General features: G+C 37.9%; 1 protein-coding gene across 1 annotated transcript; it reads left to right on the top strand.

Annotated features, from left to right (window-relative positions):
• Positions 1–34,822: 34,822 nt before the first annotated feature.
• Aldh1a2 (aldehyde dehydrogenase 1 family member A2) lies at positions 34,823–130,841 on the top strand. Its single transcript, XM_076850854.2, has 13 exons — positions 34,823–35,415; positions 73,493–73,597; positions 73,780–73,920; positions 76,708–76,837; positions 85,400–85,461; positions 87,788–87,916; positions 88,039–88,152; positions 117,024–117,126; positions 118,794–118,978; positions 120,387–120,551; positions 121,258–121,415; positions 122,156–122,230; positions 128,984–130,841. Exons 1-13 carry the CDS (start codon positions 35,299–35,301, stop codon positions 129,054–129,056), a joined length of 1,557 nt encoding a protein of 518 aa, XP_076706969.1. The 5' UTR covers positions 34,823–35,298; the 3' UTR covers positions 129,057–130,841.
• Positions 130,842–144,179: the final 13,338 nt, after the last annotated feature.

Below are 144,179 nucleotides of genomic sequence, written 5' to 3'. Positions count from 1 at the left end.
ATAAACAAAATTATTTTAGAAATATAAATATATCATTAAGCTTTAATATTATACATATAAATTATATATATATACACACACATACTCATTGTGATTATATACCATAAAGATATTAAAGATATATAACTGTATCATGTGATGCAGAATAATTGAGCAGAGTCAAGGGGTTCATGCTTAGTTTGGATTCCCAAAGAAGGATTTCTGAGAAAGTTACATTTGAATAGAGAGCTGAAGAGTGGAGCTAAACTAGGATGAGGAAGAGTGCTTCTGAAGGAGAGAACCACATATGCAAAGTCCCAGACAGAGCTCTGTGTGTTGATGGAACTAACAGGAGAGAAGTACAATGACTGTGCACAAGTCTGAAGAGCTTATCCAGTATCGGTAGAAATTAATGAGAATACTGCCAGAATTGAGTGATTTTGTTTTTTAAATAAGAGATTTAAAATCTGCCAAACATAGAAGCAAAATAAATAAAAACAAGTTACGTCAAAGAAACAAAACTCAAGTTGGATTCAGACTTGTGCCCTGCAATGCCAGACTCAAATGTGTGGAGTAATATGTACGTGTACCAGGGATTGAACTCAGGGGCACACAACCACTGAGCCACATCCCAGCCCTATTTTGTATTTCATTTAAAGACAGGGTCTCACTGAGTTGCTTAGCGCCTCACTTTTGTTGAGGCAGGCTTTGAACTCACAATCCTCCTGCCTCAGCCTCCCAAGTCACTGGGATTACAGGTGTATGCCACCACGCCCGGCGATATGTATGTGTTTTTGAGGAGAAGTTGGTTTCTGAAGAATCAGGTACCCAGCCAGATCTTAGGTGGGTGGAGGTGGCCCTGTCAGTTGGACACTTATGTCCTCTGGTGATAGAAAGGTGTTAGTAGCAGTCTCCTTTTGTAACTTTCCCCCTGATGGCCTTTTCCGCTCCAAACTTTCTTTCTCTGTCTGATTAGCTCGAAAGACCTTCTCTTTTACTTGAATCAATATGTCTTCTCCTTCCTCTACCTTTGTCTGAATTGAAGGCTTTGGACTAAGCAAACCAGATACCAATGCCCACAATGTCAATGTGCCAGCTGGCAGAGTTCCTGGGCTGTTCTTTTCTATTCTTTTTAAATCTTCACCATGATGGTTCCATTGTGATATATTTAACAACTCCTCCTTAAAAAGCCATGGGCTACATTTTTGCATTGTATCAACGTATGCCCTGACTGTTCTTGATTTTACTGAGATGCCTTCTTCCTCTAACAATTTACTTAACACTCTTTCAGTTTGTTTTTTACTAATTTCTGATCCCGTATTTCTACTATAATCCATCACTGAACTGCTTTCAGAACTTGCCTGGACTATGTCTCACTTGTATGCATTGTGAACTATGTGTTAGTGCAGCAACTTGTGGTAGACTTGGGGTATTTATGCTGATGGTGTCATTGGTGGTACAATTTTTCAAAAAGGAGCCGTCAATTGGCTTGGTGTATCTTCCTCCCTTCTGCTTGTCATGATCGTTCAGCCAAAATTTGGGGGCCAACAGAGGTGAGGCAAAGAACCTCACACCCCCGCTGGTACAAAGACCTCTCCACAGGTGTGGCTGTATACTGGACCGGTAGTCAGTGACGGGTAAGATCCAATTGCAATGGTACCAACCTAAGACAGGAGGCTGACGCCTTGAGGTCAGCTCATCCGATGACGGGTTAAGAACCATATGTAGTATTGGACAACCTAAGGCAGGCACGGTCCCTAAGCCACATGCTTGTTGTTTAAACAGAGAGGGGGAGATGTTGAGAGCCACAGCCGAAGGGGCCCCAGCAAACTTCCAGATGCCAGCAAACTTCCAGACTGCCAGCTGATGATTGGCTCACAGCGGCCCCAGCAACATCTAGCCGATTGGCTCCTCTGTGGTGATGCTCATTGGAGATGCTCATTGAGCTGTTTCCCTGCCCTTTCAGACTACCAGCTGATGATTGGCTCACAGCAGCCCCAGCAACATCTAGCAACATCTACTGATTGGCTCCTCTGCAGTGATGCTCATTGGGCTGTTTCCCTGCTCTTTCAGACCACGGAGGTGCTCATTGGGGGACTTTTTTGGCTCCGCCCATGCGACCCAGCCAATCGGCCTCAAGAGCAGGAGGATTGTGGGAGGAAGAGGCTGGGTTGGGGTGTGTGACTTGTGGGAAGCCGGTGGTGGCAGTTGGGCTCTGAGGGATTTTTCCTGAGGAGCTGTTTTGTTTGGCGTGTGTAGTTCTAAAAATAAAGTTAGTTTCTTTTGACAAGTGGCTCCTGAATTGTGCCCAGCCAGTCTGCGGCATTTGGTGGCCCATAGGGGAATGAACCCGCGACCTTGGCGTTATCAGCCAAGGATGGTCCAGGTGGGGAGAATCCTCCACTTGCTTCCCCTCATGTCCCATGCAGGACTCTTCCTGGACCATCCCTACCACCCCAGTCCTCCCCACTCCCTGAGGAGAAGCTACAATTTAGGGTTGAGTCTGGGAGAAGGAGCTGGGCGAGGAGGGCTGATCCCCTCCTGGAGTGTCTCTCAGGGCTGAATGTGGGGTGGGGCCTCTGGTCAGCTCTTAGGAGCTAAGCTCCAAGGGCAGCCTGCCAGAGGCCTACAGTTTGGAGCCACACAATTCAGAGGGGTGAGTAAGGACACTCGGAGGCAGGTTCGAACCACAATCTCTGTTTCACCAAAATGCTAAAATTTAAACATCTCTGTCTACAACACTGTGTCTGATGTCTCTATTGATTCTGAATTTGGTCTCCTAAGATCCCTGATTTCCAACTTGGCTAGAAATCTTAAAGTGAGAGTGACTGACACTGTGGAGTCCAAAACATCACGTAGCAGCTGAGGCTTTGGGACACATCTGAGGCACTTGAGGACCTTTTGCTTTTCAGCCTACTAAATAAACCTGATTTAAAAATCTTTGACAATCTGGGGTAATGTGCAAGTTTATAACCACAGAGGGCCAGCACAGCTTAAGAAATATTTGATTATGTGGTCCTTCACGGTGGACCTTGAAGGGACCTGTCTAGGCATAATTTGAACCTACATCAATTCAGGCTACTATAGCCTCAACCTGAATGAAATGGTATTCCAACTAAATTACTGGGAATGTGTCTTAGAGCGCTAAGGACATTTCATGTCAAAGATATAGGGTAGACATTGGTTGGCAGAACAATTTTAATCTCCTTTTTACTCTGTTTATCAGAGAGATTGGTGACTGTAACTTTATTTAAATTTATTTATTTATTGTTGATACTGAGGATTGAACCCAAGGGTGCTTAATCACTGAGCTAAATCCCTAGCCCTTTTAAATTAATTTAATATTTGTTCTTTTTAGTTATTTATGGTAGTAGAATATATTTTGACATATCATACATTCATGGAGTATAATTTTCCTTTCTTGTGGTTGTACATGATGTGGAGTTACACTGGTCATGTATTCATATATGAACAAAGGAAAGTCATGTTTGATTCATTCTACTATTTTTCCCATTCCCTTCTCCCCTCCATCCCCTCCACTCCCCATCCCCCATCCCCCCTTCCAATTTGGTGAACCTCCTCTCCTCCCTCCATCATGTCTATTGTGAGTGAGCATCCACATATCAGAGAGAACACTTGGACTTTGGTTTTGGGGGAACTGGCTTATTTTACTTAGCATGAAAGTTTCCAGTTTCATCCATTTACCAGGAAAATGCCATAATTTCATTCTTCTTTATAGCTGAGTAATATTCTATTGTGTATATGAACCACATTTTCTTTATCCATTCATATGTTGAAGGGCACCTAGGTTGGTTCCATAGCTTAGCTATTGTGAATAGAGCTGCTATGAACATTGATGTGGCTGCATCACTGTAGTATGATGATTTTAAGTCTTTGAGTATATGCCGGAGTATAACTGGGTCAAACGGTGGTTCCAATCCAAGTTTTCTAAGGAATCTCCATACTGCTTTCCAGAGTGGTTGCACCAATTTGCAGTCTCACTAACAATATGAGTGTACCTTTTCCCCCACATCCTTGCCAATATATATTGTTATTTGTATTCTTGATAATTGCCATTCTGAGTGGAGTGAGATGAAATCTCATTGTAGTTTTATTTTGCATTTCTCTGTTTGTTAATGATGTTGAACATTTTTTTCATATATTTGTTGACAATTCCTATTTCTTCTTCTGTGAAGTGTCTGTTCAGTTCCTATGCCCATTTATTGACTAGGTGATTTTTTGTGTGTGTGCGTTAAGTTTTTTTAATTCTTTATATATCCTGGAGACTAATGCTCTGTCTGAGGTACAGGTGGCAAAGATTTTCTCCCATTCTGTAGACTCTCTCTTCTTGTTCTTAATTGTTTCCTTTGCTGTGAAGAAGATTTTTAGTTTGAATTCATCCCATTTATTAATTTTTTATTTTATTTATTTTGCTTTAGAAGTTTTGTTGAGGAATTTGGTTCCTAAGTTGATGTGATGGAGATTTGGGCTTATTTTTTCTTCAGGTATAATGCCTATGTTCTTGATCCATTTTGAGTTGAGTTTTGTGCAAGGTGAGAAATAGGGGTTTAATTTCATTTTATTACATATGGTTTTCCAAGCACCATTTGTTAAATAGGCTATCCTTTCTCCAATGTATGTTTATGGCGCCTCTGTCTAATATGAGATAATTGTATTTATGTGGGTTTGTCTCTGTGTCTTCTATTCTGTACTATTGGTTTTCATATCTGTTTTGGTTCCAGTACCATGCTGTTTTTGTTACTATAGCTTTGTAGAATAAGTGTGATGCCACTTGCTTCACTTTTCTTGCTGAAGATTGCTTTGGCTATTCTGGGCCTCTTATTTTTCTAAATGAATTTCATGACTGCTTTTTCTATTTCTATGAAGAACTTCATCAGAACCTTAAGAGGAATTGCATTGAATCTGTATAGTGCTTTTGGTAGTATGGCCATTTTGACTGTATTAATTCTGCTTATCCAAGAACATGGGAGGGAGCTCTTTCCTTCTTCTAAGGTCTTCTTCAATTTCTTTCTTTAGTGTTCTGTGGTTTTCATTGCAGAGGTCTTTCACCTCTTTTGTTATATTTATCTCCAAGTATTTTATTTTCTTCGAGGCTATTGTGAATGGGATAGTTTTCTTAATTAATCTTTCAATTGACTCATCACTGATATATAAGAATGCAATTGATTTTTGGCTATTAATTTTATAACCTTCTACTTTGCTAAATTTGTTTATGAGTTCAAGAAGTTTTCTGGTGGAATTTTTGGGGTCTTCTAAATACAGAATCATGTTGTCAGCAAATAGGGATAGTTTGAGTTCTTCTTTTGCTATTTGTATCACTTTAATTTCTTTCTTCTATCTAATTGCTCTGGCTAGAGTTTCCAGGACTGTGTTGAATAGAAGTGGCAAAAGGGGGCATCCCTGTCTTGTTTCAGTTTTTAGAGGAAATGCTTTCAATTTTTCTCCATTTAGAATGATGTTGGCTTTTTATTTTGAGACCGGGTCTTGCTAATTTGTTAAGGGCTTCTCTATATTGCTAAGGCTGGCTTAGAATTTGTGATCTTCCTGCCTCAGCCTCCTAAGCACCTGGGATTACAGGCATGTGCCACTGTGCCTAGCTGGTGACTGTAATTTTAAGCTGTAAAGTTAACTAGGTCAGTTCCAGTTGGGGTACAGAGCACTAGTGTGTGAGTTGCATGCCAGGTTTAGTTAGGTAGAGTAAGATAAGCCTCTTTGTTTGCAAATTCACTTGGGTGAAGAGATGTGGCAGAATTACATAGTTCTTGGAACCACATCCTTTGTTAATAGGCTCAGATGGTCTCCAGTTAGTTCTGGTTTGTTCATTACATCATTTCTGACCATGGTTTGAGATATGAGTCCTAGGTCCTCGTTTCTTCCACAAAATGCTGTCTATTTTATTCCTGAACAAATCAAAACAAATAGAAGTCCTTGTTATAAAGATATCATGGTACCCTGCTTGGGTTGAGAAAGAAAAATATCTCCATGAAATCATTACAAATATGAAGGTTAAGATGAAAATAGAAAAGGCTTCAAAAGGAAATAGAAAATATTCTATGTCTAGACTCTCTTTGAGAGTCAAATTCATTGAGGAAAAAAAGGTATTATTTGAAAGAACTAGATATGGATCCAGGCTTTATGGTGCTTGAAGTTATACAATGTGAACATCTTCCTTAAGAAAAGGAATACAAAATTTAAAATACAAAATTAATGACGCAAAGTTCTTAATTTTAATGAGATTAAGTCTGTCAATCTTTCCCTATATGGTGTTTTAGATATTGCTTAAGAAATCCTTCCCAACTCTGAGGTCAGGAAGATATTATTCTACATAATCTTCCTAGATATTTCTAATATTGCTTTTTATGTGCAGATTTTAATTGTCTAGTATTGATTTCTTATGTATGATATTGGGTAGGAATTGAATTTTATCTTTTCCCCATATGGACCACCCCATTTGTTTAAAATCTGTTCTTTTCCCTGTTCTGCCACACTCTTCTGGCTGCTTCTGGGTTCTATATTCATCCTAGTGGTCTATTCCTTCATCCCCAAGCAAATACCATGCTAACTGGATTACTATGGCTGTGTAATAAATCTTGCTAAGTGCTAGAGCAAGTCCACCCATCTTGTTCATCTTTAAGAGTGTCTGATTCTCCTGGGAACTTTGTATTTTAGAATCAGCCTGTCATATTCCACAAAAATATCGATTGAGATTTTGATTAGAATTACATTAAATGCATTAATCATGGGAGACAAATTGGCATCTTTACAATACTGTCTTTCAGACCATGATCATAAAATATCATTCCATTTATATGTCTTCTTTAAAATCCTTCAGTAAAGACTTGTAAGTGTTTCCAAAGTGGTCCTGTACATTTCTTATTCAAATTATTCCTGGCTATTTTCAGATTATTAGGAATGATTATCATTTTAAATGTTTTTAATTTTCTTTTTGTCACTGATCATTTGAAATACAATTGGTTTTGGTATATTGATTTTGTATCTATCATTCCTACTAATTCTAATACTTTAATATTAATTCCTAAGTTCTTTTGGATTTTATGTGTCCAAACATATCATTTATGAATAGTGACTTTCAAACCTTTATGCCTTCCCTCCCCCGTAGCTATACCTTTTTTTTTCTTATATTTTTCCTGTGTATCTTCTAGGTCCACAAGTAAAGTTAAATAGAAGTAGTGACAGAAGCCACTGTCTTCCTGCCCATGATTCTTTAACTATTTCACTATTAAGTATATCCTTGCTTAAAAAAAATAGATACCCTCTTTAAAACTAAAGAAGTTCCCATACATTCCTCATTTGCCATTTTTTTCTCTTGATGAATGGATATTGACATTTATTAAATGTGTTTTGTGCATCTGCTGAGATGGACTTATGATTTCTTCCTTTGTTAATAATGCTATCTTTCATTACATGATTTTCTAATTTCCAATTAGTCCTGCATTCCTGGAAAAGTTCTACTTGGTCATGATACTTTGTATCTTCTGCTATATTAGGTTTGATAATATTGGGTCCATGGTTTTTGCAAGTACACTCATTAGCGAAGTTGACCTATAGTTTTCCTCTTTTGTAATGTGGTTTTGGTATCAAGATTATGACAGGTTCAGAAAATGAGTTGGAGAGTTCCTTCTTTGTCTATTTGGTGGAGTGTTTTGTGGAATTAGCCACAGGTCTGGAGTTTTCTTTGAGATTATTATTATTTTTTTTTTAGCCCTTATGGTTTGATCTGGAATATCCCCCGAAATTTCACATGATGAAGTCTTGCTCTCCACTGCAGCAATATTCAGAGATGGAGCCTTTGGGAAGTGATTGTATCAAGAGGGCTCTGACCTCATTGTCCTATTAAACCATTGGTGGCTTTATAGCTAGATGGGCTACTGGGAGGTGATGGAAACTGTAGAAGATGGGATCTAGTTGAAGGGACTTGGAGGCCTTGACCTTGGGAATTTTGTCTTGTCCATGGCCCCTTTCTCTCTGAAAGCATGACTCATAATAAATCTTTCTTCCTTTATATTGTTTTTCTTGGGTATTTTTTTCACAGAGACAAAAAGCTGACTATCACAACTCTGATTTGGTTTCTTGAGTGTTACAGCAACATTCAGATTCCTATTCCTTGAGACAGTTTTGGTAAGGTACATTTTTTTCCAGATATTTTTTCAGTTTAACTTAATTTCCAAATGTTTTACAATAGAGTCATTTATAACATCCTATATTCTTTAAAGATGTCAATAGCTAAAGGGATGTAACTTTGTTTATTCCTGATACTAGTTATTTTATCCTGCCTTTTTTCCTTGATTAATCCCACCAGTATTTGTTAATTTTATTAGTCTTTTTTAAAAAACAACTTTTGATTTCTTGACTCTTTCTACTGTATGTTTATTTTCTATTTTATTAATTCCTGATTTTTTATTTCTTTCCTTCTATGTTACTTCTATGTTTAATCTAGGAAGGTTCTTAAAATTTCTTAAGAAAGGTTCTCTCTAGATAGTCTTATAGTATCTCCAACTCTTGAGAACTTTTCTAGATTGTCTCCTTATATTGTCTTCTTAGCAGGAGAATGGGACTTCTAACATGAAATCTCTGGGCTTCCAAAGGTACAACAACAGAAGTTTCTGGGATCTATTTAAACTTGGTCCCAGAACTGGCATAACATTACTTCCACTTCATTTTATTGAATAAGAAGTCAAAGCTAGAGCAGATACAAAAGGAAGAGAATAACTCTGCCTTTTAATGTTGTTTTTTATTTAGTACTTTATGATTAATACTTTTTGCTTCCATTTAAATAGTGTTTCCCGACCCTAAAGTCAAATAATTCATTACCCCTTGTAATGCATACATTTCTTCTACATGAATTTTCATGCCTGCGTGCATTTTACCCCTTTTCTCTTGCATATATACCTATATACAGGAATTTCAGTGATACAGTATGAATTTCTTTAATGCTATTAAATTAGGCTAGATGTTGTAATGATTTATACCTGTTAGTAGAGCATCCAGTTACCATTGATCTACACTGTTATGGACACTTGGTAGTGTCAATCTTCTTTCATATTAGCCATTCTGTGAGCATATAGTAGTTGATGATTATAAATTTGCTTTGCATTTCCCTGATTGCTAATGGGGTTGATCCTCTTTTTATATTTTTATTAGCTATTTGGGTTTCCCTTTTTTGAAATGTCTTTTCGAGTCTCTAATTCAAACTTGTTGGTTGGTCCAGTTTTTAAAATGTACTTGCATAAGTTCTTCATATATCTGGATATAAGCCCTTGCTAGTTGTTTAATATATCTTCCTTCTATTTTGGTTTAACAATGCATTTTCTCCATGGTGTCTCCTGATAAAAAGTTATTATTTTTTAAAAAATATTATATGATGTTTATGTGTCAATTACCCCTCAATTTTTAAAAAAAGTGAAAAATCACATCTGTTACTGAAGTGACATTATAAGCCAGTTTCCAAGAACTTTAAAATTTTGATGAAAACTTCTTGATGCTGATATAGTATCATTTACTGAACTTTACTTTATGATTAATACTTTTTGCTCCCATTTAAATAGTGTTTCCCAACCCTAAAGTCATGAAAATATGAAGATATAATATATTTATCTTTTGAAAACTTTATTGATTTGCCTTATATATTCAAGCCTGCAAACCACCTGGAGTTAATTTAATGTGTAACATGAGATCTTTATTGTCCCGTGTGAATATCCACTTGGACCCAGCACCACTTATTTTTCTTCCTTGCCTTGCAATATACAAAATATCCACACATGTATTATGTATGGATAGACTGTTCTTTTTTATTAACCTATTTTTCTCTCTTTGCACTAAGACCACAATGTCTTCATTACCATGCTTTAAAATTAGTTAATAACTGATCAAATAAACACTTAAACTCAATTACTTTATAGGTACAGTTTCAGCTTTATCCAAAAAATCTGACAAGGTACCTTTTTTGTTATAGGTTAGTTTTATTGGTTTCTGTTTTCCTTTTATGTTAGTTATCAGTTGTCTAGAGGTGTGTTTTAAATGTTGAAATGTAAGATATGGTTTTCTAGTTATTTTATGTTAATCATAAAATCGATTACACTATTGTAAAAAATTACCTTCATGACACATCTCATTTAAATTTGTTACAGCTTAAATGTGTATTTTCCAAATAGCCTGTTTGATCTATCAATCTGAAAGATTGAGAGCTATGGGAGAATTATGTCAAAATCTTTTGAATTAATGGTGGCTTTGCTTATTTCTCTTTGTGATTTTGCCAATTTTTACTTTATATGAACATATATTGGCACTTTATTAGTGCATATAATTTTGGAAACATTTTCCTGGTAAAATGAACTGTTTATTGGTTATGCTATTGTACTCTGCTCTTTTGTTTTTATTTTTATTTTTTTGCCTTAAACAATTCTGGGAAAATTCTAGGCTATTATCTCTTTAAATATTGCCTCTTTCCAATTCTATTACACTGGGGCTGGACCTGGAGCTCAGTGGTAAGGCACTTGCCTATCATGTGTGAGGCACTGGGTTCAATTCTCAGCACGACATGTAAACAAATAAAGATCTAATTCTAATATACCCCTCTGAAGGGTCAATAAAACATTGGTTCATTTTTTAAGTTCCATGATTCTTGCCCTTTTTCCTATATTCCCTCTTTTTGGCTCTTTGAACTGCATTCTGGACATTTTATTTGAATCTATATTTAAGTTCACTATTTCTGTCTTAAATAATATCTTATCTATTAAAATGTTATTGAATTTTTACTTTCAATTATAATATTATTCTTTTCTAGAATTCTTATTTGACTTTTTTCAAACCTACGTGGTTTTATGTATATCTATGTATCAATGGATCACCTATCCTTTGTACTTCATAAACACATTAAACATGTATGTTTATGTTTTTTGATATTTTTAATATTTGAATGATTTCTGGTTTTAATTCTGCTGTTGATTTTTTTTTTCTTCTGGGTCTTCCTCACGAGAATTTATTTTCTTGTGTTTTGTGATTTTTAACCAGGGATTAACACATGGGAATTCTTGGAGACCAAGACTAAAGTTGAGTTCCTTCAGAAAGGATTTGTGCTTGCATCTGCAGATTGCTGGAAGTGTTACCTTTCCACGATTTCTTTATTTTTATCTCTCATAGGTATTTCTATTTTTTGAAACAATCCCAAAATTACAGAAAAGTTGCAAAGATGTAAAAAGAAGTTTTATTCCTAAACCACTTGAGAACAAGTTGCCAAAATGATGCTTAATTTTCAGTTTCTTTAGTATTGCCTTCACCCAGAACATTCTACACAATACAACCATCAAAACCAGGAAGTAACGTGGGTACATTGCTGCTGTACTGTCCTCATATCCCATTCATATCTCACCAGTTGTCCCAATAGAATCTTTTATGACAAGTATGCCAGTCTAGAATTGTGGGGATTTATTTAGTTTTCTTTCCTGCCCTGTCAAGACAGATCAAGTCATGACATTTTAAACATTACAGGTCTATTATTTTCCAGAATGTCCCTCAATTTGTCTTTTATTTAATGTCTCCTCATGATGTAGTTTGGAGCCAACACAAAAAATGATGCAAGATTCTGAGGCTAAGGGTGGAAAGTGAGTCAACCCAGGTGCAGAGGCAAACACTAGTTCAAAAGACATGCTTTTATTCAGAAGTAAGAACTATACATGGGAATATTAGAAAAGCAAATGTCGAAGCTGAGTACAGGGAAGTTGGAGGAACTCTTGGCCTTTGACCTCACCTCTCATGGCCAAACTTCTTGAAAGACAGTTTGACCTCCACTTCCTCCTCACCCACTCACTTCTGCTCCCTCCAGTTTACAGAAGAAAGTCCCTTTTTAAAGGTTACCAATGAACTTTTAATCATCAAATTCTGGAGCCCTTTCCTGGTATTCATCCTCATTGACCTTCCCTCAATAACTACATCATATTTTTCTTAGACATTTATTTGAGATGGAATTTACATATCCTAAAGTTCACCCAGGTAGAGTGTATAGTTTAGTACCTTTTAGTATATTCACAGGGGTGTGCATTCATCACCATCAGCAGTTTTAGAACAGCTCATTACCTCCCAAACAAACTCTGCTCCCCTTAGCAGTCACCCCTCAAATCTCTCATTTCCCATTCAGCTCATGTCAGCCATTAATCTACTTTCTGTGTGTATGGATTGGCCTGTTTTGTTCATTTTACATAAATGGACCCATATAATATATGGTCTTTTTTATAAGTTTTTTTTTAGTTGTAGATGGACACAATACCTTTATTTTCTTTATTTATTTTTATGTGGCACTGAGGGATTAAATCCAGTGCCTCACATGTGCTAGGCAAGAGCTCTACCACTGAGCTACAACCCCAGCCCCAATATGTCTTTCATGACTGGTTTCTTTCACTTAGCATGTTTTCAAAGTCTATTCATGTGGCAGTCCTGTATCCTATTCCATGACTGAGCAACATGCCATTGTATGGAGGCAGGACATTTGCATCTCCATTTATATAGTCATTTGAGTTATTTTTACTTTTTGGCTATTGTGAATCGTGATGCTTCTTTTCATCTTAAAAGTTTTCCTTCTTTTGTCTTGCTTCAATGCTTATGTTATATTCTGAAAGAAAAAAAAGAGAAGGAGGGAGGAAAGGATGGAAAGAAGGAGGAAAGAAAGGAAGGAAGCTGACCAGCCTGATATTCATAATCTCCATATTGATTCATTTTCCTGTCTCTTACCTCTTAACTACAAGCAAACCATATCCGGTGATTTAAAGCCTCTGGCTTTTCAGATATCTTTTTCTTTTTATCAGTCCCTGCACAAAACACCCTTCCTATTTTTGAAGGGCCAAAAATCCTACTAAATCTTTAAGTTTCATCTTAATTTCTATAAATACTTTCCCTATAAGCCTCGTAAAGTAAACGTTTAGTAAACTTCTTTGTATTTTGTGTTTGCTATTCCTATAACACCTGCTTTACATTATAACTATTTATGCATTCACTATCTTCCCTTTCAAACTTAGTTCTTAAAGGCATGGGTTATGTCTTTCCCTTATATGTCTGCAGCACCTCTTAACAGTCGACCTACCCAAAACAGGGAATCAATAAATATTTAATAGTGAAACTGCTGGGGGGAATATTTCAAAAAAATAGCTGGATAATTAGGAGAAAACTATTTGGGGATTCTGAATTGTCCAGAATCTAAAACTTCAGTTATCTTTAAGGCATGACCACAATGAAGATGATTATTATCTTCTGAATAATTCCTATTACACTCCATTTGAGGTAATGACTCATTGTTTTAAATATACTGTGACTCAACTAATTCTAAGGCAATGACTATTATGGGAAACAAATGGTAAGTGATTTAAAAAAAAATCATTGGTTTATGAGACTTAGGAACATCATAGTTTCCAAAATAGTACCTTTATTAAAAACAGGCGTGCAAAGCAATAAGAAACTAGTACAGTCACATGCAATGAACAATGTAAGCTAAAGGAGTTTCATAGTAAACCTATTGATCAGGAGTATTGTCAAGGTCACGATATGCCTGGGTTATGGCAGAGATTTCCAAGACTGATTTTAAAATACTTATAATATATATCACTATTCATCTTCAAAAGATCACAAACTCTGGCACCACCTATGAAGTATTCTTACCTGTAAAATTTGAACATTAATCTAACCAAGCATCTAATCCAACCACCAAGTTTATGGTAAATACAGAAGATAAAAGAACAAGTTAAGTAACACTTCAAATACATAATCAGTTTTTATTTTTTTAACACATCAATGGCATAAAGAAAAAAATAATGTCAAGGAAATTGGGGATTATTTTAAAGCCAAGAAAATTTAAGAGATATTACAATAAGTCCAATATGTGGACCTTGTTTAAGTTCTTATTCCAACAAATTGACTATAAAAAGATACCCTAAGACAAACAAGAACATTTGCATATAAACTGAGTTGTAGATGATATTAAGAGATCACTCCTAACTCTGTTAGCTATAATAATGTTATGGTGGTAATTCTAGGTGCATTCTGAGGCATTTACATATAGTATAACATAATATCTAGAATTTGTTTTAAAATACTACAGGGAAAAACATGGAGGCGAGAACAAAAAAGAGTTAAGCAAACTATTAACAAGTGTTAAAGCTGAGTAATGCGTACATTGGAATTCATTATAGCTCTCACCCTCCGTTTTGGGTATGTCTGAAATATTCCATGATAAAATTTCTCTTTAAAAAGATTAATAATACAAAAGATTTAGATTTAAGCAAAATATGCCATGTAGTTAATATAAGTAAGACCCTGTACTAAGTGTAAAACTTTTATAAGTAATAATTTTCATAATTCCCAGTATAATCCTGGGAAAGAGATATTTGTTTTTACGTGTTAGATATGAGGAGGAGGAGGAGGGTTAGAGAATAAAGAATTTATGTGCACCAGACTTACTGGCACATATCTGTAATCCCAACTACTCAGGAGGCTGAGATGGGAAGATTCAAGTTCAAGGATAGCCTTGGCAACAAGGTAAGAACTTGTCTCAAAACAAATCAACAACAACAACAACAACAAAAAAAAAAAACAGAAAAGAAAAGAAAAAGAATTTATGTGTTATGTGGACTCTTAGAATTGCAATTAGAATGCAAATCCAGATTCCCATAAGCCTAAATCCAAAGTTCTTTCAGAGCCTACATTACAGCTGTTTTGTAATCTTATCAATAATTTTAATGAGCCCTAATATCCAGAGTATACAAAGAACTCAAAAAATTAGACAACAAGATAACAAATAACCCAATCAACAAATGGGCCAAAGACCTAAACAGACACTTCTCAGAGGAGGACATACAATCAATCAACAAGTACATGAAAAAATGCTCACCATCTCTAGCAGACAGAGAAATGCAAATCAAAACTACCCTAAGATACCATCTCACTCCAGTAAGATTGGCAGCCATTATGAAGTCAAACAACAACAAGTGCTGGCGAGGATGTGGGGAAAAGGGTACACTTGTTCATTGTTGGTGGGACTGCAAATTGGTGCAGCCAATCTGGAAAGCAATATGGAGATTTCTTGGAAAGCTGGGAATGGAACCACCATTTGACCCAGCTATTCCCCTTCTCGGTCTATTCCCTAAAGACCTAAAAAGAGCATGCTACAGGGACACTGCTACATCAATGTTCATAGCAGCACAATTCACAATAGCAAGACTGTGGAACCAACCTAGATGCCCTTCAATAGACGAATGGATAAAAAAAATGTGGCATTTATACACAATGGAGTATTACTCTGCATTAAGAAATGACAAAATCATAGAATTTGGAGGGAAATGGATGGCATTAAAGCAGATTATGCTAAGTGAAGCCAGCCAATCCCTAAAAAACAAATGCCAAATGTCTTCTTTGATATAAGGAGAGTAACTAAGAACAGAGTAGGGATGAAGAGCATGAGAAGAAGATTAACATTAAACAGGGATGAGAGGTGGGAGGGAAAGGGAGGGAGAAGGGAAATTGCATGGAAATGGAAGGAGACCCTCAAGGTTATACAAAATTACATACAAGAGGAAGCGAAGGGAAAGGGAAAAATAATACAAGGGGGAGATATGAACTGCAGTAGAGGGGGTAGAGAGAGGGGAGGGGAGGGGAGGGGGGATAGCAAAGGATAGGAAAGGCAGCAGAATACAACAGACACTAGTATGGCAATATATAAATCAATGGAAGTGTAACTGATGTGATTCTGCAATCTGTATACGGGGTAAAAATGGGAGTTCATAACCCACTTGAATCAAAGTGTGAAATATGATATATCAAGAACTATGTAATGTTTTGAACAACCAACAATAAAAAAAAAAAGACATAGGTGGGTATTACATCTGCTATAGGAGGCTTCTGCAAGGCTTCTGCAGTTTTGCTGAATGGTTACAGCAAGTCCCTAGGGATCCAGGAAGCTTCTGACAAAGACTGGCCCCTGGAAGAAATGATCAGAAGCTCGGAGATTTCATGGTCATGGTACTGTGCAAAGACCTTCCAGTGTTCTTCAGGAAGCCACCCTGTGTCAATGTGTCACAATCAGGACTGCTTGCCAGTACAGTCATATACGTTATTCAATTATTAAGTGTCCCTTAGCAGTTGGTAAATAGGCACTGGCTGGAGCTCCCTAAGTAACCACCCTACCTCTGTACACCCCTGCCCTGGAGAGTCTTGGTTGGCACAAAAAGGGAACAGTCCTAGAATTGGCCAAGTCTCCTGTACATCTGAGGTTGTCTTGTGTGTCTGCCCTCCTTCCTCCACCTCCCACCCTCACCCCTGCTGCCAGAGCAGCACTCCTGAATGCGACTTGGGAGGATTATCACCCCCTAGGAGAATATGCCCAGTACCCACCTGGCCACCCTAACACTACAGCAACCTATTGCCTGTTTCTTTGGGGAACCAAAAAATCCACAGTGCTCCATAATGGTTAAGATATTTTGAATATCTTCATGGTTGCAAACATCATGCTCTGCCCCTAAGTTTGCCATTTTTACAGAGGAGGTATCAAGGAGTTCCATTTGTTGAGACAGTTGGGAACCACAATATCGCCTCTCCATGTTTTCCAAAAAGGGCTACTATCAGATGAACTGGAATTCACAAATGAGGGTCATGTTGCATTAGATGTGAGACAGCTATCCATGCTTTACCTCCATCAGCTGTTATTCCTGGAAACAAACCCCTTTGCTGGGGCTGAGGCATTGTGATCCTTAGAAAGCTAAGCCCACGGCATCTTTGTTTGTTCCCTATGAGTGCATGTCTAATAAAGATCTACTAAAGCTTTCAAAAAAAATAATAATTTTAATGGGGGCTGGGTTTGTGGCTCAGTGGTAGAGTGCTGACTTAACTCGTGTGAGGCACTGGGTTCAATCCTCAACACCATATAAAAATAAATAAATAAATGTAAAATAATAATAATAATTTTAATGATCTTAACCAGATTCATTTGACTCATAACTGTCTTATGACTAGGAGAAGATCAGAACAGAAAAATATGAGTAAATTTAGGATTCATTTCTTTCTATAAGAGGATAAAAAAATCTTAGGGAAAAAAAATAAGAAATATTGAGTATTATTGATCAAAAGAAACATTTACTTTAGGAGACAGAAATGTTTTAAGTAATAATAAAACAAGAACGTGTGAAGTCAGTGAATTTGGGGGAGACACAAAGGAAATCAAAAAGATCATCTTGATGATTGCCGATACTGAACTGAATAGACTGTACTACCCGTTGCCTTGATTACTTCAATGTTGAGTCCATGAGAAAAATAACTTGCAAATGGGGTAAAATATTACACCAAACAACATGTTATCTGGTTATGCCCACCTTGAAGAAAGTCTAGGGAGGTATTTCAGAAGATTTATGTGTGAACAAAAATGAGGTCAGAATAAGGTGGATTCATCTGTGGATAATTCTATGCCAGCAAACCTGAGAACAACTTGGGTTGTTCTGCAGTTCAATTACATTTTCCACAGATGCAATCAAAATGTAAACATTCTGAGTGCTTACAAATCTACCTTACCCCATCGGCTAAAACTAGGCAACCATTGCATGGGAAGAAATTCTAGCATTGATGTTCTTTCTCCTCATATATCACTTTTTGAACTAATTCAAGTTATCAACAATCATTTAAAAGTCCTTTGTGCTAGCTTTGATCATTAATAACTAATAACCAACAGTGGTTTCTCACCTTCATTGCTTACCCTGGTGTTTGCTGTTATCAAGGAAACTCAAGCCTTCCTGAGGCAAAAGAACAGCAGAAGGCTGATTGATAGGATAATCACAGTGATTGCTTAAGGAGCCTGTGTTGTCACATAAACTTTCTTATACATTCCAGATCTAGAAGATACACAAGAGGTGGCACAGGGCTCTCCTTATTCTGTGATTGCATTCTTAACCATATCTTTCATTCTTTCTCTTCTTTCCTTTCCGGTCTTCTAATGACTGCCTAGAATAAGCCAATTACTTTCACTTACTTTCAAGTTAAATGACTCTAGAACCCTTTAAAACCACAAAAGGTATTCTTTCTTTGGCATCTTCCAGCAGACCCACTTTCTGGGACTCTCTGGGCTCTATGTTGTATGTATATTTAACATCACCTGGTAGGTCAATGACCAGTTGCACAGGTGACCCGCACTGGTGGCTTCACTTCTCATGAAACTTCCCTTAGAATTCAGCAATCCAGCTGAAAGCCTAAGAGGATCTACCGGCTACCATGTTTCAACCAAGTGTCTGAGAAAGTCTCCTGCTGCCTGGGACAATCTCTTTATGTGAATGTGAGAATTCATGTAAAACTAGCAAGGGATCATAGCTCCCACTCAGTAGACAGGTTGAGAAAAAATAATCAGTCGTTATTAGACTGAATTGTATCCCTATTCCCCAAATTCATATGTTGAAATCTTATCCCTCCCCCACTTTGAAATGTAACCGTATGTGGAAATAAGGCCTTTAAAGAGGTGGTTATTTTTAAAATTTATTTCTGTGGTACTGGAAATTGAACTCAGGGCCTCATGCATGTTAGGCAAGCCTTGTATCATTGAACTATACCCAAGCCAAAGTGATTAAGTTAAAATGAGGCCAGTAGGTGGGTCCTAATCCGGTCTAAATGGTATTTTTTAAGGGGAGGGGGAAGTAGGCACACTAAGAGACAGAGGGAATGTGTGTGCATGGGAAGAGGCAACTAGATAGATGGTGGTGGTGGCCATCTGCAAGCCAACAAGAGGGGTCTCAGGAGAAAACAACCCCATGGGAACCTGAATTGTGGACTTCCAGTCTCCAGAATTATAAAAGAATAAATTTGCATTATTGAAGCTGTCCCTATTGTAGTATTTTGTTATGTGAGCCTAAGCAAACTAATATAGATCACCACATATTTTGTCTAGTTAGTATGATTATTGAAGAGAGAGAGTCTTCAAAGTATAGACAGTGGAAATCCTTAAATCTTGGTTTGAAAATTAGGCTGTGAAAGAAAAAAAAATAACAGCTGTATCCATCTATCTATCTATCTACCTACCTATATATACACATATACATAAATATGTGGTATTAAATTACCATACCACTTATAAATATTTACTGCCTTTAGGTTCCTGAAATTGTGATAATGATGATGATGATGATGATGATGATGATAAAGCATTTAGTATATTTTAAGCAATATCCTAAGTACTTTATCAACATGAACTCATTTAATCCTAAATGTAACTCCAGGCACTGTTATAATTCACATTTAAAAGGGGAATGAGCTAAGGCATAGGGAGGTTAAATAATTATTCAAGGTCACAGAACTAACAAGTAGCAGAGTTAGAGTGTGAGCACAATGATTGACTCCAGATTCTGGGTTGTTGAGCACCAGGCCAGCCCGCCAGTCCTCAAAGTCCAATAGAGTTGGAGTGATGGAGATGCTTGGACAAACATCCACAGACGACTAGTGAAAGCTTTCACACAATACCAGGCTTAGCAGCTAAAATCTGAACATTCACTCTATCATTTGAATATGATCTGGTACTTTGTCACTGTTTTAATGAAAACAAACTAAATGATTCTAATTGTAAGTTGGTTTTTTTTCCTGAAGTTAATGTATTGTAAAGATGTGGTCTTAGTCCACAACACTTTCTGGCACATAGAGAAAAGAATTCTGAATTTGAAAGTCAAAATACCTAGGTTCAAGGGTCTGCTTGATCATTTACAGCCATTTAACCCTGAGCATGTCATTTAACTTAGAGTCAGAAAGTGCTTCTTAACTAAAATGGAGATTAAAAGACTATTCTGTAGGCCTGATGTGAATGAGTAAGATTATGAATATGAAAGAGCCTGGTAGAGAGAAATTTCTCAATAAATTCTGAAAAAGTTGAGTCAGAAATCCTACTAAGATGAACAAGAAAGCATCACAATGCATTTAGGATTTTTTTGCCAACTATTCTCAGTTTAATATTTGGCAGGAAGAATGAGGCCTAAATGAGGTGGAAGTAAACTCTTAATTAATTATTTTGGCTTGAATCATTTTCCTAAATATCCCTCAGGCTTTTAAATTCAACCATACATACCAGACAGTTGGTAGCAATTAAAGAGTCTTGCTTTAAGTAGTGAATGCTATTATATAATTAACATTACTTTATACAACCAAGTCTTTTGTGTTAATAAATACATTGTTACTTCTTTGGGATTTAGAATATCTTCACTGTGAAAATAGAATGGAATAGTATGAGTCATATAAGTCTTATGATTTGATACTCATAATATTCATCTATGTTTTCTTTTTTTAAAAAAGCCAGGATCTACCCTTCTAACAGTTGAGATCCTCTTTCTTTCACATATGTCCTCCTACATGCCCTGCAAAACTTCAGATGAAAGTTTCCCTTTAACATGGGATGCTGATGAGTTAGAGGCAATGGAAATTCAAGATCATGAGATTGTGACACCACGATCTTCATAGTTGGAGAAAAGAGAATTAGCAGTAGTGGGTCGCCAGCCACTAGACATCAGAAGGAAGAATAAGGGCATCATGAAAATAGGCCCTGCAAGTCTGGGCTCTGGATTTATGTAAGGGACCAAAGGAAAAGATGGGGAGAGGAAATGGGAGAAAATGAGCTCAAGAATTTCACTATTCTTAAGCAATTCTCACCTTTTGGGTACAAAAACATAAGAAAGTTCCAAAACAAAACCAAACTTAAGAAAGTTTTTGACTCAACAAAATTTAAAATACTTTTCTGCACTACTATCCTGGAAAACTAGGCCATCATAAATGACCTGGAAAACTCTAATAGTCATGGGTCCCAGCCTCTAAGCCACCTTCCCCCACTATCTATTTCCATATGGCCACCAGAACTGCTGTTCAAATTTGCAATTCTTATTCCACTTCCCATACACCAACACCTTCACTGGCTCCCCAGTGTGTTCAAGATAAAGTGTAACTACTTGGTGTATCCCTAATCTATTGCTCTATAAAAAACTACCCCCAAGTTTAGTGACTCCAAACAACAAGCATCATTTATTGTCATTCACAGTTACTTTGAGTAGACAGAAGATAGCAGGGATGGTGTGTGACTCTGAGGTGTCTGGAGCCCTACAAGAAGACCTCACCTCTAGATGGAGGAATGAAAGATCCCGAGGGATCAGAGAACGTGTTGATGAGGCTGTCTTTGGAAAATACACTCTGCCACAGGACTTTCCTGGCCCTTTGCCTTCAACCTGCCATCTTAACATCCTTTCTTTTGGCTCCTTTATCCCTCAGTCGACACTCTTTCCACACTGATCCCTGCTTTATATTGGTTTTGGTTTTTCCTTTGAACATCATGAATTTTTCTGTGTCTCTGTTTCCTTGTATATGCAGCTTCTCATGGGATTGTCTTTCCTTTTCCCTCTCTTTCCTTCCTACTACTCTCCATACTCATTGCCCAAGAATTGCTGCTGCTGTTGACCCCATAGGACCAAAGGGAGTGGGAAGGAAGTCTCCCACTACCAGGGTTCCACATTGCCAAGAGCTTTTATTTGGCTTGATTGAATATCCTATTTCTAAATTTTCTCTGATTTCTCTCTCTTTTACAAGGTTATACAATTAGCTTTCCAAAGTCACAGCTCTGGTCAGGTTATGCCATGTCAAGGAGCTTAGGTTTTGTCCTCTAAGCAGAGGGAGCCATTAAGGACAAGAGAAGCACAGTCATATTTGAGCTATAGAAAGGCTACTCTATCCACAGTGCAATGGGTGGACTAGAGTTTTTCTAGACCAGAAATAGGAAGGAAATAATTTTTTTTAACAGTCCAGATATTCTCTTCTTCCATTAGTGACTCAGAGCATTCCCACTTTCCATATGCCATAGTAACTGATCCGGTATCATTTTATCCTTAACTGAAATTCATTTTCATTGGTATAAAACTTGGCAATGCTATATATGCTATTCAAGAGGTAAAGGGGACCTGGACCAAAGCAGTATCACTAGAAGCACAAGAAGGGCCTGGACAGCGTGGGGCGGGATAAGCATGAGATAGAAGATGCAGACCTTGGTGAGGAAAGAGTTAACACAGAGCCCAGTTTGTACCTTGCAGGGTGTTGTGGCCAGTGAAGTGAGAGCTAGTGTACTGCTAGCTCTTCCTATGTGGCACCTTCAGCCTCTCAGTCCTTTTCTTTTCATCACCTTGCCTCCTTCTCCTTTGGCTCTAGGAATTTCTCCCATGCCTAAGGATCCTTTGATTCCATGCATAGACCTTTTGGACCTTTTTCTGCTTTTGTCTAGATCTTTACAGTGTTGAATGGCAAAGACTTACACATCACACTTCTCTAGGACTTGCTACCACCTGACCCATGTCATATGGTAGGGTGTGTGTGTAAGAAGAGTGGGTGGGGGAGAACTGATTTACTCTAGCTTCCCCTTCTGCTACCAATTTCTTAGCTTCTCAAGGCTGGCTATGTCCTGAGTTTGCCTTCACAGGTGTGTTACATTATAACCAAACCTTTCTTTCCAAAATGGGTCCCAGGCTTTCTGCCACCCAACTAGTCTTGCCTGTGTGCTCTGCTCTTTAGGTTATAGGTCCAGCTCCAATGCCATTCTTCTGATCCCCACATGGACAGAACCACTCTCCCTTGGTTTTCCACATACTACCTATCAGGACCGAGTGCCAGCACTATGCTTCATGCTGGTTGGGACACAGAACTCTTCGACATGAGACAGTGATTTATATATGTTTATACTCCTCAGTTACTAACGGTGCTGTGGTTGTTTTTGTTAGATTATGAAGATGTCATGCAGTAATCATATCTCACTTATACCACAATGTCTTTAGCTCAGTTATGCCCAAATACTTTATTCCATGGTTTTAAGAATACCCGTGCAACATGGATAAAGATTATTTTCCTTTTGTAGCTAAAAATGCATAGGCTTTTAAAATATAAGCTATGACATATTCTTAAGGGGATACACTCACATTAGAACTGACATTTTCTATCAGGAGAAGTTAGGAACATTTTCAATGACTCAATACAGTGAATGGGGTAATAGTTAGGAATATAATTTAGGTTTCTTAAATTATTAAATAATAATTCTTAAATTATTATTTGATAATGAAAACAAGCAAAATATTGTTAAGAGAAAAAAAACTCCAACAATGTTGACACAAACCATTAAGAGCCAATTAATGTATTACTTCAAATTCAAGCAATGTTTCTGGGTTCATTCTGCATTTTTTTTCAGTGAATTTTAAAAAATATGCAGGAGGGTTACTACAGGACAGTCAACAGAAACTTTACCTGGGATTGGAATATTGAGAATTCTATATTCCAGAAATTTTATGAACCCATGAAGGAAAACAACTCTATATATCTGGCCTACCCCTAACATTTATGGTACCCAAGGGAAAAATACAAATGGAGATTCAAACACCATACACCTAAATATTTTATAATTTTAAACTAAACTTACAAATTGTTAAACATAATATTCTATTCTGCTTAGACACATAAACCTTTGTGATGACAAAATTTTTAAATAGCTAAAGCTATACTTACTAAATTTAACTATAATATTGTATGTCTAAGCATTCTGTTGATATGTTAGCAATGTTTGGGTAAGTTATGAAATTTAAAAATACACAATTCATAAGTTATATATTCATTCCACAAATTGCAGTGTGGGCCTTAATTTCATCAAAATTACTTTATTGAAGTATTTGAAAATTTTCACATAATTTGTACTATTCATAGTAATAATTTAAAGCTTCTTTAAAAGTGAATTTTATTTGAAGTGTATAAATTTGAATATTTTTTTCATTTGAATGTGAATTAGATAAAAGCATAAATACTAAGTTATATCTCATAGATTTTGTTTTTAATAGAAAGCAAATTTTATTTAAAGGATAGAACAGAGATAGACTTCTCCCAGGAGGAAAAAGGGAATCCAGAGCTGGTATCTAGGGGAGGAGGTAGGAGTGAATCTTGTCTTCTTATAGTTTCCAGGTTTCTTACTTCTCATGCCCATTCCTTCTATCCCACCCATGGTGGGGGGAGGCAGGAGGAAGCAATCCAGGGGTATCTCTTCCCATTTTCCATTGTCTATCCAGAAAAGCCCTGGAAATACTCATTAATAATTCCCTGCTGGGAGGAACAATCCCCTGGAGGCAGGTGACTTTGGACACAAGTGAGGGGACCAGAAGTACCTGAAGGTATTAACATTCTTTTCTCTTCAAATCAGCTTCCAATCCCCCCTAGAGGCAGGTGACTTTGGCCACCTACAAGGGGGAGAGGGACATGTCCTGAAGGTCTGACCATTCCATTCCCTTCAAATCAGCTTCCATCTTCCTGACCCAACCCTATCATCTATCTACACTAACTACCTGTCCTTTGTTCTTGCATCACCACCCCCCAATTTTAGGGAACCCTTACTGCTGTAAGGGAAAATGGATGATTACTGTTCTGGCTGCTTTGAGCTGAGAGGGGCAAGCAGTTGTGTTTCCCTTTTTAGGCATCATTTTGGTCAAGAGGTCCACTGTAAAAGTCTGGTTTGGAAGCAACAGATTGTAAGTTCACTTGGGAGGCATGTGATCTATGGGAGAAACAAGAAGATATGAGTACTGAAATAAGATTAATGCAACAATAAATGCCGTAGCATGTGAACATGCCAATGAGTATGATGATGATGGCAGTAACAATGTCTTCCACCAGGAGGTTAACAGAGATCCAGGAACTAAGAAGTACTTCCCATGACAAGGCTGGGGAGGACATGGCCTCTATCTGGGAATGTAAATCTTTAAGGATGTTCTTACACTGCCAGAATGTAAACACAACATCTGGTTTTCATAAAAGTACAAGTGCCGCCTTGGGCTGCAGTGAGAACATCTACAGCCATCCGGTTATGTCAGATAGGCTTTCCTCATGAGTGTTACTTCTGTGTTAAGGAGAGAAATACTTTCCTCAACCTTGTGGAGGGCAGTTTGAGTATAATTAATTAGAGTTTCCATGTGCCACTTTACATCTTCTAAGCCAATTTGTGGAATGAACAGTGAAGCTAGATGATCATACCAACGAAAAACTGATCACCCAAACCTATGTCTGACATTGGGGAGATTTACTGACTGCCTTATACTTGGTGTCCATCTTCCTTGCATCTAGGGGTACCCAACAGCACACCTTCCTATCCAGCCTGGGGGAAGTCAGGGCCTTAAGTTAGTTCCACACATCCACTGGGTTCCATTGGTGTTGCATCTAATTTCAGGTCTAGAGAACCAATTAGTCGCAAACCAATCATTGGCCTGTGAAATCACAATGTGTTGGCATAGTGACTCTGGGGTCCAACCTAATTCCTGAGTAGCACTAGGCCATTTGTCATAGGTGTGGTTATGTTGTTCCCAGCAGATTGGGGCTTTTGGTTTAGATGTCCTATAGTGGGTGTAAGCCACATGTATCTGTCCCAAATCTGATAGTAACCATCCTTATACCTTTCACATATACCTTTCACATATATTGGTGGTGTTGTGAACACCGCCAACATGTGAAAGGCGGTGATGTTGGAAAGCTCGAAGTGGATGGGCTTAAATGTGATTTAACAGTTGCAAAGTTGCAAAATTACAAAGTTCTGAAGGTTGGTTTGTTCTAAAGTGAAATGATCTGGTTGTGATGAAGTTTCATTTATAGGTCATAATTTAATATTGGCACAGTAGCAGTTTATAAAGAGTGTCTCCCTTTTTTTGTTCTAACATTAAGGATTGTAATTTTATCCAGTTACTTCCTTGTAAGGGGATACCCCCCAAGGTAACCCAGAAGCACTGGAAAGGGATAGTCCACATATCCAGAAATGATCTTTCTGTAACCTAGTGGCATATTATTGAGCCCAATCTAGAAAAGAGTTAATTTCAGTGGACTTGTCTAAAATAATAAAGAAAGAGATGAAAAATAGTTTACACATCACTCTTGTCTTTGCATAAGAGATATTTCAGGTCTTCTATTAGAGTGTAGGAGTATGGTTCCTCTGTTCCTTGGGAAGAAAAAGTTTCTCTGGAAGTTTGACTCAGGATGACAGGATTTTACCTGAGAGTGGTGGATCCAATTCTCTGTCCAAGCACTCTCACTTGGTGACCAGCTCCATGGCACCTCCAAATATGATACCAGTAATGAGAATCAGGGCCAAGTTCCATTTCCTTATGTGAAGATTGAACACCTGAGAAATGCCATAGAAAGCAAGTTTTATTTAAAGGATTGAACAGAGATAGACTTCTCCCAGCAGGAAGAAGAGGATCCAGAGCTGGTATCCCATATCTCATAGATGTTTTAAAAAGTATTTTTCTTTCCAATATACTTAATTTTTAATAAAAATAATCTATAAATAAATTATTATAGATTATAAAAATAAAATGATATATAATAAAAATAAAATTAAGTTAATTTTTATTAAAAAGAGTAAGTACTAAAATAGAAATTAAAATTAATGACCAAACTTTTAAATTAATGATTGAAATGAGCTAACTATTCAATTTTTAAAACATGACATCTTATGAAATATCTTTATAAGAATAAAACTATTAGTAATTCTGGAGTTTTATGTCCATCTACTTAGCCATTTAACAAATCAATATCAATGCAGGTTGTGTCTGGACTTACAAAGTTACAAATATAAAAGTATTAAATTGTTTAATAAAATATTCCTCAGCCATCATATAGGCTGTAAGGAACACCACATTTATGACTACTCAAAAATCGTCAATTGGAACACAGGAAGCAGCACAAAATTTGGACACTTTGTGCCTCTGAGAAATAACCTTAGTGCTTTTGAGGCATCTATGGCATTCTTTCTATCTGAGAGGACAGATGTGCAAATTAATTCATTTGACATTTCTCTCACTTCCATGGGTCCCCTACTCAAATGATGAGGCTTCACACTCTTAATGATGATAGCTGCTTAACACTGATCTTTCCAGCATTCTCTACAAAAGATGCTGTCTTTCATTTTTAGAATATAAGGCAAGAGATGAGCAAGAGCATTTTATTGGGCCTGAATGATATGAGTTGTCGTGACAGCGATTTAGGGTTTCAATTGATGCAGTATCTGCAATAGCCTGAATGTCTTATCGCAAATGACAGACAGGGTCCATATATTCCTCACAAAATTTGCTAGACACATCTTCTACTTGGATTATGCTTATGTATCCTTCTCCCAGTTCTGAACACATCAGGTGCTATTTTTTTTCTCATTTTCTCAATTCCTGTGCTCCTAACTTCTACCAAGAGCATTGTGGATACCAAAGAAAGTAAACCACCAGTGAAACACATTTAATATACTCTTGTGGAAAATGTATATCTATAAAGTCAATTATAAAGACTTTTCTTACGTTAATCAAACTGTGAATTTCTTAAACTGAGAGCAGAACTTTTAGTTTGCTTTTTCCCACCCCAGGAAATCTAGCCAGTGCTAGGCACATGAGAAGCCATCCTTATTAAACACATGAATATTGCAGTAATTCATTTTTGGAATATTTGATGTATGTAAACTTCATACTCTAGCAAGGATATTGAGACTTCACACCTATATAATTCAAGGTAGATTTTAATAATCAAGTGTCAGCTTGAATGTAAGGAGTGTAGATTAAAAAAATAAAAATAAAAATTTAAAAAGACTTATTTATCAGTAGAATCGTACATGCAGATCCTGAAATGCTCTTACTGTAATGCTGCAAATATTGGCCCATTGCTTATCTCTTGCTTTGATGTAAAAGATATCTAATGCTTTAGAGATGATTTGTGATCATTTTCATCATAGTATTGCCACATCTAAAAGTAGTTTTCAAGTGAGATCTAGTCCACACTTACCTTTTCTGGTGGCTTTTTCTTAACTATCAAAAATGATGATTTCTTCATAACCAGAAAAATACAAAGCCAGAAGTTTAATGATTGAAAATATTGTGGAAATTCATTTTAGATCTCTAAATTACTAGATTAAAAAAAACTGTCTACAGGAACATCCAATTTCCTAAGTAATGCCTGGACATATGTTTAAAGCTATAAAATCAGACAAGTTTGTAACAATCCTAAAGGGTATTACACTAAGTTTAATATTTTGTTTAATATGTGATATTATTTTTATCATTAATCCCCTAAGCATTTATTATGAAAAACTCAGGTTTGAAAAACTGGATAGCTTGGAACAACAATCTAGACCTTTATATTTTTATACCAAAAAAGTGTCTTCAAATATATTTCTTTTGCAATTCTGAGTTCTGAATCCCTCTGAAAAGGCAGTTATCTTTGGACAACATACTGTTTTTCCTATTTTAGCAGGTCCATAAAACTCCTAATAGTTATGTAGTATGCAGAAATGTTAAAATGGAAAGTTCAAGCTATTTGTCATTTAAAGGATTATTTCCTTTTTTCATAGCAGAAAAGTTGTGTCCTCTCAATTGGCTGGCAGATATTCCCCTAGTGCTGCCTTCATATTCATTAGTCCATAATGAACCTATTAATTGAATATGTAAGTTTGACTAATTAGATGTAAGACATTTCTTCAGATTTAAAGGGTAATAATAAAAAATTTAAACTGCAACACCAGATCAAGCATTTAAGAGTTGATAAATGTGAACTGGAAAGTGCACAATTCCAATACAAATTAGTTAATTGCCTGTGTTAATTTAGGTGAAATACATTAGCAGAAAGGTCAATCCATTTGAGGCTTGATGTGTTTTTCAAATACTAAATTAAAGATAGCAAAGCAAGAATACTACAAAGTGGGAAGGCATGAAATCCATGTTTCCAATAGAGAAGTTCCAAAGTGGAGTCAAACAATGCCACAGTGTTAACCTTCTGTGGGTTAACTAGTGGTTCCCAAATCAGGCTGTGCCTTAGAGATACCAGGAGCCTTGTGAAAATTATCAACACTTTAGGTTCTTTCTAAAATTGGGTCCCTAATACAAATCTCTGGAGGTGGGGCCTAACAACCATATTTTTTAAAGTTCCTCAATGATGATATTTGAACCCAGTGAACGGGTTGAAAACCATTGAACTGTTCCATGAATGTCTGACCCCTAACAAAATACAAGTAAGGTAACAACATTTGTCTATAGCAGGTATGTGAGTATTTTAAAAAATGATTTAGTGTCACACGTACTGCTTTTTGCTTTTATATGGGGGAGAATAAGTTGCTCTTGGTTCCTCTATTTTCACATTAGATGTAGTCAATGAATATTTGTTCAGTTGAACTTATTTTGATTGATAAAGGGGAGAAAAAATATCTAGATTTGTCAAGAGCAGTGAGGAAGTCACAGATGCTCTGAGAGTGGGCCTACACGTGCCTAAAACAAGACCTCCTCCAGGCATGCTGGATGTCCAAATTGGATGCTTGTGTCCCAAGGCTGAATACTTTCCATTTATCCCCCTTACCTTTCACATAGGGAATAGTGTGGCGAGAAGAAAAATATTACTTTTCCTCCTGTGTGGTCAAGTCATGTGAAGTGTCCCTGATTATCCTTTCAGTGGCTCAACCTAACAAGTCAAAGAAAGAAACAGGAACTGCTCATTTATCCTCGTTTTCTAGTGGATCTGAATATGGGTTCCAGTTCTAAACATCACCAAAGTTCATGAGACTTCCGTATGCTCAAAGATCCTCTGAGTTGAACATTTGTGGGAAAGACTTGAGGAAGAAGTGTATGGGAGAATCCTGTGGTAAATAACAACACTAAAAAGTTCTGTACAGAGTGAGGAATTTTAAAAGTAAAAAGAAAAATGTAAATTAAGGAATGTGAAAGGAAAGGTGGGAAAGCAAGCTTAAACCAAGCACTTACCTGGGGAAGAAATGAAATTATTCTGGAATCTTACTATTAGTAACTCTTACTTACCTGCCATGATAAAAAGTAGTTGCTTTCATTCCTATACTCCAAGATATTTCTATCTTCTCAATGATACTGAATGCTCAAGCATTACTTAAGTGGGGCTATAGGGTCTGAGTATTATATATTCTATGGCAAATTTAACTGATAGATGTTCTTTTCCAAAAAATTAAAATGTCTTTTAATTAAAGTCCTTCTTCTGAAATAACTGCAGTCTAAAATTTGTTTATCTGAGATGGTTTCTTTAAAGTAATTAAAATTAAATCTCCTAAAGATTTCTTACCAGTACCACATAAAAATATACTGAATACAAGAGACTACATTTGGCACTATTCACTTGTCCATACACACCATTGGCTGCAGAGGGAGCTAATGTCTTTTCCTCAGACGCTTTAGAGAAAGGCTGCAGAGCTGGAATTTTAATTTTTTTTCCTATCTGTTACAGTGTCATTATTGATAAAGTACTGAGCTCATCCCTGTACCCAGATTGAAACCTCTACAATACAGATGAAGTACAACCTGGCTTTAAAACAAAGGCAAATCTAGTTCCCACTTTTAAAATAGACTCCTGGGGCCCCTAAAGTGAAGGATTTATTTTAAAAGGAAATAATGATGTTATATATCAGAGTGCAGATTTCTGGAGCCATGACCAATTAGTAATCCACTCCCTCTAACCAGAAATAGTCTTCTCCAAAAAATATAATGACCAGGAACCACATTAAGAAATGAGGGTCTTAATAACCAGAGAATTTTTATGGTTAATAAATGCCACAATCTCAGCCTCTTTTCTTCTGGATGTAAGAAGGAAGAGAATAATTAAATGAGCATTTAGATCTCAAATAAAAATTTAATATTGACATCAAATATAAAAATAAGTGATTTTATTTTATTGAAGTTTGCATAATGGGCCCAAAATACTTCATTAAGCATTTCTGAATAAAAATATGTAAAGGTTTTTAATAAGATTTTGTTAGTAAATTAAATACCATTTCTCTATAATTATACTTCGCATTAAGCTTTCCTGTTAGACTTTTCAGGAAACATTTCAAATAAAGTGACCAGGCATATCCCATTTGAGATGAATGAGATCATTAGGAAACACTTATATCTGAAATAAGCTCTGAGCTCATTCTGCATACGACCCAAGGGCTCTAATTTTTTAAATATTTCAAACAATGTGCCTCTTTCAAATCATTAGACTTAGAGACATTTAAGGAACTGATTCAATTAACCCAGAAGAAGGAAATGCTATAATATGTGATTTATTTTTAAAGATAAATTAAAATGCAAGTGTATCTTGTTAGAAAGGTGGGCTGTCATCGTGGTTAGTAATGGAAGCAGGAAGGCCATTAAGCGAGCCACCTGAGGCTGACAGAGTCCCTGAACATTGAAGCTTGACGTTCAAGCTGGACATGCAATTATTGTCAAAACACAAAGTGTGTCTTCTTTGAGAGGAATCTTTAGAAATCCTTGATTTCTAAAGCATGGTTCTTGGATTAACAAATACGTTACTTTCCTTAACTGCATATAAAAATAAGTCTAAATTATTATGATATCACATCTTAAAGTCAAACTTCATATAAAGCTGATGCCTTAAAATTACAACTTTGCATTCTATTATTTAGGTGAGGAAATATGAGGCAAGAATTTATTTTTCTCCTCTGCAACTCCAGGATATTGGCTCCACCAGGCCTAATAAATTGTTTTCACAAGGAAATAAATACAGTATGCTGTAGCTTAGGTTTCCTTGTTCATGGGGTTTCAAACAAGATGTATCCTAAACAATAAATAATTTCAGATGGAGGAGTGCAGGAGGAGAAACATTGTAAGGATGGGGAAAATGTTTCTTCATCAAACTGGGGGAAAGACTGACACTTAAAACCTTAGAATTGTGAAGGTAGTTCTGGCAAACATTGTACCCTTAATTGTTGTCAGATCTATAGGGAAAGACAATAAAAGAAGATAATAAAGAAAGAGTATAAGGAAGGAAAAATGAAATGTGAGAAAAGAAGGCAGCTTTAAAAGTAATATAAGTCCTAAGAGCAGAAACCAAGCAGATGTAGACTAAAGAAGGATGATAGAATAAATCCACTGCTCTCTGATAAACTTTTTCCCCACCTGGAATTAAAGAGCTTGGATAAAAAATGGTTGCAAGAGCTGGGATGTGGCTCAAGTGGTAGCATGCTCGCCTGGCATGCGTGTGGCCTGGGTTCCATCCTTAGCACCACATACAAACAAAGATGCTGTGTCCGCCAAAAACTAAAAAATAAATATTAAAATTCTCTCTCTCTCTCTCTCTCTCTCTCTCTCTCAAAAAAATGGTTGCAATCCTGCCTGAGCTGAATATGGCGGGAGAAGGGTTCCCCATCCCAGATGAGTATTATATAAAGAAAATAAAAAACCTTAGATATCTTGAAATAGAAAAGTGCATGGTAAAAGATGGGGGATGGCAAAACGAAGTTTAAGATCAGAAAGATGATCTTAATCAGAATGTAGGGAAGTTTCCTCCTCTTATGGTGGAAGTAGTCAACAATGCTTTGTCTTTTGTTCAAATCACTCAACAAAAATTCTTATTAAATAATCACAATGAACTCCACACTATTTTAGGAACTGAGGAAGGTGTAAAGGGCACAGAAGACAGTCCCTGTGTGGATCTCTTCACTGTCTAGTGGGAGAGTAAGTGTCACACAAAAGAAGTCATGAGGGAACCATTTAAACCAGCCTAATGCTGTCTCTGAACTAGAACTTTGAAATTATTTGTGAAAGGGAATCAAGAATTACTTCCTTTCCTGCCAGAGTGAAGGAAATCTATTTGCTGTATGACTCTGTAACTAACACTAATAATTCCATCATTTTGGATCCTGTTCCTTCCTCTGTGAGAGAGTTTCTAGACACAGTGTTAGAATAGAGTTAGCAAACAAGAGGTGGGTCAAGAGTAAGCAACTTTTGTCTTACTGAGAATATAAGCCAATTTATTCTAGTTTGTGACTCTTTCCTGACCTTATTCATCTATTGAGTCAAACCATGAAAGTTTCCTTTTCCTCAGAAGCTCTTAATGGCCTATTAGTACCTCTAGCATTAAGGTCCTTACAATCTGAAGTTAACTGCCTTGCCAGCCTCATTTGCCACATTTCCAACCACATTTGATATCTCTCCAAAAATGTTTTCACATCTCTCTGCCTGTGCTCTTGCAGACTCTTCTGTTTACTGTGTCCTTCCCTTTCCTGGTGAAGACTCACTTCTCTTTTCAAGCCATGTTCAAAGGTCAACTTCCCCTGAAAGTAGATCTCTTCCTTGGTGGAGCCACAAGATCTTGCCATTGATGCGCTCTGTAAATTTTCCTCACAGGTTCTCATGGTAGTAGGTCATCTACCTATCAGTAGTGAAGGCTGTGAGCTCACTGGGGCAAGGGCTCTTGCTCTAGTTTGTAATGCAGACTCAAGCACTGTACCTTGCATGGAAGTGCTCAAAACACTTCCATGTTTGTTCCCCAGGGATTATTCCACAGAGACCCTTGCTCTCCCTTGTCAGGAACTTCTCTCTCTCCCTAACAAACCCCAAGATCTTACTTTCTTATTCCTTAATGCTATCTCCAGTCTTCTAAGTCTTTAATAAAAAATGTATCTCATGAACATATACCATAATTAAGGCATAATTTTGGAGCCTAGAAATCCTCTGAATCAATACCCCTCAACTGCCTAAGTGAAGGTCTGTAGTAAATTAAGTCACTTTGGATTGAGACTTTGGATTCTGAGAGGCTGGAACTATGTCTACAAGTTTATTTCCAGAATTGAATATTTTGTATACACCCACTATTGCTTAGCATGAAAGAACCAAGCATTAGGCAGTTTTAGTTACTGGAAGTATCTAACACAAAGGTTTTCTGATAACACCCAAAGAAATTGGATTCTAGTGTTCTGAAAATGGCATGTAAAATGTAAATCAAGGAGTTGCTTAGTAGTTCAGACACTCACAATAATATGCCCTTCCATGAAAAAAAAATATGATTGAAAGTTTTTCACAGTAGGATTTTGCTTTACATTCAGGTCTACATTGGGCATGAGGAGGGGAAAGGATTCTATTAAAGGTCTTTCATGTGGGCCCCAGATTCAGTCCAATGACCCCAAAGCCCAACTTGGAATGGCTCTCTATTTTTCTTTCTTTCCTTTCCTTTTCTTCTTCTTTCCCCGCCCCTGGAGGTACAGGGATTGAGCCCACAGGCACATCCCCAGTCCTATTTAGTATTTTATTTAGAGACAGGGTTTCACTGAATTGCTTAGCGCCACGCATCTGCAGAGGCTGGCTTTCAACTCATGAGCCTCCTGCCTCAGCCTCCTGAGCCTCTGGGATTATAGGCTTGCGCCACAGCAGCCGGCTCTCTGAGTTCTTGATTTACACATATATGCTGACCCACAAACCAGAAGGTAGCTTGTTGGACTACAGAAAAAAATTAGGAGTTATGGAGATGGACGCTCAACCCCGAGGAGCAGTGCAGGGACAGATCCAACGCATGAGAGACCGAAGTTGTTATCCGGACCCCCACCCCCAGGTGTTTTGGGGTGTTTTGGGGGAGAGGAGCGGAAAGGGGTAGAGGAGGATATGGAGAGATAAAGTAGCCCATGGCACAACGCAACAACTCAAGAGCTGACCAGGACCCAAGCCCACTCCTCCAGCCACAGCCCAGGCGCCCGGACCGGTCCCTGCCGGCAGAGGGCAGCAATCAGGCGGGAGAAGCAGCGTGAGGAGGGCCACGAAGCGCCCACTGGCTCGCAAAGGTTCTCATTCCGAATGTGGGGCGCACCCATCACGACCCCTCCCTAGCCCTCTGCCCACAGTGCACTTCGGGCCACCCTGACAAGTGTAGGCGAGGGGGTCGCTGCCAAGAGCACCGCGCCCCTTCCCATGGGAGGAGGACCGAGGGCGTTCCCCTATCCCAACCGCAGGGGAGCTAGTGTTCGGCCAGCCCGGGAGGGAGTGGGAGGGATCTGGCCCTCGAGTGTCACCCTCCACGTCCTGGCTCTCTCGCTGACACCCCTTAGGCTCCCCTGCCCCGCTTCCGGGGGCCACGACCCCCAGCCTGACTCGGGCCAAGGTACAGCTCCTTCGGACGCTGAGGGGACGGTAGGGAGACGGTCCAGTGACAGAGCCCCGAGTAAATTCGCAGTCTGGCCGTCGAGGACGGCGGCAGTGTGGGCGTGGAGCGAGCCCCGCAGACCCGGGCTAGGGCGCCCTGGACGGTGGGCGCGGGCCGCGCGGCCCGGGCTTTATGTAAATCGGGGCTGCGCCAGGGCTCCTAGGTAGGATGGACCAGCCCCCCGCGCCTCGGCCCTCACGTCCAATAAGAAGAGTCCCAGCTTGACACCTGCCTATATACAGGCGAGCGCGCCCCCGGCCCGCGGACCGCGCGCACAGCCCGCACAGCCCACGCCGCGGGCGAGCGACACTTCGGCCCGCCACCATGACTTCCAGTAAGATCGAGATGCCCGGCGAGGTGAAGGCCGACCCCGCCGCGCTCATGGCGTCCCTGCACCTCCTGCCGTCGCCCACGCCCAACCTCGAAATCAAGTACACCAAGGTAAGCGCCCACGGCCCACGGCGGATTTCTAGAAACTTCCTTCCTCATCAGGCTCTCTAGGGGGCGAGGGCCGGGGTCTCTGGGGCCAGCCTGCCGTCCTGAGCTGCAGCGGACGCCCTGTCTATCTCCGCGGTGGTGGCTTTTGAAGTCCCGCCGTGTCTTGGGACGCGTCAGGGACTAGCCTAAAGGCAGCGCTCGCTGAAGGGTCTCCTTCAACGGCTCTGCCCCAGACCGCGGGGAAGGCGTCGGAAACCTCCCGGTTTCCGCAGAGGAGACCCGAGCTCCCGCCGGATCGCCGCGTAGCCGGTCCATCGCTTCGCGGTCCTCGCTCCCAGCCGCCCGGCAGGTCCTCGCAGCCCGGACCGAGCGGAGCGCTTTTCCAGTAGGAAATGGTCAGAACTCGGGCGCTCTGGCCGGTGTGTGACAAATTTCACGGGAACCTGGCTGATAAAAAGCACAGCGAGAGCCAGTGTCAGGATTTCATTTGAATTTTGTAGGCAGTGTGACTTTTTTCCTGGGAAACTTGAAGAAGCTTTATATTTGTGCAAGTTTTCGGGTTCGCGTTTCTACTGAAAACTTTTTTTATAAAGAACTTTGACTTTTTTTTTTTTTTTTGGTTTTGACAAACAGGAATTTTGTTGTTGCCTTGCATTTTAAAAATACACACCCATATATAAATGTGCGTCTGCTACCTAATGTAAGTTGACTTTACTTTCTTTCCACAAATTCGTCATAGAAAAAAATGAATCAGATATATATATATATATATATATATATATATATATATATATATATATGAAGTGGGGAATTGTAATGTTATAGCTTGTTGGGGTTCGGATAGATGGGATTTAGATCCACATTTCTTGGAGTTCACTTTACAGTTCTTATTTGATTTTCTATTACCGTCGCACACTTCTTGCAATTAACTTAAACCTATGTGTGTACTCACAATATCGCTGAAGTTGTATTCCATCATGCTTATTACAAGATCCACTACGTTTTGTAGAGAAGTTAAATTGTTTGATTTTTGGCTTCATGGCTGAAAAGAGAAATACCCCAAACCATCACAATATTGAAATTTTACATGGATGGAGTTTAGGATGCTATCTGGATGATTCGTGTTTTGAATGTCGATTTAGATGGATTTAATGTACCTGCTAGCTCTTTTAGAGGGTGTGACAAATTTTTGAAGGCCATTTTAATGAGAGGTCGTTAATGGTTATAGCCCTTAGGCATTGTTTGCATAACAATAGTGCCAATGTGCGGCACCTCTTCGGTCTTAGGAACAAGCAGGGAAAGCATGCAGCATAAAAGTTTTGTTTTATGAGGGTCTCTAACCTCTCCAGCGGCTCTTCAGAGGTCTTAAAATGCAAGACCTACACATTTGAGAAAGGACCTAACCCTCAGATTTGGGAGGGTTGTTTAGTCTTAACTTTTGAACAGAATAGCAGCCTCTGAAAGTGGTTTTAGGTCTGCAGTAGGTATCTTTTTCAGAATTTAATTTGGAAACTCTTCCAGTTCTCTTTTCTCTAACTACCCCCTCTCTTTTCTCTCTTGTTCTCCCCAGTAGGAAAGACAACTGATTTATAGCTAATTGGAGCCTTTAATGTGGAGTCTTTTAGTTGGGGGAAAGACTTTTAGCCAGTATCCACTTTCCCACTTATTACAAAGAAAAACAATCAGAAATGAAATAATGGATTGTAACTTGATTCTTTAATTTGAGGGGAGGAGGCACCTTATTTTTGCCTTGACAAACAACCCTCATAAACATTGAGTAACACTAATCTAAAGGGGAGCTCTTTCCACAAAAACTTGTAAACTGAACATTCCCAGCAGCTTTCCTCCTCAGCTCTTTAGTGAGAATTCTAAATTTTCTAAGACAAGCAGTTTTATGTTTTATTTTTAACATAAAGAGCAGAGGTTGATCCTTAGGTAAGCCCAAGGTGATCGCCCCCCACACACACTAAACAAGAAAACAATGTTAATGAAGAGAGAGTTTCTTTTTAAAATCACTTAGGATCATAAATGAGGGAAATTATCATTTTAGTTTCAAACAGAAGAATAAAGAAGGTAGAATGCATAGTTATGTCCTTTAGCAGTGATACTATATTCATTAGAAAATTTGAAACACGTAATGGGTTAAAATATGCTTTAGGGACTGTTGAAAGGCATATATAAAACAAACACAATATTCACATAAGTTAATAGTTCTCTAAGACAAGCAGATATATCATTAATTAATCATTTTTATCTTGTTAAACGAATACAGTTTTACTGAGGGCTATTACAATATGATTTTTCTGTATGATTTTGCAGTGTCATTTGAGGATCAACATAGAGTTAATACTTAGATATAGTCAGATTATGAGAATTTCAAGTAGCATGTACTTAGAATATTTTGCACTTGTGATCTTGGATATTTCTGCTTTTTTAAAGCTATTTTCTTTCTTCTGAAAGAATTTGTACCTTTTGAAAAGTTTTTATTTTTAAAGTTACTGCCTTTGCCTGTCACAGGTCCAGTAGAAATTCTATAGAATTAAAATTCAGTCCTCAAGCATGCCCAAAAGGCTAAACTCCTAGCTCTGTGTTGACTTTCAGGCAATTATATTCTGTTTTTAAAATAAGCTTACTGCTCTGAAGTTCCTGTATCCGTACTAGATTAATTATCAATAGCAATGTCTCTTTTGGAATATGCTTGTTTCTGTTTCCCTAATACAGCAAGCTAGATCCCACATTTTAAAAATGATTTCTTATTAATGATTGTCTTTTCATTAAAACTCTCAGCCAAGAAAGAGTGATAACTGGCATGAAGTGTCAAGGGCACCAATTTGGAGCCACTTTCTTGCTTGTATCTCAAAAGACTGCTAAACAGCTAGCATAGGATTCTGATTGCTTTTAGCTAAGCTGTTATGAACTAAAGTTTTTCTGAGTTGTTTCTGTTTTATCAGTCTGGTTTTGTATGGCTGATCATATTATAGGAATACACAACGTTGTAGAATCAAAGCTCAGAGCTTTACAGACTTCCCCTTTACAGACTGCAGGGAGTACCTTTTCCAGATTCCCAGGTTTTTGAATTATTCCTCTGCTTTTCCACTTGTATGTTGACTCCATCTTCTTTTCTTAGCTCTAGGAGAATCCTCCCTACTCCTGCCCCCACATATAAATGTGCTTACTTTCTGTTGGTTGCTTTTTCAGTGAGAATTTATGCCCATAAATAACAGTGATAAAAAGAGTTACGTGTTCTTCCAGTGTCTGATGCTGTGGGCAGCTAGAACAGAGGCAGGAAGGGGAATATTTTTGATTACTGACCTGCTACACTAGAAGAGAAAAAATGCAATCAACTGGAAAAATCAGAACTAATATGTGTTGTGTGCCTACTATTTATTCATTTAGCAATTTTTTATTAAACACATACTGTTTTCTGAGGTCAATCTCAATTCAATTCAAAGGGTATTTGAATGACCATGTTCCTAACAGTGATACTTTTAATGTTCTTGTTGGATCATGGAAACATCTGACCTTCTAGGAGCTTAGGATCTTATGAGAAAGATTGAGTGCCAAATATTGGATGCCAGTATGGCAGTAGTTCAGTTGATCAATGTAATAATAAAATAGTAATAATACTTATAATGTCACATTTTTATAGGAACTTGTAAGACTCTAGTGCTTTCATTTAAATCTTATTTAATTCTTGCAAAACCTTTCAAAGAAAAGAAATAAATAGGGAAAAAAAGGTAAGAGAGATTTGCCCCTGACTTTTAAAAATTGATGAAGTATTCCTTATCATACACTTTGCTTTTCTTAAGTATGTGACAATTTTTTTGAGAGTTTAAGTCTTTATTTGTGTGTGTGTGTGTGTGTGTGTGTGTGTGTGTGTGTGTTGCTTCTAATGTAGTCCTGGAATATGAAGTTGGTCTGTTCTTCTTAAAGAGTCACCTTTTGTGACTTTTAAGCTCTCGACTTTAAATTATTAGTTTTTAAAATTTTTTCTATGAAGTGTTCTGGTTCTGGGAAAAATTCTTACCTATTTCAGGAATGATTTCTTTTAAATAGGTGTCTATCTAGTTCAGTGTAAACCTTTACTTGAGATTGTTTGTTTTGATCATAAATTGTCAATCAAACTGCATGTTTATAGAGGATTTGGGCTTTTAAAAAAACACTTTTTTGTTAACTATACAGCTTTTTGCTATATATTATCACCATTTAACCCAGGGAAGCTAAAACAACTTCATCATAGGTCTTGGATTTAGATAACTTAATCTAAATATCTAAGTTAACCTTAGATAACTTAGGTCCTCCGACCCTCATGCCTATTACTACATGGCTTTGTGTAACCACATGTAATTATGGTTTCTGGAGATTTTCTTTGTCCTTTATTTCTATAAAGAAAAAAGGGGGGAGAGGATGATAGCTTTTCTATTTCAGAGTAAAAGATTCTCCACTACCTGTTCTGTGAGGTTTGACTTTCTCATAGCCAGAATTAAGAAAAGTTGGACATGAAGAATCTCTCTGAGCTCAGTGAAGGATAATGATCATGATCAAACCAGTAAGCATTTCAGAACTCACACACAATCCCCAACTGTGAGTTTCTTAATTTAATAATGAAATACAAATGCTAATGTGTGTTTTGTCTTTTTGGTTATCTTACTGATAGTTTGCAAGGGCCAGAAAACCACAGACTGTTTGTCTGGTTTTGCCACATCTATTCAATTACATATCGACTATAGCTGCTTTGAGACTACAATGGCAGAGTCAAGTAGTTTCAGCAGAAACCATATAGCCCACATTTTAGAAAAAAAAAAATTTATGAGCCCTTGACTTAGAAAAGAAAGACTCCAAGTTAAAACAGACCTTTGATCAAATCCTGGTAAAAAAATGTACTTACCATTATGTGGACAGGTAACATTTATTCAACTTATGGTGCCAGGTATGGTTCTAGGCTCTGGGGTTGTGGTAGTCAAAAGTATGTGTAGCATCTTAAGTCTCTTCATTGAGTTTCAATTTTTACATGTGTCAAAATTTAGATTAATAGCACCTACCTTATGAAGTTATTATCAGGACTAAACGAGAAAGTTGTGTGAAAGTAAGTGGCATACAGTGATAATCACCCAATGCTAGTTCTGTTGCATTTTTATAAAGTGATGACTATATTTGGATTATTATAATATTTGAGGTTCCAAATTGATGGGATTCCATTTTTAAGTGACCAGAAATGTGTGATTAATAAAGTTTTATAAAACAAGCCATTGTTTACTATTTTTATTACTCATAAGAATTTAATATTCTGGATAACCATGGAATCCTTACGTGTTTGTAATACATTTTTACCAAGTGGGACACCCTGCATATTTCTTCATTAAAGTCTTGTTTTCACTAAAAAGTCATTAAACCAGACAATTGTTCATCCAGTATTTTAATAACAAATTAGATATCCGATGTACCAAAATTTAGCATTAATATATCTCAGTATGCCCAATTAACTGAACATAAATACCAGGTTGGAAATAGATACTTCCAGTATTTTAAGTAGTTTGAACAAAGATATTGCCAAGTTACTAGTACTTAAACCTGAGATGTGTAGCAACATATGAGGACATTTTCATATGGTGGATACCTTCTGGCAGTGGGAATGTGTCTTGGTTTATATAATTTAAAAGTGAAGAAACTTGTCAGGCGTGATAGTGCACGCCTGTAATCCCAGCAGCTTGTGAGGCTGAGACATGAGAATATCAAGTTCAAAGCCAGCCTCAGCAACTTAGCCAGGCCCTATGCAACTTAGTGAGACCTGTCTCTAAATAACATACAAAATAGGGCTGGGGATGTGGCTTAGTGATTATGTGTTCCTTGGTTCAATCCCCAGTACCAAAAAAAAAAAAAAAAGGTCGGGGGGAGGCTAGGGGGAGAAGTTTTCCCTTGTTCTGACTCCCCAAGATAATGCATGGAATTGGGGGGACCGTCACCTTCCAGAAAGTAAAAGCACCAGGCAGAAACTATTTTAAAAAATCTTCCTAGCATTTGCTTCCTTCCTTTATTTGCTGTGACAGGTCATTTCAAAGACATTCATTTCCTCTCAAGACACCAAATCGAATGTACATAAAGTTGATTGGCATAATGTCATCTTGGTTAATTTTTAATTGCCTTTCAGACATATTCTCGAGTTCTAGTCTATTTAACTTTTCAAATATATGACATTATCCAAATTGGAAATTTCCCATCTGTGGCATGTCTTTATTACTTGTTTGGCTTACTTAATATTGAGTTATGTTTAAACTATTTCCCTTCTAAATCTTAACTCTTACGACTTTATTTACAGCAAACCTCTGTTGCATCACTTAATTTGAAAACACTTCCAGGCTTTGAAAATTCCAATTGGAATAATAATTGGGTAATTTTAACACCCTGGCTTCTGCTAGGCTCTCAACACTTCCCTGGGGCTAAACACGGGGGTTAATTGAGCTCTGTACAATGTGGTTAAAAATTATAATGTCTGGGAGTGAACATTCTGAATTTTATTCTAGAAGGAAGCCTTCCTTTAACTTCAGTTCAGCCCTGTCACCTGCAGAAGAAGGTACTGTTCTACTTTCTTTTCTCCTCACTGTCTGATTTTTGGAGAGCCAAAGTAGCAATTTCTTTATCCCTGGATCTCTGGAAAGATAAAACTTATTGTCCAGGTGAAACTGGGAATTGAGAGACAGAGAAACAGTTCTCTCATTTGTAAGAATTCAGTATATCATGGGTATGGGAATTCCTTCCAATCTTGATTATAAAAGATAGGGAAATTTTTCAAAATAATTAAAAATTACATTTTTTATATTTTCTCATTCATCTTGCCTAAGCCTACTGATTTCAAGGCCAGTGGTTCAAGTTTTTTCACTCCATGTCATTTCTAGGGATTTCCTAAAATTTAAACTTAGAAAGTGGTATAGGTTGTGTGGCTATTCATATAAGTAGAATGGAACTACTTTCAGGCAAATGAATTGGCCAAATACTATGAAGTTAGCAAACCTGCTAATAGGCAAAAATAACCTGTTTCCTCTTCCTCCCAGCCTCACTACTATACCTATACCAAATCTATAGACTGGATATGATTATGGAAAGTTTAGTATATGGAGGAAGAGAGGAAATAGGACAACTTTGGAAAGATGAAATATGAAGAATTATTTAAAGTATTATTTTCAATTAGACAATTATTTTCAATTAGGGCAATTTAAAATATTATTTTCATAGATGTGAAAATTGGTCTTCTGCCTTGGATTCAATGTGTGAAACTTACTCTTTGGTTAAATTCCCTAGAAAACCTGAAACCTGGGATTCTGTCTCATCTATATTTTAGAATCTGATATTCAGTGTACCATATAACTTGATTTTCTTAGAGAAGATTATCTAATTGTATTATCTCAGGGCCAATTTTATTTTTAGCAGCCACTGTTTTGCTTACCTAAATTTATTTGCTTATTAACATTCATTAAGACCTCGTAGAAGGCATTGGTACTCACTGTCTAGCACTAAAAGATACATAGAGACGGTTCCTTCTAGGAGGAGACTGAAGAGAATTCCCACTTGGGCATGAGGTGAAGATAGGCCCCCAAGAAACTGTTGCGCATGATTGAAGGTGCTAAATACTTGACATAAATCAGTTAAACTGGGAGGATTCAGAAGATAAAGAGACATTTTAGACATTTCATACTTGGCATGTGAACACTGCACAAATGTAACACATTTGTTAGGAAATGAATTATTTTTATATAAATTTTTAAAATTTATATATGACAGCAGAATGCTGTCTACATATATAGAGCACAATTTCTTCATATGTCTGGTTGTATACATAGTATATTCACACCAATTCATGCCTTCATAGATGTACTTTGGTACATCTGTAGTAATGATCATCACATTCCCCCATCATTTTAATCATACAGAAAAGTTTAGACAATGATACAACAAATATATATAACTATACCCAGATTTGTTAGTTCTTAACATTTTACACAACAGATGGGATTATCCCAGTGTAAGGTAAACTATCAGAAGTCAAAAATTCATTTAATCCAACCTACCCAACATCCTACCTTAGCAACACAGTGCACTGTGGAGTATGGGTTGTTTACCATTATCACAGGGCTGACTGGAAACTGCTGCTGCTGCCCAGTATCACCTGTGAGTATCATACCACACATAGCCAACCTGGAAAAAGATAAAAATTTGAAGTGTAGTTTCTGTTTTTGTTTTTGTTTTTTCTTAGACTGGGAATTGAACTCATGGGCGCTCTATCACTGAACCAGATCCCCAGCCCTGTTTTGTATTTTATTTAGAGACAGGGTATTGCTGAGTTGCTTAGGGCCTGACTAAGTTGCTGAGACTGGATTTGAATTCGATATCCTCATGTCTTAGCCTCACAAACCGCTGGGATTACAGGCGTGCAGCACCACACCTGGCTGGAAGTGTAGTTTCTACTGCATATTTATTGAAAAAGCATAGGTCAAACCAACATAAGTTGGGAACCATCTGCATTACTTTTAATTTTTTAAAAGAATTACAATGAAACCCTCCTACGAGCTCTTCCTATTCCTTCTTCCTTCTCACTATTCTTAGAGGCATTTATGTTTCTCATAGGTGTATGTATCTATACATGTATAAGTATCCATAAATAATAAATGCTGTTGTTATTCACACTAAAATATACACCATGCTGTATATATCTTTCTGCAATGTGCTTTGTTTTGCTTAGCATCAGTTTCCAGGATTTATTCATGTAGTTGGATATACCCCCAACTCATTTATTGCATTGTTGCATATTATTTTATTCCTTGACAGTTTCCCAATTTTTTTATTCATTCTATTATTGACATTTAAGATACTCAGTATTTTGCTGTTAGAATCATGTGTAACAGCATTTACATTTAACATTCCAAATGTGTCTCCTTATATGCCTGGTGAGAGAGCTTCTAGAATATATACTTACAAGTGACATTGCTGGCTCATAGAGGATGTGTATCTACAACTTAATTAGGGCATGCCAGATTTCTGTGCAAGATGATTATATTAGTTTCTATCCACCCTACCCGTCTACCACATTCCCCATTACTCTGTATCTCACTTATACTTGGAATTTCATAATTTTGCCAATTTGATGTGTTAAATGGTGTCTCTCTGCTGCTTTAATTTGCATTTCCTTGATTTCTTGTGAGAATGAGCATCTTTTCATGTTTACAAGCCATTTGGCTTTCCTCCTTTGTGAACTGGCTAGTTTATCATTTGCTTATTTTTCTGTGTATATATGCTTGCTGATTTGTAGTGATGTATTTGGAATTGTAATTCTTTGTTAGATATGTACTACACAAACATTTTCTTCCCCATTGTACTTTTTTCTCCTTCCTTCCTTCCTTTCCTCCTCCCAAGCCCCCGCCCCTTCTCTCTTTGGTGTAATTGTCATACGGTTTTAAATGCAAATGAAGAGGAACTTTTCTTTGTTTACTGTTTAAGAAAATTCTAAGTTCTTACATTGTTCTGAAAGTCTTATTTCATTTTTATTATTTAAAATTTGGCTTTTTGCATTTGTGTCTTAAGTTTCCTGGAATTGGTATTTGCTTATATATAAGGGTAGACAAATCTGAAGGACAAATGATTTAATGTAGAGGAAAGGCAAATGATATTAATGTGTAAGGAATTGTTTTAAATTGTATTCTGTGCTATCTTGGGGTAAGACTAAGAGGTCAAGAATGTGTGGTCTTCTTTCTCTAAGTCTGATCTTCTCCTTAATGGGAAAATATAAGAAATTAATTCTACTCTGATGTCCAATTTTAATACATGTTGGTTTCCCTATACTAAGGACACAAGTGCTTTCATAAGCCTACCTATTAGGGGCCATTGTACAAAACTCTGTCATTATTATTATTATTCAATTCATATCAAGTTTTTATTTCTCTACTTTTCTTATAACCCTTCCTGTATTAAAAAAAAAATTAGTTGTAGATGGACACAATATCTTCATTTTATTTATTTATTTTTTTATGTGGTGCTGAGGATCGAACTCAGTGCCTCACGCATTTGAGGCAGGCGCTCAACCACTGAGATAGAACCCCAGCCCACTTCCTGTATTTTACTATTATAGATAGCTATTAATAGGTACATCTTTTTAAAAATGTAGTATTGAAAGTGCTTTTCACATATGACTAGTACTTAATTCTTTGGCAACCCTATGATGTGAACATAGTATTATTTTTTTTCTTTTCTAAGTAAGAAAATCAAAAATATTAAAATTAAATAAAATTTCCAGTCTCAGTAACAATAGTGGGTGGAAATTCCAGGACTCAGTTCTCTTCCATTTCTGCTTATAACATCAAGAACAAACACAAGAACCACAAAAAGCCAATTAATTTGAACTATCAGTTCTACTGAGTGTTTTAATAAGATGCACCAAACTCAGTTCTTTGACCACAAATCCCAAATTTAAATTTAGTTAATATTGTCTATAGCTCCCATTAGCAATAATTTGAACCATAAAAAAAGGTGGAGGAAATGGATTGAGACAATTTGACATTTTAGATATGAATCACCTGGGTAAATGTAATTCTTTAGATTTTGGTAAGAGGCTGTTTGTAGAGTGTCATTAGTTGAATACACAGGCCCCTTAATAACACGTTTGCTTGTTTTTCATTTGAAAAGTGGTTTTTACTTTTATTATGGTTATTAAGATTTATTTGGGAGTGAGAATGTTTGATTAACATTGAATGTTACTATATAGTTCATCTTTTGTCTAATCCCCCCATATGCCATCATTTTGGGTATTTGTCTATAATCTATAACAGAGAGACACTTCTTACAGGAAGACTTGGTTGGATATATTGCATTTCACTTGTTATGAACAATCATCTCTCACAGTCATTTCAGATCTATTCACTACATATAGCCTCAGTAGGAATGCAGAATACAGAAATTCATATAGTATCCAAACTTTTAAAATAGAGTCAGTGATAAAGGGAGGAGGTAGCTGGGGTACAAGATTAAGGTTTAATTGTAAATGTCTCAAAATCCTACCCCCAAACTGCTGACAGGTTGTCTTTTTTAAGTTAGATCTTATAGTCTTCAGATTTCTCTGTCTTCACTTTTAGAAAACATACTTCTCTTTCTCCTTTATTTCCCAGGCAGACTTGCCATTTCTTCTTACCTTTTTCATATCCTTTTTATTCTTAGCCACTTGTGTTTCTTTTTTGCTTCCCTAAGTGTTTCTCTCAGAACAGGCCCTTGATGACTTTCATCCTCTGGATAGACTCATTTACCTGTTTTCATAAAATTGTTTGTTATGCCTGGGAATCTTTGTGGTCTTCTCCAGCTGTTGGCCTAACCACTCCTTAGGGAGCCCAGAAGCAGTGAACCTGGAATAACCACATTTGACTTCTGTTAGCCCTCTTGAGAATTTAGTAATTACTTAATGGATTGAATTGGTGACATATACTATTCCAGATAACAGCCTGGGTTGCATTAAATTAACCTTCACAAATGGGTATTTATTGGTATACTCTTAAAAGACTACATGTGTTGGCTATAATTGCTCTTCCATGTTTCTCCATGCAGATAAGTATTTGTACTGAGTGAAAAATTTCTCAGATTAAAGCTTGGGTGGTAGTTTAGTCACTTAGTGATGTGTGTCATTGTAGTCAGTACATTGAGCATAAATCCTGTCTTGTAAACAGCAGGGAGAAGACTGATGAGGTTTGCTCACATTCTGGTATCATTACCAGGATTTCCAACAGAGAAAAAGAAGGCTTAGAAAAGAAATGTACAAAATTTTTGGAACTCTTAATGTTCTTAATTAAGGAGACTATTGCTCACTCTTTACATAGACATGGATAAATAAATATGGGTACATAAACTGCATTAAACAACAAAAATCAAACATTTTGCTTTTAATCAATAGTTTTATGGAGAGGTAATGTGGATCTTTTTTTATGCTTCTGAGTGGCATGAAGGGGAAGACTTTTGAGATAGTGCAGCTATTAAAATGAGACCAAGTATACTTATTGCTTTCATGGAACTCCTTATCATTTCATCCAACTAAAATTTTACACCAACTTTAGTCTTACAATTTTTGATATTTCTGCTGTCATTTTTATTGTGACAAACACATGATTTGCAAACACACCAAATCTATCATGAGAAATCTTTTAAATGTAATATTTTAGATTTATTTCAAATACTTATTTTTATTATTTCTATTAAATATTGTGTGTGTTTGAAAGTCACATCAAGGGGTAAAATTATAGCTAGTTTTCTTCTTGTACTTGAATTTGTATGAGAGCCAGTATCATGGCTGCTTTGACATGTGTGGTCCATACATCTTTTGTGTTTGAATGAAAGAGAATATGAATACATACTAGAAAATAATACTTTGATTCCATTTGTGTAGTTACTAATTAGATAAAATTCCAGAATTAGAAAGTGAATCCCAGGGTGAAATGTTTTGGAATAACTTGCTTCCTTTTATGAACCTACTTTAAAGAAAGTGTGCACATAGTATAGGATAGAAAACTCTCCTCCACTTTCATTCACTTGCTTTTCCTTTGAAAAAGAAAACCCTTGGGGTGCATTGTAGAGTAGAACAAGACAGTAGAGTGGGCATTAGAAGACAAGTGTTCTGACCCCATCTCTGCTGCTCCTGTCTGCTCATTTAGCAGTTCCTTATATAATAAGTATTTATTGAATTAATGAATGAGAAAAATCACTTGATTCCTCAATTGATTGTGTTTTCTATATGAGGCCCTGGGGATATGAAAATGCTTTATACTGAAAAGGCACTTAAGTTCCCTGGACAGAAGTTTTATTACTTACAAAATGAGATGATGGAATTAGATGCATATTTATTCATGCACCCTACTTATAAAAGGGATTGGATTAGAAAAGCTGTAAGATTTCTCTACCTCACTCCCACTCTTTAGAACTCTTAATTCTCTGGATTCCACATCTGTTTTTATGAAGACAGTGTTGAACTTGTTTGAATATTTAGCTGCAGTTTTTCTGGGATCCAAAATTTGTACTCACAACAATTTTGTTAAAAATATTTTCTCAGGGATGTGCTGATAATTAGCAAAGGGTGGTCTATGGAATTCTCTGTTAATGACTGTCCTTGTATACATGAATGGTTAGCAGTGTTGAAAAGATCCACAGGCAATCAAAATCAAAATGTTTCATGTTTTGCTAAACTTGCAGTACTAGAAATTAGAACAACGACTCCCAAAAGAATTCCTTCTTTAAGTGTTAGGAAAAACTGATTGTAATATTTGGTGATAGTGGTGGAAAGAAAAGGCTTGTTGACATTTCTCCTCCAAGCCATTGCAACAGCCTTTTTGCCAGGCTAAGCTCATGAAGACCACAGAGGCTTGGAAAATTCTGAGGCAAGGGAACTTGTCAGAAGCTTACGGCTTTTCACTCAGGTCTAATAGAGACTTAGCACTTGGCAGGTCAGTGCCACTGCTATTTGTCTCTGACCTAAGAGATCTGGAGTTCTTCACATCAAAACCACATCTTGCTGAGCAGAGATCAAACGTAGGAAGGTAAGGATTCTACCAGTGATTTATCATGCCAGGGAGAGTGATCAGGCCATATGGGGCCACTGCAAATGAAGTTGACATTCCGGCAGTTTCTCATATAGGCCTCTCATGTAGTTATGGCTAGTTTTTCTTGTAGAGGAATTCCGGGTCAAGTGGCAGCTTTCAGTGGTATTTCTTAGCAGGTCTTAGTTCCAGCATGAGGGGTATTTCAAAATGAAGTGCTAGAAAGAGTTTTCTGATGTTTTATTAAATGGAAAATAGGAATTTCTTGACCAAATACTATATATTAATTTAAGCTTTTCTTTTGCTGTCTCTTTTTTCCTTTTCTCGGAAGATTCATATTAAAAACAAAAAAAAAAAAAAAAAAAAAAAAAAAGGAAGAAGAAGAAAAGAAAACCAAGAAAGAGATTTAGGTTTCTTGATGTCTATAAAAAAAATTTAAAAACTAATAGATCTGATTTTAAGATAATGAAATGGAGCCCATATGTACAATTAGGCCTTTTAGTTCATTTCCACATATTATTAATTCAGGGGCTTTGTAAATGAATTACTGTAAAATAACAATCCAATTCCTTTCTGCATTTTTGTAAAAGCCAAAAACAAAAGAAAGAATTGAATCGTTTACATACATACAGGTATAATTATGTTTGAAATTATTACTAAACTCTATGTCAAGGGCAAAAGTTTTTATTTCATCAAAAGAAAAAAAATCCCCCTCTTCACTTCATTGTTCTATCAACAACTACATGAAATTAGTATGCTACCTAAAATTCAGCTTGCTTTTTGTTTACTGTCACAAACAAATGTTTGGTCTCCTGTGGAGAAATCACTCATTTATGGTTCAAAGGCCACTTCATCATTAAGATACAAAGTGGGGTGTTATGCTTCTCCTTGCATAAGATGTTAGTTTTGCACCATAAATGAGAGATGAAATTCACCTTTAAACATAGTAATTCAAGACATTAACTTCTAATTCAAATGAAGATGGCAGTTACCCTTTTGGCTTTACTTTTTTGTGATGAGAAAATTTTCCTTAAATGGAATGAGCTTTAGGTGGTTAGAAACAGGTCTTATCCTGTAAATCAAAATTCACTTGATTTCCTGAGGTATCACTTTTTGTATTCATAAGTTGGGAATTATTGTTCTGGTAAAGCACTTTGTAGAAAGTAAATTTAAATGCAGTATTGAAAATAAATTTGTATTGTTTTTCACTTGGCCTTCTTGGAACATTTGTAACATCTATGGAAACCTGATTCAATTGCCAGATAAAACCCAGGGTGTTTAGTTAAATTTGAATTTTAAATAAATAAGTAATTTTTTAGTGTAAGCATACCTCATGAGCTCTCAGTGATTTCACACATACTTAGACTGAAATTTTAATCCTTGTTTTTTTGAAATTCATATTTTAACTAGCATCCTGTATTTTTATTTACTAAAACTGGCAACACTAAATCTCTGAACATCAAGGTGGTGAACTTTATCTGTGGCTAGCAAATAAACATCATTTTTATGTAAAAATAATTGGCATTGATATCCAAGGAAGACCCAAGGAAAGAATTCTTTAAAATCATTGCACTGGAATAATAACTAAGAGTGCAGCAATAGAAAGACTGAAAGACTCCTTTTTTTTTTTTAACCCTACCAATACTATTGAATAAATAGGGCAACTAGGCCCATTATAAAGACAGCTTAATCTCCTAAATGAATTGCTCCAACCTTCTAATTCAAAATCATACAAACAAAAACATTGAGATAAGCTGGGTGCTTTTTCAAATGGGGACCCCTGTGGCTTTGAAAATAAACACTTCAACCTCCTTCCACCCCAACACCCACACCACACCCACTAGCCTTTCTGATGTCCTCTATTTGCAAATGAACAGACTGAATTCTGAGAAAGACAGAAGACTAATTAAACAGAGGGAAGATAGGCAAAGGAACATTTGTTTTCAAGCAGAAGACAAAAAGAAATCATGTTACATTCTGCTTTCTCAAGACTGACAGGAGGGCATTAAAGCCCTTTCCCTGAGCTTTCTCCTCTCAAAGTACATTTCCCAGGCTACTACTCAGACCCTCTTTGGGCTAGGCAGCCCTAACATGTTCAAACCAGCTTGTGTTAGCCAGTCTTCTTGATGTTGTTAGAACAGCGGTGATCATACATTCTGGGAGATCAGTTGATGTCTTAGATGACCTTCATCTCCACCTTCTTTCTTTTGTTCTTTTGCCCAGTGTGTCTTATAGTTTGGCAAAGGGACCTTGGTAGCAATAGAGAATAATGAATGAATAAATAACCCCCTACTCTCAGTACTAGCGATTGAACTCAGTGCCTCCTCTATGCTAGGTAAGTACGCCACTACTGAGCTACATCCCTAGCCCTGTGATGACTTTTTTAAGATTATACATTGCTTTAAACTGATTGTTTACATTCAGAACCAGAATCAATGAAAGTCTGAGTATACACTATGCCATGCTTCTCAATTATATAATACCTTATTTAATCCTTACAATCACTTGGTATTTTGCAATCACATCCTATTTCACAGATGACAAAATTAGGCCACAGGAAGTTTAAATGACACACCTCAGTCACACTAGTACTCTTTATACATGTAAAAAGTTGATCCATTAAAAAATTATGTGAGAGGAATAGAGACAGAACTGAATCTTAGGATCCTTCATTAATTTTTGTGATCAATGAAGACCAAAAAGACCTCTATGAGATTCCATCCAGGTGTTGATAAAACATGGCATGTGGCAAAGGGAGGCTTGGAAAATTGGACAGTTTAGATCTGTTGTAAGAATACCTTGTCATAACTCTTGGAATTATGAATCAAGTGGAACACTAGTTTTGCCTTAAATCTGGATCACAGGTCCCTGGAATTCTCCAGAGCCCTTTACTCTGCGTGATCCAAGATAGTGCTGGGTATCTCAAGAAGCCTCAATCTGGGGAAGGGACCAGGCTCCCCTACCTCCCTCCCAGTTTTGAATTCAGCCTTGTTCCCCTAAGGCTGGCCAAACTGTCCTCTGGAGAACATGACTAATGACCTTTTGTCTCTGTATTCTCATCAGTGTCCTTTCACTTTCAGAAACAGAACTTGAGGTTAGAGGGATATGTAAGAAGCTTGGTGAATCTTTACTACCTAACTGCTAATGTCCTTAGTTATTTCTCTTTACAACATGAACACAGTTTGTTTTGTTATTGCATATTTGTGTAATGTTTTGGGCATACAACACTTTTAAAATACCCAGCTCCTTATTCTGCTGCAGTCACCTTAGATTAATATTTTAAAGTTGTTTTAAGATGTTGCCTCCAGTTTTTGTTTGTTTGATCTTGTGCTGAATACATGGGGAGTCCAGTTTGCAATCTTTTCTAGTGACAGCTTTTCCTGCCTTTCAATTTAGGACACAGTGTAAGTGGGATTCAGGACATATAATATTGGTTCTTTTATTTAAAACTGTTAATTGAAAATTAGAATTGAAAAATTAGTCCTTGGCAAAGCTGTCTTTGTAAAACCATGCTTTCTTTTTTTTTTTGCCAGTGAAAGATTGCATCTATTGAACAAAGGCCGCATCTCTATAATATCAAAACATTGACTTTAAAGTGAAAAATGCAATCAATCATCTAGGTGTTTTTCCTATACAATGCCATTTGGGTGTTTTTTCACTTTTTAGCCAGATGTTTTGGCGTGAAGCAAAGCACAGAATGGAAGTCTATAGAACTGCTTCTGCTTTAACTATGTGGATATTTCAAGAGGAAGTTTGATTCCCTTCCCCATAAATGTTCGGAACATTTGCTTTATTATTTTACTTTATATAGGTAGACTCTTAACTAATATAAAATAAGGGGGAGATATTTTTCCTCAGGTAAAAATACCTTTATTGCCTTTGATTACAGGGCACTAATCTTGTAAAGGGAGATAACTACCATATGACAAGTCTTCAAACTATTATTTTATACATTGAATTAAAAATAATTGAACTTTTTCCTATAAATAGGAAATCAATCTGGCTATTGATTTACCACATGGTATTCACCTATGATGAACCAAAAGCTGTTTAGTGAGAAGCTGAGTATATTTAACTCTCCAAGGCACAATCTACTGCAGGGTTTAATACAAATCATTTGAAGCATTTACTATTAAAAAAACAAAACTTTTTATTACTGAAATAAAACATGGCAGCTTTATGTCAAAGATTCTTTGAGGATAGGAAATTATTTATGCCTAACTCCTATTAATGCCTGCTGCTTTGAGAATTTCCTCGGGTTTAGATTTCCCAATTAGAAAATTCATGGCATCCTCTTTCTGAACTGTGGTCACGGCCACTTTGCTGTGGGATGAAGTGTACTAAGCCTGATTTGTCCTCAATTAACTGCCTGTTGCAAAAGTGGCCAAGCGATACAGCTTGCATTTCTAAACATCTCTGCTCTCGATTTAACTAACCGCTGAGATTTATAAAGCAACCTTCAGTGAATCTGATCCTGTTGACAGCCAATCTAAATTCCTTTTTCTGCCCAACCTCTTTCCCTTGGGATTTAGTTTATTATATCTTTTTAGCATTTACTGCATATTACAAAATTACATAATATTCCTTACTATGTTAGGAAGAAGGAGAAACCAGTTGAAGTCAGAAGACCTTTCTTCAATAAATTTAGAAAAGAGAGAAGCTTCTATGTTAGCCAGCTAAACCTTAGGCATATTTACATTCTATTTCACCAGATGTACAACAGCTATATAAAGTAGATCAAATTTCTGGTGTTTGTTTGTTTGTTTTGTTTTTGCAAAGAAGGAAACAAAACTCAGAGACTTTTAGTAGTTCCAGCTTGCCCAGGATTTGTACAAGTGAAAGACTGACGGATTTGAATGGAGATCTTTGAGTCTTCTCCCTCTGCTCTAAGGTGTTACATAAGGAAGATGAAGGAATACATTCAAGGTTAATCATCTTTGTCCTTAGTAATAATTCCCATTTCTTTCCTTTGTTTTAGATAAAGACACAATCCTCATAACATTTAAGTATCACATTTGAGCAAGTTAAGCAACTCTACACTTGTCTTGGCTGGGAACAGACTTGCATATTACCCTGTGATCCTGATAGTCTCTTTTGAAAAATAAATTTATGCAGACCAGCCCAATTACCTTGAATTTGCTTAAAAAAATACCTTCATGATCTTTCCTGGTTTAACTCAGTGACACAACCTTATTCTCCATTCACCAAACTGACCATTTCCCTTGGAGATTATGAGATACCTATTCCTTTATGATTTGGGAAGGGACATTTCTGATTGGCAGAAAGTCTCTGTTGCAGTGGAGCATTGTCCTTCTTAGAATTCTTAAAAGCATTCCATTGAGAAGATGTAATTTCTGAGATAGGAAAATATTATATATACATTTTCTGCCATATACGGCATCTAGAATGCTATAAAATTTTCTATAAATTCTTACATGAATTATCTCTAATAAAGTGCCATTAATGACTTTTCATTTTGTTTCCCTTAGCTGAAAGAAGAAACTGTGAGCCAAATAGTTGTGTTTGTGTTTTAAAGACTTCAGCATTTGATGTCCTTCTCTTATTCAACCTTGGACACCCAGGTTCTACAGGGAAAGGAGTATATGAAAAAACCCTCAGTTTGATACAACCAGTTTCTAAATCAGTTAAGGTTGGCCATTCCCTTATTGCTGTGTTCATCTAAAAAAACCAGCCTTTCTGTGGGAAGTCATTAAGATAAATAAGGATTGTTTTTGAAGTGCCCCTCCCTGAACTCTCAAACAGAGTCCTGTAGTTGTAAGAGCACAAAGTATTATTTAAGATACTTAGAAAAAATAATTTCCTACTTGAAAATAATAGTTTAGCTGCAGTTGTTCTCTGTCAGAGGTTTTTGCTTGTGCACCAAGAGACACTGCAGAACATGTCATAGGACTTCATCTCTAAGTAGTGTTGTATTAGGAATATAAATCAACACTATTTTCCTAACATACTTTGCCCTCAAGAAAGAAAATGAAAATTTTATTCTACTTACCTGTGTTGATTTTACTGAGGAAAAAAGAGACACAGTCAAATTCCTTGTGCTACATAATTTCTAAGAGACCTTGTGAAGATGCAGTGAGGATTGCTCATATTCCTGGCCAGCTCTCAAGCCTGCTGTCCAAGTAAACATCAGCAAAAATTAGATTTAGAAAGAGCATTGGAACGGGGATCTGAAAAGGAACAGGAGGCTCATGGAAACCTTAATTGCTGCAAAAAGTTAGGAAGAGAAATATGACAGAAGTGACGGGTCTGTATGTGTGTCATGTGTGATCTGTCATTTTTCAAGACAGGGCATGGGAGTTCTAGTTACTATTCTGTCACTAAATGAGAGTGTGTGGCCTTGAGCAAGTCATCAGACTTCCTTTGACAAGTTTGTGTGTATTGCACAGGTTATTTCTAAGGCCCCTTTCAGCTTCATAACTTTCTCTCTTCCTAACTAAAACAGCCTCTATTACAGTTAAACCAAGAAAAATGCTCATCCATTAATGTACTTTAACACAGTGCTTGATTGTTGCAGTATGATCTTAGCATACTGAACAGTTTACAACAAGAAAATAAAACTACTTTTTTGAGTGGTATGGGGAGAAGTTTCCAGTTCTCCTTGGTGATGATTTTGCATAGATTATTTGAACGTTTATTGTAATTCTCTTCCACCTCAATTTTGCTTTGTATTCACAGACATATTGTTATTCAAATGGATATGAAACAAACGCTTAGAGAAGGAGTAAGACAAATCTACAGCATCAAAAAAAAAAAAAAAACTAAACTAAAAACCTTCTGATAAACTTTCTTACTGAGCGCCCACTGGTGGCCACATACATCCCTTATTCAGGACCTCAGATGTACAGGAATTGACTTAATAGTAAATGGAATTTTCCTTTCAATGAATAGTAGAAAAGTATTAAAAAGTTTAGCTGAAAAGTGTCATAATCAATTATCAATGTCTGCCAAGAGTAGGAAAGAAGATTTGTATTACAAATGCCATAGATTAACCTTCCTTCTAAGAGACCTTGTGAAGATGCAGTGAGGATTGCTCATATTCCTGGCCAAGTCTGGTAGTCTCATAGACAAAGAAACTGAAGACTGGGGAAGCTGAGTGACTTGCCAGACATTCAGCATGAAACTAGGACTAGAACACAAGCCACCCCACCTTCCTTGTACTATAAAAGAAAGTAACACTCCCAAAGTGATTAAATAACAAACTATCGAAATAACTTTACTCCATACTTGGTAGTTATAAGATGAGGAGATAGAAATTTCAGTTTGACCATCCGGGTTGCAAATCACTCAAAAGAACTTCAGTGCATGGTCTAGTGCCCCAGAGAAAAAGCAGGGCCTTACGAACAATCTTCATTCCCAAGGACTTTAGCAGGGGTGTTGCATTCTTTTTCCAGAAATTAATTCTGTTGTTTTGGTGGTCACAATGTCTATCTAAAACTGTGTTCTGGGTGAAAACTGTCTTAACTTAAATTCAGACAAGAAAATATAGGAAGCATACAATGTATGTGAGATGTTACTCAGTGTAGACTGAAGGACAGCTTCTCTGGGATGTGAAATAAAACGGTTCTAGGATTTCAAGAACTTGATTCTTGGAATTTAAAACACATGTTTTATCTATCTACTATCTATTTATTTTTGTTGAAAGAAAGTACTTTCTTATACAATACCAATACCTACAAAAATAAAAATGATACAGTGACTTAGTATTTGTTCTTAAGGAGGAAACAGGTAGTGGGGCATGTAGGTAAAGGATTATGGGACAATATGATAGGTAGGTAAGTGTCAGAGGATCAGCAGTTAGCACTGCCTGAAGAATTTGGGAAGTCTTACCAAGAGGTTGTATTTGAACTGAGTTTTGAAATATAAGTAATATTTTAATGTTTTTACAGATAAAGAAAGGAGGGAATAACATTTTCAAATATACTGACTCATAAAAGTTCATGTTATATTTAGAAAATTGCCGCAGTCTCTGGCTGGGCACAAATCACGAGCCTCCACACAGCTTGTAGATTCAAACAGCAATTCTTTATTCCCGAACTCACACCGGCCGTCTACAAACACTTCTGGGGAAATCCACGTTCTCTGCCCGAATTCACCACCCCACTGGGCTTCTGTCTCCCAAAATATATTGTCTGACCCTAAGAACTCAAGAGGAACTCAGGCAGCAGGATACGCCCTATTCTAAACGGGGAACACCCTAATCTCTTATTATGCTAAACCGGGAACACCCTAAACACGGATCTGCCCTGGTCCTTGAGCAAGGTCACCTTACATGCAATGTAGCTGCAAAATGTCCTATTTCCATGAGTCCTTCCACTAAAGAAACATGGGGGTACGCTGGCAAGGAAATTGTCATACCTACTTGGCTGATGGCTCCCAGCAGAAAATGATATAGCTTTAGTATAGAATCTAGGAGGGGATAGGGAGTTCTATGGTCAGATTGTTTATGTCTCCCCCAAATTCATATCTTAAAATCCTAATGCTCAGTTGATGGTATTAGAGGTGGGGACTTTGGGAGGTAATTAGCAAGACAGGGGCCTTGTGAATGGGATTGGTGCCCTTATAAAAAATGCATAAGACAGCTTGTACATTCCTTTGAGCCATATGAGGACAGAGGGAGAAGGCACCTTCTATGAACCAGAAAGTGAGCCCTCACCAGGCACTGAATCTTCTGGTATCTTAAGACTTTCTAACCTCCAGAACTTTTCCTCAGTGAGAAAAAATTCTGTTGTTTATAAAAATTTATAAAATTTCTGTTGTTTATAGAAATTTAAAAATTTCTATTGTTTGTTGTTATTTTTGTGTGGTGTTTTGTTATATCAGTTGAATGAACTAAGTCAAGGAGGAATTTACACCCACAGATTTTAAGTTATCAAGCTCCTCATTTTATGGCACACTATAAACCACTGGTCTGTTTAAGAACTCTCTGGTTCTCCCCAGGCATCTCCTCCCCTTGAAATTTATATATGGACATATTCTTGATGGAAAATATAGTGTTATTTTGTCTCTTTGAATTTTTACATACATAAACAATGTTTTATAGATGTTATTCTGGCTTAGATACTTGGTGAGGAGTGTCAGAAGAGTCAGAAGAGAGTGGTTGGGGCCAGATTATACAGAAACAAACACATTTAATCAATGTGTTTCAGAACAGTACAAATGGCCACATAGAGGTTATACAGTATGAAGGAAGTTACACTAGGGCATTATAATTATAAATTATCTAGAACTGAAGGTGAAATGCTAGAGTCTTGAAGTTTTGAATCCCAGATAAACTGAATTCCTAGCAAGTTCTTTTAAGTCTCTGAAGCTCACCTTTCTCATCCACAAAACAGGGATCAGGAGAGTGTGTACTTGATTTGGTAGTTGTGAGGATTAAAAGATTCAATATGTGTGAAATGTTCAAATGTTAACTTTTATTATCGTCTCTTAATTGATTAGGTTTTTAATTCTGACTTTCCAGTAAATGTCTGATTACTGATTGTATTTTTCTACTGCCTTTAGCCAAACAGAACATAGATTTTTAAGGTTCTAACTTTGCAGAAAAGAGGGGAATCCAGAGATGCTTAGGGGAATGGAAAGAGCTTTGATAGCATCAGTTTTTTGCCCTATGAATTATTTTCAACATGTAGTCTTGGACTTGGAACATAAATTCTAGTTTATTCCTCTAGAAAGGAAAATGATATCTATATCACAGATTTGTTTTATGAATTAAATGAAATGGTGAAGGTTCTTAGTACATGGTGAGCACATACTGATGCTAGTTATGTCTGAATTACCTACTGAATGTGTATTATGGTTTGGAAATGAGCTGTCTCCCCCACCCAAAGCTCCTGTGTTAATGCAAGACTATTGAGTAGCTCCTATGCATCTATGGATATGCTCCAAAATAATATATTTTATATTCTAATTTTAACTCCAGAGAGGTAATTGTGTGCCTCAGACAAAGCCAATACCAAAGCAACCACATCTGCCAGACAGAAGCCAAATGAACATTTCTCCAGAGAAAGGATGTGGGTTCATCAAAGAAAGCACTAGCTTTCTGACTCCATGGTTGAAGAGACAGCATAGTTAATACCCATGTATCAACCATTGGGTTGGATTATGGAAATTGTCATCTAACCAGTTGTAATCTAATCAGTGCATACTAGCTAGAATGGACTAATGGCAGGTAGAAGAACATGGCTAGAGGAGGCGGGTCACTGAGAGTGTGCCCTGGAAGGATTCATCTTCTCTCTGAGTCCCACCCCCTCATCTGCTTTCTGGCTACCATAATCAGAGTAGTTTTCTTCGTTGACACCCTTCTTTCATGCCCTTTTGCCATGATATTCTGCCTCACCTTGGGCCCAGAGCTGTGGTGTCAGCCAACAAGAACTAAATCTCTGAAATCATGAGCCAAAATAAACTTTTCCTCCTTTGAGTTTTTTCTTTTTCTTTTCTTTTTTTTGAGAGGAGGTACTAGAGTTTGAATATAGAATGACTTCACCACTAGCTACATCTCCATCCCATTTTATTTTATTTTTATTTTAAGACAGGGTCTCACTAAGTTGCGTAGGACCTCATTGAGGCTGACTTTGAACTTGGTCTCCTCCTACCTCAGTCTCTTGAATCACTGGATTACAGGCATGCACCACCATGCCTAAGTTGTTCTTGTCATGTATTTTGTCACAGTGATGAAAAGCTGACCAATATATTATGTGTTATCCATGTACTTTGAGCTAAAATAAACCCCTTTCCCTAAATTTTCTGTCTGCGGGTGGTTTTTCTATGCAAGCAGTAGTTGAACTATGTAGGTGTACCCTGTTAGCACAGCTGTTGAAGAACATGGGTATCAACTATTCTGTCTCTGCAACTGTGGGTCAGAAAGTTAGTGCTTTCTTTGATGAACCCACATACTTTCTCTGGAGAAATGTTCATTTGGTGTCTGGCAGATGTGGTTGCTTTGATATTGGCTTTGTCTGAGGCACATAATTGCTTCTCTGGAGTTATGCAAAATTAGAATATAAAATATGTTATTTTAGAGCATATGCATAGATGCATAGGAGCTATTCAATAAATATTTTTTTGAGTGTTGTTATACATCATATTATTGTGTTATGGTTAACAATGCTGAACACATATTTCAAGGGCAAAGACTGATTCGTATTTATTCTTTATACCCTATTGCCTAGCACAGTGTGTAACCTATAGTAGGTTCATAATAAATGATTGTTCATAAAGGAAGAGTTAATGACTTCAAGGGAAATAGAGCAAAAATGCCAATTGCCTCCCCTTTTATACATAACCCCTTGTGTTTTTGCCCTCTCCTTTCCCCTCTTTCTTTTCACCTTCTCCCTTCCTTCTAATAAGGTGTTGTGAGGCATTTAACTGACCTTAATTCACCTTTTTAGAAGATATATCTTTCATTTCTTCTCTTCACAAAAATGAAAAGTGACATTTCTAATATAAAGAAATGGCCTAGGCAACTTCTGGAAAAACTCTAGTGGTTAATCAGTTACTTTTTATTTAAATACATATGCTTAATGCTGAGTTACATTGTAAAACTCCCAGGCTGATTTATGGTCTCAGTCTGCCTTAATTAACATCGATTCCAGGGGAATAGTAAATGGGAATGGCCTTCACAATTGAGGCTGAACAATGAACTCTCTGGGTGTTGTCCAATTTGTAACATGATTTACATGGAAGCAAGCCCTTCCTTTCCCGGGGTTATCCCTTTTTCATCTGGTGTTTAGGACGGGTTATATATAATCCATAGATAGGAACATTTGCTGTCAAATACTTTTGCTGATTTAGAGCTAGGCCACAAAATGGTCACTATTAATAAAGAAGGAGAAAAAAACCTAACCTGAGACTTTGCAGGGATTCCAGGTTCTTGCTATGTGTCATCGCTTGTCCAGTCTGTGGCGGTTTTACGAAGTGACCATAATGAAAGTCAGATTAAATGCACAGAATATATACATTTAATCAACAGCCATTGGAATCCGTGGTGCTGGAAGAGTTATAAGAGCCCTGTGAATGCAAATTTATTGCAAAAGAATCCAACGGGTGGGGGAATGAATGTCTGCTGAATGGTACTACCTGACACGGGACACCAAAAAACTTTCCAGAGTGAGTGATTTAAGTGTAAGGTTTGGCTTGTAAAGCTGCCAGCTGCTTGGTTTCAAAACTTGAAACATTTCCAAAACATTGGATGAGGCACTTTATATGTTCACTAGAGTAAATACTCTGGTTTTACTGCCAATTTAAATGTGCTCAGTTTACAGTAATGAGCTTGTATAGGCATTACCTTGTTTATAGAAAGTGGAACAGGAAGAAATGAACATTAACCATTACCAGTAGCAATTCCCATTGCCTTCTGCCACAACACTGATGGCAAGTTTAGTTTCTTCCAATTTGGGAATATGTCACAACTGACATTGGTGTGTGCTTGGCTCCAATGCCATGTTGCTTCAACAGAGCAACAGATGCTGTAATTCACTGTGCCTCTGTCAAGGCTGCTCATTCAAGTTGACTGCTTCTTACTATTTTTCTTAAAACAGATGTCAGTAGCACAGATGTGGGAATTGTGGGACAGTAGAATAGGTAGGTCCCAGATTATACATGTTTGGGTGTGTTTTAGCTAAATCTGTTTTCTACAAGTGAATGAAGCACAGAGTCATTTATTTTATCTTCACAGTTATTTATATGTTTTAGTTTAAATCTTTGTTTCTTGGGATGACTAGTACAGGAACCTCTTTGGCCTTCTTAACCACTGGGAGCATCACTAGAGATAGGCAGATATGTTTAGGATGAAAGACATAATTTACTGGCTAAGAAAGAAAATACAAAAATTTAAGGAGATCCTAGTAAGCACAACTTCTAGAAGATAGTAAACACTCAGAAGATACTATTGACAGATATTAAAAACAAAAGAAAGGAGAGAGGGAAAGGGGTGTTAATAAGAAGAAACCATAGGAATCCATATCTTTATTTATTTATTTACTTTTGTAGTACCAGGGATTGAACCCAGGGGTGTTCCCACTGAGTTACCTCCCCAGCTCTTTATTTAATTTTTCAAATTTTGAGAGAGGGTCTCACTAAGTTGCTAAGGCTGGCCTTGAATTCTCCATCCTTCTGTCTCAGACTCCCTAGTAATTGGGCTTATAGGCATGTGTACCTGCCCGGTGAAGCCCATGTCTCAGAACCCTTTCCCTTAGGTATATATACTTAGGAGTATCAGGATATTACTTCCCAAGGAATGCTGCACTCTCCTATAGTACAGTTCCCTCTCCATTGTGTAAGATAGTGGCAAAACACAGAAACTGATCAAAACCAAGAGCATGATCTTATGTATCTGCAAATAAAGAATTCTGATAGCCCAAGGATGTGGCTGTCAAGTTTTTTTTTTTTTTTTTATGCACTGATTACCTTATTTTGTGGCTGGCTTTGCTTTACTGCTTTTCTAACAGTATTTCTATGGTGAAAAAAAAGAAGAAGAAAAAGAAAATATAGCTAATTATTCAGCATTGCGTATTTCAAAATACCAAATGCCTCCATTTTTTAGCTTTCACGAAAGGTGAAAATTTCTCTTTGCCCTGTCATGTTCTCTTTTTCCCTCTGACTCCCAACTTCCCTTATTCTTGGTTCCCTTCTCACTTTATTGTTTCTCAATATGAACTCTATTAGTCTTTTTAAACTCTTCCTTTCTAACAGAACTGTGTATTTTTATCAAAATTGTTATCTTTTTCAGTATTTTCCATATCTTTTAAGTCTTCTCTTCCTGCTTTCTCCATAGTATTTTCACTCCTTTTTACCACTACTCTTCATAGATGTTGACTACTTTTTGCCAAACTTTCTTTTTTTTCCTGTTTTCTAGTGTGTTCCTACTGTCTATGACTTTGCTTGACCACCTTTATGCGTTAGATTCTGATTATTTCTCTCATTTCTTAAGGATTTTCATGATTTCTGGGCCTTGCTTGCCTGAAGATTTTATGCTTACTTTCAGGACAGCATTGTGGTAGAGGCTGGTGTTGAGAAGCCAGGGGCAGCTCAATCTTTTGAGCTTTTTGTAAGGTCAAGGGACTTGTAGAAGGGAAGGAGAGAAGCTCAACTTGGTTTCTTTCTTCTCTGTCACACTTCTTAAACCAGGGTATCAGATGATCCTCAGAGAAGAGCCAAAGTCAAGGAAGAGAGGATGATAGGGCAGCTGAAGCATTTTATTAGGCATAGAGTTTCTTTCTTCTACCCTTCCTGTTCCCTACCCCAGACTGGACTCCCTCATTGTTTGTTTCCCTGAAGTGTTCGTCTAACATGTCAGCCACACCACACCAATCCCTCCCTTCTCTGAAGTGATCTCCTGTGATGCTTATCTCTACCATCCATCTTGGCACTAAATCAGAGTATACAACATTATTTAACTTTCTTGAAAGTAATCTTATCTTTGAAACTTTATTATAAGTTCCAGAGTACACATCTTCTGTGGATTTTTCAGTGGTATCTACAAGCATTTCCATGCTTGGAATAGCCCTTTAATAAACATTTCATAGTTGTTGTTTTCTGTGGAGGTAAATTTCTACTCAGGGATATTCCTTTCTTTCTCAGTTCCAATTTATGCTATTTGTATTCTATGAACCTGCCTCACAGGGGAGTATGTGGAAAGTAAGTTTTTCAGGTCCCTTATTCTTACGAATTTGTTGCATTGTGACTAGAGTCTAAAACTCCTTTGGACTACCACTTCTGAAACTTTATATTTTAAAATGTTAATAGTTGCTGCCAAAGGTACTGGACAAGATTCTTCATTTTGGAAGTAAACTAAACAACATAGTCTAAAGGTTCCTTCTGTCACTATGCAACTGTCTTGAATGAGTATATGAATATGTATGTATGTATGTGTATGTGTGTTTATGTATTTAAACTTGGTTTTCCATTGATTTGCTGATAGTGTGCTGACTGTATATTGATCTTGTATTCTAAAACTTTTCTAAATTTACACATCCAGAATTTGGTTGATTTCTTAGGAATTTCTACATGGAAAATCATGTCATCTTAGAGTAAAGACAGTATTCTTTTATTTCTAACCTTTTTGCCTTTTATTTATTTTTCTCATCTATATTGATAATATTAAATATTAAAATATTAAATATAAATAATGAGGTCAGTTCTTTATATTTTATATATATATATATATATATATATATATATTACTTTTATTGTGTTTGTTAATTAAGACAGTGAACTGAAAATGAATAGGGGGATGAAGGAAAATATGAAAATTAGATCTTCTCTAAAGGGAAATGCTAATCACCAGTTGTAGGAATTGTAAATATCCATCCAGCATCAGCACATGATACATTCTTCTCAAGCTCACATAGAACATCACCAAGGTAGACCACATTCTGGGCTATGAGACACACTTTAACAAATTTAAAACAGTAGAAATAACACAAAATATACTCTCATACCACAATGGGATTAAATTAGATCAGAAAATAGCTGAAAAATACCACAACATTTGGAGATTAAATAACATACTTCTAAAGAATAAGTCTCAAAAGATATAAAAAAAATTTTAACAAAATGAAAACGAAATATCAAAATTCATGGAATTCAACTAACAAATCATTTAGAGAGAATTTTATAGCATTGAATGCATATATTAGAAGAGAAGAAATGTTCTAAGCTGCACTCTTAGGAAACTAGGGGAAAAGTACAACAGAGCAAACAGAAGAAAATAATAATTATAGCAGGAGTCAATTTAATTGAAAACAGGAAAACAAGGAAAATCAATAAAACCATAGACTGGTTAAATTGAAAAGAATCAATAAAATGGCTGAATATTTCAAAAATACACTGTACTGTCATGTATGTCTAAAGACCACAAAGAAAAAATATGAATGGCAAATAAAATAAAATTGCTGAACATCTAGCCTGACCAACCAAAAGGGAAAGAGAAAACTACAAATTACTAACATCAGAAATGAATAGAAGCCATCACTGCTACTGCCATGGACAGTAGAAGAATAATAAAGGAATATTATGAACAACTCTATGCCATTTTTAATAATTTAGAAGACACGGGTAAATTCCTTTGAAGACACAGTTTACCAAAATCTAAACAGAGAGAAATAGATCATCTCAATAAATCTACATCTATTCAAGAAATTCAATCAATAATTAATGACCTTCCAATAATGAAAGCATCACATAAAGTTGGTTTCACTGGTAACTTCTACTAAGCATATAAATTTTCTACAGCATCTTTCAGAAAATAGAACCAGAAGGAACACTAATTCATTTAATAAGAATGCCAAAACCAGACAAAGACATTATAAGAAAGGAAAACTGCAAATTAATATCTCTCATGAACAGATGTGGATATCTCCACCTATAATCCCCGAGACTCCAGAAGCTGAAGCAGGGAGGATTGCAAGTTCGAGGTCAGTCTTTGCAACTTAGGGAGACCCTGTCTCAAAAACAAAAACAAAAACAAAAGGCTGGAGATGTGGTTGGTGGCAAAGGGCCCTGGGTTCAATCTCCAGTACCAGAAACAAATAAAAAAAGATGCAAAAATCTTGAACAAAATAGCAAATTGAATCTAATATTGTATAAAAAGAATGATACAGCATAAGTGAGTGAGATTTATTCCAGGTACACCAGACTGATTTGACATTCAAATTTCAATTAATGTATTTCATCAATATTGCTAACAATGGAAAAATCATGTGATCATATCTCTACATGCAAAAACCCCCAGCATTTGACAAAATACAACACTTTTTTGTGATAAAACAAAATAAAACCTCTTAGCAAACTAGAAATTGTGGGTGATTTCTTCAACTTGATAAAGAATACCTACATAAAGATCACCTACATCTAACATCTTACTTAATGATGAGAACTAAATGCTTTCCCTTTAATATTAGAACAAGATATCCCCTCTTGTCACTCCTATTTTCTCCTCTTGTCATTCCTTTTTAACATTATCATGGAAGTCCTTGTTAATGCAGTAAGTCAAGAAAAAGAAATAACAGGGTATACAGACTAGGAAGGAAAAAAATAAAATCATCTTTGCCTATGACACAATTATGTATGTAGAAATCCCTAGGGATTAGCAAAAACAAACAAAAACAACTCCTTGGTACAATGAACCAAAATGCATTCTGCTGTCACTTATAACTAATTAGAACAAATAAAAATAACTTCTAGGATAATAAAAGATTGTAGCAAAGTTTCAGAATACAAAGGTAATATACAAAAGTCATTTACTTTCCTATATAACAGAAACAAATGATTGTAATTTGAAATAAAAAACATAGTAGCTTTTACATTCCCCCAGAGAGAGCAAGAGCAAAATTGAGAGAGAGAGAGAGAGAAAGAGAAATAGGGATAAATCCATTAAAATATGTACAAGATATTAATGAGGAAATCCAGAAAATTTAGATGAAAGAACTCAAAGGAGATCTAAATAAGTAGAGAGAGAATTCAATATTATTAAGATTCAATATTATTGAGGTGTAACTTCTTCTCAACTTGAGCTGTAGTTTAATGCAATCACAATAAAAATCCTGGTAAGTTGTATTTTGGATGTCAGCAAACTTACTCTAAGTTTTGTATGGAAAGGCAAAACTCCCAGAATAACTAACACAATATTGATGGATGAGAACAAAGTTGGAGGACAGACATTATCCAATTTCAGAACTTACTAGAAAGCTAAAGTAATCTAGACAGTGTGGTAGTGACAACAAAACAAAATGAAACAAACAAACCAGTTGAATAGGGAGAAAACAGCCAAACAAATAGAGTTAACTGATCTTTGACTCACAAAGCAGCATTAACATTAATGGAGGCAATAATTTTGAACACACAGTACTGATACAACTAGACTTCCACAGACCAGTGAGTCAAAACACTGACCTTACACCTTTCACAAAAACATTAACTCAAATGAATCATAGACCTAAATGTAAAATGCAAAACTATAATATTTCTTAATGATAACATAGGAGAAGAATCTAGATGACCTTGTGATTGGCAACGTAGTTTTACAGTGCCAAAAGCCTGACCCAGGGAAAGAAACTGATAAGTTGGACTTCTTAAAATTAAGAATTTTTGATCTGTAGAAGATAATGTTAAGAGATTAAGGCAAATTACAATTGTGAAAAAATATTTGCAAAACATACACCTGATGAAGGACTTTTATCTTAAGTATACTTCTGAGTTTTTAAAAACTCACCAGTAAGGAAGGAAACAACCCAATTAAACAATGGACAAAAAAGTATAAATAGACACCTCACCAAAGAAGATATGCAGACAAAAAATAAGCATATGAAAAGATGGCATAAGAGAATTGCAAATTAAAGCAACAAAGATACTTCTACATACCTGTTAAAATGACTAAAATCCAAAGGGCTGACAACACCTAATACTGATGAGGATGTGGAGCAAAAGGAGCTCTCCTTTATTGCTGGCAAGAATGCAAAGAAAGTCTAACAGTCACTTTGGAAAACAATTGGGCAGTTTTGTACAGAGCTAAGAATAGTATTAATGTATGATCCAGCAGTTACTCTCCCAGGCATTTTACCCAAATAAGTTGAAAACTTATATCCATACAAAAACTTGCAAATCAGTATTAAATAGCAGCTTTATTCATATTTACTCCATACTGAAAGCAAACTAGATTAATCAAGGTTGTCCTTTAAAAGGTGAATAAACAAACTATGTTACATCCATACAATAGAATATTATGCAGTATTTTAAAAATGAGCTATCAAGCCATAGGAAGACATGGATGAAATTTAAGTGTATGGCTAAATGAAAGAAGCCAGTCTGAAGAGGCATTAATGGAGGCAATAATCTACTCCATGATTACAACTAATTGGCACTCTGGAAAAGGCAAGACTATGAGTTTTTGTCAGGAGTTTAGGAGAAGGATGGAGGGTTGAGTAGGGGGAGGACAGGATTTTTAAGGCAGCAAAGCGACTCTATATTATGCTGCAACACAAAGAGTGAAGCCTGGTATAACTATACCACTCTAATGTAAGATATTAATCATAGAGAATAACAATGGAGAGAGAGAACGAGATACATGGGAACTCTCTATACTATCTGTTCAGTTTCCTATAAATTTAAAACTGTTCTAAAAATTAAAGTGTATTAATTTTAAATGCCAAAAGAAATGGCTTGGCAGTTTTGAAAAGGAACAAAGCATAAGTTTTAGAAATAAGAATATAAACATTTTAGATACAGGTGTGAGAATTAGTGAACTGGAAGAAATTCTTTGACTGCAGCACAGAGAGAAAAGGAAATAGAAAATATGAGTGGTAAAAAGACATTAAGCATTGACTTAAGTGTAATGATTGGAGTTCTTGAGGAAGAGAATAGAATTTTATTTAAAAAAAAAAAGATTAAGAATATTCCAGAATTTAGACAAAAATTCATATATACTGTAAGCATGGTGAATAGATATCAAGATAAATAGAAACAGAATTATTAGACATACTGTGATGAAATTTAAGAATACCAAAGAAAAAGGCAAAACCTGAAAAGCAAAAGATAGAAAAGGCAAATCACTAAGTCATCAACAAATAAATGATTAGACGCTTCTGGCAGATTTATTATAAGCATCACTGCAAGATAGAAAATATTGGAATTATAGCTATAAAGTGTTGTGAAAAAATTACTGACTACCAAAAACTGTGTAACTTATCTGGAATATGTTTTGAGAATGAGGGTGCAATTAAATACATGATCAGAAAAACAAGAATTGATACATTACCCCAAATTATCAAATGAGATTCTAAGGATTAATCTGATTAAAAATTTAAAAACCTTTTTTAAAATAAGAAGTCATTTTATATATAAAATAAAACTTTAGTACAAACAAACTTCTCGGAGAAGAGTGATTGGATTTAGTGTTCTGAGGCCATTGTGTTGTTTGGGAACAGGGTTAAGGCATTGATTACCTTTAAACTTCAGGTTGTTAAACATGTATGATAAAATACTATGGAAAAACAATTAAAGAATATTAACAGTATACAACTTCCAAGGGAATAATTAAATTATAAAATAAACACCATCAACCTACCTTAACTAAAAGAAGCAAGAAAGGAGAAAATAGAAAGTAAAATGAGGCAAGGCACATAGCATCAAAAATAACACATATCATAATCATAATAAATGCAAATGTGTTAAACTCACTAGTTAACAGACATTTTTTATTATTAATAAAATACAATCTAAGGCTGCATTATTTACATCAAAATAGTAAAGACACAGTTGAGAGCAAAAGGATGAGGAATGATACATGAGGCTTAGGAAAAACTTAGATAGCTAAAGCTAATGCAGGTTAATAGCTAATGCAGGTATTCCTTATTGCAGATTTCAGAGTTTTTGAGATTTTGAAATATTTTATAAACTTTACTAGTTGATTATTCTAATCCAAAAATCTGAAATCTGAAATGTTCTAGAATCTGAAGCCTTTTGAGCATTCATGTCAGCATTCAGTAAGTTTTAGATTTCCAAACATTTCAGACATTGAATTTTCAGATTAAGAGTGTTCAGTCTATATTAAACAAAATAGGCTATAAGATCCAAAGTTTATTGTAATAAAGAGGGTAATATTATATGGATAAATAGTTTACCAGAAAAATCTAATAGTTACAAACATATTCCTTAATAAAATTTCTTGACTTTTATAAAGATACACAATGGAGCTAAGGTTTATGCTGACAAATCCACCAAACCAAAATGAGAAATTCCAATATAGCTTACAATTATCATAGAACAAACAGATAAAATATTAAAAAATCAAGAGGACTGAACAGTATATTTTACAAGATTGATAAAATAGGTACCTGTGAAAACTGCTCCTAATAATTAGTACATTTGGGCAAGAAAAGGGAAATATCAAAGAACAAATAAATGAAGAATTCAGTCTAGTGGGTACCTCAAGTAGCAGTGTAGATCAAGCTGGAAGAAAGCATCAGGAGGAATACACAAGTAACTACAGTTATGCTACTAACTTGAATGGTGTGCTCATGGGGTTTTAATATGATGAATCTTAACATTTAAGTTACATACATCCTTTTGTATATATTAAATACAACATAATATAAGAAATATTTGTTACCCAAATGTAGTCTTCATTCTTCAGTGTTTCAGATTTTATCTTGGCCTAGGAGGTATTGAATTTCTAATCTTATCAGGAAAGATGTTAGACAGTGATTCATGTCCTCTCCCAGCAGACATTCCATTCCAGTTAACATTAAGTGCCTACCACATCCATTATGTCTTTTAATACCGAAAACAACCCATAAAATGTCAATGGACAGTTCTTCACAACCATGGAAAGAAAGTTAGGTTTATGGGCTAATTTGTTCTATCCTCTCAGAAATCTAGAGTAGACAGGTACCTTCTTTCATGAGCCATGTGTTTCTTTTGCTCTCAATTATAGCATTACAAAATCATACAATATTATGAGTGAATACTTGTATATTTTACAAATGAAGAAACTGACCAACAGACCGACCTAGGGTCACAAGTCTTATGTACTTTCAAAGAGCTCTAGAGTAGAAAAGTCCATGTTTTTCCTTAGGCCTATTCTGAAGTTCGACAAGCTGAAAAGCAGATTTTTCATTTTACTGAGCCTTTAAGTTGAAATAATAGGTAAATTTTTAAATGAATGATTTGACAGCATTGGGCCATATTTTAAGGTAGATCTTGAACTGTTTATTTCATTTTACACAAATCCATATAAAAGAATTTTTGTACAGAAAAAAGTATTGATACTCATTTTTTCATTTAGCAAATTTGTTTGGGGCCTTTATTGTGTGAAAGACATAAAAAGATGACACTAGTTTTTATAAATTCTTATTTTTACTTTCATTTTGAAATAATTTAAGATTCACCAAAAAATTGCCAAAAATAGAACAAAGAAATCTCAAATACCTTTCACCCCAGTGCCCTTATATAACTATAGTATGACATAAAAACCAGGAAGTAACATTGATACAATATTATTCTTTAACCTAAAGACCTTATTCAAATTTTACCAATTGTTTCAATAATATCTTTTTTTTTTTCTGGCCCAGGAGCTAATACAAGGCTACATGGTTTATGTCTCACAAACATCCTTTAATTTGGAACAGTTTTAAAAGGTTATCTTTCATGACCTTGGCACTTTTAGAATATGGGCCAGTTATTTTGTAGGATATACTTTAATTTGGATTTGACTGATGTTTCCTCTTAATTAAAATGAGTTATGCCTTTTATGTAAGAATACCACAGAAGTGATGGATGTCTTTCTTGGTGTATCATATCAGGAGCACATGATGTCAATTTTTCTTATTATTAATGATGTCAACTTTGATCACTTGATTAAGGTGATGTTAGCCAAATTTTTCTAATGTAAAGTTACTATGTTTTTTTGTTTGTGATTAGTGAATATCTTGAGGGAAATTATTTAAGAGATTACATGAACATTCAGTTTTTCATTATACTTTTTCCCACTAATTTTGCCATCCACTGATGATTTTTGCCTATGGCAATTATTATTGTGGTGTTTGACAAATGGTGAACATCAAATTCCATTATTCTTTAATATCTGTTAAGTGGAGATTTGCTATGAAGAGCTATTTCTTATCCCTATTTGTTTAGTTATACATTTAAAAATTATATCATTATGAACTCAGACACTTTGTTATTCTATGGGTAAGCATCCATTGCTATAATTATTTATTTTGTGGTTTAAATTATCTTAGTATTAGCCATTGGGGAACCTCTTCATATTGATTCCTGTTTCCTTTTATTATGTCCCCATACACTTTTGGTCATTAACTCAATTTCCTGGATCATAGTGTTCCAGGCCTAATTTTGTACTTTTCTCTGCTAACATCCTTGAAATAAACCTTTCTCCATGGAGGCCTGGTCAGAGAAAAATGACAGAACTAAAAATTTTTTAAATTGCCCAGAGAAGTTGAAAATGTTCAAGTGGACATATTTATTATCTGTACTAACAATGTTGTCAGCACAGTTTTTTTTTTTTTTAGTATGATGTGATTGTGTCTACCAAAAACAATAACAGTGAAGAAATCTTAACATTTTGCATACTAGGAAACTGAACCATTATATCCTGAGATACACAGAGCTCTATTTAATGAAATAGTAAAGAATGTAAGACCTGGGAGGACTGAAACTATCTTAATTATCTTTGCCTTTCCTTTGTCTAGAAATACCTGAGTGTCTATTGAGTAAATGAAGGTGTTATATTAAGCATGTTTATAATCCGTATAAACTATAAAATGTTACACAATGACAAGGCCATTGTATTTGTGCTCAATATGTTTGTATTAAGTACTATGCAAATTTAAAGTTATTTTATTTCCCTTTATCTTAAAAAAACCTTTAGAAAAAGAAAATTTAGTGCCTCCTTCCACATAGGCTCATTGTTGTATCAAATTGAGGGGAAAATGTGAAAAAAAACCCTTGGGATATTTTCTATAATTTGGTATTTAGAAGCGTAGATTTATGCTTATTAAGCCTCATTTGTGATTAGTAAAATCAAAAAGAAAATTGGCAGTCAATAATAATTCAATTTGTCATTTTGTTTGTCCTAAATTAGTTGGCTGACTGGTTCATAAGTTTAGAAATTTTCATTTTGGTGGTATAACTTTTATTAAGTAAAAGTTGTGTTTTCATAGTCCAAAAATATTAGTTTAGATTTCTCTCAGAATCAACAAAAATCTTTAAAAATTTCTTTGCCTAACTTTTCCCTTGTACTTTAATGCATTTGTTAAATTTTTATGAGAAATTGGCTCAAGTAAATTCCTAAATCATTAACCTCTTCACTATTGTAATATAATCTCCATTTCATAAATAAGAAAATCACTCTTCTTGAGAAATCTCAGAGAGACCTATTTGAAAGTTATACTCCACTTCCTTTGCTAACCCATGTAGCCTACACTTGAAGAGAAAGAAATCCCACTTGGGTTTATATGTATAATTTGTTTAACTCACTAGTTAGTTTGGCCAGAGTCACTGCTCACTTCAAGATCCAAGCATTAGGTGCATTCTTATTACAGTACCATTCAGGTTTCCTTAAAAGTCACTGCCCTCTTACAGAGAAACTGGGATCTAAGGCACGATGACTGTTGCTTTGATCCACAGAGCTTGGACTATCAATGATTATTTTCTTAACCTCTTAATGTGTGGTTTATGTGTACATGGGACTCTTGCCTTCCTTAAGCTTATTTGTCTCTCATTAGTGGACATGTTTTCTAAAGGTAAGAAATGTATTTAGTCTTTGAATGACATTGAAGCAAAAATATCATAGAAGAAATTCCTGAATTAGGGGTGGGGCTAGATTGGATACTGTTTAGGGTGTCTTATAGCACTTCAAATTCCACACTTCTACTATATACCAATGAGAGTACAGAACTAGTATTATTGCCATGATATTTCCATACTTCTTGGTCATTACCTGATTTCTGATCACCCATGTCACAAATCCCATTCTGTGTCTCCTCTTTTAGATCTTTATTAACAATGAGTGGCAGAACTCAGAGAGTGGAAGAGTGTTCCCTGTCTATAATCCAGCCACAGGAGAACAAATATGTGAAGTTCAAGAAGCAGATAAGGTATGTCTTTCTTAAAAAAAGATTCCCTATGCAGTAGCCACTGTCAAAAGACAGAGTAGTAAGCATATCCTGTCCAGATGCCATCATTGACATTCAGGAATCACTTTTTCCATGAGCGATGATGGTTTAATCTTTTATTTGGAATGTTTTTCTCTTCAACTGTGCCCCTTCCTCTCTAACAGGCAGATATAGACAAAGCAGTGCAGGCAGCCCGCCTGGCATTCTCTCTTGGTTCTGTGTGGAGAAGGATGGATGCTTCAGAAAGAGGACGTCTGTTGGACAAGCTTGCAGACTTGGTGGAACGGGACAGGGCATTTCTTGCAGTAAGTAACTTAAGAAAACAGGAAGTCTTTACCCCATATTTACCGTCCCACTGGAATTTGTGTTCCTTAGTTTTACTGAAATTATGCTGTAAACCAGACATCGGGGGAAATCCAGGGAGTGCTTAGACATATTCAAGTTTGGGGATCAGGTGGGGAGGTGGAGGATCAGCTGAGTGTCTCTTCTCACTGCATTTTCAAGAAAAACAGCATTCTGTGACTAGTAAGGATCTTCCTTTTCCACATCTCCCACTCCCTGATAAACAAAGCAAAAAGCATAAAGCAATAGGAGAGTCACCAGGCTGTTTGCAGAAGACCAATACCAAATGATTCTTTGGAAAATCAGAACTAGTTTTTACCTGTTTAGCAGTAACTCCCCTTGACTAGAGAATCCTTCAAAAGCAGAGGACCTCTCATACTTTCTGCTACATTTTCCATGCCATTTTTCTAGAGCCAAGAGAAAGGAGAGACAGTAGGGCACAGCAGCTTTTGTTCACTAGAATAATCATCTTCCTCACATAAGAAGCTGCTTTTTCCCTGGTGGGTTTTGTTGCTGCTATTTTTCTTAAAAATAAAAGTTAACTTAGAAAACACAAACCTTTTGGAATCTGGAAACACTAAGGAATGTGTACACAAAACGCCAGGGATCTCCCCCTGAATGGCCCACAGTTGATCAATTAATATTTAGGGACTCCTTGTCCAGGGCCTTCAAGCCATAGTACCGTATCTTTCCCTTGGTTTGGGAAAACAGATTGCTGTTGGGACTTGTGTCTTGGGAGGGAAGCTTTAATACCCTTCCTATGTGTCCCTCCTACAATGGCCCTTTCCTTTACTCTCAGGGATCTCTTCAGAGTGTCGAAACAAAAATTATTCCTTTTTGGAGATGGTTTTGGACTATGGCTATGTAACATTTATTTGTCTATTAAAATATTCAACATTGTTTATTCATTTTATGAGAAAGATGATCCATGGTGAAGAAGCTGTTTCCTGGATATTCACAAGACACTGAGCATGTTAAATGCTCTGAAAAGGCCCACTAAGTACTTCTGAAATTTGAGTCTCAACACACTTTTTCTGGCTGACCTACCAATGCCGTGTAAAACTGAGTTCTTTGGAACCCTCAGAAAATACTGATGTATATATTTGTTTTTTCACTGGATTTTGAGTTCCTTAAGAATCAAAATTATAATTTATTTCTTTGTATTCCTTGCAGAGTTCCTGGTATATATATATGGTAAATGAGGGTACATCAATGGCCAATAAATGTTTGTCTGAGTTGCATATATGTAATATTTACAACATTGGATTAACAGCATGTACTAAAGATGATATAGTTTATTTCTACAGTTACATTTTCATATCTTGAAACTCCCTTTTCCTGCCACTTCTCTCACTGAAACCAAATCTCTTTTCCCACCACACTTAAATGAGATTTCTGCTTGTAAATCCTCCCAAGCTGTGGGAGAAGTAATTTTTGTGAGAGATAGCCTCTGAAGCAAAAGGGAGCTCCTAACGGGAGAAATGGAAGTTAACACTGCATTTGAACTAAACACAATTGAGGGTAACATAGGGCTGGCAATTCTTAGATGACTCTCGAGTCAGCAGCTCACAGGGACCATTTAGATGGCTCAGATTCTGATTATTGACTCTTCCTCACTCTAAACTGTGTAGATCATGACTCTGTGTTAGCTAGATGGAGAATGTAATACACACCGAAAGAACATATAAATGTTCTAAAAGTGCTGGGAAATAATTTGATTCCCTTTAATAAAGGTGAGCAGGAACACAGTGATAAATAACATGATATTTTTAAATTAGTTTCATCTTGTACACATAGTAAATAGATAAATTGCACTAAATAGTATTTTCATTTTATTGAATGAAGAGTATTTCACTTTTAGTTTTGTCAGTAATCAAATAATTTTATACCAGTATGTGTTATAAAATATCCTTATAGAGAAAAGCATGAAATTGTAAATGTATATTTTTGTTTACTTCATTTTTTAAACTTATAATACCTTTAGTTAATTTTCTCAACTCAAATTAACTTTATTCCATTGTGTTAATTTGTCATTGTTTTTGTTACAGACTTAATCAGTTTAAGAATATGTTATTAAAATAATAATGTTTATAATGTAAAGCTGTTTAATATTGCTATTTTTATTAAATGGACCAGACACTTTACTCTTAACAGATAATAGTTGTTAACATAAATGTTTACAAAAAACCAGCCTTTAAGTTGTTAAAGTCTGAGTTTCCCTAGAGGAGTTCTTGTTTATTTGGTGGTAATAAATAAACTTGCTGTGCTCTGTGAATATTCCATTTCTCAGCAGGGGTCTTGGCAACTGTGGAGAACGTTTTATATTCTTATCAATTGCATGAAAACCCCATGACCCCATTTCTCTTTATGGACTCAGATTACTACGGTAGACTCCAAAAAATCCCCATTCAACTCTGATCATTAATATAACAGAAGCTAGTTAAATAAGCAGAACATTTCATTATCATCATAGAAATTTGCATTTATGTATTTGAATAGTGGTTACTGAAAACACAAAGATATAAGAACATATATACATGTACTCTTTGTGGTGTTTACTAGAAATTCAACCAACAAGACTTGTAATACTAGAAATTTCTGTATTAGAACACCCAGAGTTGAACAGGTATACATTGACATTTATATTCATTGGCATCCTTTCTCTTTTATTTCCTTTTGTTCCAGAAACAGTTTAGTATGTTGTTAGAAAGTTCTAGGTACTTAATTTCTCTTCATTTGTTTTCCTACAGACTATGGAATCTCTAAATGGTGGCAAACCATTCCTGCAAGCTTTTTATGTGGATTTGCAGGGTGTCATCAAAACCCTTCGGTATTATGCAGGCTGGGCAGATAAAATTCATGGAATGACCATTCCTGTAGGTATGTGAAAATCTGAGTATGTTGAAAATGGAAATGTGAGGCTGCACCAGAAACAACTTTCATCATCAGACACAAACAGCAGCCACATATAATACAGATATGAATCACTTCTAGTAGTGAGAACTAAGCAGAGCGCCAAATAATTCTGTCAATAATTTTGACAGTGTCCCTCTTTCTTTATATAATATTCTACACATAAGTGTAGGGAAAATCCACAACAATTGTAAGAGCAAACCATGATCATCAGCATCCTTAGTTTACAGAGGAGGAAACAGAAGCTTAAAGAAGTTCAACAGCTTTCCTACTTCATGAGCAAATGAATTTTACAGCTGAAATTTTGACATTAGAGCCTTAGCTCTTACTTCACCAGAGAATTCATTTTCACTACTGGATGGAAAAAGAAAAAGGGTGTACTGAAAGAGATATGAGGACTTACCAGTGCTTTGTGAGTCTAACCGAACTAAAGCAGGAGGGTCGTCACATGGGAAGGTTAAGTTAGAGGGCCTCATAATTATTCACATGCTTATTTTGATATTTGTTCAGTGGGTCCATAATTTAGCATGAGTTTGATTTTGTCTTTTGGTCACTTTTTCCCCAGTGAAATCTGGTATATAGGAAGGCCATTAACTTTAACCATGATGCCTTTATTGCCTTACATACGTTTCTCTGCAAAACATAATAATTTTATATTTGGAATTATAACAAAGTAATAAAGTACTTTATTTGCATGGCACTTGAAAGTATAAAGTATTTTTTTACATATAGGACCTAATGACTCTGTGATCCTTTGAAACAGGCTGGATTTAGAAAGATATTATGCCCATTTTACAGGTGAGAAAATGAGACAGTAAGGGTTTAGTTTTTTAAACAAGTTTACCTGACCAATAAGCAGCAAGTTTGAAATCCAAACCCAAGTCTCTTTCTGCCTAATCTATTGTAAGCCTAATGGAGATTAATTTAGTAGGGTAGGAGGGTGAAGAGATGATTTGTAAGGTCTTTAAACTTTGCTGATTTTTAGATTAACATAGTTTATTCTCATTTTCATTCTCTCATTCATTTTAGTTTGTTTTATGAAGTTGCCATGGACACTGAAATAGCAGATATTGAACTACTGTTCTTTGGGGAAATACAGGAGTAGGTTGCTTCAGCTTCTAGTCAGAACATTTTGTCAATCATTCAGAATATGACCTTATTTTATGTGTTTCTGTTGAAAGGCCCTTTATTTAATATATATTATTGATTTATGAATTTTGAATTCAAGGCCAACCAGCCAGCAGCACTGTAACCCAAGCCTGAATGAAGCTGTTCTAATACATGTGTTTTCTCCTTAAGATACATTACAGCCTTCTTGCACTTAGGAAAGAAGAAGAAGTAAAAAATGTGAGAAGTTGGCACAAAATAGATCACAAAAAGACACCATTTTCATAGTATGAGAGCTAAAGCAATAATACAGTGTCACTTCATTAACTTTAACTGAGAGTGTGCCTTTGGCCTTGCATTTTTTTGTTTGTTTTGCATGTACGTACCTGTAAACAACTGAAAGTGCTGCAAGTGCTGATTTGTGGGTTGCAAATGAATTTTAACAAGTAAGCAAGTTCTCAAGTATGGAATCCACACACACACAAAAATGGTGATCAACTGTATCTAGAGCCTAGTTTTCTCAAGATAGCCCTTCTGAGTCTCAAATATTCTGGAACATTAAATAAAGGTTGTGGATCTCCCTGCCTGTCAGATGCACGAAAGAGGCTTTCATAAAGTGTCAGTGATGAGAACACATTTTTTTTCACCCATAAAAATAACCTAAAAAAATTTTTAAAAATTTAAATCTAAGACTACTTTACTTTGCTGCATGGATACATTGACTCACACTCCACAGTTCATCCATCTCAGCACCTCTGATACTAAAGGAGTCAAACAGTGGCAAGAATTGTTATTGTCTATTTCACTCCTTATTTAGGGAGGCTGGAGTCCTGTACCAAGTAATAGGAAGATTGTTTCTTTTACCTCCTCTACTACCCATTAACTTCAGCCTCTTATTAATTCACTAATTTGTTCATGTATTCCTTTATTCAACAAAATTTTGAGCACCTGTTGTGTTTCAAGTCCTGTGCAAGGCAGTGAAGGTGCAAAGATGAGTAAGATGTTCATAGAATAGTAAGGAAAATAAACAAACAGACAAGCAATTATAGTTTAGTGTGGCCTATTCAGATATAGAAGCACAAAGTTTAAAGAGACTCCATAGGGGATATATATCACCTATTATTAGGGCTTCCTGGAGAAGTTGCTATATACAAGATGATACCTGGAGGGCAAGTTAAAAAGAAGCTGGAAGTAGAAGCATCAGGCAGCAGTAATGGCCTGTGCAAAGCATGAAAGGAGGAGAGTAATGTGTGCTGGTGGGTCTAAAAGTGTAGTCAGATATAGAAGACAGTAAGGTTCTGGACCTGGGTCAGCTGGGCTACAAGTTTTATTCTGTAGACAGTGGTCAGACACTGAATTATTTAAATAGGTAAGTACTTGGATCAGAATTACATTTTAGAAAGAACACTTTGACTGCAAGTGGGTAATCTTGTAGAGAATAGGTATCTGCTTGCTTTGTCCCCCTGAAGGGTAGCCTGCTACTAGAATATCTGGCAAGAGGAGAAAAAGATTATCACTTCTGAGCCATTAACCAGACAGCTGTTTCCTACTTTGAACTGGAAGCTTTTCCCACCACTCTCTGTTTCACCCCACCCACGGCTCACAGTTAAGAAGCTATTACAGAAGTATGCAATATCAGTTTGATTCACAAGAGTCTTGATGTTGTTCCCTTTATAATGTGATCTATCGTTTCCTGCAATAGTACCCAACAGAGCCATTCTCTCTGTCCATAAAGCTATGCTTTACTATGACCTTCTACTATGACAACTCCTAATTATAATGAGAAATAATAATCATTGCTATGATTTATTAAGCACTTTCTTTGTGCTCATTTATTATATCTAATCTTGTAGCAGCCTTGATGAAGACTTATTATTTTTCCCATTTTGATTATTTTCAACCCCTATCATAATCTTGTGCTCTTCTGTTCACAATCTCCTTGTGATGGAGGAAGAATCAAAGCTTGTTTTCAGTTTACTGAGGGAGAAATAAAAGTTAATGGACTTATATTATCTTAGATTTTTCTGAGTAATGAGTGCCATTAATTTTATTGATTTTATGATATGTAAGAAAATGTAATCCATACTTTAAGTTGAATTCTGACATTAAAATGGCCTTATGATATATTTGCATATATAAAAGGTTAAAATCTACCATGTCAAATATAATAGTCTTTTTCCAGTTTTTACTGTTAGAATAGGCTAAGAATGGGCTAAAATTTCACACAGATAGTGACTTAGATTCTTGGTCTGATTTAGTCCTGTTAACAGTGAATGCATCTGGTGAACTCTTGTTCAGTTAGACTAAGAGTGAGGGACTGTCTTCTCTGCCCACCGAAGAAGAACCAAATTGGTGAATTGGTGATGACAGGAAATCATGAAGTCAGCTTCAGTTTCTTTGAAAGACTAAGGCTGTGAAGGACGTTAGGGATTCCTAAAGCCACTCTTCTCATTTTATAGACAGAGAAGCCAAGTCCAGAGAAGTAAACTGACTTTTTTCCTAAGACCATATTGGTGGAGCTAAGATACCTTCATGACAGGCTCAGGAACCTAACTTCTTCGACTCTTCCAGCAGACAGCTGAGAACAGTGTTTAGTACCACTTTATGCTAATGTAAATTTTCACTGTTTGTATAGGCATAAGTTTGTCATTGTAGCTGTAAAATGTTCAGAAAGATCTGTGCCACGTTAACATGCATAGAAGTATGCTAAGGTAAATGTTGGAATAATTTTGTGTAATTGGTCTAATTTTTTAATACTGGAATCACCAAAAGGCTTACTAGCTCCTCAAAAGGTAATTCTGTATGAAGTTTAGAGATGGGAATATGACCTTCCATTTATTAAATTATGTTACATATTTTTGTGCTATTGAATAAACTCATTTTTATTGTTACTAGTTATATGTAATTTACTACAATTCTTGAAATGCTTTTACTGTTATGATTGGGAACTTGCAGTTCATGACTAATACATTTTTCCTCAATTTCTGGAATATTCTGTATTTTTCTATCTTTGTGGACTATACAGACTGATTAATCATTCATACTCTCTGTAGTTTATATATAGAATGTACCATTGATAGATATTTTGAGAATAAAATTATGTTGAAATTATTTTTCAAGCAGCTACAAAATCTGCCTTAAGGAGTAATGTTTGCCTTAAAGGAATTATCCAAATAATTAAACTGTTCTGATTAACTAAATATTACTCGCTCCTGTGTAATTTAATCAAGTTCCCATCAAAAAGCATAAGATTAGTGTCTTAATATTTCATAAATACGAATTATTATTATATTACCCATTTTTTAGGGTCAGAGACTTTTCTTAATAGAATTATACCATTATAAGCTTGGTGCACATATGCTCAGTAGAAGTTAATCCATGCAGTTCAATCAAATTTGTAATATAATGAAGCATTAAATTTTAAGATTTTTATGTGCTTCATTAACTATAAACTAATCTTTGATTATTGAAACACCCAGAAGTTGTCTTTGCTGGCTATGTCTTAATATAAATGCTTAAGACCTGGCAAGAACAATTTTAGAGGAGGAAAAATTTGTTTGGGGATCGGAGTTGTAGAGGTTTAGTCCATAGATGGCCCACTTCATTGCTCTGTGTCTGACAGGAGGCAGAGGCAGAACAACATGGTAGAAGAGTGTGGTGGAGGAAAGCAGCTGGAAACATGGCACCAGGAAGCAGAGGGAAACCTCCGCTCAACAGGGCAAAACATACACCTCAAAGGGATACTGTGAGCAGCCCACTTCCTCTAGCCAAACCCTACCTGCTCACAGTTACCACCCAGTTAATCCATGCAAGTGAATTTTTTAGGTTCAGGCTCTCATAACCCAGTCAGTTCACCTCTGAAATTTCTTGCATTGTCCCACACATGAATTTTTTGAGGCCACCTCATATATAAACCATAACGATCTATGGTGGTGGGAAGAATTTACCCTGTGTCCCCTTTGAACTGACTCAGCCTGGATAGAAGGGAGAAAGGCTGTCAGTCCTGGACCCACTCAGTCATCCAAAGGGAAGTGGCCCTGTAGTGTTGGTCCCTTTATAACTTAATATACCAGAGTCTGTGTGAGTTCCCTATGTTCATATTCTCAAAGAATCATCTCACCCTTCTTTATAAAAGAGTGTCACTGGTTTATTTTGTTTTATATCCCATTTGTATTTATTTTTTCTATTATATTCTAAGTCTCTGGTTATCTACACAACTTTCCTCATAAACGAGTCATTAATAGGTTTTACGGATAAAGAACTTTGAAGTCCAAAGACCCAGATCCAAGTTTAGGAGCCACAACTTAACCAGTTATATCACTTTGAATTTAACTTCCCTGTCATACCTTCACCACATAAAAAATATTGATAATGATAGTTGCATTATTTTTTCATATTTTTGAGTATGAAATGAAATAAAGTTGTGAATGTATTTTATAAGGTTCTATATAAATATGTAGCCTTGTTCTTATTTGAACATTTTGAAAGTATTAAAAACAGTGTTTATATTCTCCTATACTTTAAACTCCTTTCAGATAGAGTAGTAGAGTTATCAGAGAGGCCAAAAGTACGTGAATGAAAGTGAGCTCACATGACTCTGAAGCCACTGCAGGTCACTGTGACACCTATGGACTGCCCTTTCCCTCTCGGTTCCTCTGGGTCTCCTACATGGAGTGTGGCCTGTAGTTGGCAGCACTGGCATTACTTGGTCACATGGAGTGAATCCGACTCTCAAATCTCACCCCAATGCTGTTGATTCAGAATCGTATATAATAGTTCAAAGGTGCTTTGTGTGCATGTTTAAGTTTCAAAGGCATTATGTAGCTTACCATATAGCACTGGTAGCATGCCAGATAATTCTATCCAGTAAACTAGTCAAGGTTTTTAGTCTTCATTATTGGGATTTAAGAATATATGAATATTAGAAAAAACATTGCTAGCCCTTAAAACCTGTTATTTCATAGTTTTTCATAGGTGAGGCTAACAAGTAGTCATGTACATATTTTTTAAAGTTGTATTGATTTAATAGAAATTATTAAGCAAGTGGTAGAGCAGTTAATACTTCGATGTTGCAAAAATTGTCAAGGTGGCTTTTGAGGGACTGGCCTAGCCACAGGTAACCCTGATCTCAAGGTTCAGTGGAATTCACAGCAGTGTCATGGTAGCTATGAATGAATTCTGTATGCCACAGCCCCAGCTGGAACTATGCCGAAAGCATAGTTTGCAAGTTTGGCAGGAACTACAAGTAGGATGAGAGGTGTCATCTTTCACTGTCCAGATGAGGATATAGACTGAATTCAGAAGTTCTAGAGCCCAGTTCAAACATCTTTAGCCTATTTTTCCTCAGAAAACCCTTTCCAGATATTCATAAATTGAAAGAATGTAATAATCTGTACTGTTGTAAAAAATGGAATCTTTTCAGATGATCCATGAGTTCTCTGCATACAGAGCAGATATAGTTAATTAGATTTTAAAAATATTACTCAGACTTCTTATTATCATCCTATGGATAGTTCCCACATATTGGCTACTTTTTGTTGAAATGGTGACGCATTTAAAAAAAATTCTCTACAGTTGCTGAACCTGCCAACCTCCTCATTTCTTCAATTTAAAGTAATATCCATAAAACAAAGTCAAAAGATAAGCAGAAAAGCTTTGCCCTAATATGATAGAGAACTAATTTCCTTAAAAACAGTAGAGCTCTTCAAATGACTAAAAAGATGAAAACCCTGATAGAAAAATGGCAAATGATTAAGCTGAAGGAACAATTGAAAATGGCCAGTAAACATGAAAGGTGCTCACACTCATAGATCATTATACACAAATAAAAACAATTTGTCATTTCCCCAGGTACCAGATTGTCTGACATCAAAGTCTGGTGTTAAAAAGTAGAAAGTATAGCATGTTGTTAAAATTGCAAATTGTTTTAACTTTTCTGAAGGGGAATTTGGCAAATATTTATGAAAATATATAAAATGCATGTACACTTTGATTTTAAAAAGTTCCACAGATATACAAAGATGTATAAAACAATAGGCTTTGCAGCATTATTTATAACAGCTTGAGCTCTCTCTGTCCCTCAGGAGAATTCCTAGTAATATTATTATTTATTCAGCCAATAAAATGGCATTCAGCTATTAAAAAGATGTGTTAGCTTTATAGGAAAAATAAAATATAAAATACAGTAAATAATATAATCCCATTTGTATTTTAGAAAAAGGAAGAGAGAAGTGACAAAAGGAAAAAATACACACTTGTATGTGAATAAAGGTTCTTTGAAAAGATGCACCAGTAACAACAGTTAATTCTGGGAAAGGATAGAGATCAAAGGTCCAGGAGAAAAGAGGGGTGGGGGGAAACACTTTATTGTAAATACTTAAAATGCATAATTTTGAATTTAGTTAAAACAAATCTGTGTGATAAATATTAGTGATTAAGATGTATTGTGAGACAATGATAAACAGTCTCCTTCATGTTTTTTTCTTGTTCCCCAATCCACACACTCCTGTCTCCACCTGCATCTGCATTCCAAACAATTGTGTCTTGAATATTAGCTGAGTGTCTTCACTTTCCCTGAGGGACTGTTTTGAGAGAGAACAACTCTAATGAAGTGACCAAAGGGCTGGCAGTAGGGGGGAAACAAAGACTTTACCCAGTTCTGGTAAGGAAAGCCATATGCTAAAACTGACCCATTCTTTGGTTAGTTCAAGAAGGCTTTTAATACTACTTAGATAAAAGCCATGACATTTCCTTAAAGAATAATTTGGTTTGGTCTTTCTGGCTAATTATCCAAATTGTTTATTGCTTCTATAAGAAAAACAAGATTATTAAATTTCTCTCAAGCTCTTTTACTTTTAACCCGTATGGTTCATTTTCACATCTAGTTCAAGGATGGAAGCTTTAAGTTATTGATGGAGTTCTTCTTGGCATATATCTTACTTTACTCCTTACTTTGTCCCATTGCCCAACATTTTAAATATGCCCAATAGTATTTTCTTTAATATTTTTAATACTTAGAAATTACTTAAACATTTGTGTTACTCTAGTTTTTCAAATAAGTGTCCTACGTCTTATTTTAATACTTACTATAAAATTTTAGTTTTTAATAATTGACAACTTTCCCAGCCCCACCCAAGACTGCTTCTAGTGTCATAAGTTTGTCCTTCATTTACCTTAGAGGTCCTCTCATCAACTCTGTGTGTCTGGGAGCCTTAGCCATAGGTACCCCAGGCCAAGTGATCGCTCTTCTGCCAGCTTTTGTGTATGGTCAAGTAGGAAGTTTATCCAGTTTCATTTCTTCTTTTTCTTTTCTTTCTTTCTTTTTTTTTTTTTTTTTTTGCTGCCACCAGTGTTCTCCCTGTGCATTATTTTTCCTAACCTAAATTTTCTGGGAGTGACCATGCTCATGCTTATTTCTTTCAGATGGAGACTATTTTACCTTTACAAGACACGAACCCATTGGAGTGTGTGGACAGATCATCCCAGTGAGTGTATCTCCTCGCACCTTGTATTTATTTTCATTTGACCCAGTTCTTTTAAAGACACATAAAACATGGTCCTCAGCGATGTGTGTTTTCCATTACTGGGAAGAAAAAACTGAGCTCATGTTGTTGACATATCTTCAACAGCCTCCCTGCAAATGCTTATTTGAACAGGTTAATAGAGTTTCAGCTCTGTTACCAGGAGTTGAGTTCTCAAGTCATGGAATTCTCATGATTAAAATAAGCAAAGCAAAGCACAGTGTATTAATAACTTGCCCTTGGTTGTGGATGTCCATTCTGCTTATGGAAAAGTAATGCTTTGTTATATTTGCTTGTTTATTTTTTAGAACTGTGACTCCCCATGTTTCCAGGCATAGTATTTATATAGTTTTTCAATCCCATTCTTTCCCACTGTCTCTTTTCACAAGAATCTAGATAGGAGACGCTGCAGAAGACACAGCAGTACAGTTAACGTCATGATCATAATTGAAACCATGCAGGGCTGTTGTCTGTCTTGTAAAGGGATATAGATGTAGTGCTTAGTGTTTGGATTGGAACATTAAACACTGTCCTTTGCGCTCTCTCTCTTTCTCGTACACACCCTTGGCACAATAAAAAACATCAGTGAATCTTTTAACAGTACTAGCTAATAGTTCTGGCCAAGATTTCAAGGGAAGAATCAATTAAACTCTTACAAGATAGACAAGTTTTCTCTTCTCCAAATTTAGGACATAATAAAATAATCTTGATTTTGGGAGTCAGAGATTTGGGAGAGTGATTGCTATTTGTTCAAATGACCAATAAGTCCTGGGTAACTATGAGACTTATTAGAGATTGAGAAGGGGAAATGAGAACTTTGGTCGAAGTTCTTTGGCTCCTACCCCAGGGGACTCCTGCTTAGATAGCTCAGGGGTGGTTCTGTCACCTTCACTGCAGGATTCAAACCTGCTCCCCTTGCCCTTCCCCAGGCTCTCAGAGCTACAGCTTCTCTGACAGGACAAGAGTTGTTTGTCAGCCAGCTCCAGCTCAATTACTGCTCTCCAAGATTTATATACTGTAGATGGAATTAAAACATCACGGAGGACTCCCAAGTTTATAAACAACTAAGGGGAAAAGAAATTGGGTGTTTGGTGAAGGCAAGACACTTGTATATTTTTGCAGGCTTGCCAGAGCCAGTGAGAATCCTTCAAGGATGGCAGCTGAGAGGCTTCAGGCAGAAACACAGTGTGGTCAGACGCTGCAGCCAGGGGACTCGGAATTCTGCTTTCTTTCTTAATGAAATTATCAATGACACCTGATAGTAATGAGTCTCATGCCTGAACATATGTTGAAACAAACTAGATGTCCTATTAAAATCAGTTTCAACCATTTTAGGCCCCAAATTCATATACTCCCATGAATATATTTTTTTATCATTGGATTATTTTGCTGTGGAAAGGAGATAGATGAAAATTTTTGCATACTCATCAGGAGATATACTTTATTACTTTATTTTTTGTAGTCATATGTGTTTTATGTTAATGTGTGTAAGAAAAACTGCTATCTTGAGGTACCATTGACTTAAAAATTTAATTTATCGCTAGAATTTTTTTTTTCGGTGCAGGGGGGCAGGTAGTACCAGAGATTGAACCCAGAGACACTTAACCACTGAGCCACATCCCCAGTCCATTTTTATTTTGTATTTTGAGACAGGGTCTCACTAAGTAGCCTAAGGCCTTGCTAAATTGCTGAGGCTGGTTTTGAAATTGTAGTCCTCCTGCCTCAGTCTCCCAAGCTGTTGGGATTACAGGTGTGCACCACCCTGTCTGGCTAGAAATTTTCTTTTTTAGTGCTTCTATATTGAATAGATTTCACATTAATATGCAAATCCTGCTGTAAAAATCCTATATTCAAGAGAAAGTCTCAAACACAAGAACTTATTGGAAACAAAGCTATTGCTGTTGTTGTTGTGCTGGGTATCAAACCCAGGGCCGGCCTCATGCATGCTAAGCATGCATTCTACCACTGATAGCATTCCCTACCGCAAGGCCTAATTTTAAGAACATAGAACAACAGCAGTAAAAAACCAAAAACTTCCTTTCAACCATGAGGTTTCTTTTGGTGGTAGCTGAGTAAAGTAATTTGTTGTATAGAGAGAAAAAAAGAGATTTTCAAGGTCATTGCTATTCTATTCTTAATGAAGTCTTTAAAAATACAAACATCTATGCTTTGTGGAGAACAAGATTTATGATGAGGACTAGTTTAAGAAAAATCCAAGAAGTCACAGCTTAGAAACAAAGTGGTAGAGGAATATTTTTTCCATTTATCAACCTTGAGTTTTCCCTTTCAGTGGAACTTCCCCCTGCTGATGTTTGCCTGGAAAATTGCTCCAGCTCTGTGCTGTGGCAATACAGTAGTGATTAAGCCAGCAGAGCAAACGCCTCTCAGCGCACTCTACATGGGAGCACTCATCAAAGAGGTAGGGGAATCTGACTTCAGGAGTGGTTCTGACTCCCTTTACAGAGTCTGTAGAGCATGCTCCATCTAATGTGGTTATGTGGACCTTCACAAAACACATTTCCTCCACTTCTGTTTTCTTAGGCTGGCTTTCCACCTGGAGTCATCAATATTGTGCCAGGATATGGGCCAACAGCTGGGGCAGCAATAGCTTCTCACATTGGTATAGACAAGATTGCATTCACAGGCTCTACTGAGGTAGGTCCCTGAGAAACCATGGACTGAGGAACATGACACTGAAGATGGTACCTATAAGCTGGATACCCACCGGGCACTCAGTACCCAAGCCCTTTAGAAGTAATATTGATCTCAGAGATAGAACATGGGTGAATATAAAAGCAAAGATTGACATTTTTAACTATTGGATGCACAGTTCTCTGAGATTTTTTGTGTACTATCTGTGTAAAAATTGTCCCAGAAGCTGTGGTTCTGGACACTTTTTTGATTCAAGAACATATGGCAGAAGCAAGTTTAGAAGCTGAAAAGCTAAACTAGTCTCTAGTAAAGATGAGAATTGAGACATAGCATTTCCCTTCTCTTGATTTCCTGTAGTTACAACTGGCAAATAATTATGCCCTATGAGCTGTAAGGGATGATACAGAGCAGTGGTCAGCAAACTTTTCCAGTGAAGGTCTGATAGTAAGTGCTGTACACTTTGCAGGCAATGTGGGCTCTGTTGCAGCCACTCAGTTATGCATTACTAGCACCAAGCAGTCATAGATAATACATTAACAAATGAATGTGACTGTGTGCCAGGAAAACTTTACAGGAACTGAAGTTTAAAATTCATATCATTTTTACAAATCAAAAAATACTTATAATTTTTTACAAACATTTAAAAATGTGAAAACTGTTCTTACTTTATAGCTCATACCAAAAGAGGTAGCAGATCAAGTTTATAAATCCCTTATGTTAGAATCACATGTGTAATTAGGGAGATGTATAAATTGTTACTCCAGTATGTCTTTGATTCAGGTAACAAATGCCCAAAGAGAGACTCTGATTCATTGTCTCAAGTTGAACTTCACAGATACTGCTATCATCATTGCAAAGGATGTCTACAAGTCCAGAACAGTGTTCCCCAAAAGAAAGATAACAAGGGCAGCATTTGTCACTTAAGTCTAGTAACCGAAAAAAATTGAAAGAAACAAGTGAAACTAATATTCACAATATATTTAATTTAATCCAGTATTTCCAAAATATTATTTCAACAAATAATTGGTATGAAAATTATTAACTACAATATTTTGCATTCTATTTTTCTTATGAAGTTTTTGAAATCTGGTATGTGTTTTACATTTGCAACACACCTCAATTCAGACTAGCCACATTTCCATGGCCACATATGACTAGTGGCTAGCATGTTGGAGAGTACAAGTCTAGAAAGTTGATAATATCAGTTGATAGAGAATTGATATGTGGTTTAACTGACTCTTGTTAAATTCATGAAAAATTTCATAAAAGATGGATTAATGGTCCTAAATGTTAATTTACATTTAGAGATTATTTAGTTTTATGTTTGTCAAGAGTAAATCTTGCTTGTTTCTCCAAAATTTTTGTTATACTTGTTTTGTTACACTTTTTTCAATTTAATGAAATATGTAAACCAAAATGAGAGTATGAAAGGGAATTATTGTTTCTGATTAACTGAGTCTAATGCTTTGAAAAATATTTATTAAGGAGAGATGACAAAAACAAACTGCAACCAATTAGAAGTAGGCAAGAAAGACAATAATAAAAGATTAGGGGAAAATATAAATCTGGATAAGAGTGTGAGCCTGGATGGCTTGGCAAATGTTTTTAACTCCCTACTCCACTTAAAGAAACTGAAACCAGAAATCTTCAAAGTATTTTAAGGATGTGGTTTAATCAGAAAGGACAAGAGGAACTGTAATTAAAATCTGTCTCTTTTTTTAATGTTTATACTTGCCAATTTTATTGGTAAATTTATTGTTTTAATTTGCATTTAAAATCAATAATGAACTGGGGCCTTCTTTACTATCTTTATTGGCTAATTGTATTTTTAAATTAAATTATTTATTTATTGTAATTTGTTATACATAATGGTAGAATACAATTCAATTCATATTGCACATGTAGAACACAATTTTTAAGTCACTGATTGTACACAAAGTATTTTCACACCATTTGTGTCTTCATGCATGTCCTTAGAGTAATAATGTCTATCTCATTCCACCATCATTTCCTTGCTTTTATATTCAAAGACCGGAGAATTAGATATACATATTTTTAAAATGTACATGATATACTTAAGGCATCTTTTCTTGCTTTAATCTTTTTTTCTGTTAATTGAACAGTGGTCATGATAGAGTCAGGTAAGACACTTCAGTGTAATTTTTTAATAAAACTTTATAATAAAAATAAGAGTGTGATATACAGATACCATGTTGTACCAGTACCAAAAGATATTCTTTCTTTTTAATAGCTACATGGCATACTCTTACATCAATATTATTTAGTATTTAATCCTCCGTTAATGTGCACACCAACAACTTTTTTTTCACTTTTGTTCTTATTATACAAACTATTGAAATAAAAGCCTTTGGAGATACAAAAGAGATTGTGTGTGTGTGTGTGTGTGTGTGTGAGAGAGAGAGATATTCCATTGGATGTTTCTGGAAATGTAATTGCAAAATAAAAGGATATTTGTATTTTAATTTGCATACCAAGAAGGCATTAAAGTTTTGGTTTCATTTATAGGATCTCTTTATATGTCAAGTATGTTAATCTTAAGTTTGTTGTATACTTTGTAAATATTATTAACAGTTTGCTCTTGGATTTTAACATTTTAAAGAGTTATTTGCCATGCACGGTTTTAAATTTGTGTATAGTTATGTCTTATTCTTTTCCATAACAGCCTCTGAGTTTTCTGTCCCTTTGGAGAAACCCCTTCAAGTTTATACACATTCTTTCAGTATTTTTATGGTTTTGTTTTGTTTAAATCTTTTTTCTTGCTGGAATTTATTTTCCTGTATAATGACAGGTAGGGGCCTAATTTAGTTTTTTAACAAAAAAATAAACTAGTGTTCAATTATTTAAGTATAATTTATTAAAGAATGTATCATTCTGCAACTCATTTTAATACAATATAACATTATATGATAAATTTACATGTCTACATGTTTCTGTTTTATGATTCATAGTTTTATTTATCTGTTGTTCCAATTACTAAGTCTCAGAAGTTGTGATGTGATAGACAAGATATCCCCTTAATACGCCTTTTTTTTTTTGTTTTGTTTTTCAAAACCTTTTGACCATTCTTTCCCTTTTAATCTTTCAGATGAAATTTCAAATTGATTTTATAAGCATCTTACCTTTCTCCCCAGAACTCTCATTGGAATTTTGATTGGTATTATATGTTCATATTAAATTGAGGGAAGGACAGTCTTTACCATATTGACTTCCTACATAGGAATCCCTTTAGTTATTTGTCATTAAATAGGTCTTAGGCTTTTATTGATAATTTCTAAGTACTTAATATTTTCTTCCAAGATATTTAAATCTAAAGACTGAGCACCTTTAAAAAAAATGTTACAACACCATGTAGTAGAAAGTTAGATGGAATAGATAGATGGAATCTCATCTTTCACAAGAAGTTGTATGACAAGTCAGTAAAAATGTAAGTACTTGTGGCAGAGCTCTTGGGTTCAGATCTGTTTTGTCGCTGTAGATTTTTTAACATTTTAAAGAAATTTACTGAAGTATAAGTTACATACATTAAAACACACCCATTTAAATACCAAATATACATATCCATGTAACCACCACAGATTACTCAGGCCTTTTTCCAGCTAACACTCTTGCCTCCAGGCAATCGTTAATCCTTTTTATTAATTTTACTATTCCAGAACTTCATATAAATATAACAGTATGATATGTACTCTCTTATGTCCTCTGTTGTAGTTGTTAGTCAACATTTAATGTATTATTGATAAGGTTGTGTTTAAATCTCCCATCTTGTTTTGGGTTTTCATCAGTCCATCTAGGTCTTCCCCCCTCACCTTTTTCTACCCTTTTTTGAATTAATTGACTAATTTAGTTTTCTGATTCACATTATTAGCTATACCTGTTTTATAAGTGATTGCTTTAGTGTTTACAGTATGCTTCTTAGTCACAGTCTGTCATTAATTATATTGTTTCTTCTATATGATATAATAATCACACAACAGTATTCTTTCATTCATCATATCCTTTGCTCTATTTTTGTCCCTAATTTATTTTCACATTATGTGACTCTGAATACATTTCTACTGTTACTGTTTTAAAAATTTAATTATCTTTAACAACTTTTTTAAAATGAGAGAACAAAATTATTTTGCAGGTATCAATATATTAGCCATTCCGACCCTCTTTTGTTTTGGGGTAGGCCCTCCTTCCCTTCTTGTAGCATTATTATTATTATTATTATTATTATTATTATTATTATTATTATTATTATTTTGGTTAGAATTGTTTCTTTATATTTTTCTTATTTATTTATTTATTTATCTAAAAACACCTCTAATGTTTCTTGTAGGGCAGGTCTACTAGTGAAGAGTTCCCTTAGCTTTTGTTTGTCTGACAATGTCTCAATTTGTCTTTTGTTCTTTAATAACTTTTTTTATGGATATGGAATTCTATTTGGACAGTTTTGCTTCACTTTACTTTCAAGACACTGAAGATGTCATTCTGTTTTTTTCTGACTTGCCATGTTTTGATGAGTCTCCACAGTCGTGTGTGTGTGTGTGATGTTTCCTTTTCCTCCAACTGCATGTAAGAATATCTCTTTTTAATGGTCGTCAGCAATTTGTTTGTGATGTGTTTCTATGTATTTGTTCTTTCCTAAATTGTTTGGGGTTCATTAACATTTTTGGTCCTTCAAGTTTATAATTTTCATCAAATTCAGAAACATTTAGACTTTTATTTCTTCAGATGTATTTTTCCTTCTACTGCCCTCTATTTATTACCTATGTATTACATCACTTGACATTATCCTATCAGTCACTGAGGCTCTTTTCGTTTATTCTCATCTTTTCTCCTCTTTGTGCTTCAGTCTAGATAGCTTGTCATCATAAAGCTCATTTATCTTCTGTAATGCTTGATGTGCTTCAGATGTTGCATTTTTAAGCTCTGGAAACTGTGAGCTCATATATGTCTATATAGCTTAGCTTTCCTTCCTCACTGTATCCTTGTTTTCCTTTAAATTTGTGAACATATTTCTAATGCCTCTTTTAAAGTCCTTCTCTGTTAATATTATTATCTCTCTCATCTCTCCATCTATTTCTGTTGACTGATGGTTTTCCTGGGTATACTTCTTTTCACTTCTGTTAGTTTTGGCAGGATACTGGACATTGTGAAACATGTAGATTTTGTTGTCTTTCTTTAAAGAGTGGGCTCCCTGCCCCCGCCACCCCCCACACAGTTAAGTTACTTAAGATCCAGCTTAACTCTTCCAAGACTTATTTTCAAGTTTTGTTATGACTGGTTTATTTTTATTAGTAAATTGAGATCCTTCTAGTGTTTATATTGAATACCTCCAGCATTCAACAAGGTCTTTCCACTCTGTCATCTCTGAACTTAATGTCTCCTATCCCTCAATGAAGTAGTACTCTCATTTATTAGGCAAATTACCTGATATTTTTCTTTGCTCAGTCTCATGGAGTGAGATCACCTTATGCTCATAATCTCACAATCTCTGGTACAAGACTTAAAGATTTGAAACTAAGTTATCTCAAGCCAATTCCACAAACATTTATTGAGCACCGATCTGCCAAGCACTATACTAGACCTTGGAGAAATACACATGGTTTTCAAATGTGTGTGCACATCTAGGAGAAATGTCATCAGTTTGAGATGTTTACATTTGAATGAAAAGTTACTTTATTCAAAGATAACTATTTCAAGGAGAAGATAATTTTACATCTTAAATTCCAGTTTTTAACATTCACAACTATTAAGAATTTATGACAATTTCTTTCCTCTTATTACTGATATCTTTGGATAAAATGAAATTATAGTGGCATGAGAACCAAAGTATAAATAGAACTTGGAGGAAAGGTATTCTGGTTGTTGGGACCCTTGTGAGTAATCTGTTGCTTGATATTGGCCGATAATCAACAAATACTTGTGTCATTCAATTCTTAAAATCATCTCCCTTGCCAATTTTAAAGACCAGCACTTATAAAAAGCTTGTTCATTCTCTCTCTCTCTCTCTCTCTCTCTCTCTCTCTCTCTATATATATATATATATATATATATATATATATATATATATATACACACACACACACACACACACACACATATATACATTACACACACACATTTTTTGGCTGAAATGTAGGATGAAAGATTAGGTTTCAGTGTTCTCTCTTAAGAACAAAGAGTTACTTTTTTAAATTATTCCAATAGTTCTACTTTTAATGGGCATTTAAACTCCAGAGATGCTGTTTTTATACTAATTCAGTGTGTTTCTCCTTAAAAGTCTCTTTAATAGGATGCAAAAAGCTGTATAGAGGTGGACAATGGGGAAACCCCAGCCCTTAAAGTCATACCGGAGGGGACAAGTTGAGGAGTCAGTTGTGTAACTGATTTCCTATAGTCCTCTACACTTGGTGGTAGGACTAGCCAACACTCAACCCCACATGCTCAGTCACTAATATGTGACTTCAGCGTTCTCGTAGAAAGCAGTTAATATTTTAGAAACACAAAAGTTCATGAAAAAAAATAGAAAAAAATATCATGTTTTCCCCTATAGCTATTTCCCATAACCACATTTCTGTTTCTGAGGTTATATTACTCTCAATCACATTCAGGCAAGTTAATTTCCACTTCCAAAGCTATGCCAGTGGCTTATCATAAGCAAAGATAATTTTTGAGCTGAACAGTTAATTATCAGTGTGATCTGCCATCTTCTAAAACTTATAAAATCAACACTAAACTGATAATGCAAATCAGCTCAAAGATAAAAAGAAGTTATTTATGAAATTAAAGCACTTCTTAAATATTTTGTACTAGATAAATCAAGGGCTTTTCTGTATCCAAATGTCCCTAAAATTGTACTCTTAAAACTCTAGTTATATCAACTGAAGTAAACAAAGATGTAATCCCACTGACTATATATATCTAATGTGAGATTATGAGCATAAGGTGATCTGATCTACATGAAACCTAGAGAAAGAAAGCCAAAGGCAGTATGGGACCGTCATTCTAGAGCCAAGGGAAACAAATAAGGAAAGTCATTTTTGTTAAAAACAAAAACAAAAACAAAAAACGAACAAAAAAAAAATTCTAGATCACAGTGAGAATGCAGTATGAGTTTGGGAAACTGAAAGCAGTAAGTAAATTTCTGGTAAGGAGACCAAAGCAGAACATGATGGTCTCACTCAGTTGATTATTAGAGACTTAAGCCCACAGAGACTGAAGTGACTAAAATGTGACCAGATGAGTACCAGAGGAAGTGAAGCCCACAAGTCTGCATGGGGGTCCATCTGTGTCTTTGGCTGAATACTAAGCTGGCAGTGCAGAGGGAGAAGCTCCATGAGACTGAGCAAAGAAAAATATCAGGTAATTTGCCTAATAAATGAGAGTACTACTTCATTGAGGGATAGGAGACATTAAGTTCAGAGATGACAGAGTGGAAAGACCTTGTTGAATGCTGAAGGTATTCAATATAAACACTAGAAGGATCTCAATTTACTAATAAAAATAAACCAGTCATAACAAAACTTGAAAATAAGTCTTGGAAGAGTTAAGCTGGATCTTAAGTAACTTAACTGTGTGGGGGGTGGCGGGGGCAGGGAGCCCACTCTTTAAAGAAAGACAACAAAATCTACATGTTTCACAATGTCCAGTATCCTGCCAAAACAAGTATCCTTGTTTTGTATTTATTTTTAAGTGAAGTTAATAGAACAACTTATGTTTGGGGAAGTGTGGTATAATAGGAGTGGTTCTGGATTCAAACAACTGTGGATCAGATCCCAGATTTCCTATTGTATGATTTTTGGCAAATTATTTAGTCTCTCCTTTCATTTTTTCATCCGCTAAGAGTTAAGAATAACTCCCTACAGACTTATTTGTGGATTAAGATAATTGTATTTGAAAGTTCCAATCATGTTGTTTAGCACATTGTAAGATTTCAGTAAATATTAGTTGAATCTGAACTTTCCATTTGCAAATAATAAATCTGTCGAAAACTAATTCCTGCTCTCTTCTGACAGCTTTTCTCTTTATTTGTTTTGTGGCTTTTGTAAGTACTTTACAGATATTTTTGACTTCTAGTAAGTGTGTGTGTGTGTGTGTGTGTGTGTGTGTGTGTGTGTGTGTTTGCTCTTCTATTTCATTTTTTGGAAGATTGCCTCAGTGCTTGCTTAGATAAATTGCTTTTGAATTATTTTTCTTTTTAGGTGAAATAGTGTACTATTTAGAATGCAATGCTGGAAGAGAGTTTTTTTTTAATTTCACTGTGTTTTCTATTTTTTAATCTTTTTAGTCATACATGACAGTAGACTATATTTTGACATATCATATATACATGGATTATAACTTCCCATTCTTGTGGTTGTACATGATATGAAGTTACAATGGTTGAATATTGGAAGAGAGTTTTGAAACCTATTAAGGAACTCACTTAAGATTACTTGCAATGGTCTGAAGTGGGGGTCATTCCTTCAACCTGAATTGACTACATTCAAATTCTGTCATAAGATAAAATTTCATTGCTGAAAAAATGTAATGTAGTAATCATTATTTTTCAGTAGTTGTTCAAAGTGGTGGTGGTAGTGGAGGCTGTGTACTCTTTAAAAACCCAGATTTATGCACACCATCCACAAGCCTATAAGTTAGAGATTTTGGAAATGGGTCTAAGAAGTCTCACTTTAATCAGTTTTTGTAGTGATTTGTAAATCTGTTGATGTTCAAGAATCACTGGTTTACATATAAATCAATTAGTTGGGTCATACTTCACAACATGTTCCCAGGCTATTTTAAGAAAAAAACTTATGGTTCTAAGTTTGCTAGTCTATGCTAAAATATAACATTTGTGAAAACTGAAAAGTATCACTTGCATTATCTTGTAAGTGTATAGTTTTATTCCAGCTATTATCTCTCTCCGAGCATCTTAAGAAAAAATATCACAATCTGTTTAGCAAAGTAAAAACATGGTCCAAAGCTTTCCCTGTACTTATGAGTTAACAAAGAAACAGACAAAAAATGTCCAAAATGAATTCCTAAGCAATTATTGTATTAAGAACTTGCAAACATATGAAAGTTCATAACACTCAAAACAATATAGGGTTGGTGGTATGGTAAAATGGCTGATGAGTGCAGGGGAATAATTGGCATGTGAGCAGAGTCCCCCTTCAATTATATTTCTCAGAAAGTAACTGTGATGTATACACCACAACTGTAAACTAGTAAGACTTATTTTTCACAAGCTGCACCTCATAAATGAGTAACATAACCTCTCCTGTGCCACTTCTCAGTCTGTAGTAAATTTCATTTTCCTTCATTCCTCCTCCCCATATACAGGAGTAGCCTTTGAACCCAGAAAGGTACTAATGAGCTTTTTCAGAGATGACTTTGACAGTCTTAAAATTAAGATTGATCTTTCAGATAGAAAGCATTTTGATTCACTATTGTATGTCAGGCATCGGCATATGAAGATGCCCTTCTATCACCCCATATTTTACAAATGGATGAACTGGACTTACCCTAGCAGTAAGAGCATAAAGTCAATATTTGGTAAAAATCACCTGAGATCTTCATGAACTTCTCCCTCCTGTTTTCTCTGTTTCTTCTGTGCTCTAGGCCTTTGCCCCAGAGGATTTTGCAGGTTCAGCACAGCTCTAATACCATCTCATTGCATCATTATGCCCCTAGGACCACTAGTTCCCTCTGCATAGGATGTTCAGCGGAGCCCCGATAATCACCAATGAATTCCTAAGCAATTTGACTCTTCAGGCTCAACTGGATAGATCTTCTTCTTAAGCAATTTTTGTTGATTTTGCCCTTATCTGCTTAAAGCAATATTCCTTAGGAAAGTTTCAGGGTTCATTTTAGTCGTATCTATAGGATTCTGAACATGGAAATTAATCACTATTTATTTTCCACCCCAACTATCTTCCCTTCTCATAAAACCAACAGTTTTTTTCTAACTCATCTATTTTCATCTAACACATTTATTTAAATTTTTATTTAACAATATGAAAGTAATCAATTAAGTTAATCAACACAGTATTTATTTAGGAAATTTCCCTAAAATAGCTCACTTGTAATTATTAATCTCTCTTTTGAGCCCTAGACTTCTAACCACAAAGTGGAAATCTCTACCTAGATGTCATTATTATCATATAATAATGTCTTGTCATTATTTTTCCTTTTCGGGTTCTAATTGTTTTAGAATGTCATCAATGTATTCCTAATGTATTTTTTACTTTAAAACCATTAAACTGTATTTTAAATAGTCACATACACTTAAAGATCTAAGTCTTTATTAGATCTTTATTAACAGCTTTATTAAGATATAATTTATGCACAGTAAATTTCACATATTTAAAATGTACAGCTTGATACTTTAGACATATGTAGCCATCCACCTGAGAAACCACCAGCACAGTTGAGAAAGTGGCTATGTTCACTGCCCTCAAAAGTTTCTTAATGCCCCTCTGCAATCTCTCTCTTGCATCTCTCCCTTCATCCACCCCCCACATATTCCCAGATACCAATCTGCTTTCTGGTTAGGTTACTTGCATTTTCTAGAATTTTATATGAATGGAGACATATGGTATAAACTTTGCTATCTGGCTATTTTTTACTCAGCAGAATTACTCTGAGATCCATCCATGCTGTGTGTATCAGTGTTTTTATTCTTTTTTATTGCTGAATAGTAGTCAACCTTTTGGATAAATCACAATTTGTTTATCTATTCAGCAGTTTGGAGCTGCTACAAAGAAAAGCCTCTACAAACGTTTGTGTACAAATTTTCATCTGGATATATACATCCTAAGAGTGGAATGCCTAAGAATGTAATGGCTAGATGATATGGCAGATTAAGAAATGTAAAGTGTTTTCCAAGTAAATTTCCTACCATCAATATAAAATATTTTCAACTCCTCTGCATCCTCATCAACATTCAATATGGACAGTCTTTTTAAATTTTAGTTATTTGAATTAGGTGTATGATGTTCTCTTGATGTGGTTTTAATTTCCAGTTCTCTACTATTGAACATCTTTTCCTTTGTGCATTTGCCATTGAATGTCTTCTTTGGTGAGGTATCTTTTTAAATGTTTGCCGATTTGTGTGGGGGAGAGCATCGTTTGTCTTCTTATTGTTGAATTTTGAAAGATCTTTGTATATTCTGGTTACAAGAACTTTATATGTTGCAAATATTTCTTCCCAGTTTGTGACTTGAATTTTCATTTCTTAACAATGTTTTCTACGAGCAGATCTTCTTGATTTTGATAATATTTAGTTCATTAGTATTTTATTTTATGAATCAGGTTTTTGACGTTGTAAGAGAACTTTAACTTAAGAGCACAAAGATTTTCTACTCTGGTTCATTCTAGGAATTTTAGAGTTTTTGTTTTACATTTAGGCATATAATCTGCTTTGAGTTAATTTTTGTATATGTTATGAGGTAGAGATTGAAGTTCTCCTTTTTTTAAAACATAGAATACTGGTCAAGCACATTTCTTTTCTATTCTTCTTTGTGCATGTGGGTTTATGCACGAGCACATACTCAGAATCAAACCCGGGGGCATCACACATGCTCAGCAAGCACTTAACTACTGAGCTAAAAACCCAAGCTGCTCACACTTATTTCTCAAAAAGTCTGTCCTGTCTCCACTGAAAGGCCTTTGCATCTTTCTCAAGCATGAGTTCTCCATATTTGTGTGAGTCTCTTTCTAGACTCTGTGTTCTGTTTCACTAGGCTACGTGTCTGTCCATTCAACATTACCATATTGTTTTGATTACTGTAGCTTTATAATAACAGGAAATTTTTATCTCTACAGGAAGAACATTAACAGCTAAATATGTAAAATATGAACTTTTCAAAACTGAAAATATGCAATGAGGAAGTGGGGGGGGGGCAGAAAAAGGGAGGAAGAAAAACAGAGAGAAGAGGAAATTGGGAAAAGAATGGTACAGAAGGTGGCCCTGTGAAGTGTTTTGTCATTAGAAACACAATGGTGAGGTAGCCTAATTACAGTGTACACAGAACAAGTTTCAGCTGAAGTTTTCCACTGGTGTCTACATTTGATGTTTCTCTAGAGATGTTTACATTCATTTGAAGGGAAACCAATTCTGAGGCTTTTGAGGTATCTCCTAGTTTCTTCTTTGGAATGACATCATTGGCAGATGCTAAAGGACCTGAGGGAGAAGCATTTGTCTAGAATATGAAAAACAACTTGTAATTATCTGTTAATAGTAGCAGATGGACAGTTTTCACAGACAAATCAAGTGGTCACATAATCTTGGAGCCCCTTTTTAGTTTGTAGTTATTTATTTCTTCATCTATGTATTCTTTTCTAATTTTGTAGGCTACTTAGGATATTATATACATTCTTCCAGACTGAACATGTCACTTAAACATGGATTTAAGTGTGGCTTCTGTTATGATTACCCTAGGGAATTAGGACCTTTCGTTACACAAAATGTCTGGAATAGTCAGCAATAAGAAGCTTATTTGAGGTGGCTGATTTCCATTTTATTTTAGCAAAAGGCATTTAAAAGGCAAACAAAGTTATACAGATTAAAGGTAAGATTAATTTCTTCTTATGCAGCTAAATACATAAGCAATACATGTAAATATTTAATAAGAGAATATGAAAGGGCTCTTATAAACAGAATCAATAAACACTTCAGTAAAGTACAGGAAAACAGTTTGCATTTTGCTTGATATAGTGTTTTCTTTATTCAGTTAGATTAACAAACCATGATTTCATCATTAGTCAACAAGATAGTAGAGGGACCATCAAAGCAAACTACAGGAGAGTCCAGATTGATTCGTGCCAAACAAATGTTTGTAGCTAACAGCTGTATTATCACTGATTCTAATTTACGCAGCTGGTGTTCTCCTTTCATTTCTTTTTTTTTTTTTTTTTTTTTTGGATTCATTACCTAAAGATTTTATTTATTTTTTTTTTTTTTAATTTTTTTTATTGTTGGTTGTTCAAAACATTACATAGTTCTTGATACATCATATTTCACACTTTGATTCAAGTGGGTTATGAACTCCCATTTTTACTCCGTATACAAATTACAGAATCACATCAGTTACACTTCCATTGATTTATATATTGCCATACTAGGGTCTGTTGTATTCTGCTGCCTTTCCTATCCATTACTACCCCCCTCCCCTCCCCTCCCCTCCCCTCTTCTCTCTCTACCCACTCTACTGCAGTTCATATCTCCCCCTTGTATTATTTTTCCCTTTCCCCTCGCTACCTCTTGTATGTAATTTTGTATAACCCTGAGGGTCTCCTTCCATTTCCATGCAATTTCCCTTCTCCCTCCCTTTCCCTCCCACCTCTCGTCCCTGTTTAATGTTAATCTTCTTCTCATGCTCTTCGTCCCTACTCTGTTCTTAGTTACTCTCCTTATATCAAAGAAGACATTTGGCATTTGTTTTTTAGGGATTGGCTGGCTTCACTTAGCATAATCTGCTCTAATGCCATCCATTTCCCTCCAAATTCTATGATTTTGTCATTTCTCAATGCAGAGTAATACTCCATTGTGTATAAATGCCACATTTTTTTTATCCATTCGTCTATTGAAGGGCATCTAGGTTGGTTCCACAGTCTTGCTATTGTGAATTGTGCTGCTATGAACATCGATGTAGCAGTGTCCCTGTAGCATGCTCTATTTAGGTCTTTAGGGAATAGACCGAGAAGGGGAATAGCTGGGTCAAATGGTGGTTCCATTCCCAACTTTCCAAGAAATCTCCATACTGCTTTCCAGATTGGCTGCACCAATTTGCAGTCCCACCAACAATGAACAAGTGTACCCTTTTCCCCACATCCTCGCCAGCACTTGTTGTTGTTTGACTTCATAATGGCTGCCAATCTTACTGGAGTGAGATGGTATCTTAGGGTGGTTTTGATTTGCATTTCTCTGACTGCTAGGGATGGTGAGCATTTTTTCATGTACTTGTTGATTGATTGTATGTCCTCCTCTGAGAAGTGTCTGTTCATGTCTTTGGCCCATTTGTTGATTGGGTTATTTGTTATCTTGTTGTCTAATTTTTTGAGTTCTTTGTATACTCTGGATATTAGGGCTCTGTCTGAAGTGTGAGGAGTAAAGATTTGTTCCCAGGATGTAGGCTCCCTATTTACCTCTCTTGTTGTTTCTTTTGCTGAGAAAAAACTTTTTAGTTTGAGTAAGTCCCATTTGTTGATTCTAGTTATTAACTGTTGTGCTATGGGTGTCCTATTGAGGAATTTGGAGCCCGACCCCACAGTATGTAGATCGTAGCCGACTTTTTCTTCTATCAGACGCCGTGTCTCTGATTTGATATCGAGCTCCTTGATCCATTTTGAGTTAACTTTAGTGCATGGCGAGAGAAAGGGATTCAGTTTCATTTTGTTGCATATGGATTTCCAATTTTCCCAGCACCATTTGTTGAAGATGCTATCCTTCCTCCATTGCATGCTTTTAGCCCCTTTATCAAATATAAGATAGTTGTAGTTTTGTGGGTTGGTTTCTGTGTCCTCAATTCTGTACCATTGGTCCACCCGCCTGTTTTGGTACCAGTACCATGCTGTTTTTGTTACTATTGCTCTGTAGTATAGTTTGAAGTCTGGTATCGCTATACCGCCTGATTCACCCTTCCTGCTTAGCATTGTTTTTGCTATTCTGGGTCTTTTATTTTTCCATATGAATTTCATGATTGCTTTCTCCATTTCTATAAGAAATGCCATTGGGATTTTGATTGGTATTGCATTAAACCTATAGAGAACTTTTGGTAATATCGTCATTTTGATGATGTTAGTTCTGCCTATCCATGAACAGGGTATATTTTTCCATCTTCTAAGATCTTCTTCTATTTCTCTCTTTAGGGTTCTGTAGTTTTCATTGTATAAGTCTTTCACCTCTTTTGTTAGGTTGATTCCTAAGTATTTTATTTTTTGGGGGGATATTGTGAATGGAGTGGTTGTCCTCATTTCCATTTCAGAGGATTTGTCGCTGATATACAGGAATGCCTTTGATTTATACGTGTTGATTTTATATCCTGCCACTTTGCTGAATTCATTTATTAGCTCTAATAGTTTCTTTGTAGACCCTTTTGGGTCTGCTAGGTATAGAATCATGTCATCTGCAAATAGTGATAATTTAAGTTCTTCTTTTCCTATTTTTATGCCTTTAATTTCTTTCGTCTGTCTAATTGCTCTGGCCAGTGATTCGAGAACTATGTTGAACAGAAGTGGTGAGAGAGGGCATCCCTGTCTTGTTCCAGATTTTAGAGGGAATGCCTTCAATTTTTCTCCATTCAGAATGATGCTAGCCTGAGGTTTAGCATAGATTGCTTTTACAATGTTGAGGTAAGTTCCTGTTATCCCTAGTTTTTCTAGCGTTTTGAACATAAAGGGATGCTGTACTTTGTCGAATGCTTTTTCTGCATCTATCGAAATGATCATATGGTTCTTATTTTTAAGTCTATTGATGTGGTGAATAACATTAATTGATTTCCGTATATTGAACCAGCCTTGCATCCCAGGGATGAATCCTACTTGATCATGGTGCACAATTTTTTTGATATGTTTTTGAATCCGATTTGCCAAAATTTTATTGAGGATTTTTGCATCTAGGTTCATTAGAGATATTGGTCTGTAGTTTTCTTTCTTTGAAGTGTCTTTGTCTGGTTTAGGAATCAGGGTGATGTTGGCCTCGTAGAATGAATTTGGAAGTTCTCCCTCTTTTTCTATTTCCTGAAATAGCTTGAAAAGTATTGGTGTTAGTTCCTCTTTAAAGGTTTTGTAAAACTCTGCTGTATACCCATCCGGTCCTGGGCTTTTCTTAGTTGGTAGTCTTTTGATGGTTTCTTCTATTTCCTCAATTGATATTGGTCTGTTTAGGTTGTCTATATCCTCCTGCCTTAATCTGGGCAGATCATATGACTTAAGAAATTTATCGATGCCTTCACTATCTTCTATTTTATTGGAGTATAAGGATTCAAAATAGTTTCTGATTATCTTCTGTATTTCTGAAGTGTCTGTTGTGATATTGCCTTTTTCATCCCGTATGCTAGTAATTTGATTTCTCTCCCTTCTTCTCTTCGTTAGCATGGCTAAGGGTCTGTCGATTTTATTTATTTTTTCAAAGAACCAACTTTTAGTTTTGTCAATCTTTTCAATTGTTTCTTTTGTTTCGATTTCATTAATTTCAGCTCTGATTTTAATAATTTCTTGCCTTCTACTTCTTTTGCTGTTGTTTTGCTCTTCTTTTTCTAGGATTTTGAGATGGAGTATGAGATCATTTATTTGTTGGTTTCTTCTTTTTTTAAGGAATGAACTCCAAGCAATGAATTTTCCTCTTAGAACTGCTTTTAATGTGTCCCATAGATTCCTATATGTTGTGTCTGTGCATTCATTTATCTCTAAGAATTTTTTAATTTCCTCCTTGATGTCTTCTATAACCCATTGATCATTTAGTAACCAATTGTTCATTCTCCAAGTGATGCATGTTTTTTCCTTCCTTCTTTTATCGTTGATTTTCAGTTTCATTCCATTATGATCAGATAAGATGCATGGTATTATCTCCACTCCTTTATATTGTCTAAGAGTTGCCCTGTGACATAATATATGATCTATTTTTGAGAAGGATCCATGTGCTGCTGAGAAAAAAGTGTAACTGCTTGATGTTGGGTGGTATATTCTATATATATCAATTAAGTCTAGGTTATTAATTGTGTTATTGAGTTCTATAGTTTCCTTATTCAACTTTTGTTTGGAAGATCTGTCTAGTGGTGAGAGAGGTGTGTTGAAGTCTCCCATGATTATTGTATGTTGGTCTATTAGACTCTTGAACTTGAGAAGAGTTTGTTTGATGAACATAGCTGCACCATTGTTTGGGGCATATATATTTATGATAGTTATGTCTTGTTGGTGTATGGTTCCCTTGAGCAGTATGTAGTGTCCCTCTTTATCCCTTTTGATTAACTTTGGCTTGAAATCTATTTTATTTGATATGAGTATGGACACTCCTGCTTGTTTCCGAAGTCCATATGAGTGATATGATTTTTCCCAACCTTTCACCTTCAGTCTATGTATGTCTTTTCCTATCAGATGCGTCTCCTGTAGGCAGCATATTGTTGGGTCTTGTTTTGTGATCCATTCTACTAGCCTGTGTCTCTTGATTGGTGAGTTTAAGCCATTAACATTTAGGGTTATTATTGAGATATGGGTTGTTCTTCCAGCCATAATTGTTTATTTATGTTACTATACGTGGTTTGTTTTCCTTTTTGAATATTTTTCCCCCCCTTTACTGTCCTACCTCCCACTGTTGGTTTTCATTGTTATTTTCCATTTCCTCTTCCTGTAATGTTTTGCCGAGGATGTTTTGAAGACATGGTTTTCTAGCTGCAAATTCTTTTAACTTTTGTTTATCGTGGAAGGTTTTAATTTCATCTTCCATCCTGAAGCTTAATTTCGCTGGATACGTGATTCTTGGTTGGAACCCATTTTCTTTCAGTTTTTGAAATATGTTATTCCAGGATCTTCTAGCTTTCAGAGTCTGTGTTGAAAGATCAGCTGTTATCCTGATTGGTTTACCCCTAAATGTAATTTGCTTCCTTTCTCTTGTAGCTTTTAAAATTCTCTCCTTATTCTGTATGTTGGGCATCTTCATTATAATGTGTCTAGGTGTGGATCTCTTATGATTTTGCACATTCGGCGTCCTGTATGCTTCTAGGATTTGGGATTCTGTCTCATTCTTCAAGTCTGGGAAGTTTTCTCGTATTATTTCATTGAATAGGTAGTTCATTCCTTTGGTTTGGACCTCTATACCTTCCTGTATCCCAATGACTCTTAAGTTTGGTCTCTTTATATTATCCCATATTTCTTGGATGTTCTGCTCATGGTTTCTTAACAGTTTTGCTGAGCTATCTATGTTCTTTTCAAGTTGAAATACTTTGTCTTCATTGTCTGATGTTCTATCTTCTAAGTGTTCTACTCTGCTGGTAGTATTCTCAATTGAGTTTTTAAGTTGGTTTATTGCTTCCTGCATTTCTAGGATTTCTGTTTGTTTGTTTTTTATTACCTCTATCTCCCTGTATAGTTGATCTTTTGCTTCTTGGATTTGTTTATGTAATACATTGTCGAAGTGGTCGAAATGATCTTTCATTGTCTGATTTTGCTGTCTAATGTCTTCCTTGAGGCTCCAGATCATTTGCAGCATGTATATCCTGAATTCTTTATCTGACATTCCATCTGCTGCAGCTATAACCTCTTCTAAAGTTGAGTTGACCTGCATTGCTTGTGGTCCTTTCTTTCCTTGTCTTTTCATATTGCTCGTGTTTCTTTCTGCTTAGTGAAACTGTTGTGTTTTTGAAATTTTCCCCCTATATATTTATATTGCTCTTGTATAGTTGAAAAGTCTCCCTTGCAGGGGCGGGCGGCAGCTCTGCTCCTCCTCCAAATGGGGTGATCTGTCTACCACGCTGGCGGGCCGCTGGGACTGTTCTGCCAGTCGGTCGCAGGTCTGCCTACCTTGGAGGCGCGGGCAGCGGCTCTGCTCTGCCCTTCCTCCTATTGGTGTGACTTGTCTACCACGTCACCACGTCCGTGAACCCCTGGGCCTGTTCCACCAGTTAGTCGCGGATCTGACTACCTTGCAGGCGTGGGCGGCGGCTCTGCTCTGCCCCTTCTCCAATTGGGTTGTCGTGACTACCACGCCGGCAGGTCGCTGTGCCTGTTCTGGGCCCGGGCTGCGGCTCTGCTCAGCCCCTCACCCAGGTGGTGTGACGTGTCTACCACGCCGGCAGGCCGCTGGGCCTGTTCCGCCAGTCTGTCACAGGCCTGCTTACCTTGCGGGCGCGGGTGTAGGATCTGCTTTGCCCCTACTCCACTTGGGGTGTCTTGACTACTACACCGGCAGGTCGCTGGACCTGTTCTGTGCGCGAGTGGCGGCTCTGCCCTGTCCCTGCTCCAATTGGGTTGATGTGACTACGACGCTGTCGGGCCGCTGGGCCTACACCGACCGCGGGAGAAGGCTCTGCTCTGCCCCTACTCCAATTGGGATGACGGGTTACGTGTCTACCACACCAGCAGGCCGCTGGGCCTGATCCGCCGGTCGGACGCGGGTCTGTCTACCTAGCGGGCTCCGGGAGGCAGCTCTGCTCTGCCCCTCCTCCAATTTGTGTGACGTGTCTACCACACCAGTAGACCGCTGGGCCTGTTCCGCCGGTCGGTCGCAAGTCTGTCTACCTTGCAGGCTCGGGCGTCGGCTCTGCTCTGCCCCTACTCCAAATGGAGTGATGTGACTGCCACGCTGGCGGGCCGCTGGGCCTGATCCAGGCTCGGGGAGCGGCTCTGCTCTGCCCCTCCCCCAAGTGGTGTGACGTGTCTACCACGTCAGCAGGCCGCTGGGGCTGTTCTGCCAGACTGTCACAGGCCTGCCTACCTTGCGGACGCGGGTGGAGGATCTGCTTTCCCCCTACTCCAATTGGGGTTTTTTGACAACCACGCCGGCAGGTCACAGGACCTGTTCCGGGCGCAGGCGGCAGCTCTGTTCAGCCCCTGCTCTAGCCGGAGCGACGCGACACCACGCCGGCGGGTCGCATGGCCTGTTCCGGGCTCTGGCGGCGGCTCTGTTGGGCCCCTGCTCTAGCTGGAGCGACGCGACACCACTCCGGCGGGTCGCTGGACCTGTTCCGGGCGCAGGCAGAGGCTCTGTTCGGCCCCTGCTCTAGCCGGAGTGACGCGACACCACGCCGGCGGGTCGCATGGCCTGTTCCGGGCTCTGGCGGCGGCTCTGTTCAGCCCCTGCTCTAGCCGGAGCGACGCGACACCACGCCGGCGGGTCGCTGGACCTCTTCCGGGCGCAGGCGGTGGCTCTGTTCGGCCCCTGCTCTAGCCGGGGCGACGCGACTCCACGCCGGCGGGTCGCTGTGCCTGTTCCGGGCTCTGGCGGCGGCTCTGTTCGGCCCCTGCTCTAGCCGGAGCGACGCGACACCACGCCGGCGGGTCGCTGGACCTCTTCCGGGTGCAGGCGGCGGCTCTGTTCGGCCCCTGCTCTAGCCGGAGCGACGCGACACCACGCCTGCGGGTCGCTGGACCTGATCCGGGCTCTGGCGGCGGCTCTGCTCCGCCCCTCTGGCCTTCACAGTATTCAGCAGGACCCGGACCGAGAGACAGTTTCCGCGGGATCTTTATCCCTGGGCCAGAGCAGTTCCGGGAGCCAGAATTCGGCCTCTCCGGACTTGGTGCATGCTCCGACAGGAGCAGGCTCCAAGAAGCAGTTTCCGCGGGTTCTATAGCCCTGGGCCAGAGCAGCTCCGGTAGTCGGAGCTCCGCCGCTCCGGGCTCGGTGCGTGTTCTGATAGGAGCAGGCTCCAGGAAGCAGTTTCCGCGTGTTATTTAGCACTAAGTCTGAGCAATTTGTCTGCGAGACGCAGACAATTGTCAGCCTGAAATTACCTGATCTATAGCTGAAAGAGCTGCAATCAGTCAAAAACAAGGATGGTGACGTCAGCTCTCCAAGATGGTGGCCGCTGGCTTCCTCCGTGGTCTGACCGGTGTGGAGAACCGAACTGGACCGTTTCCTTCCCCGTCTCCCACCCAGAATTCAGCTCCGAGCTCAGCAAATGCCTAGCTGGCAGGAGCCCGCAGAATCAGCATCGCTGTATCTCTGCGGCACCAGCCCGTCGTTTCCCAGTGCGCGCCGCAGACTCCAGCCGCAGGGCGATCTGCCGAACAATCAGCGCTCCGTACGGACAAATCGCTCGCTTTTGAGCCCCTGAAGCTGATCCTCGTGCGATGAAAGTCCTTCCACTAGGTTTTGGAGCACCCCAATTTTGCTGGAAATTCCTGACAAGATAGCTTTTAGCCGTTCTAACTCATCATTTTCCCTCACAGTGACGCAGTACTCGGAGTTACTGCACTCCCTTCGCGGCCATCTTCCCCCATCCTCCTTTCATTTCTTAAGTGAGATGAATGTCATGTTGCATGATACAAACTCATCTCTGCTGCTTAAGTAATGAATCGGGTCAGCTCTCCCCTGTTTGGTCTCACCCCTCTTTGTAGGTGGAGGAAGTTCCCTGCTACAGTGTAACCTAGTTTTTATAAAAGAGCTAATAGACCTTTTTCTAAAGTTGTGTGTAAATCTGCTAGGGAATAATCTAGCATTTTAATAAAAAGTTCGAGTTTGATGTAACAGAACTTTTGGATGTTCAGGTTTTAAATTATTATCTTTCTTCCCCTTTTTAAAATACTAATGAAAATATGAGTATAGAAAAATAAGAAAAAGCATGCTAATGTCTCTGTTAGCTGAGATTCTGTGGTTTACTCTATGCTAAATCAAGGATTCTGCAATAGGTTTCTTCTCTTGTCTAAACTCAGCCTGAGTATGAACAGGTTCTAAGATGCCCACCCCCTTTAGCTTGCCTAATTGGTGGGACATTAGTATCTTTGACTCGAGTACTCCACACTTCTTCCTGTCAAAGCAGACCAAGAAATCAGAATATTTATTTTTAAATTAATCTGAAGTAGTCTTATACAACAAAAGGTTGACTAAGTGTACAGTACAGTTGATCTAGAATAAGTTAGTCATAGATAGTGTGCTAAATTGTCAGAATCCCACTCATAGAAGAGGGGATCTAATCCTCAGAAGATCTAGAGAAGAGAAGTGAACATAGAGAGAAGTTATGGTGGAGGTAAAAGAGCCAGAGGCTCCGTATGGGCATTCTAGGGTCCATTCCTGCCTCTGCTACTCCATGAGTGCCTGTCCCCAACTCATTTCTTGACTTCTCTGCATCTTGTGTTTTTCCAAATATAAAATGCAGTAATAATTCTTGACTCCCAGCATTGTTTTAAACATTAAATAAAATAATGTTTTTGAAAACAAGTAGCATGGAATATGTGCCCATTCACCAATCATATTAAATATTTGGAGAATGCACCCAATGATAAAAGGTGAAAAAGAAAAGTGTGAGAGAAATGCCCTTAAAGATTTTATTGACCCCATGGTTTGGAATACTAGCAGCACATTTGAATTGGGAACTTTTGAAAAATAAACATAACTGTATGTTCCACTCCTAAGATGATCAGAGTCTCTGGAGGTAAATCCCAGATAGAAAAGAGCATAAGTGCCCTGGGAATTCCAGTGTGCAGCCAGTGTTCTAACGCATGGCACCATCTCTTGTATCTCTCACCTCTCTGTCCCTATTTCCAGAGACCTTGAGAGTTACCATCATGCTCTGGCTCATTGACTCAACAAATGTTATTTAAGATCTTTGTATACATATAAATAGGAAAAAAAAATGATCCAGACAGAGTCTCCCCTGATGAATTCAATCTAGTGAGAAAGATAGCTCACTCACAAATACAGAGCAAGAGTTACGTGCAAAGCACTGTGGGTTTGGAGAAGGAGGAACTAACCTCTGTGGGAGAATGGAGAGAATAGTTAGCTTCTCAGAGGAGGTACAGAGTTAGGTCTGGAAGAATTAGTTTATCAAATAACCCAGGAAAGTAAAGGCTTTTCAGGCAGAGGAAGCAACTTATTCAAAGACACAGAAGTGTGTTCCAGGAAAGGCAAGTGGTTTTGTGTGGCTGGAGTGACAGGTGTGTGGTGACGGGAATGATAGGAAAGAAGGCTAGAACCATAGCTACTGGTGGTTATACTGATTTTCATAATCCACATTTCACAGATAAAGTTTTAAAATTGCTGTTACCACTTAAAGGATGCCTTGGCCCTATTACTTGCTAGTGAAAATCTGAACAGATGAATTTGGCTTATTTTGGGGTATTTCACAAAGACAAGAAATGCCCAATTCACATATTTTCGGCTTTTGTTTTCATAATGGTTGAAACCAGGAAGCATAACAATGAAATTTTAGAAAGAAGAAGAGGGAAGAAGCAGAGAGTCAGTCTGTTTGAGGTTTTTAAGAAATGAAAATATATGCAGAAAACAGGCATCTTCAACCAGTTTACTGATGTCTCTATAGACATTTGGTTTACAAACCATAAAAAGGTATCATATCTTGGAGGAGAAACCCACCTTAATTTGGGTAATTTATTAATAAAAAGAAAATTTTTCTCTAACTTTAGAAACTTTGTTCAGGGAGCAACTGTCTTGAATAAAGAAGGCATGAAAAGCCTTTTGTAGTTTATTTATTTTTCCAATTTAACAAATTATTTTCCCTGTTAAAAGCCAGATTTCATTCCCCTGCACTGCTGCATCGCCATGAACAGGATTCCTGTACATTGTGGCGCTTCCGGGATGTCCCTGATATCAATCTTGAAGCCTATTCACACGAAGGTGGGAGTCTGTTTGGTCTGTGCCAGTATTCCTGCTGAGAATTAGCCCAGTTTCATTATGTGCGTGGGAGCCCCCAGTTCACTACCCTTGCCTGTCTGGGGTACCCAGATTAAGCTGAGAGGCTCTGCAGGGAGTGCAGAGTCAAGAAACCACATGATGGGAACACTATCACTTACTCTTTCATAATGAGCTTTGTACAGGGAAACTAAAAACAGACTAGGTTCTCTACCATTCCCAGCAGCTGTGGTATCTTGTGAAAAGCTACTTCTGCTCCTTAAGGCAAGAAAAACACAGAATAATTGCAGATGGACTCTGAGAGTGAGCAAGGGTCCCAGGAGTCCTATTCATCTTCTTTAACTTCTCCAATTAACTGGAGTAAAAGGGACAAATTCGCTGCTTTGCCTGTGCCTCTATTTTGCAGATAAAGAAGCTGAGACCCAGAGGAGATGAAGTGACTTTCCTAAATTGAAGTTTCCTTAGGAGCCAAGCCAGAATTTGTAGCATAGGTCTTCTGACCTCTATGGGCCAAAATGTAGTCCATAAACCTACATATGGTTATAATCAGGCAGGTTGTCAGCGATGGGATGGAAGGAATAATAGTACATTGTGAAACCTTTTCTGATAGGAAAAAAGATGAGGAATTCAAAACTGAATGTCTATGCCTTTATCTTAAAAATCTATATTCATGTTATATACAGGATTTGGTTTCTCAAACTGACTGCCCATCTGTTTTATCTTGCAAATTGTCTGTTTCATCTGAATAGGCATCAGTTTCATGAAGCTTGTCCCTATCAACTTGATCAATTTAAGTCTCCTTCATGTCACCATGCGCTCCTATATTCTGGTCAGGTGGGAATGGTCTAAATATGAGTAGTGTAACACAAATCCCAAACAATCACACTTAAATTTTTGCATATAAGTGTTGGTCAATCCCAGACCTTATTTTATGTCTATAATATATTTTTCTTAGATTTTGTAATCCCATAGATTTTGACTTTGAAAACCTTTGAATGGGATTTGTATAAGTAACGTTTTAGTCTGTTGGAACCAGTTCTCACTGAACTCTTTGTTTTTAAATGTATTACCTTTGGTAAGAATCACCTCTTTGGTGTTGCATCTATTTACTTTGTACCCTTCATGGTAATAATAATGAGAAATGCTTCCTGTTTGGGGTCATTTACCCTCCTTCCACTCTCAGGGAGAATTCATGAAAAGTAATATATTTTCTAAAGAAGGTTTTGACCTGAAAATTGAGAATCATGGGAAGGGATGTAATGCCTGACCTTGTAATTAATGAAGCTTGTTGCATCCTAGCTCAATACTATAGATCAGGATCAGAATGGTCTGACTCCAGGTAACAGCAAAGTGTTACAGAACTATAATTTAATCAGTTCAGATCTAATGTTAAATGAGACCCAGATAAATCTTTTCAAAGTGAACTGCAAAGCCAGCTACATTTGTTGAGCACCTGCCAGGGTTACCTGGGAGCCCTTGTAGCTGTGAGTTCTTTGTTGGTAAGGAACTAAGCCCAACATTGCAACTGGCACATAGTAGAACCACGAATATATGTTTACTGGAGAAAATTGGGGTTAATGTTTAATGAAGGAAATTCTGAAAACTGGAGTTTTCAGAAATGTTCTATCCTGAGGCCACTTCAGATGGAAGTGGTTCTCCAGTGGCCTAACATTTCCAGTTCTTTCTTGAGTCTGAGCTGCAAATTGACCTTTGTCCAGAGATGAAGAGGAAAGACATTATTCATCTAAGATTTGCCTTGCAGTGTTTAGCATAAATTTGGTTTCTAAGGAAAGACTGGCAAAGCATTGCCACAGGAAAAATTATTCTTAGGTTTTCTTCTCTAATGACCATGAACTGAATGAGATCTTCAAGTAGTTACTGTAGTCATGAAAATAATCACTGGGCAACATTCCTGGTGGCAAAATATATTAACCTGGCGAAGGCCTGATGAATGTCATGGAGTAGGGCTAAGGGGAAAATATGCCAGCGGGGCTAGCACTCTTCACCTACCCCGCACGTTTATGCAGCATCTCACTGTGTGAAAACCCATGGTTTCTGCCTGCTCTTGCTTGTTTCTTAAATGTAAATTTGAAGACATAGTATACGTTTTATAACTGACTATTTGTGAATGGGACTTGTGTCTCTAAGAGGCCGTATAACCATTTCCTTTCAAATCAATCTTGAGTGTAAGGGGAAGATTTGGGTGATATATGGCAAAAATTAGGTACACAGTAGACAAAGAAATGGAGGCAGAAAGAGGATGGAAGAAAGGGAAGGAGAGGGAGTGACCCCAGGCTCAGACCCTAGAGTAAGTCTACAGAGTCCAACCGGTTTTGCTGTTGGCCAGATGAGTTATCTGATAATGTTCATTAACTTTTAACTCATATATATGATAATCTCTAAAATGAGATAATACCTACTTCATAGGGGTTTTGAGAGGCATAAATGAATTTCTAATGTAAGGGTCTGCCATAGACCCATGAACAATATGCTCATGAATTCCAGTCACTTGTCTTCTGAGAAAACATTTAACCTGCTTTCCTTCTAGGACTTTAAAATGTGTCCACATCAGTTAATATGGAGCAGAAAGAAACTCCTGAAATTCCTCACAGTAGCAGGCAGCCACAGATGGTAGCATTTTTCAGGTGCTCCCCTTGGCTCCTGGCATGAGTTGAGGGGTTGCTGATTCTCAAGTTGTCCTTAGGTATGAGTTTCCCTCTTTACTAAGTGTCTCAAGCTCTAGTAATAATTTCCACTTACCACTGTTCTCTTATGAGAGCAGAGGGCCACCATATTCTTTTTTTCTTTGTGTATACACATTTTCTTAAGAGAATGTGTTTGAAAACAATGCATTGACTGAGCCTATCTCCTATGGAGTTTGCCTGGAGATAGAAGAGATCCAAGAGAAGGGGAAATTTAGCTGGTGGGACAGAGTGCCCATTAATCTTTAAGATCTGTTAGCATTTCCTAACATCTCGTTAAGTAACTCTGCAAAACAAGAAACTAATTCTGCTTCCTTTAGAGACATTATTGTCCTCTCCTTTTCCATAGTTAGGATCTCTCAGAATGAGGTTATATTTTCTAGAAAATTTTTAGAGTGAGGCAGAATTACAGTGAGAACACAAAAGCATTTAACCCAGCTAATGAGTAACAGTGAAGACTGGTGTGGGTTTTTAGAAAGGAGGCCAGAGAGTAACCTGGTGTTTTCTTGAAGCAGTTAATATGCATGTATGGTTTTGGAGATCTGGAGATCTACTTGGGAAGTCCAGTAGTATCTGTCCTTACAGTCACCTTGATATATTTCCATATAACTTGGGAGAAGAGAGTCCCCTAGCTTCTCACACTTGTGCATGGTTAGCATGTATGTACACTTACTGTGTGCCAGGATAGGTTCTAAAGGCCATCTTTGTTAAATCACTGAATCCTTAGAACATCTCTAAATGTGATGTACACACTATTGTTTTTGTAAATTTTTATTGATTCTTTTTAGTTATACATGACAGAAGAATTCATTTTTATATAATTATTCAAGCACGGAATATACCTTGTTCTAATTAGGACCCCATTCTTGTGGATGTACATGGTGGTGGTGGGATTCACTGTGATATATTCATGTAAGTACATAGGAAAATTTTTTCAGGTTCATTCTACAGTCTTTCCTTTTCCTACCCGCCTTTCCTTTCCTTCATTCCGCTTTGTCTAATCTATTGAATATCTATCCTTCCTCTTTCTTCCCTTATTGTGGGTTAGCTTCCACATACAGCAAAAACATTGTACATTTGGCTTTGGGGGACTGGCTTATTTCACTTAGCACAGTAGTCTCCAGATCTACCTATTTACTTGCAAGTGCCATAATTTCATTCTCTTTTATGACTGAGTAATACTCCATTGTGTATATATACCACATTTTCTTTATCCATTCATCTATTGAAGGGCATCTAGGATGGTTCCATGGCTTAGCTGATGTGAATTGAGCTGCCATAAACATTGATGTGACTATGTCAGTGTAGTATGCTGATTTTAAATTCTCTGGATAAATACCAAGGAGTGGGATAGTTGAGTTAAATGATGGTTTCATTCCTATTTTTTGAGGAATCTCCATACTGATTTCCAGAGTGAATGTACCAGTTTGCAGTCCCACCAGCAGTGTATGAGTAGTCCCCATTTACAGAGAAGGAAACCAAGGCTTAAAAAAGTTAAATAATTTCCCAAGGCCAAACGGTTGGTAAGGGTTGAGCCAATAACAATCCCAGGCAGTCAGGCTGTAGAGCCTTTTGTCCTTACCATAACCCTCCACTGCCTGAAGACATATTAGCCCTCCTGAATCTCAGCAAGAGGCTGGGTGAGCCAAACATGAATGTGGCATTTCTCTTCTCCAAGCTTTTTAAATATTTAATTTTCAGTAGATCTCCAGGCACAAGTAGCATTTTTTTTTTATCTCAATAAGACCAAATTGTCTGTATGGTTGGCTCAGCATTTTCCATAAAGTACCTCTGTTGTCCAGTAGAGTAGCACCCTGTTATAGGCTGGTTCTCCCAGAGTAGTTACTGATGTGGAGTTTGGGATGCAGAATATTTACTAGGGATCTCTGGTGAAGGGGATTGGATACAAGGGAAGTTGAACTGTAGTGCAGATCTGAGATAACCTTGAACAGACATCTGGAACATGGTGGAACACATGAGTTCCCTCAGAGGAGTCATATGATGGGCTAAATGGGCAAGGCCTGCCACTATTAGTGAGTGGATGTGAGCCACGCCGGGGTGACATCCCCTTAAACAGGGAGCTCTGTTCAGCTGAGGCAGACCCTAATGGAGTTAGCAGCTGCTGGCTGACTCCTGACAGCACTGCCTGCCACTGAGGTAGTACATTTTTCTTTGAGCAGGGCTATGGATGGTACATCCCTGTTTCCAATTTGAAACTTTATATTTCATCATGTGAGTCAATGGCAAATGCATTCTCCAAACTCAGCCTCTTGTTTACTTGGATTCTAGATAAATAGGTACTACAGTATTGCACAAGTAGAGACAGATTCTCTCCCACTATATGGAAACCCTTTACCATAGCCCTAAGTAGAGGCAAAGGAGTAATATCAATAGTGTCTTTGGACCATGGGATAAAGCATACCTGGCATTTTTAGAGATACACACACAATTTTATCTTCATTATGTCTTTCAAGTGGAGCCAGTTGGCTTTTTTTCTGGCAGCCAGAGTCTCAAGCTAAAGGCCACAATGCAGTGATGGAAATCTCTAGTCTCATTTTGCATGCCATTTATCTTTAGAGAAATCTTTCAGTGATTAAGATTCCAGGTTTAACTCCCTTTGCCTTGTGTCTTCCATCATAAAACTGAAGCAGCCCTCCAGTAAACTTCAGCATGGACATTCAACTGTATCGAAACTGCCTTGCATCTCTTATCCACCCAAGTTGACCACAAAAGCTGTCCTTGTGTCTTTCAGTGGATTCTTTTGCCTTTTAGCATTGGCTACTGCCACATTTCTTTTGTTGCCCGAGCTGGCTTTGGCCAGAGCTGACTGCCTCAAGAGCAAGGTGTGCAAAAATCCCTCTGTGTTTCTTTTATTTCAGGTTGGAAAGCTTATTCAAGAAGCAGCTGGAAGAAGTAATTTGAAGAGAGTAACTCTGGAACTTGGAGGGAAAAGTCCCAATATTATCTTTGCAGATGCCGATTGTAAGTCAACCACAGATCTCACACATGTTCCAGCACATCACCCTTTGGGGCTCTTTTGTATTTCCACTCTTGCTATGACACAGAAAAAAAGATCTTTGAAGCTAAGGGTAATCAAGATATCCTGGGGAGAAAAATAGCTTAATATTGGGGAAGAGTTCTTATCAACTGAGTGCTGAGCAGAGTTCATTTTTTAGCTGTTTTGATTCTGTGACATTATAGAATAGAGTAGAAGAGTTGAGGGCCTGATTAGCAGAATATGGTGGAAGAAGCAATATTCTGAGTTTCTAAACACCCGAAGTACAGATCTCTCTGTCTAGATTCAAGTATTCTGAAACTTCTCAACTGAGCCTGATGGCTGGAAGGTGATTAAAAATAAATCCTAGGGCTGGGACTGTAGCTCAGGGGTAGCATACTTGCTTAGTTTGTGTGAGGCCCTGAGTTTGATCCACAGCACCTCAAAAAGAAATTCTTCACTGCCTCTACCAGTGTTTTCCATGCCTTCTCTGGTCAGTCATACCAATACCTTTCTGCTGCTCCCAGGATTTTCAGCTAGTGGTGACAGCACACTCAGGTGAATTCAGTGAATAGACTTTGTTTGGAGGAATTTATAGAGGCTTCAAGCAGTAACCCAGGAAGCCTGTATTTCTAGGAAGAAGGCCATCTAGTCCATTCTGTACAGGTGTGGTCTCTCTGTTTTGAAAAGCTCTCCAGGGAATAAAAGTGCATAATTTCATTCAGTCATTTTTTTTCTTCTTCACATCCTCAAGACAGAACAGCTTCCCAGTTTTACCACTGAAAAGGTCAGAAAATGAAGCAAGTTGTTTGAAGTGTAGCCCCAGCTTGAAATTTGTGGAGTTCAGCTTTAGTCACTATTTATCAGGATCAGAATTCTTACACCTATTCCTTTTGGGATTGTAGGCATTCCACTGTCATGTCATCAGTTGTTTTCAGTCAGTCATTTAGCAACTTGCACACACCATATTTATCAACACTATCTTGACATCTTAAGTATGAGATGGAATGAAAGAACTACATGCTATTCTACAATTCAGTGTCGACAGATGAAACTTAGTGTCTTTGGAAGATCCATTGCTGTTACAGATTAATCATCAAAATGCTAATTAGATATATAAGACCTTGTAGATTATGGGTTGTGAATTGGCATTCCACAATCCAAATGCAGAACAAACAAATATACAGAATAAACAAATTTCCATGCTTAGAAAACAAAAAAACTGAATATTAAAATATTGATTTCTTGGGGGTTTTTGGCTTATATTCATACATAACAACATCCAGCCACCCTAGCTTCCTTTAGTCTTTTCATGACAGTGCTTGACCACTTGGCAGATTCACACCTTTACATTATCTGCCTAACCTCTTTGCATATTGGAATCAAGACTGTTTTATAAATGATGTGGTCCAGTCTTTGTTTTAATAAGAAAGAGACTCAAGAAGTGAATTTGCCCAAGTTTGCAGAGCAAGTAATGTCAGGGTCTAGTGAGAACTAGAACTAAGTTGGCTTCTCAGTCCAGAGCTATCACTGTTATGCTCCATGGTGATCAGGATGTTATACCTGAGACCTTGGAGAGGAGAGGGCGGTATCTCCATGAACAGGCCCCTCTGTAGGCAAAGTGGTGTTGAAAACACAGCTGTTTTTCTTGCAGTGGACTATGCTGTGGAGCAGGCTCACCAGGGTGTATTCTTCAACCAAGGCCAATGCTGTACTGCAGGATCTCGCATCTTTGTGGAGGAGTCCATCTATGAAGAATTTGTGAGAAGAAGTGTGGAGCGGGCCAAGAGGCGCATAGTGGGGAGTCCCTTTGACCCCACCACTGAGCAGGGTCCTCAGGTAGAGAAATCATAAAAGTTTCCTTGTTTACTTAATCTCTGGCTAGCACCACAACAGTGGACAGGGTGGGATCCACGAAGGCAACATCTTCATCTTCCTGCTGCCTTTTTACTCTTCCACCTTGTCTTCATGGCTGGAAGTGTAGCCATTGAGAGATTATTTATTATGCTTCTCCTTCCCTGCCTAAATTTTATCTCTGAAACACTGTGAGATGAGTGTTGTCTTAAGGATATTTTGAACTGTGGGGTTGATTTGGAGCCTCTCAGCTTTAAAGAAATTCCTAAGCATGACAAGGTGAATCTTGACCCTAAAACTGAGTTGCAGTCCTCCTAACTGCTATGCTTCATGACATCCTACAGATGCCACACTCAAGGAGGGTGGCTCTCCTTCCCAGAGCCATTTATCCTTTACCAGATGCCAAGGATTCTCTCCTTCACCCTGTGCTAGTCTGCAGAGATCACTTGAAGCTTGCAAATGTGTTGGAATGAAGGACTGGCTTACTTTCCTCCCGACTGTTGGGTTATCTCTTACTCTGATTGCATCACACATTGTGGTAGAGTGGGGAAGGCCATGAATGTCCCTCCTGAACAGGCTAACTATAACCATCATGATCTATTTGGAAATGGAACCGTGATTTTAATCTGTATACAGGGTCTGAGAATTTGTAGAAGGGTATCTGAACCAGTTCTCATCTGGGCCACCAGAGCATGAATTTTCCTGTTAAGGACAATGTCATCTCAATTTGGTGACCACTGGAGAAAGATGATGTTATAGCTGAGCAGTTCAAACTCAGATGAATATAGGTTTTTATATTATTTACCATAATAACTGAATGATGACTATCAGTGTTGGTGGGGGGTAAAACTGACCATTTTTCTGGACTAAAGAAGTTTGCCCAAACTCTTTAATTTTAATCCTCTCCTCTAAAGGCACAATAGGAATTCCTTTAAAAATAAACCCCAGTAATTCTACTGAATTTGGTATGTGACAATATCAAAAAAGGCTGTGTATTAACTTATCTATTTGTTTGGTATTTTTGTGATTTTAGTATCAATTCAACTTGCTTAATCATTCATTTGGTGATAGAAGTTGATCTTTCCTTAATAATAATGAGTAATAATTATCCAGTGTCTCTGTTGTTTTGAACCATTTACTAAATCTTCACCTGGTACTTCAGATTAGGCCAAATCATCAGGGCAGTACCTTATTGGAATCCTCCATATATTGGATTGAACCATACCAACTCTGTAGTTTGTCAAAAGTTGGTAAATAATACCAGTTTCATATGATTTGATTAGATATGATGAAATTTTGAAAACAAAAATCATAAATGAGAGGCTCTTAAAATCATGCTTGTTTCCATTTTCATAGACGGCTTTACTGAGTCATGAGGTGATTTCTCTTGTAGATTGATAAGAAACAATACAACAAGATCCTGGAACTCATCCAGAGTGGTGTGGCTGAGGGCGCCAAACTGGAATGTGGAGGCAAAGGACTGGGCCGAAAGGGGTTTTTTATTGAGCCAACGGTGTTTTCTAACGTCACTGATGACATGCGGATTGCCAAGGAGGAGGTATAGAGTACTTACAAAAGCCACATCTCTTTCTTGGGATGGTTTCTAGGGCATTTCTGGTAGACAGTTTTAGAATTTTAGTCCTTTGTATTTTATACTCGGACATTTCACAATGGCAATAAACATGGCTATGAAAATCCCACTTTCAAGGAAAAAGTTAAACCAAAAGGCAGGCAAGCAACATGGAGACCAGGTGATGTGCTATGTGAGTGTAACTGTTATCAGCCAGCAAAATAATTATAATAGCCTGTCTCTCACCTCAGTAATACACTGGAAGAAGTTCAGTTCCCCTGAGGATGAGGGACTAGGCTGTTAACTAGCAAAGAAAACTTCCAAGTAACCTCATGTCTATGAGGTGAGAGACCTGGTCCAGGTCAGCTAGTAGTGCAGAGCAGTAGTTCTCAGTTCTTGAGGAGTGTTCTCCAGACACTGTTTGGGGGATCAGGGAGAATGTCACTTTCTCTTCTGCATCTAAAGAACACACCCCAAGAACATAAGAGTGGAATTGAGTGATGCAAGGAGGTTGGGAGAGGGGATATGAAAGTCTGAGGTTAGAATCTTATTCTGGGGAAGTTTGGGATAGTGTACAGTTTCATGGGGCTAAACTAAAGTCATTTAAAAAATAGAAGCAGAGTAAACTTGCTTTAAAATGGGGAAAACAGGTAAATGAATGGCAGCCTCATTGAGTCAAACTATTTTGTTATAGATCTTTGGACCTGTACAGGAAATTCTGAGGTTTAAGACTATGGATGAAGTTATTGAAAGAGCCAATAACTCGGACTTTGGACTTGTAGCTGCTGTCTTCACTAATGACATCAACAAGGCCCTCACAGTGTCTTCTGCAATGCAAGCTGGGACTGTTTGGTAAGATCAGAAGCAATCTCATTGTACTGGCTCTAACAAATTCCACCTGTGTTACTTCATTTTTCTATAATGAGTAACCTGAGACAGACTAACTTTATTTTTAAAAAAGTTCTTTAGCTCATTTCTTGAGGCTGAAAGTTAAAATGGCATGGAAGGGACACTTGATTATGTCACTTCATGACAGATGAAGCTCATGTGGGAGGAAGAGATTACATTGCCAGACAGGAAACAAGAGAGAAAAATTCAGGTGTTTGGCCCTATCTTAGAACAACCTAAAGGCTGTACACTTGTAAGAGCTCTGGGGGAGCACAGAACTACTACCTTAAACCCTTCTGAGGTAGCTCCACAGTGACCCAAGGACTTCCCACTAGGCTGCACCTCTTTAAGGTTCCACACTGTCTTCCAGAATGGCCACCCTGGGGACCAAGCTTTCGACACTTGAACCCTTAGGGGAAACTATATTCAGGCTAGAGCAGGGCCTTATGCTACCAGGAGGCTGGGTAAAACAGACATCCCCTGGAAGGATGGAGAATACTAAGGATATCCGAACTTTAGCTTGAGAAGGGATACACTTCTTACTGGCAAGATAAGAAAATCAAAGTAAATTTTAAACTATAAATAAAGTTTTTGTCTGGAGAATAGAAACAAAAAATAAAGCTTTTGAAAGAAGTGTCATGCTAATAGGATTATTTCTCTGCACGTAAAATTCATACTAACAGTACTATGTTTTCTTCTTTTAGGATCAATTGTTACAATGCCTTAAATGCCCAGAGCCCTTTTGGAGGGTTCAAAATGTCTGGAAATGGGAGAGAAATGTAAGTGTCACAGTTACTGATGCCTGCAGAGATGCAGGGGTTTTGAATGTTGGCCTAGAACAGCACTCAAAAAATAGTAGAATTTTCTGACACTCCTCTGTTCACTAAACTAACACTTTGTTGAGCACAAACTACTATAAGCTAAGTATTACATGGTACAAGAGTGAGTAAGACACAACTCCCTTATGCTAAGTGGGGACAAAGAAAAATTAATATACCAGTAATTCTATTTAATAGGGCTATTAGAGAAGTATGTCAGACATCTTGTAAATATGGAGGAAAAATCAGTCTTGTCTAGTGGAGTCAGAGAAGACATCACAGAGGAAATAACATTTCAACTTTTAGGAGTAGGCTTTCACCAACCGGCAGCCCAAGGGCCAAATCTGGCCCAGAAAAATGTATGTTTTGCTTTCATGGTGTTTTCAAATCTTTAACTAACACTCCAACATGAGAAGGCTTCACATGAAATGTAGATTTCTTTTTTGTTTCAGTTCCCTCACAAAAGAATCACCAGAGCTGTGAGCTCTGCAGCTTGCCATGTTCCCACCATTCCTCTTGCTTCCTGGGGTGAATGTTGGCCACCATTCCTGTTGCCCCTACCCAGTCCCCTCACTTATCACCTGCTCAGTCCTGATAGGTTCTTTGAGTTTGGGATTACAGGGTTAGGGCATAGGAACAACAGGGGGGACCTACTGAAGGTACAAGTGGAAAGGTTGGTTTAAATCACATCTCAAAGGAAATTCCATGGTAACCAGAAGCTACCAGAGATTTTAGGGCCAAGATACCTGGAGTATAGAGGGTGTGGTGTCTTGGCAGACACTAGAGAAGAAGACCAGTTTGAAGGATTTTACTGTAACAATAATAGGTGTCTTAGTTCATTCAAGCGACTAAAACTAAATGCCTTAGACTACATAATTTATAAGCATTAGAAATGTATTGCTCAAGGTTCTAGAGGCAACGTGTGGCTGAATGGGCAAGGGAGCTCATTCAGAACCTCCATACTCCTATTCTTGAGGGAGCCCTCATGATTTAATCACTTCCAAAAGGTTCCAACTTCTGAAGACTCTCACATGGTTTATCAGGTTCCAACATATGAACTCTCAGGTGACAGATGGACATTCACCAAAGCAGATGTTATTAATTAAATGCCTGCTGTTTATCTGGCTTGATGCTGACTTCTTTTCTAACATTGTCTCATCCAACTTTCACGTTGTTTCTGTGGGATAAATACATTACGTTACTTATATTACAGAGGAGCTAAGGGGAAGAGTAGTTAAGTAGCTTGATCAAGTCACATAGTAGATGGCATATCTGATATTCCAGCCTAGGTCTCAGTGACTCTGAATGCCCTTAACTCCTGTGGATCCAGCCAAGGAAGCATGAGGGCCAGACACAGGGACTCTTTAGGGATAGGATAAGAGCCTGACAATCCTTCTGAGATGCTAATGCCCTGAAAAATAGCACTGTAGCAGAAGTAAACTAGACTCCAGGGGGATTTCAGTACAGAAGCATATAGATATGATCTTTATTATAGATATTTGAGTTGCCTTTCTAGGAGAGGAACACTTGTGTTGATGGAGAGAGAGGAATATGTTTTCAAGGTTGGAAGGTAGTTAGCCATATGGTGCATCCCAGTAACTGGAGAGGCTGAGGCAGGAGGATGGGAAGTTTGAGACCAGTCTGAGCAACTTAGCAAGACTCTCATCAACTTAGCAAGATCCTGTCTCAAAATGAAAATGACTGGGGATGAAGCTTAATGGTAAAGCACCCCTGGTTCTGTCCTCAGTACCGAGAGAGAGAGAGAGAGAGAGAGAGAAAAACACAGTAAAGCAAGGCTAGCAGTGGAGGAAGAGTAAAAGACCTTATGAAAAGTAAGTGTGGGACTTGAGGATTGTGCACCGAACCCTTTAGACTAGAACAGAGGTTTACATGCTTCAGATACTTGAGCTGATACTTCTAGCAGCTAATGATTACACCTGTAAATAGAGATACCTTTGAGGCCAAGAGCACTTCAAGAATCATACTGTTCAGATGTGAGTCCTGGCTCTACTGCTTACCACCTATGCAACCTTGCACAAATTACTCAATCTCCTCAAGCTCCAGTGTCCTCATCTATAAGGATTAGACTCACTGTTTTGAGGTTTGTCATGAGGGTTAAGTGTTGGCATTAAGTACGCTGGACACCAGCAGTGTCTGGCAAGCCTTTAGAAGGCGTCAGCTGCTGCCATTAGTGCTCAAGCAGGTGAGAGGTAGGTGCTCCTTCTTTTTCTTTACTAACCTGTTGCTTTGGAAGTGCGGCAAAAGTTTTCCTAAATCCCAGGAAATGCCACCTGTCTCTCATAGGGCCAGGGGGAACTTTCCTCCTTGGATTCTTTGCTTCTGACTTCAGTGTTCCCACACTGACTTTCCAGCCAGAACCATTAATGATCTAGATCCTGTTCACACTGGTACTCCTTCAGCTTATATACTCTAGGTATCTCTTCTTCACTCTCATGTGGCCTTAACTTTCCACTTTTATGCTTCAAAATGTATTCCTGCTTGTTATTTCATTTCCTGCCTCTGTAGCTGTCTTCATCCAGTCTCTGAAACGTTGGGGCCGTCACTGGCTCTGGGAATGCTGCTTGCACTGACTGTTTTGTTACAGATCATTAACAGGGTGAATCACTGGCATAAAATATACTTGTAAAAAATGGTTGCTGGCTGATGGAGCCTCCCAGGCTAACTCTTGTCCTTCATCATGAGCAAGCCTCCTGCCAGAATCCAGGCTTGTGACATTATCCTAGTCCAGCATATTCCCATTGGAAATGTCCCCTTGCTAAAAGATTGTTTGGCTGTGTCAGAACATGTAACAGTAGCCCAAGAAGTAGAAGAGCAGCTTCTTTCTACTTGTCTTTTAGGTATGGGAGTGATGTGTCCTTCCCACAGCAGTGAGAAAAAATAAGAAAAGATGCTGTTTGATGAGACCCATTTCATCTTATATAAATGGCCTAGCTCTTTGTCTCTACTTATCCCCAAATGCATTCTCTCTTTCTTAAATTATCTAGAGTGGTAGGAAATACTTCAATTAAAAGAACCTGCACGTTTACATCTCATTTGATATATCCCCAGAAATTCCACTGAGCCTTCCATCTGGAAGAATTGTTTTGTTCATGACCTGTAGACTCCATATCCATCCCCACGAGGAGCCGGAAGGGAAGTGACACTGCTAGAAACAAGCTTCAGGGAGGGTTGGGGAGCACAGAGTTCTCCCACAGAGAGCTGTGGGGAGGGCTGCCCTCTGCAGGTTGTCTGATGGGCTGGCCTTTTCTTCCCAGGGGTCAGAGACTTGAGCCATGTTTCTCTTCGTTCTGCCTGCCCAACTAATTTTGTCTGTTTCTCCCTTCCCATCCTTTTCTTTCCTTTCTCATTTAAGCTCCCCCTGAAAGATGGTAAAACATAAGCTATAAAGTATGTGTCACACACTGAAAGAAAGCTATGAACCTTAGCATTTTACTAACTATAAACACAGGCTTTGAAAATGAAAAGCATGATAGGGAAACTTGATCAAGTTGTGCGTGCGCGCGTGTGTGTGTGTGTGCGGGTGACTTCTGGTGTGCATGTACACAATCTGGTGAGGTTGTTAAGCATCCTTATCTGGAAGCCAGTCTCAGAGATTTTGATTCAGTAGGTCTGGGCTGGGGCCTGGGATCTGCATTTTTAACAAAGTTTCTGGAATGATTCTGATGTAGGTAGTCTGGGACCTCATTTTGAAAAATGCTGCTGCAAGCCAAATAAAAGTGCAGGGAGAATATATATATGTATACACACACATAGCCCAAGCGAATTCTTACTTGTATTATGGGTGAATTTGAGTGATTCCTAAAATGGCTTGCTGGGAGCCACCAAAATTTGACAAATTTTTTTCCTCACCACTGGGTATGCCACATTTGGTTATCTTAGGGACTGTAACCTAGTCTGTTGAGAAGCAGGCAAGTGAGCTTCTAGATGTTTGTGTGCCCTATGCTGTACAGCTGTTAAAGTGACCTCACAGAGATTGAGGCTCTTTAGCAGTGAGATGCCTGTCTTGTGCAGCCGTGAGGATCTTCCTTTTGAGCTATGGAACTGTTTGTGCCAGGGAATTAAAGTGCAGCAAAGAGATTCTAGAGATGGTGAAACAATGGAAGAGTCCAAACTTCAGGACTTTGTGAGTGCTTCCCAAAGTGTGGGTCAAATGACCACCTGGGTCCCCCTCAGATCTACTGGAAACAGAATTTTTGGTGCCCAGAAAGTCAAGAACCTACAGTTTCAACAAGCTTCTCAGGTGCTGCTTATACATGCTGACTTTCAGGAAGATGCCTGGGCACCAAGAGAATAGGGTGACTTGATTGGGTCCTTCCACCAGTTAATGGCAGAGGCATTAGTATTTCTGTCCACTGACTCCAGCTGCAGGGAGGGTTCTTTGCTCTATGAGGCCTCCATTGTCTGCTCTATGAGGGCTCCCTTGGTGCCCTGAGCACCTGGGAAGTCCTTCTTTTGACAACAGATCTGTTCTTGGAGTGGGTTGAAATCCATCCCTGCCCAGGAACCAGGAAAAAACACTCCCAGACTAGCAGGGTTTCCACTGCTTCATACACCCAAACACTGTGGGATCCAACATTCATGTGCAAAAGCAACTGTGAGTTTCTGACTTCATAGACTTCCTTACATTTGTCACAACCTAGTTAGAGATCTAAGTGGGAGGAAAGTTGGTTCAAGGTCTGCCCCAAGTGCGTGCACACACGCACAAGCCAGGAAATGAGAAGGGAGTAACCTCACTTCAAACAGGAGACACATGATGTCCTTGATGAAGAGACAATTCAGAATTGCCTGAGGGCAGGGAAAGCTACAGAGAGAGCCAAAGCTGAGCTGGTAACACAGAGACCCAAGGCCTGCATGGAGTTAATGAGGGAACCTTGTAATGAGTAGGGCAGTCCCAGTTGCTCCTCATTCCTCTAAATGGAATGACCCTGTAGGCGAGGCTAGAGAACAGGATGCTTACCAGGCTCTCCAGGACTGCTCTCTGATGTCCCAGGGTGGGGGCCTTGTAAATTCAGGTGCCCTCAGGGTTCAGAGGAATCAGCAGCAGTGATTGGACCCTGTATAAGGCTATCAGATCCCTGAAAGGAACCAGGAGGAACTATTTACTGCCAATCTCGCTTGTAAAACCCAGTTGCAATAACTGACCATTTTGAAAGAGAGCTTTTCTTAATCCTTTCATACTCAAACACGTCTGAGTGTTCTTTTATTTTCTCCTGGTGGAGACCATATGTCCAGAAGGCAGAACTGGGAAAAAAGGCGATAGGATGAGACCTCCCCTCTTCCTTTCTCCCTTTCACAGACATTGAGTGCCTTCTCCCTGCCAGGCACTGTAGGCTGACCATGATGTGTGGTGGGGGCAGGAAGCAAGTTAGTGAGCTCTGGCTCAGGGGGACACAGAGGTGCTCCCAAAGCTCTTCCAGTGTGGTGACATCATGGTGGAGATATGGCAAAGCGCTCTAGGGAACAGAAGAGGAGGGGAGTGCCTTTCCCTGGGCTGTCAGGAGAAACCTCACTAAGGAGGACTTCAAAAAGAAGAGAGGAAAAAACTTACTATATTTTAAAGAAAAATTTAAAATGTTGATTTTATAATAAAATTCTTAAAAGGCAACTTTTAAGTGAAAATGAGGGGAAACGGCAAGGTGGAAGAAAAGGAGCATTACAGTAAGCAGGCTTCACTATATGCCTGCCCTTTGGTTTCTGGCAAGTGTCCAGAGGACTGGGAATGACTGCGTCCCCTGTCTCCACTTACAGAGTGACCATACTCATATCTCCTCCTTACTCCCAATCACCTCAAGTTCTTCAGAGGCTGGGACTAGTTATTTAGTTTTGCTTGTCCTGAGCCCAGCACAGGGCTACCTATAATAATATCTCAGTAAATGAAAAATAATTGGCAATCTTTGATTATGACCCAGATCCCACAGAGGAAGAGGGCAAAAAAAAAATCTTAAAGAGGAAGCTTACTAATGGTTCCCAATGTCTTTTTAGTTGGTTATTTTTATTCCCTGAATCCTTCCTCGGATTCCGAGAGGCTATGGACAGTACTTACTGATTTTTTTTTTTTTTTAAGATTTTGCAAATGATTTCTGCATTTCCATGGTGGGCTCTTAGGTCTTCATCCCTGTTTATTGAATCTAAGGAATAATGAAAAGGAATTTAGAATAGCAGAGAGGATCCTCCTCTGAGAATCTCAGCCTTTTCTTTCAGTTGCAATGACTAGCTCTCTAGGCCCAGCATCCAAACATCCAGGGGGTATGCAGAGGCAGGAGCAGGGCTTTGGGGAAGAACAGCACACCACCCACATCCTGAGGAACCAGTGTGCCTGAGGGAGGAACAGGACCAAGGCATTGGAAGACTAGGAACCTGGTTCTGCCACTGCCTCTGGTGCTTAGCCAGGAAGGAGCATGCCCTCTGGCAACAGCTAACCCTGGGTCTGGCTCTCTGAGTAGCTGGAGTCATTGTGTTTCTGTGTAGTATTATGGAGGCAAATTATCTTTTGAGAAATGATGATTGCATATGAGATGAGGGCTCTCTCTGCTCCTCAGAGGAAGGCCTGGATGTCCCATCCATTAGGAATTTTTATTTGAAATCTCTAGGTGTTCACAAGTGACAAACTGAATCTTTTCTAGAACTACCATCACCACCCTGCCATGACTGCCTGGGTTCTGGCATCTGATTCTGCTTATTTCTGTTTTTCAGGGGAGAATTTGGCTTGCGCGAGTACTCAGAAGTTAAGACTGTGACAGTAAAGATCCCCCAGAAGAACTCCTAAGAAGGCCAAGAAGAAAGGCGATGGCCGGCCTACACCACTCTCCCTCTGCTTTCTCTGTAGGGCCCAGCTGTCAGGAATAGAATCGAGCCAAGGTCCTTCTTTAAAGGTTGAGATGATGACATGTAGCAGGCAGGTCACTGCACCACTGAAACAAAGCAGCTGGGCAGGTTTCTAGGCATTCTGCAAGGGATCACCTTAATGATACCAAGCATGGGGGAAGGCAAGCATGGGGGAAGATGGGGCAGAGGTAAGGGGACAAGCTGTGGGACACATCCAATAGAATAGGGAAGCTGCTTACTGTCGCAAAGAACATGATGCTGTCACAGAGAACTTCCCTCTCCAGAGAGGTGGCCTTTGTGCCAGCTTCATTTTCTTCCTTCCAGTTCTCCCTGCTCTTCCACCCCTCCCTCTCCTCCAAGGAGATCTCAGCTGAGCTCATTTGGGGCAGATGTTTGGGCCGGGAACAATTTTCCAAGGTTTTGCAGCCAAATTACCATTTCATGTCATCCATTTCTTCAAAGCAAAACACAAAATGGTTTTAGTTAAGAGCCAGACCAGCCTGGAAAGGCCAGGAGCTGGTGCACTTCAGACACTCTCATGGTCAGAACTTGGGATCTTCCTGACCCAATTTGTTTTTTTATATCCATATATAACACATGTGAAATAAGATCAGGACAATGCAGATGAGAGGTCATTGTGTGTAGTTCATGGCTTCTGAGCTTGCTGTAGATTGTGTGTGTGTGTGTGTGTGTGTGTGTGTGTGTGTAATTCTTTTATTGGTTGTTCTGGAATAAGGAGTGTTTTTTTTGTTTGTGTGTTTGTTTTTGGTGAGTAATATCTTTTCCAAAGCTTATCTTAAAACCAACCCAAAAAACAATTCAAGTAGGCTTGGGAAGTTGCTCAGGTTGGATTCCTTGCAGAAATAATTTGATTTCCAATACTAGCTGAGAATTCTTATCACGTGAACTATTTCTGTAATCACAACCCATAGCTTCTTCTGCACCCCAGATCCCAGTGCACCAGCACCTGTACCTCCTGTTGCTGCAGGTGTCTCTCAGGCCTGTCATGCCCAAATTACATGCCCTAATTCCATTGGCAGCAACCTTGGAAAACCTGGCCAAGCCTGAGGGTGTTCTCTATTTGTAGAGTGCCAGCGTGCCACAGTGGCCACGCTCTGCCAGAGCTCCTCTCACACCCAGCGGCTCATCCACACACCATTCTTGCCTCAATAAGTGAGCTTCAGCCTACAGAGGAGGAGGCATGAAGCAGGCCAGCCTCCTTCTCCCAGCTTGGCTCCTCTGCTTTCCCGTGAATCCCCTGGTTTGGTGTGTTAACTTCCTCTCCTTCTCTTTCCAGCTGCCACCTCCAAGCCAGTCTCTAACCTAGATGAAGATCATTTATTTAAAAGTACCAAACATAACCTAGAGTATATGGAGTATGGGAAACGTATATATAGCCTTCTGTATTGAGCGTTTTTCTGCTTTCTACCTTCACCACTTTTCTATTTATAACCCTCGTGTATTCATGATGTTTTAAAGAAATCTCTCCTTGCTGTTATTTACAAACGGAAGTGCGTTCAGCTGCCCGATGCCTTGACAGATGCCGGCTTTCTGAGTTCTTCCATTGAATGCCCTGCTCTTCTCCTGTAGCGCGTCCAAGTGAACATACACATTAACCAACTAGTTACCTTTGAACTGCAATATAGAATGTGAAATGAAGATTTATTTCTTTTAATTTACTTAAAAAGAAACCTCTGTGCTGGCAATAAAGCATTTATATTGTGTACTCCTTGGGATGATCTGGCCGTGTTGTAAGTCTGTGTCGCACTGGGTACCTTTGAGTCCTTCCCTTGGCTGCTGGGATTTTTAGCTGTGTTCTCTCTAAGGTCACTAAGCATAACTCTGGGAGGGTAGTTTGGTAAACAAAAACTTGTTTTCTGACACTTTAAAATCCATTTGTGCTTATCGTTTTGTGTGGCAAGGAAATGATTGATTAAATGATAGTTTTCATTCAGACACCTCCATGAAAGCTGAAATATGGAGGAGTTTTTAAGCCCTAATGTGGGCTACACAAGCAGAGTTCACATTGTTGATGGCATTTGACAGTAGCTTTATTTGTATTTACTAAAGTGAAATGGAGTCCAAGGCTGACAACCTGATGAGATAGTTTAGCATCTGTAAAAAGAAAGCTGTCTTCTATATACTCCAAATGGACCCATATTTTCTACCCTTTGAATCTCCACATTCCCCACTTCCAACCCGTAGGCTCTCCATCCAAATTCTGGTGAGACAAATTTGTGAGACAAAAACTAAATTGATGATTGAGCCCCAGAGTAAATCCAACTTTGAGAGAGAGAGAGGCCTTGCCCTGGACTGGGAGTCATTGCTGTGCCTGAGGATATCTGGTCCTTTAAAGGAACTAATGAACATGGGAAAATGCAGCCTTGGGGCACCGGGTCAGACTCAGATGTAAGACGGGGGTTCCCTGTGACTCTACCTTATTATCAGTACATTGACCCATCAGGCAGAAAATGAGGAAGAGATGGGCCTGAAGTGATAAAATTGACCAGTTCTTTGGAATGGTGCCATTACAGCATGTGCACAGCAGGAATTTGAATAAGGTAGACGAAAGAAAGCATTCTTGGCAAAAGGAGCAACCTTTTAGATTGGGGTGGGGCTGAGCTTGGCATACTCCCTTGATAATGAGGAAATGCACTGGCAAGGGCAGGCAGTGCATGCCAGCAGTTGGTCAGCAGGAGGTGCTCCATGGAGCTGTAGTAGGAAATCAGGAGTCAGGGTGGGCTGGAGCTGGAGAGGAATGGCAGCAGTGGTCAGAGCACACTGGACTGGAGCCAAGGGGGTGGGAGGAGAGAGACTGATGGAGGTCAGTTTGACATTACACTTGTTCAGCCCTTAGGGATGGAGAGGAAACAACAGATCAATGGAGAAGTCATGAGCACTTGACTGAATGTGAAACAAGGAAAAGATAAATGAATTTTCAAACAGGAGAGTTGGGAAACAGCAGTGCCACTGCCTGAGAAGCTGAAAGATGGGATAAAGTTTTGAGGAGAGATCTGGACTTCAGGCTTTGGACATGCAACTTGTGGGATGACAAAGAGACAACTAGAGAGAAATCTCTAGCAGGTGATTGAGACAGGATTAGAACTTTGTTCAGGTGTCTTGACTGTGGCATGACTCCATGAAGGGATGACTCCAGAAGTCCAGATACAGAGACAGCAAGGGGAATTTATAAAAAGATAAGACCAGGGCCAGGAAGCAAGAGCCCAGTGAAAGAAGTGGAGGCTGTGGTCAAAGAAATGATGTGCAAGGAAAGCCACACCAAATCCCTCCCTCCCTCCCTCCCTCCCTCTCCCCTCTCTCCCTCCACAAATAGCTGTTACACCAGGCACTGGCACAGGTTCCAGGGACACAAAGCAAGCCAGACATGGCTACTCCCCTCGTAAACAACATGAAGTATCTCACAACCAATAGTGGCTGGCTTCACTATCTCACTGTAGCTCCTTCCCAGATGTTCAACTTACAGAGGATAATGTAGTCCTTTCCCAGGTCTGCTCAGTGGATAATCCAGAGTGACAATTTTGTTCATGGTGCCAGCTATCATTGTGGCAGAGTGAAAAGCACAGTACACCAAAGGATCAGAAGGGGGATCGGAAGTCCTCACTGGAGTTCCTTATCTACCATTTATAAGGATGGTCTTTGGGCAAGTCACATCACCTCCGTGAATCTCCACCTCCTACCCTCTTAGGATCACAATGGCCATTTTGCTCTGCCTGCTTCACAGAGCTGTGTGCGATAAAGCCACACCACCGATGACACCGTTCTTCACTTGGCCTGAGACATCAGCTATACACACACAACTCTAAGCTACTATAAAAAATAAAAGCCAAATGCTCTCTTGCTTTGCTGGCCAGTATGTAAGACATCAGGATTCTTCACCTTTCTCCCAGCTTTGAGGCCATCAAAGAGACCCTGACACTCCTGGGTGGTTTTCTCTGAGAAACCCTGGAGAAGGGCTTCTTCACTTGGAGGCCAGATCTCCTGAATATCTCAAACCAGCAAGGGTCTGGGTGTGTATACAAGTCTGACTTTCCCCCAGGTTTGGCCCTGTTTGTTTCATGCATTGTTCAGACATTCTGTGGGGTGATTGTAAGATGTGCAGGCTCCAGCAGGCTGTACCACCCCGAATGTCTTCTATAACCACTGCTCACCAGTGGAGACCAGCAGGGAGCAAGAGCAGGGGAAAATCCCCTCTGGAGCCCCATGAGGCCCTCTTCCTAGCTGTGTCACCTATCTGATTGTCACTTGTTTATTGGCCAGATTGAAAGGAAGATCAACCTGCCTTTTAGCCTTTGGTGTGAAACTGCTTGGATAAGATTTCTAAAACTGCCTGGTTAAGGTTTCCTTTGGCCATTTATCTGTGCAGCCAGGAGGAGGTTTTCAGGCTGAGCCTGGCTCCTGCAGGAGCAGAAGCACTGTGTGACCTCAGGATCTTTGGGCCTGGCTGTTTGGTCTGTTTCTCAAAAGCAGTACCTTGTCCTCCTCATGAGATGGATGTAATTTGTCTAGTGGGCTTGAGTTGCCTAACTTCTTTATGATATTGTTTCCTCAGTCTGTCTTCAGCAATGTGCATCTAGTTTCATATTTTACATTCTGGGCATCATAAACATTATACCAACTCAAATACACCTGAGCTGGGAAGAAGAGGAACCCTCTGTCCCTACCCCACCTGTAATTGATTGCACGGATTGGGGGACCCTGTGAAGACCTCTGTCTGATTCTGGAAAGATAGACAAATACTGTGCTTCCCCCAGTTCCTCCTGGTTGGTATCTCTGACAGCTCTCAGCTCTCCTCCCCCCCGCCCCCTGGGGATAGCTGAGAGGCAAGGAACAAGAACCCATAGTGCTTAGCTTGACAGAGTTTAGAAAACCCAAAGGAAATTGTCTGTTTGCTGAATAGCCCAAGTCCCAGTCTCCTTTTCCCAAGTTAGGTTCACGCATGAACAATGAGGATTTGTGTAAAATGGAATAAAATCCAGATGCCATTTGATAATACGATTCCCTCATGCTCCCTGGTAGCCCTGAGTGAGGTGCGATGCCCACAAACATTCACAGCCTGAAGCATGGTCCGCTCCCAGACTCAAACTGCTATGCTAGAAGACTTGATGTGTCTGTCCAGGGGCTTATCAGACAAAGGCTGGGGAGCAGGTGTGTGTAAAGGAGTCATCCACATGTCGCGTGGGTTAGTTTTTTAGTTCAGGTCTGACATGTCTAATTTGAGAAAGGGGAGATTGTCAGTAAGTTAAAGAGCTTCTCTGCTGGGCACAGTGCTACAGGCCTGTAATCCCAACACTGGGGTGCTGAGGTGGGAGGATCACTTGAGCTGAGGGGTTCGAGGCAACATAGTGATACCCTGTCTCAAAAACCAAAAGGCTCCTCAATAGGCAAAGAAATTCCAAAGTGTTCCACCACTCTCTGTGTGTTCTTGAAAAATTACCCATTCAAACCCTCAGTTTCCCTACTTATAAAATGGGCAGTAAAATTATGCAGCTGTCAAGAGGTGGAACAAGACCAAGCCTGTAAAGTGCTTGGCCCCCATTGTCAGCTCAAACAAATGATAGCAATGAATAAATCCAAATAAGCAAGTCAGTATTCACTAGAGCTGAGGTTCCAGGACATAAATCTCAGGTTTCCTGGAGGTGGTCTTTGTGTAGAAACCAGGCAGGAGGACCCCTGCATTAAGGGAGACAGAATGTGAGACTGCAGCCAAGTCTCTTGGCAACTGTTGGGAAGTTGGAAGGTGAATGACCATTTAAAAATCATGTCACTGTCCAGTCGGTTCTGCCCCATTGCTGAGTCACTGAGATCCAGAGGCTTCTTAACACAAGATGTTGCTGCAGCTTCTGTTCTATTTAAAAGATCAGGTAGCGGGAAGGGACCAGAGTTCAACTGGTGAGGTGGGTAAATGTTGATTTAGAGGAGGGTTTTGCCACCTTGTGCTGAATAAGTGTTAGCTGAGATGATTATTATTAGATTATTGTTGTTATGGTCCCCAAACTTGAGAAGCATCCTGGCTTCTTTCTGGGGTGGAAATACCTTGTCCAGATCTGATATTCACATTGAACCATGGCAGTCCTCAGGAAGGTGATGGTGGCTCCCTTGAAAGAGGAATGTTATGGAAAACATCTCTCCTCCCCATAGCCACAAAATGGGACTGTGAGAAGAGCCGGGGCAGGTTTGCCAGGCGTTGAAAATGGGACCTTCTTCCAAGCAGGGTTTGCAGAGAGCAAAACAAAATGCCCAGGACAATTCTGGGCATTTGCTTATTTGTTTCATTCTCACAAGAAACTGTTATTCTTGCAAATAAGAAACAAGGCTTGCCCTCAGAATTAATTGATAACCTTGAAAAACCCAGGAAAAAAATGAAGTGGAAATCCATTCAATCCTAGGGACTCAGCTTGGGGCATGATGACCCAGAATTCTGATTTGGCTTTTTTCCCCTTCTTTTTCCTCTCAAAGATAACAAATAAATTAGTGCCAAAGCCACATATATATTTGAAACACTTGTCTTTTTTTTTTTTTTTTTCCACTTGCCCTCAGCGATATCAAGAGCTTTGTAATAAATAAGCCTGTCAGGAATTCTTTTCAGGAAACTAAACCACAGTTTCAGTCTTGTCTATTCAACACATTGTTCAGAAATGTTTTGGTAACCTTTAAAATCCAACTCCAGTAGATGTTCCCATACCCTCCAATTAAATTCTTTCCAATTTTGAAGGTCATTAAAAAGACTTTGGGAGATGTGCTTATTTACATGGGTTTGAGTCACGCATAAGTGTCCTCAGCTGGGGACCAGGAAGGTGCAGCACTGTGAGGAGAAAATATTCCACAGAGCTACCGAGCTGTGCTGGGAAGAAAGGAGAATCTGTATGTGTGTGTGGAGGGGGGGCAGGGGTGGGGAGTTGGAGGGGGAGAGTTGGAAGGGGTGGTCCACCTGCTATTGGAAGGGTCAGGGAATGACCAGGTCCACAGCAATGAGGAACCCCTCAATGGAAGACTGTGTGAAACCCTGAACTTGAGGAGTTTGTCCTCAATGACCCAACCTGCCAAATACATCTTCCTACTCCTGTCAACACATGCACGTGACAGGAACACCAGTAGATATGTATACACCCAAGTTCATAGCAGGACTATTCACAACAGCCAAAGACAGAAGCAGCCTAAGTGCCCATCCATGGATGAATGAATGAATGGATGAGCAATATGTGCTATGTGTATATATATATCTTTTCCATATATATATGGAAATATATATATATAATATATATTATATATAATAGATATTATATTTCCTTTTCCTTTTCTTTGGAAGAAATCTGAAACTACTCTTCTTCTGATCAAAACTGAATTTACACTGAATGGTCTCTTTTACCACTCACCTAATCCTGAAGTGACTAGAGTCATGTTCCTGGTGCTCAAAGCTATATGGATATTATAATTATATACATGAATATATAATATTAATATAACAATATAATATTAATGCAAATCATCTACATATTATTCAGCCTTTTTGAGGAAGAAAATTCTGACATATGCTAAAGCATGAATGAACCTGAAAACACAATGTGAAGTGAAATATGTCAATTGTAAAAAGATAAATAGGGGCCTGGGGATATAGCTCAGTTGGTAGAGTGCTCATTTTGCATGCACAAGGCCCTGGGTTCAATCCCCAGCACAACAACAACAAAAAAAAAAAAAGATAAATGGATAAATGCTGATTCTACTTATGTGAGAGTCATCAAATTCCTAAAGACAGAAAGCAGAATGGTTATTTTCAGGGGTGAGTGGGAAGAGGAATGAGGGGTAGTGTTCATGGGGTATGGAGTTGCATACAGGGAAGATGAGAAAGCTGTGGAGATGAATAGTGGTGAAGGTTATACAATAATGTGAACCTACTAAATGCCACAGAACTGTGCACTTAAAGTGATTAAGATGATAAATTTTACGTTCTGTTTATATTATCACATTTTTAAAAATCTGCTCATGAAAAGATTTGATAGCTTCATACACACTCAGGGGTGTATGGCTGATAAGAATTAAAAGTATTGCTCCCTCAGGAACACCTGCATATTAGCAGGAGAGAAGTCTTAAATCAAAACTCCTCTCCAGTTGGTACAGTGGAACCTGCAAAGAATGAAAAACAGAACCTCTTCTTCACCACTCTTTTCTCCAACAGATATCTTACTTTCCTCCCTTAGCAGGAGCAGTAATCTCTAGAGGTTAGGTATATCTGTGCCAAAGTGCAGCTTGACTGCTTGGTCCTCTGCAATTCTAATAGGCTATTTTCTCATCTTAATTTCTGCTTGGTTGCTATTTCTCTTTCTTCAAAATTGAAATTTTGAATTTTTCTTCAAATCAAAATTGAAATTTTGAATTTTTCTTCAATCAAAATTGAAATTGCCCTGAATGGTACCCTTTGCTGTCCTGAAATGTTTTAAATCATCCCCTCAGCACTCACAGCCAAAAAAAGTTCCAGTGATACCAGGAATTATTTTCCAAAAGCACAATGATATCATCCAGTGACCGTGTTTAAAACATAGATTTAAACAGAAAAGAACAATATAGGCAGGGATCAGATAATAGAATTTTAAGAAACAAAGAGGACCTTTGAATCTCTTCAATCTAGTGCTCTCATTTCTCAGATGTAGGAAATGATTCAAAGAGAAAGAGAGAGGGGGTGGGCTGGGGAGTGACTTCAACAGGGTAAACCTTGGAACCCAGGCTTAGGGACTTCAGTCCAGTGCTTTTATTCCTCAGCCTTCCAGGATAGAATTTGGGGAAAGCGGGTATCCTGTTGACCATCACTTCACAGAAGGAAAGCACAGTAGTTTATTGCAGATGTTTCCAGATAGATACCTTCATGAGGTGACTCATTAACACATTAGTGGCCACTTTAATATAGTATCACTCTGTACCAGGTTGGACTGAAGAAAGGAGAGGTTTTGATGGGCAAAGGGCCTGGGACAAGAAAAGTCTTCCTCATACAGAGAAGAGAAAAAGATGTGGGAGGCTGCAGTGAGCTGAGGGTGATGGTGCTCATGTTATTGAAATCTGGGCATTTGGAAACCTGGATTCTACTTGTTCTGTTTTTAAGCAGCTGTGTGATTTGGCCCAGTCTGAACCCCACTTGGAGCTCAGTTTTCTTACCAACAGAACAGGGGTCCTGAGTGGAGAGGCAAGAGTTGTCCTTGAGGGCAGTGGTTCTTGAACCTGGAATCAGAACTACCTTTAGAGAACTGGTTAAAAATGACTGCCTCATTTCTTCTCTAGATATTCTGATTCAATCAGACTGGGGTAGGCCCCTTAAATCTCTACTTGCTGTTCATCTTACATTAAATGTGAATTATTTTAGTTATGATTGAAGAGTTAACTACACACATTAAACCCAGAATTCAAAAGGAAGAAAAAAATCAATGTACATTGGAAGATTTCCTTGCAATGCCTTTTGCCATCCCTCAGTCCTCTTTCCAGAGCAAACCTGATACTGTTTCTTGGTATCTTTCCAAAGCATCCTCTACTGTTGTAACAAATAGCCCGAGGGCTAATACTATAGCTGGTCTCAAGACAGGCCTGGGGCCTGATCCAGTGTCTCCTGATCTTACAGATGAGGGCATTGCGGCTTGGTGTGTTTGGGAAACAAGAACAGATGTTGCAGGGGGTGCTCTTGGTTCTGTGCTGATGTGCCCCAAGGGCCAGCCAGCCTAGCTTGTTGTCTTGCCAAAGGCCAGCGGTCTTCTGGGCTTGAAGGGCCACAGCTATGTGCACTCTGAGCCTGTCTCTTTCCTCAGGGAAAAGCTGCCTTTGCCTTCTGGTGTTGGGAAGGGCTTCTCCCAAGTTCAGATCCTGCTGGCAAGGTTTTCAGGGTTGCTGGATGAGCAACTGTGTGGTCCTCCATGTGCTGCCTCCAAAGGAAACTGATCAAGGTAGAAAGCACCTCTCCCCAGTCCCCTGTGGGAGAGGCTGCCATGTGCCTCTTTCCTTCCTTCTGTCCTTCCTGAGAAATATGAATGCAAAGATTATTCCCAAAGTTGACTGATTTCATATAAGAAAAACCCAGCCCAGAAAAAGGGCTGGAAGTTCTAGGGAGTAAAAGCCCTTCACTCTTGATATTTGAGTCAGTAATGACCTTAGCGATCCTCTGTTAATGGCCCCAGCACCACTGCGTTTCCACATACTCCTGCTCTTAGCTAATAAATAACACAATGAAGCTTCACCAGGGGTCTGGTTTTGGACAAATTATCTTTTCAGCACTTGGATCAGTTTACTTCATAGCTTGGTTGTTTCCTGTGTCTCAGCATCCAACTGGCTTGCCTCAGAGCTGGACGTGAGTGTGGGCTTTGTGTGCAAGTGTAGGAAGAATTCCTTCATGTTGCTGAAACTCCAGTATTCCTCACTTCCCCTGGGGACAGCTGATGTGATGGGAGAGAGCCTTGACTAGGACCAGCACCTGGGTTCTGGTCCCAGCTGTGCGCTGACTCCCCACCCCTGGGCAAGCAGTTTAAGACTCAGAGCTGGCTTCCTCTTCTGGAGATGCAGCCCTCTTGCTCACCACGGTTTTTCATGTTACATTGCTGCATTTAACTCTCACCAGGAGTGTCCCTGGGTGAGAGGTATGAATGAGTAACCCCATTTTATGGATAACAAACAAGATTTGAGAGGATGTCAGAAGAGGCTGTGCAAAAGCTGAAATCCAGTATTCCTTGGGATAAAGCATCAGTAAAAGTGATGGAACCCCCAACCTTCAGCCTCTGCCAGACCACTCCCCATTTAGTCTCCTCCTCCAACCTAGCTTTACTCATTTAGCATCCATCCTTCTCTCCACCCACTGCCAACTACTTTCTCCCCCAGAACCCACGCCCTTCCCATGACTTTCTTTCTTCCGCCCCACCTGCCCCCCAGCCCTGCTGGCTGAGGCCCTCTCTCACCGCCACATCTTCTTTGTCCCCAGCTCCAGGCTATTCTCACAACCTTTGGGCCCAACCAGCTTCCCTGGCACCTTCAGTCCAGCAGGCTTGGTGGAGGGTTTCCCCATGCACAGTGTGTGCAGGAGCCAGGCAGCCCCAGCTGCCTCCATGCTTTCAGCAAGAACGAACTGCCCATGCTCGATGTTGGGCATACTGAGCCTCGGGACATGAAGTATTGGTCCTCAGGAACTCCTGGCTTAACCTAGTAGACAGAGAAATAAGCAAATCGCTACAATATCATATGAAAAGTGCTGTATCAGGAAGAAGAAATCCTGCAATAGGGAGGCAAAGAAAGAAAGTGATAAATTATGATAAGGAAACAGGAACTGGGGAGAGTCTGAAGGGAAGTTTTATAGAGAAGGTGACAATTGAGTTATGTAATACATACTTGCTTCCAAAAAGGATTTTAGAAGGAGGAATGGAGGTCAGAGACCAGAGAGTGAAAACATTATGATTTACTAGAAAGCCTATATGCATCAGGCATTTTTATTTGTCCAGTGGCATGTAGCTAGAAGATTCAAGGGTATGTCCAAAGTCAAGAATTCATGCTGACTCCCTCTAGGACAGTAACTTAAAGGAAAAAGAGAGTAAAAAGTTACAAAAAACAAAGTACACAGTAGCAACTTCAAGGGGGAAATAGCTATCCATCTGCCAAAAGTAGATTCACAAGTGCGCATCAGAAAAACAGTGAGATGCTGGTAGCACCCTGAAGACTGACTCTGAAAGTGAAAGGAAGGTGACCAGGAATCTCTCATGGCAGCAATGGAACTGATGACTGTCACACTTCCCTCTGAAATTCTGAATGGAGTTCGCAAAGAGGTGGATGGGGCATGACCTGGAAGAGGGGCTCTTGAGAATAAACTCAATGCCAAACTCTGCCGCAGTCTCTGGCTGGGCACAAATCACGAATCTCCACACAGCTTGTAGATTCAAATAGCAATTCTTTATTCCCGAACTCACACCGGCCGTCTACAAACACGTTCTGGGGAAATCCACGTTCTCTGCCCAAATCCACACTCTGCCCAAATCCACTCTCTTCCCAAATCCACTCCGCATGGGCTTCTGTCTCCCAAAATATACTGTCTGACCCTAAGAACTCAAGAGGAACTCAGCAGCAGGATACGCCCTATTCTAAAGGGGGAACACCCTAATCTCCTATTATGCTAAACTGCCCTATTCTAAAGGGGGAACACCCTAATCTCCTATTATGCTAAACCGCCCTGGTCCTTGAGCAAGGTCACCTTTCAGAAGTCCTTCCACTAGACAGCATGGAAGTAACCTGGCAAGGAGATTGTCATACCTACTTGGCTGATGGCTCCCAGCAAAACTCAAGAAAACTTCTTTGGTCTGTGACCATGATATCCTGATTTCCATCAAGGCTGCTCTAGTGGACCAGAGTGGCCAGCACACTGAAAGCTGCTCTGCTAGATTCCAAGAGGAACAGTGAATAGTGACTAACAGGGAACCCAGTACAGGGCAGAGTAGGTAACAGGATCTAGGTAAACAGCACTTAGCCCACAGGCCAGGTTGGGCACAGCTGTGGGGCAGTGGTGGAAAGACATTCCCCAAAACACGAAAGAACACAGATCCTCTCATGGACACCAGTACCAGACAAGTAGGACTCTGCCTGCCGGGGACAGACCCCCTATCTCACTGATTCCTAGCACCTCCTTGGCCCAGCACCGCAGCAGGCTTAGTACAGCACTGTGAATAGGTCTAGTTCCTGCCAGCAGGCGCTTACAGTTTAATTTATATTTCCTTGGCCTGCTGCCCATGGTCACGCCAAATGACATCAATGGAAACTAGATGCGAATTTACTGGTTGGTTTAAAGAGCTTATTTTTATAGTCTATTATAAAATGACTTGAGATTTAAAAATAATAATAATAATCATCATCCCTGCATTTATCCAAGTGGAGCCATTAGACTAGAAAGGGGTCAAGAATGGTGGGAGAGCACATGTGAAGTGCTGGATTTGATTCTCATAAAAATAAATAAATAAAAATAAAGGTATTGTGTCCATCTACAACTACAAATAAATAAATAAATGGATAAATAAATAAATACCGAATCTGCACTCAGGCAGACAGGCTTCAACTCAGACTGAGCTATTTATGTGAAATTTGAGGAAAGTTCTTATCTTTTGCATGTTGCATTTCTCTTCTATAAAGCCAGAGAAGGGCATAATGCACAGTGTAAAGTGCCACAGGAATGGTCAAGAATGTGAACTAAGGCCCAAAACTTACTAAGCATTCAGTAAATGGTATTTTTAAAGTCTACACAAAACAGACTAGGGAAAATATTTGCAAAATGTGCATCAGACAAGTTAGCAGTATCTAGAAAAAAGAGCTCCTAGCAATCAATAAGAAAAAGGCAAACAATAGAAAACTGAACAAAGACTACAAAGAGAGAGTTCACAGAAGAATGAACATGCAAGGTCATTGGTCTTGTGAGAAGATTCTCATCCTTACCAGTAAGCACAGTGGAGATTCATAATGATGAGATACCCTTGATACTTATTAAATGCACTTTTATGTAGCTCAACCATAGAATGAACTACATTTACTCCTTTCCCTGTGCCAAGAAAAGATAGAATGATATGTCTTAAGTGAAGCTTCTTGCAAAAAAAATAGAAAACAAGATACAACATAGGCTAAAAATGCTCCCAAATATACTGTATATGATTAGAATATATAGCATTACCATGGATGTGTAGAGAAAGACTTGGAAAGATTCACACCAGATGCATATCATTGGTTACCACTGGGGAATAATTTGGCATGGGCAAGAGAGGGTCAAAAGGCACTTTAGCTTTATCAGGAAAGTTTCAATTTCTTATAAGAACATGTCTGTAGACTAGTTTAAATAGGTAAGTTAAATAAACAAAAATGTAAAGTATATATAATAATTTTCTCAGCATGAGGTGTAGTTCAAAGTTCTGGATCTAAAGTCAGACTGCCTGGGGCATTCTTCTGCTCTTCCACTCACTCTGTGAGCGTAGTCCAGCCACCCAGCTTCCTGTTGTCTTAGTTTCCCTATCCTTTACAGGAACATAATAGCAGTAGCCAAGGGGAGTTCGTGTGAGGATAGAAGAGCCAAAACACTTTAACAGCTTAGGGCTCAAAGTGTGGAAGGTCCTATTGCTGTGGCTTGTGTAACCATCACCCTCCTTCCTTCTACAGGTCAGGAAAAAATCACCTAATTCTGTAGTTGGAAAGGTCCACATTGAGACCACTGTCATTCAGCTGATAAGGAAACTGAGGTCAGAGTTCAATGGTTTGCCCAAAGGACACAGTTCACCAGCTTTGGATCCCAAGCCCAGATTCTGATTCTGACATCTTAGTATTTTAATGACACAAAGTCAAGTTCTCCAAGGCATAAAAATACCCAGACTGTGCTTCATTTCTGTAAAATGTTAACTTCTCTTTCTTTACACACATTTCACCAGACTGCTGTTGGAGAACTGCAGCTCCAACAAAAGCCTTACTCATGGCATGAATATTTTGCTTTGGGGCAGAAAGAAAATCAGTCCTGGGTACAGTGATTCTCTTGCTCCCAGTTGATGCTCCAAAGACATAAATCAATAACGACTGACATTTGTGTTTGAAAGCACTTTCACATAGTATCTCATTGTTCCCCAAGATCCAGTGAGGCAGGCAGGTCTCACTTGTTATCTCCAAGTCCCAGAAAAAGAAATTGACACTCAGAGTTTGAGTTTGCCTAAGAGTTTTGAAGCAGATTTAAATTAAATGGCAACTTTAAAATTAAAATGTTTAAAAATGAGCCATTTAAAAAGTTTATAATATTGTTTGTTGTTTTTGCAGAATTGGAATAAGGGCAGATCCAAATATATTTTATGAGAACATATATTTCAAATATATGAATATAAAAGAATAAGAATAGCTTTCATATATTTTGTATTATTGATATAGAGTGTGCAGGCATCACCATGTTTCAAAAAAATCTGTCTTATAAAAATTTTTCCATTTTTATACTAGTTTTATACTAATTTTGGGTGGCAGATAAATAGAAGTTGATAAATGTAACTAAACTACCTTTTAAGAAACATCTTCAAAACTCAAC

The sequence above is a fragment of the Callospermophilus lateralis genome, chromosome 3 (genome assembly GCF_048772815.1).
Source record: "Callospermophilus lateralis isolate mCalLat2 chromosome 3, mCalLat2.hap1, whole genome shotgun sequence".
Taxonomy (NCBI): Eukaryota; Metazoa; Chordata; class Mammalia; order Rodentia; family Sciuridae; genus Callospermophilus; species Callospermophilus lateralis.
Note: the sequence above shows the minus strand (reverse complement) of the source record. Positions and strands in the feature narration are given on the sequence as shown.

What these genes read in the sequence shown, in the direction of transcription:
- Aldh1a2 (XM_076850854.2), top strand. Translation starts at nt 35,299, where the DNA reads ATGACTTCCAGTAAGATCGAGATGCCCGGCGAGGTGAAGGCCGACCCC. An exon ending in CCACTGAGCAGGGTCCTCAG is followed by an intron (nt 118,979 to 120,386) that starts GTAGAGAAATCA and finishes TTTCTCTTGTAG; the next exon opens with ATTGATAAGAAACAATACAA. An exon ending in ATGCAAGCTGGGACTGTTTG is followed by an intron (nt 121,416 to 122,155) that starts GTAAGATCAGAA and finishes TTCTTCTTTTAG; the next exon opens with GATCAATTGTTACAATGCCT.